We start from the raw sequence: 130529 nt of genomic DNA on the forward strand, positions 1-130529 counted from the left end.
TCATTGTAATGAGGATGTGTCTTGGGGTGTTTTTCTTTGGGTCTCTTTTAGCTGGTACTCTTCGGGCATGCAGGATTTGATTGCATGTAGTCTTTAACTCTGGGAGTATCTCTTTGATGATGTCTTTGACAGTTGATTCTTCCTGGAGATCTCCTACCTGGGTCTCTGGGACTCCAATGATTCTTTTATTGTTTCTGTTGAGTTTATCAAAGACTTCTATTTTCATCTGTTCACTTTCCTTGAGTACTTTTTCCATTGCCTGTTCGTTTGTCTTAAGGTTCTTTTCCAATTTCTTCTGTTGTGTTGAGTTTTTCTGCATCACATCTTCCAGTACTCTGATTCTCTCCTCAGCTGCTGATACCCTGCTGGCGAGGCCATCCATTGAGGTTTTCAGTTGATCTACTGTGTTTTTCAGATCTGTTATTTCAGTTTGGAGCTTTCTGATTTCTGTCTTTGTGTTCTGTTCAGATCAAGCTATGGTTTCTTTGAGTTCTTCAAGCATCTTCTATATTGCTATTTTAAGTTCTTTATCTGAGAGGTTAATCAGGTGGTTGGAATTTATTAGGTCATCCGAGCTTTCATCTTCATTCTCTGTGCATGGTGTTTGCCTGCGAGGTTTCCCCATTGTCACGTATGTAGTGTGGTTTTTCCTGCATGTTGTGGTGGGGTTCATTGGTTAGAAAGAGTGTGCGGCCGCTTTGCTTCGCTTTGCGGCTGCGCTCTTCTGCCTCTAGTTGACAGTTTTTGGGGGTGCGCTCCCTAGGCCTCTGAGGAGACCTTCAGGGATTCAGAAACACAGGCAGACAGGCCCAGGAGAAGTTTCCCTTGAAGTCCTCAGAGTGAGAGAAACACTTCTTTATTGTGTCATAAATGGTGGAAAAATATATTGTTCAAACAGATATATTTTGGGTCGACTCCTTCCCTTCCTCCAGACTACTTTCGGTGACACCTGGCCAACTGGGCCAGATGGTTCAGTGTTAAGCTTGGTGACATGGTATTGTTCCAGCTCAGTGGCGCTCAGAGTTCCCTAGGACTACATGTAGGGGCTACTCAAGGGTCTCCAGGGCTATACTCTGTGATAGTAGTAGGAAGGGAATATGATTTCAGGCCTTATGTCTGCCAATATATGTCCCTGACCCCCAAGTTTTTTCCCTGTCCTGAAAACACAGGTTCTGTGTTGCACCCCCTGAGCTGATGACCCTGAGAAAACACAAAGAAGGAAAGACAACACACTATGCTTGGGGGTGATGTGACAGGCATCCCAGAAAGAGGAAATGGAAGAGGTGAGCAGAGTGATATTTCCTTTCTATGGTGCCCTCAGTGAAGAAGTAGGTCTGGGATTTCGGCACCTGATCTGAGTAATATAGTACCCAGAGCACTTCCAAACTACAGAGGAACTTCGGGTTTAGGGGTTCCAACTTTAAGACCTTAAGGAAGGTGGCTAATCTGACCCACTTGTGGGTTCAGCCCAGAATGGGGACCCTCTTCTGAAGAAATATAGAGAAATGGGAAGAAAGTACATGTTGAATTTAAAGGAGTTCTTTCATCTGAGAGTCTCTTTAGAGGTATCTCAGAGTTAACTTTCAAATTTCAGCATCATATGCTCCCCCAACCGTAGCTGGGGTGACCTTGCTATACCCTGGCATTGCAGGGTCTGAGTAGTTCTGTATCCTTGGATACCTACATTGAACTGTCTTCCCTGGCTGGTTAAGCATTGCTGGGAGTATTCCCTGGTCTACTTGAGCACCTCTTGGATGCCTCCAAGCCCACTTTGTGGAAGAGGAGGTTGGTAACACACATGCCAGCCATGCCTAAGGCCCAGGGTTGATCCCTGACACTGGGGGAAAAAAGTACCCACTCTCTCAGGTTTTAGCTGTACAACAGAAGTCCATTAATTCAGGATCTGTTTAGGGGCAGGTACTCTATAGATGAGCAAGGCTCCTGACTGATGGTGCTCTGTAGTCTGGTGGGAAGTTGATTTGCTCCATGTTCTAGAATTCCCTTATTATCTTGGGATGTTCAGAACAGGGCTCAGGGAGATCCAAGGGGGCTATAAGAGTGGGGGAGGGAATTGGGAGGTTCCTAGTGGAGGTATAAGTGTCTAGACCTGGGTCTTTGAGGGCAAAAAAAAAGCTGATGGCCAGTAAAAGGCTTACAGAGAAAGGCTGAAGAGAGAAGCAGGTGTTTTGAAAATGTTTGGAAAATGAAATGGCATCCTTCATCAGAAGGATGTCCAAGGGCTTAAAAGTGTCATGGGGGGGGGGGGGGCAAGAGAGATAGTATAGTGGGTAGTGCATTTGACCTGGATGTCACTTAAGCAGGTTCAACCCTTGCATGTCATATATACCCCTGAGCCCACCAGGTATGATCCCTGAGTGAAGAGCCAGGAATAAGCCCTGAAACTGCTGGGTGTGACATACCACCCCCCTGTATTAAAAATAAAATGTCATTGTGTTCAGAGGATGTCAAATTACTACTTTATTTTATTTTGGGGCTTGGGAGTTTCATACATAAGCCCACTGTGCTGACCCCCGAGACCCAGGCATGTTGAGGTCTTTACACTTGGTTTCTAGGAGTACTTTATGTTGTGCCTTGGCTGCTGGAGTCAGGGCTCCAGTCAAAGCCACTGTCCTGACACCTCCCACAGAGCACACAGAATCAGAGTTCTCAGGCTTCTTCTGTAGCCAGCCTGAACCTGGGGGCAGCTCTGTGTCCTTCACTGGATTCTTTTGCTGGAGCACAGTGATGTCTCTGCTTTGACTGTCCTTGTGCCTGTGGAGAGCTACTGGTAACCATTCTGGTAACCATGACCTCTGCAGGAAGAATGGAAAAGCTCTGTGAGGCTTCTCAGCCAATCTCTGGGCAGCAGGGCCTAGAAAGCAAGTTAAGTTGGGAAAATTCAATGCATGAAGCTGATGGAAGAGACTTCTGGGGGTGGAGGTATTCAACTGCTGTGACTTGTCCTGAAAGGCTGGAGGACAGATGACAAAAGTGGAAGGAAGGACAGAGTTACCTGGGCTGGGCCACCCTTCCTGCAGCTCTGACTGACTTCCCTGACAGAATATTCCTATTCCAGAAAATAGATCAGCTCTTTGCTAGGAAAGACATTCTATGAATTCCAGGAAAACTGGGTGCTTCCTTTATCCCCACAATCTGTTCTGTACACCAGGCAAGTGTTTGGCGCAGTGTACTTAGACAACCTGCTCAATCAGAAACAGATTTGTTGAGGTATTTCAAGAGAGCATGAGTCAATTTTTTTTTTTTTTTTTTGGTTTTTGGGTCACCCCTGGCAGTGCTCAGGGGTTACTTCTGGCTCTATGCTCAGAAATCGCTCCTGGCAGGCTCAGAGGACAATATGGGATGCCGGGATTCAAACCACCGACCTTCTGCTTACAAGGCAAACACCTTACCTCCATGCTATCTCTCCAGCCCCATGGATGAGTCCATTTTAATACAAAATTACTAATGGAATAAATCTTAATTCCCATGGGTTCATGTTGATATAAATCAAACGAGGATACATAAACAAAAAGAATGCCCAAATCTCTTCTTGTTTTTTTGTTTGTTTGGGGGCCACACCTGGTAATGCTCCCAATGGTTAAATCTTAGGCTCATTACCACATATACTCCAGCCATTTGAGCACTCTCCTTAATCTCTAGTCTATTTGTTTGTTTGTCTTTCCTCACCCATTGGTGCTCAGGGCTTTCTCCTGGCTCTGTGCTCGGGGTTCATTCCTAGTGGGCTCATGGGAATACATAGGCTGTCAGCCATGTGCAAGGCAAGCACTTCATTTGCTGTACCATCTCTCGGACCCCTCAGCCCAAACTCTTTCTTACAGCTAAGTCATAATGAATAAAAGTAGAAATAATGATTGAAGTATAAAACTACATTTGCCAAACACTACAATATTAATAATCAGAAATCATCTGCAATGAATGCTAAAATTGGAGTGCAAAAGGAGGCCAAGAAACAGGACATTCCAAAATCTCAAAGTTTCCTCACAAGTTGCTTTCTAGTAACAGAAGTCAATAGTAACTGCAAAAACCTGGCAGACATCTCCATATCAAGTACTCAATATTAGCAATGTTAGTTCTTAGCTGTGAAAAGAGGGACCTGTAGGATGAGATTCTGAGAAAGATACAGCATGTCTGCAGTTGCCCTGCTCCAGATACATAACCTCAAAAAAAATTTTTTTTGTTTGTTTTTTGGTCACACCCAGCAGCGCTCAGGGGTTACTCCTGGCTCTATGCTCAGAAATAGCTCCTGGCAGGCTCGGGGAACCATATGGGATGCTGAAATTTGAACCAACATCCTTCTGCATGCAAGGCAAATGCCCTACCTTCAAGCTATCTCTCCGGCCCCCATAACCTCAATTTAATCAAGAAGAAACATCAGAAGTTAAGGACACTTGACATTCTCTTTATTTATTTTTAATTTCCAAAGTATTTTCATTTTTCTTACACATTTAAAGCATTAACTTATTCTGTGTTTTTGTCCCTTATTTTATTTATTTATTTTTATAGCAATATTTTAATTTAAGCACCATTATTACAAACATGTTTGTAGTTGGATTTCAGTTATAGAAAAGAATACCCCCATCACCAGTGCAACCTTCCCACCACCAATGCCCCCCATCTCCCTCCTCCCCCACTTTTGGGGGGCTGGTTTGGGCCATATCTGGCAGTGCTCAGCCCTTACTCCTGGCCCTGTGCTCAGGGGTCACTCCTGGTGGGGCTTGACCATATGGAGTGCCTGGGATTGATTTTAGATGAGCTGCTTGTAAAGAAAACACCTTAATCCCTGTACTTGCTCTCTGGCCCCTACCTTCAACTTCGATCCCTTCTTTTTTTTTTTTTTGGTTTTTGGGCCACACCCGTTGATGCTCAGGGGTTACTCCTGGCTATGTGCTCAGAAGTTGCTCCTGGCTTGGGGGACCATATGGGACACCGGGGGATCGAACCGCGGTCCGTCCAAGGCTAGCGCAGGCAAGGCAGGCACCTTACCTTCAGCGCCACCGCCCGGCCCCATGGATCCCTTCTTGACCAGAGAGGTAAGCACGCATTCTTTCTATCCTGCTAAGCACAGGCATCCAGGATATCAAAACACAGACTGGCAGGCTATTTAAAATGCCTATTACTTTATCAGATCTGACCCTGCCACATTCTATTATAACCTTATTCTCAGGGCAAAAAAAGAACATTTATTCTCCTAAGTTTTCCCAGCCTATTATGTTATGCTATTTTTTTTAATTTATGCCTCGTATCTTCCTGAATTTGAGTCATTGTGGGCCAGAAAAACCATGCTGCTATGCAGCTAAGGTGGGGTCCTGAGGCTCCGATCCAGGTTTCCAGAAGGATGTGAGTGGCTGGCCAGAGAGGGGGCAGAGCTTATAAGAGGAGTCAGACTGCCTGCGGTTGCACTTCCCTAAGGAAGTAGGACCTGGGACACAGCTCCTCTCCTCAGGGGCTCCACTCCACAGGCTGGCGTGAGTTGCTTAGGGTGGAATGTGGGGGAGCAGGGTCCTGCCCAGAGGCATAGGGGAGACACTGGGTCCTGTGGCCTTGGGAGTGAGGACACGTGTGGGGTGCGAGAGGTGCTAAGAGGGGCCAGTGGACCTCTGTTAGGATAACTGCATTTAAAGCCAGGAGGGAGGGTGTCTGTGGCTGACTAAACTTTGTCTTACTGCCAGTGAAAATTGGCTGTGTGGGGATCTGAAAATCCATGAAAACTGGTGTTCTACTTGACTGGGGGATCACAAATACATTGTCAGATGGACCATGGGAAGAGGTGTTTTTTTGTTTGTTTGTTTGTTTTTGGGCCACACCCGGCGGTGCTCAGGGGTTACTCCTGGCTATCTGCTCAGAAATAGCTCCTGGCAGACATGGGGGACCATATGGGACAACAGGATTCGAACCAACCACTTTAGGTTCTGGGTCAGCTGCTTGCAAGGCAAACGCCGCTGTGCTATCTCTCCGGCCCCAGGGATTGATGATCTCTGCTCTGGCTTTCATAAGCATATATCCTTACTCTCTGTATGGCCATGTCCTGTCCTAGCTTGTTATACTCCTTCACCCCAAATTCTAGTTCATTCCCTGTCTTACCTTTTCTAGACTGAGCAGGACATTAGTTTAGGGTCTTGAGGAGTCATAGGCAGGGTCAACATTTAATTATTATCAAAGATGCACTAGACAGGCATGTTATAAATGAGAAAATAATGGCTTTGAGCAGTTACGTAATGAACCTTACCTTGGAGAACTTAAATTATGCCAAGGGTTGCTCCTCCATAGGAAGAGAGATATTCCTTATCTTGTTATTCTGCTGCCTAATGCTGAAATATAAATGCAAGGATCTCTTATGGTGATAGTACAGGCAAAGGGGAGAAAGGCAAAACAAAATACAGTGACAAGACAACTCCCGAAGCCTAAGAAAGCAAAAAAAAAAAAAAAAAATTCTGGAAATGCTAGATGTGCCAATGTCTTTTTTTCCCCTGTCAATTCTAAAGCACTTGGTTTTTATGAATTGAGCTGGGTTTGGGGAGGAAGGGAAGCTCTTGACTGTGAGTCCAATCCATAAACAACTCCACTTCCTGACAAGAGCCAGGAAACAGGGGATACTGTGGAGTCTCATGGGGAGGGGAAGGCAGCCTGTATCCCAGGAACAGGAGAAACTAGGAAGAGGCTACTGGGAGACATTTGCCCTCCTGGGGGCAGGACAGCCCTTCCTTTCCAGCCTGGCTGTCCATTCATTAACCCAGAGAAAGCCAGCACCAGACACAAGGGCAGGGTACTGGGCATGAGAACAGACAAGGTCCACCAAATATTCAGAAGTGATTTCTAGAGGGAGGAGGTAGGATTATGGAAGAGTTTCCTAGTCTCTACTGTTTCTTTTACATTGAGTCTGTATGGTTTTTGGCATCAGGAAACATGCATGCTAAAAAATGACATGGAGGTGGGAAGGGAAAGAAATGTCAGGGCCACAGTGACTAGCTCCAGGATCAGCTCTGCCTGGTTGGGTTGTGGCCAGGAGCTTTCTATGAAAGGTCTTAGAAGGACTGGAAAAGGGAGGCAGGAGGTCTTACAAGGACTGGAATTAAAAAGAGCACCACACACGTTGGAGCAAGTGGTAGGGCATTTGCTTTGCACACACTAACCTAGGACGCAGCAGACCACAGTTTGATCCCCTGGTGTCCTATACGGTCCCCCAAGCCAGGAGCGATTTCTGAGCGCATAGCCAGGAGTAACCCCTGAACATCATGGGGTGTGGCCTCCCTCAAAAAAGAACAAAACAAAACAAAGCAAAACAAAACAAACAAACAAAAAAAAGAGCACCGCACAAGTGACTGTTGTCGGTCTCCTCCATTAGACAGCACCATGACTCTATTTGTTGATGGACCTTACAGGAGGCAGCTGCACTGAGTGCAAGTAAGGGTCATGGCAATGGAACCCCCTTGTATATGTTTCAAGGTTTGGCCTCTAGAGTCAGTTGAAGGGACTTATTCAGAACATACACTTGCTGTGCATTCATGAGCATATTACTGCCTTATTTGAGCCTTCACTTCTCTCTCTCTTTTATTTTTTTTGGGGGGACACACTCCATGATGTTCCCAGCTCTGTGCTGAGACATCTCTCCTGGTGGTGTTCTAGTGACCATATGAGATTCTGGGGATCAAACCCTGTTCATCTTCATGTAAGGCAAACATCTTACCAACTGTACTACTCCTCCAATCCCAATGGCTTTTCTCAATTGGAAATAGCCATAGTGCTTATTTCATAAGGTTGTTGTGAGGAGTGAAGATATTAACATGAATGCAACTGGGTGAAGGAGGATCCCAACTGGCTTGTTATTTTCCTTGTGTGGCAATGAGATTTAGGGAGCTTGAGCCTGATATCTGTCTAAAGTTTTATTGCTGAGCTCGGGGAGGACAGTCTGTACCATCACCCAACTCTCTGTCTCAGTAATGTTAGATAAGGTGGAGACACTCTGCTCCGGTTTGCTAGTTAAGCATAGGAATTTACTTCTCGGGAGACTGGCTGGGGTTAGGAGCTGGGCTGCAAATTGTGAGTCTGGGTGTGGTGTCCTTGCAATCTTGTCCTAAAATGTATTTTTTGCTACCACCCATTGTGGAGAAAATAAATCCTATCAGAGGCAACAATTTTGGTTTGGAAGAAGTCAGAAAAGAAATGTGTTTTGTGGGAGTTAGAGTGATAGTAGAGTGTGTTAAGCACTTGCCTTACTCGCTGTCCACATGGTTTTAATTCCTGGCACCCCATATGATCCTTGAAGCACTGCCCAAAGTGATTCCTCAGCACAGTACCAGGAGTAAGTCCCGAGCACAGTCAGGTGTGGTCCAAACTCTGTCATCCCTCCATTCTCCCCAAGTGAAATAGTCTTTTTTCTTTGGACTAGGGGAGAGATAGAGGTAGAGACAGACAGAGGCAGAGAGACAGAGAGAGGGGTTTCAAACCTGGTCTTTAACTATTCATTTGCCAGTGATTAGTTTTCTTTATAATTGTATTTTAAATGGTAAGGTTTCACGCATAACACAAATCAGCACCACTCCCTCTCCCAGAGTGTCCACATCCCTCCTTCCATTGCTCCAGTGTCTCACCCAGCCTAATGACCATCTCAAGCTTACTACTGAAGACCAATTATTGGTTTTTGTTGCTTTGGAGTATTGTACTCCTCTTTTGCTTCTTTTTAGCCCACAAATAAGAGATCATTCTGAGTCTGTCCCTTCTTTTTGATTAACTATACATAGCATGACAACCCTCTAGATTCATCAATGTAGCAGAAGAGGCATGATTTTATCTTTCCTTGTAGCTGACTAGTATTCCATTGTGTAAATGTCAGAATTCATCATCTGTTCTTGGACACTAGGTTGTTTACCGATTTTGCAAATGTGAATAGTGCTGCAATGAACATAGGAGTGCAATGTCTTTTCTTCTTTCTCTTTTTTTGGGGGGGGGAAGGCACTCCCAGTGGGACTTAGAAATTACTTCTGGAAAGCTTGGGGGACCATATATGATGCTGGGGAACAAACCTGGTTTGGACAGGTGTAAGGCAAATTTCCTACCCACTGTGTTATCACTACAGCCCCAGGATGGCAAATGTCTTTTCTGAATATCTTATGGCCCTTGGGGTAAATACAAAGAAGTTAAATTGATCGGTCATATGAAAGTTCAATCTCTATTTTTTTATATGTCCAAATTATTTTTAAAAAAGGCTGAACCAGTTGATATTTCCACCAACAGTTAACGAAGGGTCTTCCCCCACCCAAATCCACACTAATATTGGTTGTTTTAGTTCTTTGTGATATATGCCAATCTTATTGGTGTGAGATGATTTTGATTTACATTTTCCTAATGATGAGTGATGCAGAAAATTTTTTCATGATTTGTTTTTGTTTGTTTGTTGTTGTTGTTGTTGTTTTTAGGTCACACCCGGCAGTGCTCGGGGGTTAATCCTGGCTCTGCAGTCAGAAATAGCTCCTGGCAGGCTCGGGGGACCATATGGGATGCCGGAATTCCAACCACTGTTCTTCTGCATGCAAGGCAAATGCCCTACCTCCATACTATCTCTCCAGCCCTTTTCATGTATATATTTGACCATATGTATGTCTTCTTTGAGGAAGCTTCTCTTCATCTTTCCAACCCAATGTATTGATGGGGTTGATTTTTTTCCCTCTTGTAATGTTCTGCCAGTGTTTTATATATCTTGGATATCAACCTTTTATCAGAAGACTGGTGGGCAAATATTCTCTCCCAGTCTGTGGAATATCTTTTTATTCTGGCTCTTATTTTTTTTTTTACAGTGCAGATGTTTCTTAGTGCTATGTAGTACCATTTGTTTATCTATGCTTTTGTTAGCTGGGCCAATGAGATTAAATAATTGACAGTATCTCTTGTTTTGTTGTTATGGGGTGTTTTACCATTGTTTTACACTATATAATTATGAATTTAGTTCTGATATCAAGGTCTTTAATCCATTTTATCTGACTTTTGTACATGGTATTAGAAAGGAATTTGTATTCTGTTTTTGTTTTTTTGTTTTTTTTGCCTGTAACTAAACAGTTATTCCAGCACCAGTTGTTGAAGAGGCTGTACTTGCTCCACTTTATGATCTTTGTTCCTTTATCAAAGATTAACTATTCATATGCCTGGAAATATGTCCCTGGACTCTCAATTCTATTTCGTTGTTAATTATAGAGCCTGTCTTATTTCATAACTACACTGTTTTGATTACTATGGTTTTATAATTTCATTTTAAATCGGGGAAAGAGAAGCCTCTTATCTTCTTTTTCCCTAGAATTTATTTGCCTGTTGGAGTAATAAGGGAGTTTATTTACTCCATATGAATTTAAAGCAGAACAAGGGAGTCATGGGCTATAGGATGGGATTTCTGACTTGTTTGGAGATGGCAGGCCTAAAGGTCTAGGTTCAAGGGCATCATGATTGGAAGAGGGATGTGAAACCTTGCTCTGCCTTAGAGCAGGTGTTAATGAATGAACTTTCTCTATATGCTGTTTCAGTAGCCCTTGACTATATTCCTTTTGTTTCCCTTCTGTTTCTTTTTGATTCCTTTTCCAGATATTGATTCGTGCACCAATCATCCCTTCAGCTTGGTTCCTATCACTGCTCCATCTCTGGGTGTGTCTGTCATCCCTGTCTTGTGACAAACTGAATCTAGATTCGAATCCAAGCTCTGCTACTTACTCACTATGTGATCCTGAACAAGTTTCTTAACTTTTCTGTGACTTATCTGTAAACAGGGACAATAATACTACCTCCTTCATAGCATTATTGCAAAGATAAAATGAATCCATGTAAGGAAAATTCTGAGAACAGCCTGCTCCAATGTATGTCCTAAGGAAGTGGTGGGTGTCGTGATTGCTAATGAAATTGCCACTCGGGTTATATAAACAGCCGAGTTTAATTTCTAATGTTTTCCCAAACCCAGGAGGAAAAAATAGATCAATGACAACAGTGTTATGTAACCAGATTTTCCAAAGGCAAGATTTCTGCCACCTGTGATCCAGGCCAGGGCATTTTCCAGAGCTGCTTCTGTGGTAAGAGTGAGTCACTTTGCAAGTCCTGCTTCTATTTTTCTAAGTATGAAATGCCAGGCTTATGGGCTAAGGAGGCCCTTCCCAAAAGGAGCCAGGGTGGAGTCCCTAACAGGACCAAATGTCCACTGTTCCCACTTGAGTAAGTTCAAGTATCATTGTCAGTGGATACTGCCTCTATGAACCCATGTCAGCTGATGTGGACTTGTGTTCCCTCCCCTTTAGAAGGCTTTTAACTGCTTTGGGAGGCTTGTGGTGGAGATGTGGACTTCAGGCTCAAGTAGGAACAGTGGGCATTTGGTTCTGTCATGTTCTGTGGTTAGAGGTTGACACTGATGGACAGAGAGAGGCTGTGACTCAGCTATGTCTAGGGCACCAGTGAGAGCCATAAAAAAAAAAAAAACACGGGGGCCGGAGAGATAGCATGGAGGTAAGGCGTTTGCCTTTCATGCAGGAGGTCATCGGTTCGAATCCCGGTGCCCCATATGGTCCCCTGTGCCTGCCAGGAGCAATTTCTGAGCCTGGAGCCAGGAATAACCCCTGAGCACTGCCGGGTGTGACCCAAAAACCACAAAAAAAAAAAAGCACCACAAACAAACAAACAAACAAAACAGAAAATTAGGAGAGGAAAAGGGAAGGATAATGGTGTTTGGGTTGATCAACTGCACATCACCAGCTGAATGTCTCCCAGATGGGTACCCTGTGTTGGTGAGCCCTGGAGACCCTTATCTAGCAAAAGTGGCAAATGAGGGGCCAAAGAAATAACATGGAGGTAGGGTGTTTGCCTTGCATGCAGGACGACGGTGGTTCGAATCCCGGCATCCCATATGGTTGCCCGAGCCTGCAGGAGCGATTTCTGAGCATAGAGCTAGGAGTAACCCCTGAGTACTGCCGGGTGTGACCCAAAAACAAACAAACAAACAAAAAGTGGTAAATGAACCTCCAACAGTAATTATGTTATCAGGAGGTAGATACTTAGAATAAGAATTGAGTGTTATGGGGGCTTCAGTCAAGGGGGCTTCTAGGAGAAGATTGATAGATTTTTTTTTTCCCAAGGGGAGCCACATATGGCAGTACTCAGGGGTTATCCCTGACTCTGTGCTCTGGGATCATTCCTAGCAGTGCTCAAAGGAATCTTCAGTAATGCTGGGGATCAAACTAGGGTTAGATTTGCAGGCAAGGCAAGTGCTTTCCTTACCTTGTAAGGAAAGGGTAGCTCTCTGACTCAGGGAGGAAGAGATTTAGGTTGTGTTTTAAAAGCTACAATTTTCAGATTGTAAGGACGCCAGCAACATTATAGTCCATTGAAAATGACCTCAACTGCTATTCTGAGTTCATATTTTGAAAGCTGGTGTGGCCTCCAGGGGTCATGTTTGATCTTGTTTATTTGTTCACTGATTAGCTGCATTACGAGAAACAGGCTCAGCCCAGAGGAACTATCAGCATGTAGAGGGGTCCTAACATTGCCAATTTGCCCTCAAAGAGTCTTTTTTGTTTTGTTTTATTTTGGGGTCACATCCAGCAGCGCTCAGGAGTTACTTCTGGTTCTACGCTCAGAAATCGCTCCTGGCAGGCTCGGGGGACCCTAAGGGATGGCGGGATTCGAACCACCATCCTGGATCAAAGAATCTTTTATTTTCTTTTCTTTTTCTTTCTCTCTTTCTCTCTTTCTCTCTTTCTCTCTTTCTTTCTTTCTTTCTTTCTTTCTTTCTTTCTTTCTTTCTTTCTTTCTTTCTTTCTTTCTTTCTTTCTTTCTTTCTTTCTTTCTTTCTTTCTTTCTTTCTTTCTTTCTTTCTTTCTTTCTTATGGGATGGCGGGATTCGAACCACCATCCTGGATCAAAGAATCTTTTCTTTTCTTTTTCTTTCTTTCTTTCTTTCTTTCTTTCTTTCTTTCTTTCTTTCTTTCTTTCTTTCTTTCTTTCTTTCTTTCTTTCTTTCTTTCTTTCTTTCTTTCTTTCTTTCTTTCTTTCTTTCTTTCTTTCTTTCTTTCTTTCTTTTTCTTTCCTTCCTTCCTTCCTTCTTTTCTCTCTCTCTCTCTCTCTCTCTCTCTCTCTCTCTCTCTCTCTCTCTCTCTCTCTCTCTCTCTCTCTCTCTCTCTCTCTCTTTTTGTGGTCACACCCAGCAGTGCTCAGGGGTTATTCCTGGCTTCATGCTCAGAAATTGCTCCTGGCAGGCACGGGGGACCATATGGGATGCTGGGATTCGAACTGATGACCTTCTGCATGAAAGGCAAATGCCTTACCTCCATGCTATCTCTCCGGCCCCAGAATCTTAACTGGAAAGGAGGAAAGCTGTGGGACTGATGTAGAAAGGGGAAGGAGGAAGGTGGTGAGAGATTGACAGAGATTGGTGAGGTAGGCAGGGTTCAGTGAAGTTTGCAAGGTTCTGATCAGGGAAATCCTGGAAAGGTTTAACCACCATCCCTCAGAGATGAGGAAGGGAAGGAAAGGAAAGGGATACTCCGAATTATAGCATTTTCCTTGGTGGGAATATTCCCACCATGACCAATTTCAAGCTACCAACTTGACATCATAAATATAGAATTGGTTAATTTTATGATGATTTGTTGAGAGCCTCAGAGGAACAGAACTGATTCTGGTAATCCTGTAGGATGACTCCTATTAACCATTAGGAACCTGTAGGAACTCTGTCACTCATTGTTGGGGCCATAAATCCCCACCCTCAGAGGTATAGCCTACAAAATGAACTTTCACAACCAAGGGTATGACTTCATAGTAGCTGTGGATGTGTGAGGCATTGGATTTCATCCATGACATCACAAAAACAAGCAAACAAAACAAATTCAAGTGCATTTCATAAGGGATCAGGCCACTGGATCTACCTTGTTAGAGTCATCTAATCCTGGACCATTCATCTGCTGGACTGAAGAATGAGCCACTGGGCTTCACTTGTCTCAGTTTCCTTACCAAGGGAATGAGAATCCTAGTAGCTCTGCTTTCCAGTATTATGGAAAAGAATGCATGGCAACATTTATCTGTGAGCTCAGAAAACATGTCTGCCTTCCTGTTTAGATGCATTTATCAATATTCTCTCTGTCTCTCTCTAAAGGCTATAACTTACTGGAACTGTATCACATCACCATAAGTCATGTGGATTAAAATAGCATGGATTTATTATCATACAGCCATGGTGGTCAAAAGTTTAAAATGGGTCGACAAGGCTGAATTTGTTCCAGAAGTTCAAGGGAGTACCTATTTTCTTGCTTTTTCTAGTTTGCATTTACTGTTTTATAGCTGCACTCACTATCACACCTGTCTTCTTTCATAATTTCTTTGGTGTCTTCTTCATATCTTTATACACTCCTACCCCCCACTTTTAAGGAACCTGGTGGCTACATTGGACCTTTTTGTTTGTTTGTTTTTGGGTCACATCCGGCAGCTCTCAGGGGTTACTCCTGGCTCTATGCTCAGAAATCACTCCTGGCAGGCTCGGGGGACCATATGGGATGCTGGGATTCGAACCATCATCCTTCTGCATGCAAGGCAAACACCCTATCTTGATGCTATCTCTCCGGCCCCACATTGGACCTTTTAATAAGATAAATAGCTGGATAATTCAGGAAACTGCCTATCTCAGGATCCTTATTTAATCATGCCTGTGAAGTCTCTTTAGGTATTCATAGGTTTTAGGGACTAAGATATGAATATCTTGAAAGGCTGTGTCTTTCAAATAGCCTTAGATAAGATCAAAGGCCAGACTGGGGCTGGAGCAATAGCACAGGGGGTACAGTGTTTGCCTTGCGTACAGTCAACCTGAGTTTGATCCCTGGAATCCCATATGGTAACCCAAGCCTGCCAGGAGTAATTTCTGAGTGCAAAGCCAGGAGTAACCTCTGAATGCTGCCGAGTGTGACACAAAACAAACAAACAAACAAACAAACAAACAGAAAATCAATCCCCAAAAAAATCAAAGACCAAACTGACAAGAGGGCAATTTCTGAGTGCAAAGCCAGGAGTAACCTCTGAATGCTGCCAAATGTGACACAAAACAAACAAACAAACAGGGGCCGGGTAGGTGGCGCTGGAGGTAAGGTGTCTGCCTTGCAAGTGCTAGCCAAGGAAGGACCTCGGTTCGATCCCCCGGCGTCCCATATGGTCCACCCAAGCCAGGGGCGATTTCTGAGCACATAGCCAGGAGTAACCCCTGAGCGTCAAACGGGTGTGGCCCAAAAACCAAAAAAAACAAACAAACAAACAAACAAACAAACAGAAATCAAAGACCAAACTGTCAAGAGGGCAATATTATGGGCAACCAAGACTTCTTGAGCCTAAATCACACTTTTCTTAGGTGACCTCTTTCAGTAACTGGCATATAGATCCCTTATGGAATGCACATACGGACATATGGCCAAGGCATAGTTTCTGTATAAAGACCTACGATCCAATGTAGCTCAGCCCACTTTCTTCCAAGGTCTTTTGGGAAAGTTACTTTGCTTTTGGTTGAAGGGGGCTATTGGTTTCTTCTTGATTTGCCATCATGACAGTAACCATAAAGGTGCTAGGCTGATAGTTATGCATACTTGACCTGTGGGTTTCTTTTGCTAGTCTCATTGGTGAATGTTTTGGGAGGCCTGGAAGGTCAGGGGTGGAGAGGACCTGGAAAATTTTCCAGTGAAAGCTAAAGAGGCCAAAAATATAAGAGGCAAGAAAACAGAATATGCTAGAGGAAGCCCTGTAAAGGTAACCTGGTCTAGCCCACCTCATGCCTACTGATCTTCAACTGTAGTTCAAGCAATCAATAGAATTTGAATCCAGCAACCAATAGAATTTGGTTTTTGTACAAATAAAAGACAAGGGCTTTGAGAAACTAGATGAGGATAAAGATCAATGTCCACAGTTCAGAGCAGCTTATACGTAGTTACCAACAATTCCTGACTAATGTGGCCTGATCAGGACTAAGTACAGGACATTCCCTGCACTTATTCCCCACAGCTGACACTTCCATGCCCTACAGTATGGGGACACAGTGGCACTGGCCAGGGAAGTCCAAGGGACATGAGATCCCAGATACACAGAGGAGGAATGAGGGGCTAGAATACAAAGACATAGGTTCAGATTCCTGAAGAAGTTGAAATAGAGTCCCATACTAATAAAAGTCACTAAAACTGAGCTCCTGGGGTGGGGACAGAGTGTCTGTAATTTTGCTCCATCATCTGGTCCAGAAGCCATTGGACAGGAACCAAGGGTGGGACAGAGATTATGACTCCTGGGTACCCTGGGGAGATGGCCTGCCTCAGCTGCAGTGCCAGGAACACAAGAGTCAGCTAAAGGCCTGAACTCACATTACTTTCAAAATTCTACCTAGACCAAAACCAAGCAAAAATGTTTGACTAAAGCATCTGTCTATTGTTTTGTAAAATCTAAACTCCTAATGCATAAAACCTTCTGATCAAAACAACACAGAATCCACAGAAGAAATACAAATTGGTAGGAAATCAAGTAAAAACATATAACAACATTTATTTGAAGGAAAGAGTAAAAAATAAAATGTGGCAGTGAATGGAGGAGCAGAATTGAATTTCTGTGTGGCCCGTTGTCATCCCTAGACTCCTTCCCTGGCAGCTGTGAAGGATGGTTTGTTTGGGCCACCTGTTCTTTTCTTTTCCACACTCATGACAATCTAAAGCATAAGCCCAAAAGTTCACTCCTTCTGGATAGTGTAAGGTTGGTTCTAATCCATGGTTCTTGACAGACTCTTGTCTGTTTTTTCAGTTACAAGTAGTGGTGTTCGGGTTACTCCCAACTTGGTGCTTAGGGTCTTCACTCATAGCAGTGCTCAGGAACCATGTAGTGCCTAAAGCCTGTGCTTCAGACTGGTGAGCCGTCTCCCAAGTTCTACGATGACAAATTCTTATCAGAAGCTTATAACTTTTGTGTGTCTGTGTGTGTGTGTGTGTGTGTTTTGAGGGGTCACGCCCGGCAGTGCTCAGGGGTTGCTCCTGGCTCCACACTCAGAAATTGCTCCTGGCAGGCACGGGGGACCCTATGGGATGCCGGGATTCGAACCGATGACATTTTTGCATGAAAGGCAAACGCCTTACCTCCATGCTATCTCTTCGGCCCCAAAAGCTTATCATTTTAATGATACAATTAAAACTTGGAAATCACTGTCGCAGAGGGAATTTCAATGTCCCAGAGGTGACCATAGACCACCCTTTCCCATGTCTTTGACTTCTACTCATGTGGCTTCATCTTGAATTCTGTATCTGTCATTCCTTTTTTTTTCTCTTTCATATCATTTTATTCCTTCAGAGTATGATTTTTTTTTTTTGCTTCATGTGTCCTATTTCAGTAAATTTTGGAGTGGTAACAGGGATCCAACCAAGGGCCTCACATCTCCACAGAATGAACTCTACCCTTAATTTGCATCCTGGTCCATTTATCTTTTTAATTTTGTACTCAGGGACCATGTGTTTCTGGGGATAGAATTTGGACTACCACATGCAAATTTTCACCTCTTTAAACCAATTCCCAAGTCTCCATTTGTCTTTTTTTTTTTTTCTGGTTTTTGGGCCACACACGGTGATGTGCAGGGGTTCCTCCTGTCCATGCATTCAGAAGTCAGTCCCTCCTGGCTTGGAGGACCTTATGGTACTCCAAGGGATTGAACCGAGGTCAGTGGGTCAGCCGCGTGCAAGGCAGACGCTCTACTGCTGCGCCACCACTCCAGCCCCTCCATTTGTCTTATTTTTATTAGAGTGTCATGTGTAAGTTTTTGTGGGACTTGGAGATAAATGGGTATAGTCAATAGGTATAAATGGAGCTAGAGGAGAATCACAGGGTGGTAATAGGTGAGTAAGGGGAAAAATCCTAGACATCATCTGCATGTTAGCCAGCTGAGTCTCTAGTGACGACATTGGTTTAGACATAGCGAGGGGAGAAGAAACTGATGAAAAGTGAATGGAATCAGTTCTGGAAAAGCAATAATTTAAACTAAAAATAAAATAAATACCTGTTGTGTTCTGGGAGAACTTTGTAGAATGTAACTACATGACTACATTGAATGCTCACATGAAATTCAAGAGTTAAACACCATTATTATGATCATTTTAAAGATGGGGAAACAGATATAGAAGGACACAATAGATCCTAGGTTCATTAAAAAGTTATAACAGCTTTCTGTTACAAGCACACTTAGATTTAATAAAAAAATATTTAAAAATGTTAAATATCTATAAATGAGGATATTAAAATGAGAATAAATACTTATAAATAAAATAGTCAACTATACAAAGTAAAGGAAACAAATTCTTAGGTAAAGGAAGAAAATAAAATTTCAAACCTGAGTGGACATACTGTGCATTTATAGATCATACATAATCCACTGAAGACAAGCTGTCATTTAAAAATGTGTCATAAGGCATATGAAGAGGAGTAAGCACAAGCAACATATGGGGAAAATGTGAAGATCCAAGAAATGTGTGACTTGGAACCATGTATAATAAAGACAAATCTGCAGGGCATTACCAGTCTTTTAGGATGGAAGTTGGACCACACCTAGCTGTGCTCAGGTCTATCCTGGCTCTGTGCTCAGGAATCACTCCTGGCAGACTTTAGGGGACCATAAGCAATACTGGGGATCAAACCTGAGTGGTGATGTTTAGGGAAAGCACCCCACTACTGTACTATTCCTCTGACCATAACTATTAACCTTTTTATATGATAAGAGAAAATAAAGAAAATAAACTATTATTAAAACAAGTCTACCCTTGTTAGACTCTAGTGCTTGAGGTCAGCTGTTCAGAGTTCTGCTGGATATGCCAGTTCAGGAGCAGAAGTGGGTTTGGGGAGAGGAAGGGAATGCCTGGTTTTATTTTGCTTCTCTTACCCTGCTCTTTGCTCTGCAGAGCTCCAGAGTTCCGGCATGGCCCTTACCACCTCTCCTTTGCTGTTCACCACTGAGGTCCCCAGTTCTGAGAACAGCAGCTCTTTCTATGACTACGAGTACTACCTGGACGATGTGGCCTTCATGCTGTGCAGAAAGGATGAGGTGCTGTCCTTCAGCAAAGTCTTCCTGCCAATATTCTACAGTTTGATCTTTGTGCTGGGCCTGACTGGGAACCTCCTTCTCCTCATAGTCTTGCTCCGGTACGTGCCTCGCAGACGGATGACTGAGGTGTATCTTCTAAATCTGGCCATCTCCAACCTCCTGTTCGTGGTGACACTACCATTCTGGGGCATCTCCATCGCCTGGCATTGGGTCTTTGGGAACTTCCTGTGTAAGGCTGTGAGCGTCCTCTATACCATTAACTTCTACAGCGGCATCTTCTTCATCAGCTGCATGAGCCTGGACAAATACCTGGAGATTGTTCATGCTCAGCCCCACCACAAACTAAGGACCAGGGCCAAGAGCCTCCTTCTTGCTGCAATAGTGTGGACTGTGGCTATCATGGTCTCTATCCCGGATATGGTCTTTGTGCGCACACATGAAAACCCTGTGGGTGTGTGGAACTGCTATGCTGATTTTGGAGGGCACGGGACCACCTGGAAACTCTTCCTTCGCTTTCAGCAGAACTTCTTGGGGTTTCTCTTTCCACTCCTTGCCATGGCTTTCTTCTACTCCAGAATTGGCTGTGTGCTGGTCAAGTTGAGGCCTCCTGGCCAGGGCCGGGCTCTAAGGATAGCTGTGGCACTGGTAGTGGCCTTTTTTGTGCTCTGGTTCCCGTATAATCTCACTTTGTTTTTGCACTCATTGCTGGATCTGCAGGTCTTCGGGGATTGCATGGTCAGCCAGAACTTAGACTATGCACTGCAGGTGACCGAGAGCATTGCCTTTCTGCACTGTTGCTTCACCCCTGTCCTCTATGCTTTCTCCAGTTCCCGCTTTCGTCAGTACCTCAAGGTTTTCCTGGCCACTATACTCAAATGGCACCAGACCCCCTGTCCTGCCCAGGCCTCACCATCCAACTGTTCTGAGACGAGCAACATCACTGCCCAAGAAGAAATGACCAGCATGAATGACTTAGGGGAGAGACAGGTAGAGGGTTGTCTTCACAAAGGGGGTGTGGAGAAAGATGAAACCAGCGTAGCAGTCTGTTGAGGACAATGGGGCCCAGATATCTCCTAGGGGATCTATGACTAGGTAGGTGGCTAAACCCAGTAGTCTGCTCTCAGTTGTTGACATCAGTAGCATTCATTCTCTCTTGCCATCTTCCTTTCCTTTGCATTGCCTTGAAGGACCTCATATGCTCTTGTTAGAACTGCTCCCATAGCTTTCCAGATGACTTCCGTATTTCCTATTATCTAATCTGCACCTGGTCACGTGGGCACAGTGGTCCAGATGCATTTAGCCATCACTCCCAGGTCCCTTACTGTAGCAGGAGGTTCTTTTTCCATTGCATTGTTACTCTCCCCATAGCTGAGCTGGGAAAATATAGTTCCTGGCTCATCCTTGCTGCCTTGGTGGTGGCTCCAGTATATGGTAGTTGAGAGGGCATTAGATATGCCCATTTGTGAGCTACCCATGAATTTTCTGAAGGCAGGGTTGTAGATAAACCATGTTATGTGCTGTTTGGCAGCTTTTTAGGATCCAGGGCTTGAAAAATAGTCCCAAAATTTGGTCTAACTTAGAATCTGGAGCTTTTGCAAGTCAAATTCCATATCCCTTGCACCCTTAACTACCTTTACTTCCCTTTCATTCTTTGGGTATCTGATGCCTCGACTCTTTCCTGCACACTTTCACCTCCTAGCTTTTTGCTGCTAGTTCCCTGGCTGGTACCCTTTTCTAGGAACACTCCTACCTTTGTCTTGTGGAAGAACCCTATTTATTCTGGGGAATCACTCTTTGGTTTTCTGCCCCATGCTTTGTGTGGAGGTTGGGTAGAAGACACCTGGGTCATTATCAGCATATGTTTCCCAAGGACAGCAATACACTTTGGCATGGGCATGTATCAAGCTTAGCTGGAGAACCATTTTGAACAGTCATGAAATCAAAGCAAGAGACTATGAGGCCTGAGCTGTTCCTACAATAACTCAACTTCAGATGGTGCCATGATGGCACAATGAATGCCTAGGGTCTGGGGGCAGCGTTTTGAGCCCAGAATCCAAGAAGAGTAAAGCTCCTTTCAACCCTGAGCTTGACAGCTATGTAAATTAATAAACTACTTTCCAATTTAAGGTTTTGTGACTCAAAATCTAAAGAATCCGGATTGCTGACTTTGCTTGGTTGGGGTTGTTCATTCTTGTGGAGCTCAGTCATCCTTCCTGATCATTGACATAGCTGCTGCAAATCCTTCCTTCAGGGATCCCTGGGGCAGAGTCCACAGTAATACCTCTGTCCTGAACTTTTGAACTACATATTGCCCTCCCCCACATCACAGAACTATCTGACAAAATCTGCCCTGGTCTTGCCACATTTGTCAGTTGTGTCAACCTCAGCACAAAGCCTGGTAGGTAGCAGTGTGTGTAGGGAAACTTCGGTGGGTGGGATGGAAGTTGAGAGAGCACATGCTGGATGCATAGAAGCCCAGGAAATCTGAAACTTGCCATAGGAAGAGCTGCATCCCTATTTTTCAGTGAGTGCAAGCAATGTGTAGGCGCTCACTTAGGTGTTTTCTAAAACAGTGTTGAAGATCAGAGTCTCACCCAAATAAGACATGTGTTCCACCACTGAGCCACATCTCCAACTCATGTATTTTATGTTTTTAATGAGAGGCTGGGTAGATAGAGAATACTGAGCAGTTGGTGAGTATTCTTCCCAGTCTTAAAAATAGGCATCATCGGGACTGGAGAGATAGCACAGGGATAGGATGTTAGCCTTGCAAATGTAGCAGATCCAGGACAGATGGTGGTTCGAACCCTGGCATCCCATATGGTCCCCCCATGCCTGCAGGAGTGATTTCTGAGAACAGAGCCAGGAGTAACCCCTGAGAGTCACTGGATGTGACCCAAAAACCAAAATAAAATAAAATAAAAACACATCATTGGCAGGTCAGTCTCCAGGGTCATTCGAAATCCTTGGTGCCTCTTCTTTTTGTGCCATCACCCCCTGCCAAGGGCCACTCTCAGGAGTTCCCTCAGACCTTTGGGAAATGAAGTTCTGTGTTGAAGGGGCCCATTTGAGGGGGCAGGGGAGAGCTTGTGTTTTAGAGTTCCTGAAATCATACCTGATAAGGGTCTTCAGTCCTGCCTCATGCAATACAGATTAGACTGTCTCAACAGGGTCCAATTCAGCTTGGCAAGTGACACATTGTTGTCAGTTCTGACAGTGTGTGAGTGTGGGCATGTGTTGTACTGCTGCATGATTTGTGTGTAGGCTCAAGAGCTATGTAGGTGGGTCTGACCTGATAGTGTCACTAGGGCTATATGGGTCTGGGCATGCACTTTGGGCTTTTCTATGTAGTTTTCTCAAGGTGGGTGTGAGTGTGTTCCCTGCAACAAATAGATATATAAGAAATGCCCTGGAACTTTGCGAGAAGGAGAGAAGAGCTAGCTAGAAGTGACTCATTCATCCTTCTCAGTGTCCTATGAGTCCTATAGTGCCTACTCTGCTTTCAGCACAGGTTATAAGAAGACACACTGGCACTGGCTAGAAAACCAACCTGTGTTGCCTCTCACACTTGTCATCTAAACAGAACCCTCTGCACCCATCTTCACTTCACTTTCCAGCCTAGTGCTTGTCTCTGTGATACTCCCTGTTTGCACTGTCCCACACACTCTGGAGTCCCAGGAAAATCTCTAAGCTTCTCTTGCTTTTAGACTGGGAGGTTGAAGAGTGGTTCCTTGAGCTGGATGGAGAGGAAGGCAGGATGGTTCTGTCCAGGAATAGTTAAGTTCCATGTGAACCTTCTCAGCAGTTACTGCCCATGGGGAAATCTTGCTTTTTCCCAGGTGTCCATAGTCTGCCCCTGGTGTATCCCCTTTGACCTAGTAAAAAGTTTGGTAAAAAGTTAGTGCTGGAAAGTGGCTTTTCTGTTGTCTTGAGAAGAAAAGGTATTGAGGGTGAAATTAAAAATGGTGTAGAAAGAAGAAACTGAGAGATAGCATGAAGGTAGGATGTTGCCTTGCATACAGAAGAACCGTGGTTCGAATCTCAGCATCCCATATGGTCCCTTGTGCCTACCAGGAGCGATTTCTGAGCGTAGAGCCAGGAGTAACCCCTGAGCACTGCTGGGTGTGACCCAAAAACAAAACAAAACAAAAAACAAAAACAAAAAAAGAAACAGAAGGGCCAAGAGATAGCATGGAGATAAAGCATTTGCCTTTCATGCAGAAGGTCATTGGTTCGGGTGTGACCCAAAAACAAAAACAAATAAACAAAAAAAAGTAACTGAGAGAAAGAATGGGTGGGGTAGGCAGTGAGTAGTCTGGAAGTTTCAGCTAGGGAAGGGAATGTGATTCTTAGAGACGAGTCTTTAGCAGTACCCCATCTCAAGGGCATAGGCCTCCAGGTGCCAGGAGCCCATCCTCTGTGGCAGCACCTCTCCTATATGGGTGCTCAGCCTGCTGGAGGCCTTTGATGTGGTGCTTAACCCTGGCTGTGGATAAGAGCTCTGGCTTCTATCTTCCTGCAGATCCACCAAGGCCTCCTTTAGTCTCAGACAAACTGAAGAGACATGGAACTCCTGGGAGACCTGCTTGTGGCCACTAATCCTGGAACCTCTTAACAATGAGTTGGATTCTCAGGCTCTTCTTAGGCCTCTAGATCAGCCTCCTGGTTCATCTTGCTTTGAATGCCAGGAAAAAGAGGGGGCACCATGAGGTCCAGGGAAGGCCTGAGAGGTAGGTGAAGGCCCCAGATATGCGGCCTTTCCAGGATGTCACAGGATGCAGTGATATGGGGTCATTGTAAACTCTGGGATCCCTTTCCCCCTTTTTTTTTTTTTGTCCTAAACTCCTTACCTGACTCCTCATGGGTTCCAGTCCCTAGTGGAACAGGTAAGTTCTTCCAGCTTCTTCTGACCACACTCCAGGCAGACATCTATTTGGGAAGCATCTAGACCCAGAGAAAGGCAGGCCCTGACCTGGTGTCTTATAGCAAAGGGAGCAGACTCCTCCTTCTGACCCCAGACCCCTACCCAGACAAATGTCTGATTATTCTGCTATTCTCTGAATGGAACAAGAAGCTTCAAGAGAAACAAAGGGGCCAGTCAAATTTGTTGGATAGGAAAAATAGGGAAACCTCAATAGATGTTCCTTGCAGGGGTGGTGGGGGCTACTGCCTGACCCTCTGCCTGCTATCCCAAGCACTCCCCATCTTGATCTAGCTTTAGCCAGAGCCCTGCCACAAGGCAGTCTTGATAGTAGCACCCTTTTACCCTATCCAGCCTGTCAGCGTGTCTGGAACCCAATTGTCACTTTCTCACATAATAGAATGCTGAGCGGGGCAAGGAGTAGATGGGGTAAGAGAGGATTTTAGGATACAAAACCAATTAGATAAAGTGAGAGTCAGGTTCCTATAATTTAATCCAGACTTACCAAACAGAATTCCAGAGGTGAAGAAATAAGAAGCCAAGTACTAGGAAACCAAGACATCTAAGAGACACATGACAGATGATGACAGATGGTCTGTGAGATCTACCATGCTAGAGTGCTTTGAGTGGTCACTTTTCAACAGAGGATGGGAGGGTAAGATCCTAGAAGGCGCTCATAAGTAGCCAACATGGGATAAACAGACAAGCAAGCAACAGTACTCAACAGTTTCATTAGAGGAAGCTGGCAAAATCAAATTGCACTGGGTTGAACATTTGGAAATTGGCAAACATTGGTAAAACTGAAATGTGGGATATTTTGAAGGTGATGAATCTGAAAGGCAGCCAGGCACTTTTGGAAAATGATTCTCTGGCCATCAGGAGATGGGGTGCCCCAGAACTAGAGGGGAGATGGTTGATGGAGACCTGGGGCTTCAGAGGGGTCAGGGGGCATAGAGACCTGAGGGAGTCCTGTGGTCAGGTGGCTGGCTGCACAGCCACTGTGGCTGAGTTCACTGAGTGGGCCGCCGACGGTAGCGAAACTGCACATCATGAGTGGGATGGGTGGTCCCAAAGCCCCAGCGTTGGGGGTCTATAGGAGGCACAGGTGCATCTGGGTGTACCAGCTCCAAGTCAAAGTGCACAACCATCATCAGGATGAAGAGCTTCATCTCACTGAGGGCAAAGAATCTCCCAGGGCAGATGGAAATTCCAGCGCCCCATGGCAAGGTGTAGTGGTGGATCTTCTTGCCCCCCTTGTAGAAGTCCGTTTTGCGGCTGCCATTGGGATTGAGGAAACGATCATACTTGAAAGTATATGGCTCAGGGTGGATCTCGGGGTCCATGTGCACCGAGAGGTAAGGGAAAAGGATCACTATGTCTCCCTGGCGGAGCGGGTACTCCTGTCCATTGGCTGTCTTGAGAGTATAGTCCTCTTGAACCATTCTGTAGAGGGTGGGGGCCGACCCCAGCCGCAGGGACTCTTCCATCACACTGTCCAAGACCGGGGTACGACCCAGAATGTTGATCATCATGTCAAAGGATTGCTTACCCTCCAGACTGGCCTCTCGCAGTGCCTGGGTGGCCTCTTCCCTCACGGCCTGCATGGCTTCCGGGTGCTTCAGGAGGAACAAGATTATCCAGAATGAGGTAGGCCCAGTGTTCCCCTGGGAGGCCCAGAGCATCATGAAGTTGAATTTGTCCTGCATGTCTGCTGTGACATCTTTCTCTCTGAGATACAGAAGCATGTCCGAGATCCAGACGCTCAAACCATCCTTTTCCAGATTATTCTGCACAGAGAGTGTCTTGTAGAAGAAACGCTTGATTCGTCCTATTTCTCGCCACTCCCTGGGTCCCAACAGAGAAAAGACAAATCTGGGGAACATGCGATCAAACTTGCGAAACTGGATAAATAACTCTTCTGTCTGAAGCTTGTCTTCTTCCTTATTTTTGGTGTGGCCGAACAGGCTCAGGTAGCCAGCCTTGAACATGACCTTGTAGCAGAAGTCAAAGAGGGAATCCTCCTGCCAACCAGGGTCAGTATTCTCCTTCAGAGGTTCCAGGATAATAAAGGAGAGTTTGTCCAGCATGACTTTGTTGAGCTCCTCCAAGCCTTCCCCCTTGAGGTGCTTGAGGCTGGCCGAATATATCATTTGGTGATCTCCCTCCTTTGGCAGGAATCCAAATACCTGTAGCACTAATTTTTCTGCAAATATGCCAAAATCTAATTTTTTCCGAGCTTCTTTGAGAATAGGGCTATAGGATAAGGGGTCCATGACAAAGGTGAAGTACTTGCCCCCTAATTGCACTGTAAATACATCCCCATATTTGTCCCGCATGCGCTTCAGGAATTCAAACATATTCTTCCGATATTCTATGGCATGACCCAGCCAGGGCAAAGGGCCGTTGTCTAGTGGAGGCTCATGGGGTCTGCGTTGTCGGACCAGCTGCAAAAGGCACAGGTACCCAACCCCAGCCACCAGAAGGGATCCCAGCACCAAAGTCCAGAGTATCATGGCTGTGTTCTTCCAGTCTCAGCTCTGGCCACAGTTCTCTTCGTCAGTGGAGTTTTGAAGAAATTCAGGATGAAAAAGCCAATCCAATGGACCTTGTCCTTTGTAAATTGTAGAAATAAACTGGAAGAGACAGTACCTTCGAGCAAAATATTCCCCTGACCTTTGCATCTGGGTGGTACTTGTTTATGTGGGAGGAGGGGGAGGGACCAGGAAGAGTTGCAGGAGGCAGGATTAGGAGGATTTGCAGAGGGAAGCTTCAGTTTAATGTCAAGTTCTCCACAGCAAATTAAAAATATATATTTTTTAGGAAAAAGTAGTCTTTATATTCTTTTTTTTGGGGGGGGGGTCACACCTAGTGACACTCAGGGGTTACTCCTGGCTATGTGCTCAGAAATCGCTCCTGGCTTGGGGGAACCATATGGGACCCTGGGGGATTGAACCTCAGTCTGTTCTAGGTTAGCCCGTGCAAGGCAAATGCCCCATTGCTTGCACTACTGCTCCGACCCCCTGCTGGATTTTTTTTTTTTTTGGTTTTTGGTTTTTGGGTCACACCCGGCAGTGCTCAGGGGTTACTCCTGGCTCCATGCTCAGAAATTGCTCCTGGCAGGCACGGGATTCAAACCGATGACCTTCTGCATGAAAGGCAAAAGCCTTACCTCCATGCTATCTCTTCGGCTCCCCCTGCTGAATTTTTGATTAGTAATTTTTCCATGAGTTATTCTGATTTTTTTTTCTCCAGGTCTTATTATTAAGATATTGATTAATTTTTAAATCTCTTGAGTTACTTTCACAAGATAGCATTTGGGAGCAAATGCCATAAGAATGAACAAAGATGGGTCTGGCAGATAGTATAGCAGGTAGTGTGATCGACTTGTGCGCAACCAACCCAGTTTTGATCCTTGGCATCCTGTATGGTCCTCTGAGCCAAGACTATTCCCTGAGTCCAGAGCCAAAAGTAAGTCCTGAGCACTACTGGGTGTAGATCCCCTCAAAAAAGAAAAAAAAAAGAGAGAGAGAGAGAGAGAAGTGAGAATGAATAAATGAGGAATGATGCCTATTACCTATGTTCTAGATATCTCTTTGGGAGATCTAATTATTGTCCTTTGATTTGTCATTTAATTTGGAATTTGGTAGAATTACCTCTGGCTGATTAGATGGTTTAGCATCTACAGCACTTAGATGACACAGTTTGCCTCATGTTTCTTGAGTCCTTTGATTGGTAACTGATGGCATGCATTATTTTTGCAGTTAGCCATTTTTTTATTTTTCTTTTTACATGATGCCAGATGGTACTGCAATCTGCTAGCTGGCATCCTGTGTTTTGGATCATATAAAAATATCTCTAAGACTTCTAGCTCTATGAGGCTTATTCTGTAATTTTTTTTCGGTGTTTAGTTTTTTGGTCAAACCCGGCAGTGCTCAGGGGCTACTTTTGGCTCTACACTCAGTAATCGCTCCTGGCAGGCTCAGAGAACCATATGTGATGCAGGAATTTGAACCACAGTCCTTCTGCATGCAAGGCAAATGCCCTACCTTCATGCTATCTCTCCGGCCCCAGGCTTATTCTTGAAGCCAGCCATGTTTGAAGAAAATAAAGTTAATGGGCAGAGTAATCAGTCATTCTGTAGGAAGATTACTGCTCAGCCTTCTGGATCCCCACTAGCTTAAATTCTGCCCTTACCTCTTCAATCTCAGTGAGGTACTTTTGTCTTTTTAAGTTTCTTTTATTATATCACCACAATTTATCAAGTTGTTCATAATACAGTCATTTTAGGCATGAAATGTTCAAACACCAGTCCCACCACTACTGTGATCTTCCCTTTACCATTGTTCTAATTTCTCACCCACTACCATAGCCTGCCTCCATGCAGGCACAAACAAATTCATATTGTTTGTTATAACACAAAGTCAAATAGAGTCATCAAAACTTAGAACAAAGGTCAATAATTGTTATATCTGTCCATACTGTTACTAATGTCAGGGTTGAAGGATTTACCGGACTGTGCTAGCTGAGCCTTTCGTGTTACTGTTTAGACTCATTAAAGTTGGTAGATAACTATGTAACTTTCCAATAAAATTTTCTATGATACTACTGGGCTGACACTACTATAAAACTATAAGGTGTCAGGATTTGTGGGTCTGAAATAAATTTGGTGACTTGGCAGTTTGATAAGGTTAAGTGGAGAGACTGGGACATTTCTGTCAGATGGAGTAGGATAAAAGTAAATCCACCCCCCACCCCATCCCTTTCTGAGAATTCCACAGGGGTATCACTGAGGACTAGATTGTCTGGAAGAGTTGGTAGCCATTTTATTTTGCAGCTTGGTAGAGGAGCCAGGCTGTTTTTCTGTTATGAAGATAGTGGGTATGGTTCAGGCCGGGTATATATATATATATATATATCCTTTTGATTTTTGGGTCACACCCGGCAGCGCTCAGGGGTTACTCCTGGCTCTATGCTCAAAAATTACTCCTGGCAGGGTCGGGGACCTTATGAGATGCCGGGATTCAAGCCACTCCTTCTGCATGCAAGACAAACACCCTACCTCCATGCTATCTCTCCAGCCCTTCAGGCCAGGTATTTTTTTTTTTTTTTTGGTTTTTGGGCCACACCCTGTGACGCTCAGGGGTTACTCCTGGCTATGCGCTCAGAAGTTGCTCCTGGCTTCTTGGGGGACCATATGGGACGCCGGGGGATCGAACCGCGGTCCATCCTGGGCTAGCGCAGGCAAGGCAGGCACCTTACCTCCAGCGCCACCGCCCGGCCCCCAGGCCAGGTATTTTTTTAATCCTTAATCCCACACCCCTTTTGACAGCCCATTCATATCTCTGCTGACGAATGGAATCATTTGTTCCTTAATTGCTAGCCTTTTCAGCAAAAATGCACCATGTGGGGCTGGATCAATATCACAACAGGCAAGTCTTTGTACTCAATGATCTGGGTTCCCAGCATCATCCCATGTGGGCCCCTGAGCCTGCCAGGAGTAATTCCAAAGTGCAGTGCCTGGAGTAACCCCTGAGTGCTGCTGGTCGTATTCTAAAAAACAAAAAAGAAGAAAAGAAAAGAAAATGCACCAAACACTTACCCCTTCCTCATTCTTTTTTTTTTTTTTTTTTTTGAGGGGGGTGCTCATCAGCTGTGCTCAGGGGTTACTCCTGGCTCTGCACTCAAAAATCGCTCCTAGCAGTCACAGGACCATATGGGATGCTGGGGATTGAACCAGGATCAGTTCCAGGGAGGTAGGCCACATGCAAGGCAAACACACTACTGCTGAATCAACACAAGCACCTTTTCTTAGTTTCACCCTCCTTTCTTTTCACTCACCTCCCATGAGTTAAACATCACTGTTTCTTTTCTTCATCTATTGTTAGCCCATCTCCCATTCTTCCTGTGTAATCTTACCTGCTAGTAAGACTTGCCCATTTCTGGGAGGGGTCTTTGGGAGGTATCAATAGGATTACCTGAGGGGAGGAAAGAGATTTTGAAGGATGGATGGAGAGAGAATGAGCAAGAGAGAGCTGGTAGGGTGGAGATGGATGAAACACGTTAAGATGACAGGGCCAATAATGAAGATGGCTTGAAAGGTTATGATAGGCCACACATGTGGTGACTAGGGCCTTGAATAAAGCTGATGTCTCCTGAAGCCTGGCTGCTGTGGATTTTCTCCCCACCGCTATCCTGAACCTACAGACCTGCTGGCTGTAGGGAGTTGCAGACGCTTGGCCCCAGCTGGAGGAGAAAGGCCCCTCCATCACCATCCATCATCATTCAGCCCCATTCAAGGGCTGTTATTCTACAATCTATGAAATGGAAATAAAAGTATTGCCTAAAAGGTACTGCTCTAAAGTGACAATTTGGGGCAAACATAGAATAACTTAGATTAGTGTTTACTATCTGCTTTCTTCTTTCTTTCTTTTTCTTCTTTCTTTCTTTCTTTCTTTCTTTCTTTCTTTCTTTCTTTCTTTCTTTCTTTCTTTCTTTCTTTCTTTCTTTCTTTCTTTCTTTCTTTCTTTCTTTCTTTCTTTCTTTCTTTCTTTCTTTCTTTCTTTCTTTCCTTCTTTCCTTCCTTCCTTTTGGTTTTTGCATCAAACCAATGGTGCTCAGGGTTACTCCTGACTCTGCACTCAGAAATCACTCCTGGCAGGCTCAGGGAACCATATAGGATGCTGAGGATCGAACATAGGTCTGTCCCTGGTCAGTCGCATGGAAAGCAAAAGCCATACTGCTGTGCTACCACTCCGGCCCTATTATCAGCTTTCTTAGACCAGAGTTTTTCTGTTGTCTCAGCCATAGAATGTTGACCCCTTGGTCCCAAAGAGCCTGGTGATACCTCATCATCTTCTTTATATTGTCTTCACCATTGGTCTTCATGATGTTTGCTGAGAGGGTAGGGTCTTATTGGAGTCATGTCTGCTGAGTGGTGTGATCACAAAGTACACACAACCTCCAGCTAAGGGAGAATAGAAGCATAGGCATCCACAGTAGTATGATGACCTAATCTGAAGAACAGAGTCACCAACACTAAGGATTTAAGTCCATGGCAGGGAAAGTTGGTAAGAAGTGCTGGTTGCACCATGGGTATTCTGTGAGGGAATACAGCCACGGAAGCCCACAGCAGCTCCTAGGCTGAGAATTCTTCATCCAGAGGCTCACACTTCAGTCTCTGAAGTTTTAGCCTGGGCCTGGAGTTGATTGTCAGGAGAATTCTCCAGAAGAATGCAGATCAGGAAGATTTTTGGCATTATAAAATGTTTGAAGGCATAGGGACTTAAAATCAATTTCTCTATTTCACAGTGAAGACCTGGGCTTAGAGTGTAGAGGCATCTTTGCCAGCTCTCAGATGTGAGGCCTGAGGTGAGCTGTATACAGTGAGATGTCAGACTAAGTCCCTTGCAGCAGTAGCAGAAAGCCAGCCCACCTCCTGTAAGGCTTTTTTCAAGCAGATTCACTGTTGTGGCAATAGGTAAGGTTCAGGTCCACCCAACCAGTTCTGAAACTCCTAAAAAGGCCTTTTAAGGATGGAGAGGTAGCTCAATGGACTGAGAATATGTTGTGCATGCAAGAGGTCTGATTCTGGTAACTGACAACACACGGTCCCTCAAGTAACACCAGGATCAATCCTTGAGCAGAGTTGGGAGTTGTCTATGAACACCACTATTTATGGCCCAGATACAAACCCCTCTCAAAGCCCCCCACCATTAATAATAAATTACTCTTTAACTTCTTCTTTTTTTTGGTTTTTGGGTCACACACGGCTGTGCTCAGGGGTTACTCCTGGCTGTCTGCTCAGAAATACCTCCTTGGGACAGGCACAGGGGACCATATGGACACCGGGATTCGAACCAACCACCTTTGTTCCTGGATTGGCTGCTTGCAAGGCAAACCCCACTGTGCTATCTCTCCGGGCCCTACTCTTTAACTTCTAAATCAATGCACAAACAAGACTGTTTTTGAAGACTGTTCTTTTGAACCACAGTTTTTCCAACTGCCCTTTCAAGTGAGTTCCCTTTGTCTTCTGCAACAGCCCCCAGGAGGGAGCTGAAAATGTCCATAAACTGCCTCCAGGAACTCCTTTCTGAGTATTCAGAATAAACATCACTCAGCATTCTGAACTCACCCAACTTTAGAACCCAGTCAGAAACTGGATGCATTCACTCCAACCACACATGCCTCATTGGATAGTTTTTCATTGATGGCAGCACCACCTTCCATTCATTCTTACTTTCCATCCTTCCTATCCACACAAAAATGTATTGTCTCCTCATGTAGAACAGGCCCATTTCTCCATTATATTCCTGAGATTTTACTGGAAGAGATTTTGCTATAGACCAGAACAAGAGATATGATACCTAATCCTTGGAGTTTATGGCCAAAGGAAGGACTGGGGAGATGTAAGATCACTGTCTGGAAAAGGTATGCAGCTACAATTTTGTTGTGCATTGGAGGGAGAAGATCAGAGAGAGAAGCATGGTGGGACTCCGGAAGGTTAATATTAGAAGCTAAAAGGTAACCTCCATCAATTAGAAACTCCTTCCTTCCTCCCTCCCTCCCTCACTACCTTCCTCCCTCCCTCCCCTCCTTCCTTCCCTCCCTCTTTCCTTCTCTCCCTCCTTCCTTACCTCCCTCCTTCCTTCCTCCTTCCCTTCTTTCCCTCCTTCCTTTCTTTTTTCCTTCCTTTCTTCCCTCCCTCCCTCATTTTCCTTCCTTCCCTCCTTTCTTTCTTCCTTCATTCCCTACCTCTCTTCTTTCCTTCTTTCTTCCTTCCTTCCCTTTCTCCTGCCCTTCTTTCTTCTTTGCTTTCTTCCCTCCTTCCTTCACTTTCCCTCTTTTCTTCTTGTCTTGCTTCCTTCCCTCCTTCCTTCCCATCTTCCCTCTTCCCTTCTTTCATTTCTTCCCTTTCTCCCTCCTTCCTTTCTTCCCTCCTTCCTTCCCTCCCTCCTTCCATTTTCCTTCCTCCCTCCTCCCTTCTTTCCCTCCCCTTCCCTCCTTCCTCCCCTTCTTTCATTTCTTCCCTCCCTCACTCTTTCCTTTCTTCACTACCTCCTTCCTTTTTCCCTCCTTCCTTTTCTTCTTTTCTCCTTCCTTCCTTTTTCCCTCCTTCCTTTCTTCTTTTCTCTCTCCTTTCTTTCTTCCTTCCTTTCTTTCTTTTCCCCCTCTCCCTCCTTTCCGCCTTCCTTTCCTCCCTCCATCCTTCCCTTCTTCCTTCCTCCCTCCCTCCTTTCTTCCTTCCCTCCATACCTACTCCCTCTCTCCCTCCCTCCTTCTATCTTTCTTTCCTTCCTCCCTCCCTCCTTCATTTCTTCCTTCCTCCCTCCCTTCCTCCTTCCTTCTCCCTTCCTCCTTCCTTCTCCCTTCCTCCTCCCTTCTTCCCTTCCTCCCTCCCTCCCTCTCTCCGTTCCTTCCCTCCCTCCCTCCCTCCCTCCCTCCCTCCCTCCCTTTCTCCCTCCCTCCCTTCCTTCCTTCCTTCCTTCCTTCCTTCCTTCCTTCCTTCCTTCCTTCCTTCCTTCCTTCCTTCCTTCCTTCCTTCCTTCCTTCCTTCCTTCCTTCATGTTTCACCAAAAAGAAAGAAACCATACAAAGCTCATGCTTTCAAGATAAAAGGACACAAAGACTGTCTATAAGGAAGAAAGTAGGTGGATGTTTCAGAGCATGCAGGAAAAAAGTGAGGAAGCCATTCAGAAATGGAATTGGTGCTGGTGCAGGCAAATCTTGCATGGATAGCTGATGGCTAAGGGAGAGAAGAAACCCGCAGCCTGGGAGGCAGAAATGCCGTGGAAAGCATCAGGAGCCTCATTTAGGAGAGCCAGAATGTCTGTAAGGCCTGGGTTTTGCTTCAATACCGTATCTACAGAGGAAGTTCATCTTTGAGTATCAGTTTTCAATTCTATAAAAATAGGCTTAATACTGTCCTCTTTCCTAGGTATGCAACAAACACAAAGCAGAGCTGGGCAGCTGTTTAGCAAGCACCCAACGACGAATGGCTCGTCTTGTTGCAAGGGCTGTTGATGGCTGAGAGAGGATACAAAGTGGAGAAAGGACGACACCTAGAGCACAGATAGTTTGCAGCACAACCAAGCCTAGTATAAGTCTGGAACATCGTACCCCTGAAACTCAATCTTGAGAGTTTTTTTGTTTTGTTTTGTTTTGGTTTTGGTTTTTGGGCCACACCCGGCGTTGCTCAGGGGTCACTCCTGGCTGTCTGCTCAGAAATAGCTCCTGGCAGGCACGGGGGACCATATGGGACACTGGGGTTTGAACCAACCACCTTTGGTCCTGGATCGGCTGCTTGCAAGGCAAACGCCGCTGTGCTATCTCTCCGGGCCCAATCTTGAGTTTTTAATGGTGTATCTCACAGTGATGCAATTACAATTTTTATTAATAATAAAAATGTCTTTGATGTGAGTTCCTTTAGACATTCAGAATTCAGAAAAGTAAAAGAGACTTAAACTTAAAATTCCCTCTAGTAATTTTTTTGGTTTGGGGACAAAAACCAGGGTGCTCAGGGGCTACTCCTGGCTCTGTGCTTAAGGATAGATAGCTCCCAGCTCTGCTCTGGGGAGTAGGTAGTGCCAGGGATCAAATCTGGGACTTTTTCTGGCACAGCACATGCTTCAACCCAATAATTCCGTTTCTGCTCTCCACCACAACTCCCTACCCGCCCCCCACTACTTCACAATGCATGTTTGCTTCATATTGCAGGTGAGGGTTCTGAGATTGTTCTTTTTTTTTTCATACATCTTATTCTTTCTTTTCTCTGATTATAGGTCTTAAGGAACAGAGGTTTTTACCTGGGGAAATTTCTGGAGTCACAGAGATTACTTGGGAGGTTCCCAACTTGCTTGTTGTGAAGGTATTACAAATTTTGGGTCACACCCAGCAATGCTCAGGGGTTACTCCTGGCTTTACACTCAAAAATCGCTCCTGGCAGGCTTGGGGGACCATAAGGGATGCCGGGATTTGAACCACCATCCTTATGAATGCAAGGCAAATGCCCCACATCCATGCTATCTTTTTGGCCCCAACAAATATTTATTGAGGAACATCAAATTTTTCATCCCTGGGCATGTCTCTGGACTTTTTTTCTAAATTAGGGGAAAGATGGTATCATTTTTTTCTGTCTCTTTATCCTGTAGTAGGTTTTCACTCTGAATATCTTGTTATTCTTGATCTCTTATCTGCTTTATTTTGTAAATAGACTCTGGCTCTGCTGTACTCCATAAGTGCGGGTGAGAGGAAACCAAACCAGCCAAATCAATAGTATCAATCAGAGCCATAGTATAGTAGAATAGGCAGTTAGCTTCCAAGCAGCCAACCAGGTTCCATCCAGGCACAGCATATCATCCTCTACTACAACAGGGTCCCCTCCACATCTAGGTCAGGCCCCATTCCAACCAGGTTGGGAGTCCAGACTCCACCAGGTCAGGGTCCTTTGGCCCGTGGCAGCTGTTTCCATCACCATCTGGTTCTGTATTTAAGGTTTCATATCCAGTGACATCCTCCAATGTCTGGGTTTAAATATTCTGATGGACACTCATGACTGAAAATTATGCAGAATCTTTTTGTTTTGTTTTGTTCTTGAGTCACGCCTGGCAGTGCACAAAGGTATTCCTGGCTCTGTATGTAGGAATTACTCCTGGCAATGCTTGGGACCAACAAACAAACTTGTGTCAGCTGCGTGTAAGGTAAGTGTCTTACTCTTTGTACTATCACTCCGGCCCCTTGCAGGGTCTTGAATTTCTTCAAGGACCCCTCAAGTCCCACATCTGGAGTAGATAGAAAATGTCCAGTGAGAAGTTGTGCTGCTCTACATTATCAGGAGCACTGAGATCTCCTGCAGGTCCCACAGGGAATAGTTGGTTCAGACAGCAGCCTGTTTCTCCTCTGTCTCCAAAGAGCTGAACACAACCCGTCTTTTCCCTATGTTCACATACCTAATAACTCCAACTCATGCCCCCCCCAACCAAACAAAACAAATAATTTCTTGGGACTCAACAAGAATTTAATACTTAAATTAAATATTAATTTAAATTAAACTAATTTAATTAATTAAAATCCAGGAATAGGGTAGTATGGGTCTGTTTTTGTTTTGCCGACACGGGCCCCTGGGTATAGTAGTGAGACACTAGTGGTTTCTCTGTTATGGTACCCCACAGGTGGAATTTGGGTCTGGCAAGGCTTCCAGCGAGTGGTTGGAGGAGATGAATGCCTTATAGAGAGTAAACTACTTGGCTTCCAAGGGAAGAGGGAGATTTGTCCCTGATAGTTTTCACTGTCAGCTCCTTTTTATGTGCTGCTGCTGCCATAGATATAGGGCAGACAATTCCATAGAGACTTTCCAAGATAGGTCACAGTGGGTGCCTGTTGCCTTCTGCCTGGGATCTAATGCTTTTTGACCCTTCAGCAGAAGTTTAAGACAAGGTGTGTGGGCTAGGACAGTTGACTTATGTGACGCTTGGTGGTGAAATGCTCTAGCTCAGGACCCTAAGCTCTGGCTGCTGCTGCTGCTTGCTAGTGTCACAGACCTTCTTATAGTGGGGATAGACAGACTGGGAGTGGAGTATGCATTAGCACTACACTGGAGGTCACAAACTTGTGTGTCCTTAACCAGGTGATGAATGGAAGGGGCCAGGCAGATGATTTGTCTTCTACCTGTTCTGTTACCTCATTTCTCTCTCCCTCCTCTGTATAGATTATCCTATTGGTGCTGCTTTATGCTGGTCCCTGGTTCACCTGAGGCAAGGCTTGAAGACAGTTGTAGGACCAGAGGGATGTACAAGGAGAGGACAGGAATCTGGGATGTAAGTGGGACCCTCAGATAGAGGAAAGGTTAGGGGTGTGCATGAGATGAAAGCAAATGTTTCAGAAGAGTGTTTGTTCTCTGGATTGTATGGAAAGTTAAGAGGAAAGAGAAAAGGAAAAAGAAGGGGACCATCAGTGCCAACTAAACTGGGGATAAGCTTATAGTTTTCATATTAGAGTGTGGTGGGAGGAAGTGACAGAGGGCAGAAGGGGAAACCAGGTTCCTAAAGATTGTGAAGGGATAGGGGCCGGAGAGATAGTACAGTGGCATTTGCCTTGCAAGCAGCAGACCCAGAACCTCAGGTGGTTGGTTCGAATCCCGGTGTCCCATATGGTCCCTCGTGCCTGCCAGGAGCTATTTCTGAACAGATAGCCAGGAGTGACCCCTGAGCACTGCCAGGTGTGGCCCAAAAACAAAAACAAAAACAAAAAAGGTTGTGAAGGGATAAAATGGAAGAATGGACAGGGCAGAGGAATGAGGCTGGGGAAGTCAAATAGGAAATGGCTCTTCTAGAGAGGCTTCAGAGGTTATTGGACCAGAGGATATGAAAAATAGGCCCCTGAAAACAAGGAAGGCTCACAGACAGAAGCATAACTTGGAGATAATAGGCACCACTGAGGAAACTTGTTATTTTTCCTGCAGACACTGCAGGATGGACTAATACACAGAAAGTGATCAAACAGAGGATCACTTTTGTATTTCTCCAAAGGCTACATAAGACAGGAGAAGGAGGGATGTAGAGGGAAACAGAATAGGGACTGGGGGCATGCTAGTCTGTGAGTTGGGAGCCCTGAGCCTGCCTCTGCCCATTATCTCAGATCCCTGACTTCTCAGTTGCCTGATCCTCCCTTCACATCCTATTCACATCCATTCCTGTGGCTCCCCTCCCCACATCAAAGCTGTCAGCAACCCTATTAGACTCAGTGAGGAAAGCGGTTGAGACAGCCACCTTTGTGGGTCATTGAGTCTCATCATTTTTTCCCACTCAGCTCCCAGGTACTTTATTTCTTGTACCTCGGCATCATCTTTGCTAGAGTACATCCTTGCTAGTGCAATTCTTGGGCCAATGGCCTTGAAAGGGGAGTGGCCAGATGGGAGTCCAGGGCATAGATATTCAGCTCCACAGATCAGTATCCTCCATGGGCCAGAGAATTTGTACAGTAGAGATGGTGTTTGCCTTATAGTGGCTGACCCAGGTTTTATCCTTGGCACCCTATGTGGTTCCCAATCACTGCTAGGAGTGATCTCTGAATTCAGCTTGTAGCAGCCCAAATGACCCCCTTGATCCAAAATAAGAAGCATCCGTGACACCCTCTATGCATTTTGCAGCATTTTTACCAGAGGGCTAAAGAAGATGCCAGAATCAAGGCCAGCTCTTCCCAGGTATGGGTCTTGGGGAGTCCCCATGCCAGAGGCCTTCTCCCTAGCCTGGGGAGTGCTGAGGTGCTTGGCAGGCCCCCATCCGTCCTTCTCTTTTTCCCTGGACTCCAGGCCTTCCCTGGGCACCAGTCCAGGTTGGCTCTATAGGGGTCATCAGGCTTTCCCCCTATCTCTCCCTACAGTAATGGGAACGTGCTTTGGGAGGAGGGCGGGCCATTCTAGCACTGGTTTATATTGGGATAGTCACTGGAAATTTTTTCTCCTTGGTCTCCTATTGATAGTATTGTATGCATATAGTTTATATATGCATAATATCCATCTTGTATTGTGACCTTGATACTGCCCTACAAAGCTCATTTCTAATCTTTTACTGCCTCAGTCCCAACCCTTATTTCCCCCCATCTTCCCATGTAGGTGCAGCTCATGACATGAAGTTCACCACATGAGTGATGAGTGCAGTTAGAGAAATAACTACACTGAAAACTATCATAACAATGTGAATAAATGAGGGAAATAGAAAGCCTTCTTGAGTACAGGTGTGGGTGGGGTGAGGAGGAGGGAGATCTGGGAAATTGGTGGTGGGAATCCTGCACTGGTGAAGGGGGGCGTTCTTTACATGACTGTTATACAACTACAATCATATTTGTAATCACGGTGTTTAAATAAAGATAATTTAAAAAATTAAAATATTGATAATGTCATAAATAATATGAATGTTGCATTTTAGCGATTTCTTATTAAAATAAGTAAAGCATTACTGAAACACACACAAAAAAAGAAGATGCCAGAATCCGTCCATCTAACAATGATTTTGTTGCTGTGGTTGTTGTTGTTATTGTTAGCTTTAATATTTCATCCAGGTTGTCAGGTTCTCTTGGGGTCTGTACCCCTCACATCGTTACCATAGACTTAAGGACCTGGAGTTTTAGGCAATGGAATATGTAGTAAGTTCATCAAGTACCTGCAAAAGATCCAATGGTTGTAACTTGCATACATAGGAACCAGGCTTCCAGGCTACAAAGTCCAGCCCTGCTTCTCTCTCCAACATGAGATTTTTCAGGCCTTTGGGTACCAAGGGTTGCAGGTACCTTGGGCTACAGGTAAACGAGGGCACACCACACTGCCTATGCATCTAAGCCGCAAGACCTTTTTTAAGCCACTGCAGTGACTATAACACTGGTTATTTTTCAAGGAGAAAAAAAAATGTCATTGTTCATGACAATCAGGGCTCAAAGAATCCTGGTTCTGTGTTTCCACTCAACCCGCTCTTGGCAGGTGCCCAGACAAGGTTCTGAGAAGCCAATCAAGAAGACTGGCAGCGGGCGACCTGGGTTCCAGGCTAGTACCTGGACACCAGCTCCGCGGGGGCCGCCCGGACCCCGGACAGGGCTTTTATTGTGAAAGGGGCCCCCCCAACCCCTCTACCGGGCATTCGGGAGGCTGGGCTGAGGCTCGCAGCCGGCCGGGACGAGTTCAGTCGCTGCAGAAGTCCCAGCAGGCTGCAGCCCCCGGGACCCCGCCAAGCACAGGGAGCGCACGCGTGGGTCTGGCGTTCGAGGGCCTCCAGGGAGCGTCTGCCCGGGACCCCCTTTCTGCAGAACCATCGACCGCGCACCGGGCAGTCCACGGGGGACATGGTAGGGACGGGCCCAGGGCCGCTCGCGGGTCTGCGGGTTCTGGGTGAGTCCCGACAGGTGGCCCGGGGCTCCCCAAGTGGGAATGGTCCCCACACCCCATGAAGCCAGTGGCCAGGGTAGGGGGTAAGGAGAGGCGCGCGGTCCGGGCACTCTCATTTCTGCACTCTGGACCGAGCTGGGATGTGGGACAGTGGGTTGTGCTGCTTTGCCTGGGAGGATGGGAGTGGGGTGGGGTGGGGGTTGTGTTGCAGATCCCCTATTCCTTGACTGTGAGAACCTCACCAGTCCAGCCGGCTGGAAGAGGAGAGGATTCGAGCTCTGATGAGTGAGTGAGAAGCCTTATAGACAGTTTCTTTAACCCTCTGATAAATGCATATGAGTTCTGTATTTTCTTCCATCGCTTAGTCGTGCTTGTGAAGAAAAAAAAAAAAGCACTTTATTTAATTTGGAGAGGATAGGTGTCTGGGGAGCCACTCTTGTGTAAAATGCTCCGGGACTACTCCCAGCGGTGCTTTGAGGACCTAGAAATCAAACTCAGGGCTCCTGCAACTATCGCATGCACTCCACCAGTTCTTTCAGTTATCTCCCCAGTTCAGTCATTATATTAAACAACAACAACAACAGTGTCTTACATTTATTGCCATAGAATTAAAGCAGCCCTAGAAATGTTCTAATGTGGACACACTGTGGCCCCACCTTTCTAGGACCATCTCTAGGGCCTTAAGGCAAGTGTGGGAAGACTAGGTGAGTTGGTTTTGTCTTTATCATCCTTTCCCTGATAAAACTGAGACAGCAAGGAGCAGCAAAGATGGACCTTGGAGGGCATGATCCGGGCAGCTTAGCTAAAGCCATGTGTCATCTCAGGAAAGGGGGTCCCCCTAGGGGATAACCATTAATTACTTCTGCTTTCAGATGGAAGCTTCCTGCCACAAGGAATCGTCCCCATCCATGTTGGGAGTTCACTGTCCACACCCTACTGAAGTATGTTTAAGCCACTTGAATGAGTTAAGCCTTGCACATTGTCCACCTGGTTTGATCCCTGGCACCACAGATGATCACTTAAGCCCTGCCGGGAATGATCCCTGAGCTCTGAGCCTTCCCCCCAAATAGATTCCCTTTAGAAATGTGAACTTCTCGGGCCTGGAGAGATAGCACAGCGGCGTTTGCCTTGCAAGCAGCCGATCCAGGACCAAAGGTGGTTGGTTCGAATCCCGATGTCCCATATGGTCCCCCGTGCCTGCCAGGAGCTATTTCTGAGCAGACAGCCAGGAGTAACCCCTGAGCACCGCCAGGTGTGGCCCAAAAACAAAAACAAAAACAAAAACAAAAAAATGAAATGTGAACTTCTCCAACTTATTTGGATGTGATGCCCAATAATCCCTTAGAGTAACATGTTGCTGATCCAGGGTGGATCTTGTGGGAAACCTTGGCTTAAAGATATGAACTGAGAAATGTGGAATTCTTCAAAGTCTTTTTGCAAAAATTAAACACTGAGCTGTAGGACCTTGAGGAGCATTTTGGATCATTCTGAAGGATCTGTACGTCTCCATCAGGGCTGGGTGTGACTATATCTCAAGCTAAGATAAGGACTCTTGTGATTTTTTCTTTACAATTAGGGTGGAAAAATGGGAGTTTGTGTCAAAGACTCTAACTAAAAAAAAAATAGTAGAAGAAATTAGAATCATTTCAGCCAGTTTTAGGAAAGTCTTCTTCCTGATTCTTTTTTTTTGTTTGTTTTTGTTTTTGTTTTTTGAACCACACCCATTTGATGCTCAGGGGTTACTCCTGGCTAAGTGCTCAGAAATTGCTCCTGGCTTGGGGGGACCATATGGGACACCGGGGGATCGAACCACGGTCGCAATCTTTCCTTGGCTAGCGCTTGCAAGGCAGACACCTTACCTCTAGCGCCACCTCGCCGGCCCCATTCTTCCTGATTCTTAAAAGAGCAAAATGAAACAAAACAAAAGCCAACAAAAACACAAGATCAATTTTCTGAACAAATATATTTGTATATGATGGCTGTACTGATATAGATGACTTAGCTTGTATAGGCAACCCTGGTGTATTGGTATTAAACATACAGTTTTGCCAGATGGTGTTTTTCTTCCCTTTTTTTTTTTATCAAAACCCACTGCTATGCCCACCTATGTAAAGTCATCCCTTGAATGAGCATTTGCCTGATTTGGACCATCATCTCCCTGCTCATTTGAGTTTGGGGCTATTTGTAGTGTCAGGTAGCCAGCTTCTGATTATCCATGGAAATGGGGATCTGAGAACCCTGATTAGGGGTAATTAGATACTTTCAAAAGAACAAATTCTTTGTACTTTTTCATCAAAGGCTTTACTGTAGCCACCTTAAGGCTCAGAGTGAGTGTGTGGGTGGGATATATTCTAGTTTCTTTATTTGTGCTGGGGGCACAAATAATTGTAGGGGAAAAGGGCCCTAAGAGAACCCATTTGGGGAAGTTCTACTGGAAGATCTAGGAGCTAACATCCCTGGAGAAGATATCTCCAAATATAGAAACTGAGGCCAGAGAACTGATCCTGGACTGAACACAGGGATTTGTCCTTGTAATTTATTTGTTTTATAATGTGCTATCTAAACTAGGAACCCATTAAAAGTCAAAGCATTGGGCTGGAACAATAGCACAGTGGTTAGGGCTTGCCTTGCATGTGGCCAACCTAGTTTGATCCCGGGCATCCCATATGGTCCCCTGAGCCAACCAGGAATGATTCCTGAACACAGACCCAGGAGTAACACCTGAGCACCTCCAGGTGTGACCCAAAAACAAAAGAAAAAGTCAAAGTGTTTATTTAGGAGTAAATAATTTCAATTTGGGGGTCTGGTGAGGCAGTACAGCAGGTAGGGCTTGCATGTGGTCAACCAAGGTTTGATCCCCAGCATCCCACATTCCCCCAAAGCACCACCAGATGTAATTCCTGAGTTCAGAGACAGGTTTTAGTTCTGTTCACCACTCAAAGAATTGCACCTTGGGAAACAGATTTAGATAGAGACCTAAAAATGTGCCTCAAGAAGGAACAAAAGTGAAGGAATTTTATTTTGGGTATTTTTTTGTGAGGGGAGTTGCACACCTGTTGACGCTCAGGGTTTACTCCTGGCTACGTACTCAGAAATTGCTCCTGGCTTGGGAGACCATATGGGATGCTGGGGAATTAAACCGTGGTCCGTCCTGGGTCAGCCACGTGCAAGGCAAACGTCCTACCATTGCACTACCTCTCCAACCCAAAAGTGAAGAAATTTTATGGGAATACAAAAGGAAGATGAGGTTGGAGGCAAAGGGTTAATTAGTTAAGAATTAATTTAACTTGGGGCCAGAGAGATAGCATGGAGGTAGGGTGTTTGCCTTGCATGCAGAAGGACAGTGGTTCGAATCCCAGCATTCCATATGGTCCCCCGAGCCTGTCAGGAATGATCTCTGAGTGTAGAGCCAGGAGTAACCCTGAGGGCTGCTGGGTGTGACACAAAAAACAATAAAAAACAACAACAAAAGAAAAAAATTAATTTAATAAGCTTAACCTATCCATGGCTGTATAAAATTAATTACTCATTCTATTCTCTGGTGTCCAGTCCAAAGGCATCAATAATTGTGATCTGACTTTCCGATCTCTTGCTGGCTTCAACAATTGCTGGGCTTGAGGTATAATTGCCATTTGGTCTGGTTCAGTGGCCTTTGCCCTATCTAAACAAGTCACTGAAGTGGTTTATTTTTTTCTAAGGTAGTACTTCTGGCCTCATGTTAAAATGGTTTCACATTTGTCAGCTTTTCACAAATGCAATGAGGACAGGGATAATTATGATAATAAATGAGTACAATTGTTACATGTGTCACCCTAATCACCTTGCCTGTGGTTCCTGAGACCTTCATTTAAGACACATTGACAAGTTTCCTCCTCCAGGCCCTCAACCACTGATCAGCCCTGCTGGCAGTGGGCAGTGGCTGTGGCTTCTCTGCCTCTCCTAGTTCAGTTTTGCCACCTGTCTTGAGCTTCAGTTTCTTCTAAGTGACTGCGGGAAGGAACTATGTCTCCTGCTGTTTATTTGTGGGAAGATTCTGTGTGGCTTTCAAGGGTGTTTGCTTGCAATGAGTAAACAGTTTCTTACTAAATCAGCTGGAGAATTCAAATCTACTTTGGTTTGGGCAATAGATTTGTGATTCCAAGCTTAGGAGCCAAGCTGGGTAGGGATTTTTCCAGGAACACCTCAGCCAAGTACTGGTTGAAAACAGCAAAAGCAAAAGAGCTAGAAGAAAGAAAGGGAGGGAACAGAAACCCATTTCTGCCAGGGATGATGTGCTGGCATCAAAGGAAGAGGGGAGATATGGGCCAACCCTGTGGAACTCTTTGTATCTCCTGCAGCCTATCCTGGAATACCAGGTGCTCCTCCAGTCTGTGTGAGTGAGTCACTTATGAGCTAGGAGGTCCCAAGCTGTGGGCACTATGTACTGGACTGGGTCACAGCAGTGTTGTCTGATAAAAGACAGATGCTCTTAGCTGGCCTGCTGTGAGGATGTTTCCACATGCTTTTGGACACTTGTCCCTACAAGTATGGCCCAGTGCTCCTGCCTAGACTTCCTCAGAGGTCAAAAGTACTTCTGTTTGCTTCTGGTGACTGTCCTCTAGTTAGAGCCCATATTGACCTTGCAGTATGTTATGTGGTGATTTCTAAAGTGTACCAGTTCCTGGGCATGTATCAAGACCTTCTGGAAAGATTTCAAACATTGTTCTAGTTGTTTATACGTTTGGCAGCATGTTTGGGGTTGCAAAGGCAAACCTAGACCTCTGATATAGAAGAGAAATCATTCAGGCTCTCTACACTGCCTGCCTGGATTCTCTAGGGTTCAGAGGGCCATTGATCTTCTGATCTTTTGAAACCAGACTTGAAATAGGAATTTGGAGAAGCCTGGTCCCTCAAGCATCTTGCTGCTTCTCCCTCTAACCTAATCCTGGGAGAATTTCCTCCTTGACTTTACTCTGTGGCTTGAGAGTAGCGCTGTGGCTTGAACTTTTTTAAGGTTGTCCCTGTCTCCCTTTCTTCTAAGTAGAAGAGGGCTGATCAGTAGGCATAAATAATTGGCTGGCCCTTGGGTCTCCTTGGGGCAATCATTGATCAGAGCTCCCCCCAGCAGATGCAGCCTCATCCCAGGAAGTAACCCTTCAGAGGTTGACTCCAGACCAGCCCTTCTCAGAGCAGCTCTTGGGACTGGGGGCATGGTCAGCTGCAGTGAGGGATGGGATGAAGGACACCAGATTTGCTAAGGTCAGTAGACAGAAGCATGTGCTGGCTAGATACCATGAGCACCTGTACCCCCCACTTCCCACATGCCACCTTTCCAAGTTCCCAGTCTGGCGGGACTAGGTGTCCTAAATTATAGGTGCATAGACACTGCCTGATGATATTTCTTGCCTTTCAGATGTGTGTAGTGTGGACTAGCTCTGACTTCTATAGATGCACAACTTAAGATCAGTTGCTCAGGACTTGTGGCTGGGAAATGGGGGTGAGGGGTTCTATTTAGTTTTGAAACCTGTTATCAGGCTTTAATCCTGGCTCTGCGCTTGAGGATCACTCCTGGTGGGGCACAGGGGACAATGTGTGGTACCAGGGATTGAAACCTGGTTGGCCGAGTGCAAGGCAAGCACCTTAACTCTTGCACCGTCTCTTGGACTCTGCATCCCTTACTTAAGGAATGGGGGGCCTATGTCTTTGTCCTGACCTTGAAGTATGTATGAAGCAGAGGGAGAGCAAAGGTAGAGGGTTTGTCCTCTTACGCACAGTCATCTGGGGGTAAATCTGGGAGATTTGATGTAAAAACAATGAAGTTTGGTGAAAGTGAGGCCCAGATCAGGTTGTCCTGAGCTAGGGAAAGTTCCAGTAAAGAAGAACTCTGAGATCTTAAAAGTCCCTTGGGAGTCTTTCTTCTTCAAGTCTTTCTTGCTAGTATTTCAGCTCTTATTTCCCCAACCAACACACAAGCAAAGTCACTCTCACTCACTCACATACACTTGCAAACCACAGTGTAGCCTGCGATGGTGGACTCACTCTACTCTGAGGAGGGTTCCCGAGGTGAAGGGGGCAGTGCAGAGGCAGGCTCAAGCTCTGTTCAGGCTGGAATGGGGCTATAGGTTCTGCCAGGGAGGCCTGGCCTGGTGGAGGTGGAAACTGGGCTCTGGAAGCAGAACTGGCCAAAGAAGGGGGGGGGCTGTCCTGTGCGGGGCAGGGCATAGCCTCTTCTCTAGGACAGAGTGGTCTGTTGTCTGTCTACACAGAGGCTCAGTGTGCACTTTCTGGGGGACCTGGACCCCAGCTCAGGGACTGGCTTCCTGGACAGCATGAGCACTTCCTGCCAGCTTGCTGTACATTGGACACTGCAGACCTGGGAGCCCCTCGTGGAGCTCTCTCCTGTGCCCTCCAGATCCTGCTGCAAGTACAAAGATGCTATTGTGCTCCTTTCCCCCACCAAAAATCTTCTCTGTGGACTTCAGTTACAACCCCTTTGCTTCCCTCTGGGGAGGGGGGTAGACAAGTTGGCTGGGTAATGCCACCCCATTTCATCTCTCCACCGGGAGTCAGGAAAAGCTCCTCATTCACTTGCTTGCTCATCTTTCTACAATGCCTGGAGTGAATGGCTATAGACTATAAATGGTCCCATTCTTGCTTGGCCTTCAGATTTAAAGAATGAATTCTCAAAAGCAAGTCATGAACATTTTACCTCCCAGTTGCCAATGAAGAAAATACTGCCCACCCTGTGTAGGCAGGTGTTGGGTAAGGTATCTAGGTACATAGTAAGCGCTCAGTTAATGGAGGCTGAAGCCATTGTCTGTAGTGTACAGAGTGGAAATGCAGCAATGGGCTATTTGTTGGATCCTTTAGTGCAGCAGGAGAGTAGAAGCTGGGAAGAGTTTTGGCCCCCAGTTACAGAGAGAAGGAAGTGTGGGAATAAGGGCATGCCTGTCTAACAGCCATGTGTATGAATCCCTATAATGGTGAATGTGTGTCTTGTTTAGATATGCAGTAGGTGGGCAAATCCTTGGCTAGGAAGCTCTGTGAGCCAGGTCTAGGTTAGGGAGCATTGGGGAGAGGCCAACCTTGGTGGGGGGTGGCAAGGCAATGGGAATGTGGGTATTCCTGTGCGTAATGTGGGAGGATAGGTGTTAATGGGAGGGTGGTGAGCTTCTCTGAAGCCTTCCTAGAATCAAGGCTTTTCTTGAGGCACCTCCACATGAGTGACTGGTCCCTCTCTGAGAGTAGCACCTTCAAGGGGAGGCTGAAGAAGGCAGTTTCTGGAAGCCTCTGGAATCTTCCTAGGCCTGGCCCAGAGGGCAAATGAGAGAGGACCAAAGCATTGTTCAGTATTGTGGAAACTGAGACGTACTCCTTTTCCCATCTTGCAGTGGTCAGTGGTGGTTATGGTGTTGCTGGCACTGGCCACCTGCTGGTTAGAGAATGAGACCTCGGAAGGCTAAGGATTCCCCCTCTCCACCACAACCCCAGCCCGGGCAGTGAGAGAGGTGGTGTCTCATAGGATTGTCACTGTTCAATCATCTCCCACATCTTTATTTGTTCTGTTTTAGTGATTTTGAGGGTTAGCCAGATTTTCTGAAACATATAGGACATTCATAGAGAAATAATTAGGTGGTATGTCACATGACTTTAAATGTATACAAACATTTAAAATATGTACATAACTCTCTTTTTCTGTGGTACTTGAGTTTGAACCCAGGACCACACACATTCTTTTTTTTTTTTTTTCAAAGCTGAACAAAATTTGAAGCTGTCTACCAACAGCCCCAAACTGGTCAGTGTCGTCTCCCACAAGAGACAGACCCATCCCAATGGCATGAATCAGATTATATAAGGAGGGGATATATGGTGGTCCTAGCTTTTTGATGATCTTTAGAATGATTGACTGTTGTCTAGGGTACCTTCCTGCTACTTTCTGTGTCCTTTCCCATAGGTTACCTGGCATAACCAGATAGGTTGGGGTGGTGTTAATGGAAATAGGCTTGAGAAAGTCTAACAGGTGGTCTTTAAAAAACAGTGTTCGGGCCCGAGAGATAGCATGGAGGTAAGGCATTTGCCTTGCATGCAGAAGGACGGCATCCCATATGTTCCCCCAAGCCTGCCAGGAGCGATTTCTGAGTGTAGAGCCAGGAGTAACCCCTGAGCGCTGCTGGGTGTGACCCAAAAATAAAAAAAATAAAAATAAAAATAAAAAAATAAAAAACAGTGTCCCTCCATCCTTCCTTGATCAGAACCTAAGAGCAGCCTGACATGTGGCCTTTACAAAATGGCATTCCTGGGGGCCGGAGAGATAGCATGGAGGTAAGGCGTTTGCCTTTCATGCAGGAGGTCATCGGTTCGAATCCCGGCGCCCCATATGGTCCCCTGTGCCTGCCAGGAGCAATTTCTGAGCCTGGAGCCAGGAATAACCCCTGAGCACTGCCAGGTGTGACCCAAAAACCAAAAAAAAAAAAAAATGGCATTCCTCCTTGTTCAGAACCCAGGACCCCATATTCCCTCTTCTTTTTTATTTTTTTATTTTTTATTTTTTGGTTTTTGGCCCACATCTGGTGACACTCAGTGGTTACTTCTGGCTATATGCTCAGAAATTGTTCCTGGCTTGGGGGACCATATGGGCCACCAGGGGATCGAAATGTGGTTCATCCTAGGCTAGCACGGGCAAGGCCTTACTGCTTGTGCCACCGCTCCAGCCCTCTCTCCTCTTCTTATGGACCTGAGTCAAATCTTTGACTCTCTTTTAGGTTCCTCATCTTTGTCTCTACTTATGAGCACATACTGGGACCTTAGCAGATGCATCATAACTGCACCTATGCATGCCTGAATAAAGTGGATGAGGAAATCAATTATGCAAGAACCTACTAAGAGAATCACAAAAAAAAAAAAAACAATGGCATATCCAGGGCGGTTATCAGAGAGATTTTCCAGGGTGATTGAGTGAACCACTGTTCATACCGGGAGGCAGAATCTTTCCATCGCTTTTCCGCTCCTGCAAACTAGCCTTCACCTGCTGCAGTGTCTAACGAATGACCCCTGACTTGCTCCCCCAAAGCCATGCACAGCCCTCCTTCCTTCAGTTGCTCTGGAAAGAAACTCCCTCTGTGCTGCCACTTGGCTTCCCTGACACATTCCTATACCCTGCAGAGAAAGACCTATGTCCCACATTTTGGGGGACTCCAATCTGGATAAGCATGAGCCAAATTCATAGGTTGGAAATCCCACTTTTTTTATTTAAGCACCATGATTACAAACATGATTAATGTTGGGTTTTAGTCACAAACAGCACACATCCCCTTCACCAGTGCAAAATTCCCACCCCTAATTCCCCCCCTCCTTCCCATCCCCTGCCTATATTTGAGACAGGCACTCTAAAACAGTTATTTTTTTAAGTTCATTAAGCTGTTTTTTTCTTTCTTAAAGGTTATGTATTAAAAAATATACAGTAGTAAAGGTGTGAAAGTGGCAATCACCATTGTTTGCATAGGCCCGGCAAAATGTGGGGAAAACAGGAAAAAAAATCCTTGGCCTGATTACAAGAGTGCCTCACCCCAGAAATTTATTGGCATAAGACGGACTCTGGGCTCCAGGCATACCAGTCTGTCCATCCCCTGAGTCATTCTCCAGGTTCCTAGTGAAGCTTTTTCCACACTTTAGCTGTTGTTGGTGTCAGGTTCCTGTATTTAAAGATTCTGGATTCTGTGCATTTCCTTCATCGAAGTCAGGCTGATATGGAGCATCCTCTAGTTTCACCTCACCATTAGATGTGGAGAGACCTGCCCTGCAAGCAAGTGTTGAGAGCACTCTTTGGAGTAAATCAATGTCAGAGCAGTGGTAGGGTCTTCCCTGCATCCTGGTAATGTTATAGTCAATTATGGTTGTTTCCATAGATGGTATTCATTGTTCAGGGGTATATGGGCAATGCCCATTCTTCAGAGGCCTGAGCCAAGTCATTATGCCAATGTTCAAGGTATAAGGCCTAACTGCATTACAAAATTTGTGTTCCTATCTCTATTAGATAAGAAAGGGGTGGGGAAAAAAGAACATGTTTGAATATGTAGTATTTTCCCATTTTAATGTGCCTATGCAAAAGAGAAACAATGCCACAAGGTATTGTTGGTGCATCTGGGGGCTGAGGGAGCAAGTCCAACATTCCCCGTAAATTGGTTCTAACATGAATTCTATACAGAGATACTCTTCTACCAGCATTGCTTATTGAACAGATCTCAAAGGAAAAAGCAAACAAACAAACACAAAACCAGTGGGCAAAATTGTTATTATATAAGAGGATATTCAAAAAAAGTTATAGAAGTTAAGGGAATACATCAAAGAGATACAAAAAAGGTACACATGTCTCTTTTATGTTTTAGAAATAGCCACGGGGGGAGGGTGTTGTTTTCGCGACATCACTTTGGTCTTTGATTTGGCCATCTGGAGTCTATAAACAGCTCCCAGCACTCCTGTATCAGGAAATGTCTTTGAGTGGGTGTCTCGAAACTGATTATGGTAGCTAGCACAGGTGCCCAGTGAAGGGTGTTGGAGGATAGAAGTTCGTAGATACTAAAATTGATAGGAAGAGAATATTGGTTTCTTCTCAGGCTGAGAGTCTATTTTTTTTTTGGGGAGCTGACTGGCAGTTAGCTTGAGAGAGGATATTAATCTGCTTCATAAGAAGCAAAGACCTGAGGGTAAAAATGGTTACATGTGGGGTAATAGACAGTGTGGGTGAGAATAAAGAAGTAGAAATGAGCCTGTAGGTGGAGAGCCAATGGGGAAAGGGAATAATACAACATAGACATTCTTTATATTGTAAACATAGATAAACACCTATGATATCCTATTTAACTATCTATACTGTATAACACAAAGTGGATTAAACTATATGATATCCTATAAATCTACATAAACCGTGCCCCCGTACGGTTTGAGAATGAGAGTTAGTGGGAAGGGAAGTTCGCCAGTCTTCTCCCCCAATACATGCTTCTGGTACTGGGTAGGGGATGGGGGAGGCCTGGAGTCTCCCTCAAAATGCTCACCATGACCCACCTGGCTGGCACCCCAAGCAGCAGGCAGCCCAGGGTACCCCTGGGGTCCGGGAGGAAGGAGAGAGAAGGCTGGGGGGGGCAACCAGAAGCCACATCTTCCCCTAAGCTTGGCCAAAAAGCCTACAGCATGGAGCCACACTGTGCCTGTGTTACCTGCTGAAGCTTCCAGAGAGGCCTTTGGATCCTTAATTATGCTGGAAGTTGGAAGTTCAACAGTTCCCACCCTCACCCTGGTACAGGGTGGGGGAGGCCTGGGGCCACCCTCAAAATGCTCGCTGGGACCCATCTGGCTGGCACCCAAAGCAGCAGGTGGCCCAGGTACCCACTTTTTTTTTTAACACTTATGCCTCAGTAGTGGGAGGTCTTGTGGAACATAATCAGAAACCCTAAACAAATCACGTAAGTCAAAGTTTAGGGGAGGGATCCCCGGGTGACAGTTTGAGTCACAATCCCCCCACCCCCACATCCACAGTCTGAGCAAGAGGGTATTCATTCTTGCTGGGTGCCCACAGTCACCTTGCAGTCAGCAGAAGGACCAGGACTATCTACATTCTGTCCTGGTCCTGGGAGCTGAGTCAGCTGGATCTGCAGGGGGTTCTTCTTATTCAGACTGTAAATCCACCGTGAAGAGAAAGGAGGTTCGCACTTCTTCAATTCTGCAACTTAAACAGCTGTTGGGATGGAGAGAACAACATAGAGCCCTAAAATCCAGTTGCTTTTCCTGCACTGGATCAAAAAGAGATGAAGAAATGCCTCCCACACCTATTGCTAATTCTTTTAGCCTTAACATTACCAGGGGAAGCCATAATCTTTGCTCCTTCTTTTCTTATATAATCCATCCTCTTTAAACGTTAGTGTCTGGTAAATTCTTTCTACTTGCCCCAACCTCTGGTGTATATAGGCATAACGTCACTTCCAACTAATGACAATGGCCTTAACAAGTTGAGTTCCCATGGTCCTTTTTGCCCATATTTCCTGGCAGCTTTCCTGTTAACCTTCCTGTTTCACATTTCTCCCAGATTTCATCACCTTAGAAGTCATTAAAAGGGAGTGTGGGAGAAGGTACATCTTCTGTAGCTTCTTCAGGCTGGCAAAGGACTGTAAGTCCTACCTATAAGAAGGGGTGAAATCTCATGCTACCTTAGTTCTTAATGATGCAATTAACTGGTTTGGTTTTGCAGTTTCAATGCCTGAAAAAGATCAGATCAATTAGATGGGAGAATATTACTTAAACTGATTGGGCCCTGGAGCAGTAAATAGGAACACACATATTCTAAGCAAGTGTACTCATCCTGAGCCCTATCCCCAGCCTTTAAAATGTAATCATTGAAAAATTATAAGTATATATAATGATAAGCCTTTGGTCAAGAAGATAAAATCATTGAACATTTTTGTGAAAAAGTATTTTGAGGGACTTGAAGACATGGTTCAGTATAATGCTCAACACCCTGAATTCAATCCCTGCTCTGCTCCATATTGCCGATTGTCATTTCTAGCATTGTCATGTGCTATCATGGTGCAAAAACAAGTGTCCCTTGAAGTCACCATCGAGAGAACCACTCCCATCCCACAGCAAGTATGACATTGACTCTGTCACTGTTATGACCTTAACATGAAATACATTTTGAACCTCAAATAGAAGAAGTTGTCAAAAGAAACACTGCATCCTTGTGCTGCTTTTGGGGGGGGCAGAAATCTCTGTGCAGAGTTTGTGGATGGTAGATGCTGAGGGATGAACAGGCATGTCTGCAGATGGCCAAGGTGGCAGGACAAAAGGCCAGGCTGGGCAGGCAGAAGACAGTCAGAAGGTCATAAAGCAGGTGCAAGGCCCAGATCCTCCCTTTCAGCTTTCTTCACCAGGTACATGGGGTATTAGGAGGCCCCCATGGTCCACTGTGCCTGATACAGAGGGCATCCTTGGAAGAGGTACCCTTTTGGTGCTGGGTAGGGCTTTCATAGTTTCTGGAGGCTAGACATCAGACCTAATTTCTTCTGATTCCCCTCTTCACAAACCAGCATGACCCAGACTCCTTCAGCCTCTGCTTTATCTCTCCCAAAGTTTCCACCAGGAATTTCTGAGACAATGGAAATGTCTTTGTTCACCACAGAAGTCACTGTCTATAGGCCTGTTGAGTGATTTCAAATTGATTAGTATAATCATGAATGGCAATTCTAAATTTTAATCAGTGTAAAAATGTATAGTACTAAGTGGTCAATGAAATTCTGGACCAAGAAATAGTAACTAAAATACTGATAGAGCCCAGACTGCTTACATATGGGGTGAAGTGGGTTGCATATAATAATTAAAATTAGTCTGATCCTCCCTTTTGGTCTTTGGGTCACACTGGGCTGTGCTCAGAGCTTATTCCTTTTTCTGTCATCAGGGGTCATCCTGGTGTGGCTTGAGGGACCATACGGAATGCTGGGGATGGAACCTGGATTGTCAACATACAAGGGAGCACCTACCTGCTGTACTATCTCTCTAGCCCTTGGTCTGTGTTTTCTTTTTTCAAGTGTCACAGGGCAGCAATCAAAGACAACAAAGTCAGTGAGGTTCCAAAGGCAATTATCCTCACCTTAGTAATGAGAGAAAATAGGAGTGGTAGGACTGTGGTGAACTTGGGGCCAGTTACTGAGAGAAGGCACCATGCTATTTCCTGCTGGGGGAAGTAGGAATCCACTGTGTGTCTGGAACTTCCCTTTTCCAGGAAAGCTAGAAGCTTAGATTTTTATGAAAATATCTTGGTTCTTGAACACTGGCTTAAATATATTTAAACATTCCAGGCCAAATGAAACACATCTGCAGGCCAGATTTGGCTTAGAATCCCCATGCATAAACTCTCCTCTAAGTCTTAATTCTATACAAGTCTAAAGGACCTGCTATTAGTGTGATGGGGTAAAACAAGGTCTTCCTTGAGAGTCCATAACCTGCTCAACCTCCACTGTTCATGCTGGTTTAGTGAGGAAATGGGGAGAGTATGTCTGTACCATACAGAATAGTTCCTTCTTGGTGCGGGGGAGGGGGTGATAGCGCAGTGGTAGGGCATTTGCCTTGCATATGGCCAATCCAGGACTGACTCCTGGCATCCCATATTCCCTGTGCTTGCCAGGAGCGATTTCTGAGTGAAGTCAGGAGTAACCCTGAGCCCCGCTGGTGTGACCCCAAAACAAAACAAAACAAAAAAATAGTTCTTACTTTTCTCTAGTTCTGGGTTAGCCTCAGATCCAGAGAGCAAAAATCTTTGGAATGCTAGAATGACTGAGAGAAACATGTTTGTCTTTCCAGCAACACTCCATTCTCCCTTCTTATTCCAGCCCCACTCTCCAGTGCAGGGACAAAATGTATAGCTGTAAAGACAAGGCAGACAGAAACCCCAAATGACAAGGTCTTCCAGATTGGTTAAATCTGTGGTATTCCCGCACTGGTACACTTGGGAGCTGGAACAAAATGGGCCATTATTCACTTTTGGATAAGGAGAGGGTTCCTGAGGCCAGTGGGGCTGCAAATGCCCAACATATATAATCAACAAGGAGACTGGAACAGAACCCCAAGAAGATGGGGGTGTGGGAAGAAGGGTGTGGTGGGGAATAATGGACAGAAATGTAACTCTTTCTGCTCTGGGTAAAATCTAAGTTATTATGGGACTAATCTCAGGAACATGGCTAGAAATCTATGATCATAGAAATTAACAATCCAAATTCTGATTTCACTGGATTCCAGACAGTGCTGAATGTTCTTCCTACAATTGCTCTTGTAAATTCTGTCAGGGCTTTGTGGGGGTGATTTTATTTTATGTGTGACAGTCTTGTTTGTTTCTCCCACCCAAATGGCATCTTGCCAGGGAGTAACTTTGGTCTATTTTGTTCATGCTGGATTTTCTCTTGCCTGCTTCAATGCTGGTTTCTATCTGCTCCACAAGTACCTTGAAGGAGGTTCTATTTTTATTGTCATATGACAGGTGAGGGAATTGAGACCCAAGCTCAGGCAGTGAGGACACAGTGGAGCTGGGATTGACATGCAGTCAGCCTGTCTCCGGAAACCATAAATTGAGTCAATAGGATTCAGAGATGAGGTTGTTGGGAATTGCAGAACGATCAAGGTGAGATTTGCTCTGGGATCAGGGACAAAGGGGAGCCCTCTAGGATCATTTGGAAGTGAGGTGCCAGTACCTGACTTATACTATGTTTTCTGTGGGCTGTGGAGCCAGAGGACTTGTGATCCTCCTGGAGACATGATGATGATGATGATGATGATGATGATGATGATGATGATGATGATGTGTATGTATGTATGTATGTATGTATGTATGTATGTATGAGAGAGAGAGAGGGAGAAAGAGAGGGGGGAGATAAGAAGAGAGTGCTTATGGGAGCTCCAGAGAAATCGTTTAGCTTGTTTTTTCTATTTTTCTTGGCACCTGGCCCCTGTCATTATCTCCTATCATAGTCTCCGCTGTGATTGTCATATTGCCCTCTCTATGGTAGTCTGACCTTCCTCTGCCTTTTGTAGAGGCCATGGGATTACATTAGGGCTCACCATCAGGGATAATCTTTTTTTTTTTTTTTTTTTTTTTTTTGGTTTTTGGGCCACACCGGCGGTGCTAAGGGGTTACTCCTGGCTGTCTGCTCAGAAATAGCTCCTGGCAGGCACGGGGGACCATATGGGACACCGGGATTCGAACCAACCACCTTTGGTCCTGAATCGGCTGCTTGCAAGGCAAACGCCGCTGTGCTATCACTCCGGGCCCATCAGGGATAATCTTATTTTAGCATCCTCACCTCCACCCTCACCTATTTCCCTTCTCATTCGTCCACCCTCCCAATAGTTAGATGATCATTTACATATTTATAACAATATAAAGATGATTTGCAGCTGTGAGTTTTCCCTCACTGTGTAACAAATTGTCACCCAGTGGTGATGAGGTTGTCAGGATATGCCTGTAAGTGACACAGAACCAACCCGAAGTATTTAGGACTGTGAATACTTGGCTTTTTTTTTTTTTTTTTTTTTTTTTTGGTTTTTGGGCCACACCCGGCGGTGCTCAGGGGTTACTCCTGGCTGTGTGCTCAGAAATAGCTCCTGGCAGGCACGGGGGACCATATGGGACACCGGGATTCGAACCAACCACCTTTGGTCCTGGATCGGCTGCTTGCAAGGCAAACGCCGCTGTGCTATCTCTCCGGGCCCGAATACTTGGCTTTTAATGGCTACAACAACAGGTCTTCTCTATGACCATGAATCCTATTAAAATGCAAGTGCGTGAATGTGTATGTGTGTGGTGTTGATTAACTTACTAATTATAGAGTCCCGGATGGTTGTGAATGATGGTGAGGTCTTTTTTTTTTTCCAGAGCCAGGCGCCTGCAACCTCTTCCCACCGGCTGGGTCTGCAGGTTCAGGGTAATGGTGAGGAAATGATCCAACAGCGGTCAGATTTCAGGAGACATGAAGCCTTATTAATAATGGGCCTTAACCACCATGTGTGGCCTCTAAGATAAACCTTTTAAACAGGCTACTTCAGCCGTCCAGCATCTCAGACCTGTTTCCTATCCCTCCATGCTGCCAGCTCCTTCAGCTGCTTTTTGCTGAATCCCTTTACACCCCTCAGGCAACCCCTTTGTGACCTTCCATAGACCCCTCCCAGAAGTGGGCTGGTCTGACCAACAGATAATATTAGCATTTTGCCTTGGGAGGGGGTGACATGTAGGGCTGTGGAGGAGGGAACCAGTGGCAAATTGAATTTATTCCATTTGTAGTCATATTCTTTTTTGTTGGTGGTTTGTTTTGGGGCCACATCCGGCTGTGCTCAAGGGTTTCTCCTGGCTGTACAATCAGAAATCACTTCAAGCAGGTTCAGGGGACCATATGGGATAATGGGGACTAAATCCATATTGGCCATGTACAAGGCAAACTTACCTACTTGCTGTATTATTGATCTACCCCCACTCCCCATAATCATATTCTCAATCTAACTTTAGTCTTTTATTTCCAGTTGTGCCAGATGCCTCCTAGTATCTAAGTTCTCCAGCTTCCTCTCTCCAGAGAACAAACCCTTTCTTCTGATGGTTTGCAGGAGTGGTGGTCCACAGGCTTAGCTGGTGGAACAGTTCTCAGTGCCAGTTTCTTTGTTAGACTATATGCCATCCTCCAGTGTGTGACTCTCCCCAACACTGATTTAGGAGCTGTGCACACAGTAGGAGCTTCTGCTGTGTGACAATGCTGGGTATCTTACTTCTGTCTTTTCCTTTAGGATTCAGTTTTCATGGGTCTGCAGAGACTGTTCATTCACCTGCATACCAGCTTCCAGAATTTTGCATAAAACTGTCTCTTCCTCTGGTCTTTGACTTGCTATGGATTTGTCTCTTAGAACTTGAAGTCCCTGTGTGTTACTGTAGTGAGACATCAGGAAGGAAGAATGTGTGTGCAGGTGTACAGTTTACACCGTTAACTGGACAGTTGCAATCTAATCAACTTCCCATAAGGCCTCTCCTGGGGACTCAGCATGACAGGCAGTGCTCTCCTTGGAGCCTTGGCTTTTGAAAACAAAACTCTCTTTCATTGCCAGGCCCTCCTTCCTCTGGGTCCTGGAGCAGGAAGCTGGTATTTGTTTGATGGGAACAGGAAGGACACTTTCAGGGGACTTTAACCTCCCTGCTTTTGAAACACCGTTAGCACTTTATGTTCTAAGTGAAATACAGCAATGTGGACAGAGAGAGAGAGTTAACATTTCAATTATTCTTACTGTTCTTACAAATCATTTTCATTTTGGCTGAAGTCCTTGTAGAAACAATTTTCTAGTGTGAATAATTCATTTGAATCTCGGATTTCTGCCACCTCCTAATGTCACGTTTTTCTTTTTAGTGTTTTGGTTGTTTTGTTTTTGCTCATTTCTTTCTTTTATTATTGTGACAACAGGGGCTTGTATATACTTGGCTGTGGCGCTCACTGAGGGTCTTGCATACATTTTTTTTCATTGCAGTGCTTGCACACACTTGGTTGTGATGCTCCAAGAGTCCACGTGTGTGTGTGTGTGTGTGTGTGTGTGTGTGTGTGTGTGTGTGTGTGTGTGTGTGCATGCACACACACACATTTGGGGATCCCAAACAGCAGGTTTGGCAGAACACTTGAACTTGTGAGGGGATGCAGGAATTGAACTCAAACTCACTGTTGACAGGCACTCAACTACTGAGTGATGGATTGTTGGACCCCTTCTATTGCTTGTAAGACTTTTATTTTCTGGGACTCTTCTCCACTTCTACTCTTTATTTGCAGATGATTCCCATCCTTAGCACTAGCTGCTACTATTTGCTCAGATGGGAAGTTCCTATCACCTTGCAAGCACACTGTATCCCTGAAGAAAAACTGAGCAATTAGGGAGCAGAACTTGGGGGTGCTTGAATGCATATTTTTTGTGGTGAAAGAGTTTCAAAATACAAGCTCAAGGGCACTTCAGACTACCCCTGCCATAAATCTCTCAAGGTCAAGTATCTATAAATGGTCTTTGCCAATCTATTATACCTTCCTCCCTAAGATGCCATGGAGGAGATGTGGTCTGGGACTGATGAAAGAGAGAGGGAGAAGAGGCATTCATTTTCGAGGGCTTTGGTCTGGCATTTAGACCCTCTGTTTAGACCACTCTTTCTGACACTGAGCTGGTTCCTTGGATTTAATACCCATGGACTCATGCAAGTCAGGATGGGAAGACATCTTGACTTGGGGAGGTTTTGAAAGAGGCAGCTAAAACCCAAGTTTCTGTTCCATTTTCAGTCCATCCCTAATTTCATTTCTGTCTTCCAAGCTTGAGAGACTTCCTTCATTTTTAATAATGGGGTGAAAAGTTCATCAGTTTTGGGGAAAACTTAGAACTTTACTGCCACTGATTTACTGTGTGGTCTGTTCTAACTCTTCATTTCTATGATTAGAAAACCTTCAGGGCCGGGAAGGTGGCGCTAGAGCTAAGGTGTCTGCCTTACAAGCGCTAGCCAAGGAACGGACCGCGGTTCGATCCCCCGGCGTCCCATATGGTCCCCCCAAGCCAGGGGCGATTTCTGAGCACATAGCCAGGAGTAACCCCTGAGCGTCAAACGGGTGTGGCCCAAAAACCAAAAAAAAAAAAAAAGAAAAGAAAACCTTCGATAGTGAATTCAGTGTGGGGCTCAGAGAGGGTCAAGTCAGGTACAAGGGTGTGCTCTGTGTGCAGTCTTACTAATAGGTCAGGTTTAGCTGATTCTCTGGCTCCAGTCTTTTTTTATTTTGGCTCCAATCTTTAGAAGACTTGAGTATAAAGGGACTTGGGCACCATCTAATTCTCCAAACTTATCTGGTTTTGAGATCAAGACCTAACTTGAGAATAACAGATGATAAGAAAACTATTTTTGGTGGGGGGGGTCACACCCGGCAGCACTCAGGGGTTCCTCCTGGCTCTATGCTCAGGAATTGCCCCTGGCAGACTCAGGGGACCATATGGGATGCTGGGATTCGAACCACTGACTTTCTGCCTGGAAGGCAAACACCTTATTACCTCCATGCTATCTCTCCAGCCCCAAGAAAACTATTTTTGGTGTCACCTCTCAAATATGCCCAGACATCAGATGGTGGCATTTTTTGATCCATATTCTTCTGTTCAGTAAACTAGAAAACAAAACACAATCAAGTTTTAAGGGAGGTATGAGGAGGAAGTCATATCAGGCAGTGCTTAGATTCTACTCATGACCCAGTGTTCCTGGTGAACCTCTGGGGACAACATGGTGCCAAAGATTGAACTTCAAGTTTCAGAGTGAAAACCATTTCCTTCAGCCCTTGAGATCTATCTCTGGCCTTCAAAGTTTTTTGTTTGTTTGTTTGTTTTGTTTTGTGTTGTTTTTCTTCTTTTTTTTTTTTTTTTTTCCTTTTTGAGTCACACCTGGCAATGCTCAGGAGTTACACCTGGTTCTTTACTCAGAAGTCACTCCTGGCAGGCTTGGAGGACCATATGGGATACCGGGATTCAAACCAGGGTCCATCCTGTGTTGGTCACAAGCAAGGCAAATGCCTTACCACTGTGCTATCACTCCGGCTTCAAGTTATTTTATTTTTCTGAAAGAAAAATAGATGTAGTCAGGAACTTTCTTTAATTTGTCCCAGTGCAAAAAAGTTCGTCACCAACTCTTCAAGTTTTATTTTATGGATGAACTGAATGAAAGACTTTCTCTGGCAGCAGGAACACCCTTGAATATGCAGGGTGCTGTTTCAAAATGGGGGGCAAAGATTTTGAGTGGCAGCCTCCATGGATCTGAAGTCAGGCAGCCAAGATTTATGCCTTGCTGCAGTTCTTGCTTATTCTGGGTCACCCCGGAGATTTGGTACACCCTGATGCTGTCTACCCTCATTTATAAAGTGAGACACTGGTACTGAAACCTATCTACCTCCTAAAACTGGTGTGTGGATGAAATGAATTCATAGGAGTCAGCTTCTTCCAACTGTCCCACACACAGCAACACTAATAAATATGTTTTTGTTCTTTTGGCATTCCCTCCCTCTGAACTGAAAATTGGCTGAAATGATAGGGGCAAAAGTCCTTTCTAGTCTGAGAGCTGCTGACGTGGAAGGAAAATCAGAGCTCTCCAATACTGCTGAGCAAGAGGGCCAGGCTGGTGGTGTTGGGAAGACAGGCATCCTGGGAATTTGCCTGGAGCAAACAGCTCCAGTGGCCAGCAGATTTAATGGGGAGAGAGGCTTTTGATGCACTGGCAAGGTTTTCACAGTTTCTTGTTGCCTGTGCCCCAGAAATTTTGTGCCAGCCTGGCTACCCTCTCCGATGCCTGGCTCTGGATTCAGCCAAGGGAAGCAGAATGTGGCCAGGTTGAGCCTGCTGAGTTACTTTCAGGGCTGACATGTGGTTTTAATTCAGTCACTGAAAATATGCATGAACACGCTCTCTCACTCCAGCCATGGATTGGTTATGACAGTTATTTAACTGAACTTTTAAAAATGAAATGAATTCTGAAATCTCTATTTGTAACAGTCTTTTTTCCCCTTTGGGTGGTGTCAAGGATTGAACCCAGGCCTCAGACATGGAAGGCAAGTGCTTGACTGCTGAACCATGTTCCTAGTATAGGGGGTACCAGGAACAGCCAACCCAAGTTCTATTCCTGGCATCTCATATGTTCCCCTGAGCACTGCCAGGAGTAATTCCTGAGTGCAAAACTAGGAGCAACCCCTGAGCACTACTGGGTTTTCATGTCTTCTTGAAGATTAGTCATAAAGCTTAGTGGGCAGAATCTTGGTTTGTTGTTTCCTCTTTCTACCACTCTCATCAGAATCTTTTTCTTTTTAGCCCCTCCTCAGATTCTCCTCCTTTTTCTTCTTGTTCTCCTCTTACTCCTCCTCAGGGATCACTCCTGAACACAGAGGAAGAGTATAGACAGTACTGGAGATTAAACTGGATCGACTGTGTGCTAGGCAAGCACCTTAACCCGTATACTATCTAGCCTGAAATTCTTTTCTATTCCATCTTGGGTTAGCTTTGAACAGTTTCTGCACTTTCTTGTTCCTCAAGGGGTCTCCTCTTCACTTACACTTGGCTGTATGCTGATTTTCTCTTGTTGCTTTTACCTAGAGTTGTTTCCAAATACCACTGCACCCCACCTTTTTTCAAACCTAGACATTAAAACCTGGGTGTATGGGTACTTTTCAGACCTCAGAAAAGTAAAGGAGTTTCAGAAAGTGGGGAGAAAAAACTGGCACCAGCTCTTATCTCAATCTACCAAATCAAGCAGCAGGGTCCTTGACATGTGCTGTCTCACTTAACCCCATTTAAGACCTGGAGAGAGGAATGATCTCTGTCTTCTCTATTTTATAACTGAGTAAAAGGGCAGAGATACTGTGTAACTTGCTCATTGTAACAAAGCTAAGACGCAAAGGGTGAACCCAGCTGTAGTTTACAAATACAAATTATGACTCCAACTTGGAAAGAGTCCACAGGTTTTCTTTATCTAAGACCTTTTTTTCTTTTAGTTCTTATTAAAACGATTTGTCTTTTTGCTGGATGTGTCATCCTTGAACATTCTGGATCTTTCCATTTCCTCATCTGTAAAAAATCAAATCATTGCTATTTCCCAGTGTTGTTGAGGAATTAAAAGAAATAATAACTCATCTACAATCAAGGTGATATCAATATCACGTAACAATATTAATAGATCTTTTAACTTAACATTAAGTTAACTTCACATTTTGGTTTTATTTATAGAATCCTCATAATTACTTTTGTACTATCTCTCTAGACAGATGTAGCAGCTGGGGTATTGAGGGGATTGAAGATGAACTTGTTTCAGGGACTCTCAAGATAGCCCAACTCTGCTCTTCAGCAATTATGAAAGATCTCAAGCTCCTTTCTTCTGGTGGCCCCTGCAAGTGCCTGAGAAACAAAGTTGACACTCAGATTACTTTGAGCTCATGCCACTGGGGCCCCTGTTTCCCATTAGGTGGTACAAGGTGGGGCATGAAAATCAGCACTTTTGACTAGTCCCATCAGGTGATGATGATGGATGCTGATGGACTGCCCAGGTAGAGTCCTGTGTCAAAGCTCATACTGCCGTGTGTGTGTGTGTGTGTGTGTGTGTGTGTGTGTGTGTGTGTGTGTGTGTGTGTGTGTGTGTGTGTGTGTGTGTGTAGAATGAGAGAGAGTATGCACATATTCAGGGCTATCCTGGATAAGGCCTTCAGTTCAATCAAGGAAGTCTGAGCAGAATCACTTGTGTCTGGGACCATGTATATGCCTGGCGAAGGGAAGTGCATTTGGGGGGAGAAAACTAAAGGTGACAAAGTGGCCCCTAAGACTCTATTGAATATGAAAAGGGCCAGCATTTGATGGTGGGTCAGTTTGAAAAGAGACACTATGGTACTGGGGGACTAACTTCAGCATGGTAGGGACAGAGCCCACTTATAGGCATCAGCAATGGTTTCTCAGAAGATTCGGCAGATGGAAGGCAGGAGCAGAACTGGTGACACTGTTCATTGCTCCTTTGACAGCAGATGTTACTCCAGCTGGACTCTGCTCCTACCCTCTTCTTACTCCCCAGACATCTTTCATTTCTTGTCCCTATTGTCCTATGGGCTGATCTGAACTTTTCCCCAGGACTCAGGCTTGATTTTTCTGCTCTGTCCTGCAGGCATCTTGGTTCTGGAGAAAACTGCGTGGCAAGAGACGGCTGGTGATGGCATGGTGCCTCTTGATGACTCTATCAGCAGTGGCTGTCACCCGCATTCCCCCACAGCCACCAGTCCCTGATCCTGTGGAGCCCCACTCTTGGAAGGCTCTGAACTTGAGCCGGAGGCAGTGGATAAGACACATGGGGCTCCGGCGAAGATGGAGTTCCAGTGTGGTCCATGCAGAGCAACAAGGCACCAGGAGTGCAGTGGATAGAAACAGGTCATTGCTGCACAAGGACAGCAGGCATCCAGGAAGGACCCAGAGGGATATGCCTTTGGCCTCTGTGGGAGGTCTGAGTCATAGCAACCAGCCTCTTGTGCTTCCAAGGGAGGATAAAGTCAGGGTCCCAGAAGTGAAGGAGCTGGGTGACCCCTGGCAGAGGCATCCTGTCCAGGAAGCCCAGAGAGAGACGGATGTCCTGAACGACTCCCTCCTAGAACACCACAGGATTGCCTTACAGGTTCAGACACCTCCTGCTGAACCAACCTTCTGGCTCCCACCTGAGAAAGGCATGGATGTGTCAGGGGTGGAAGCCAGTGCCTGGGCTGGTGGGCGACTGGCACAGCCTCTCAACATCACTGCCAGGGCTTATCAGTGGCCTGGCTCAGTAGGGGAGCTGCGTAGATCCATCTGGTGCACTGCTGAGCCCCTGGGGTGGAATCCTAGCTCCAGGACCCTTGCTCAGGTTCCTCCCTGGTTCACAGACCATGATATGCAGAGCATGCAGCTTCTGGCCCATGGGGAGGTGGTAGGCAAAGCCAGGGTCCCGGGCCATGGGCAGGTACTGCAGGTGGGCTTTGATGCCAAAAGGGCGCTGAAGGACTTGTCTCCTGGACTTGGCAAGCTCTGCTCCTGGGGCCACTGTGGTCTGATCAAGAGGCCTAGAGACCTAACTGAGATCCTGTCTTTCCACGTGGATCGGGTGCTCGGGCTACGTCGGAGCCTCCCTGCTGTGGCCCGGCGCTTCCTCAGCCCCCTGCTTCCCTATCGCTACACAGACGGGGACATCAGGCCTGTCATCTGGTGGGCACCTGATGTGCAGCACCTGAGTGACCCAGACAATGACCAGAACTCTGTGTCCTTGGGCTGGCTGCAGTACCAGGCCATGCTGGCACGTGGCTGCAGCTGGCCAGGCTGGGGCCCGTGCCCAGGCATCCAGCATGCTGAGTGGGCATGCCTGGCACTCTTTGATTTCTTGCTGCAGGTAGGTAGGTGGGCAGGAAGGGGGAGGTGGGTAGGCCTTGGAAATGCCCATGCTGTCTTTTCATCTCTCAGATCCTTTGTGCTGCTTTTTTGCCTCTGTGTTTAATCACCAATGGTAGCCTGAAACAGTTCATTAGAGCCAAAGGCTGAGATGACCAGAAATGTGGTGTCTTGTTCATGAAACTTAGGCATTATTTAACAATAAAGTGATTTATAGGGACTAGAAGATAGTTCAAAGAGTTGGAGCCTAAGCCTGACAGGTCCTAGGGGTTGGGTCCCTGGCATCACATGACCTTCCAACACTGCTGGGTGTAGTCCTGGTGGTCCCTAGCACTTCTGGGGAGACTCCCCCCAAAAAACGTCAAGGTAAGAATGAAAAAAACTCTAAAAGTTAAGTTATATAAACTAATATAATAATAATAATAATAATAGTACAATAGCATAATAAATTAGAAGCAAGGGGGATAAGCACTCAGAACCCATGGCATCAAATAACAAAATACAATTATTTTGTTGCTTCCTACTAACATTTATGCTCTAGATAAATTTCAGATACCTAGTAAATACTATGTCCAGGTGAGGTATAGCTGATTTCTTGCCAGTTCTGCATCTCGTCACTTCCAGGGTAGGTGGAAAGTAGCAACTTCAAGTCAACACTCCCTACGTTTCTGGGGGTTAAACTGTTATAGTTCATCACCACTTGCAATGTAAAGTTTTTGATAAACAGGATTCAGGATAGTTGCACAACTTTTAAAGAAAGAGAGGGGGGGGGAAAGGATGAGACTGGACGGGTTCCTAGAGCTCCAGCTCCAGGACCATCTGAGGTCATTCAGTGCTAGGCTTAATCCTGAAGTTCCTGGGGACCTTGGAGAAGGGATGAGGTGTTCAGGGCATAAGGTTAACTAGGGGGTTGCAACTACCAGCCATGTACTACTAACCTGATTATGACCAGTGTGGCTATTCTGGTACCTGCTAACTGCATGTCAACCATGGAGACATATGGGGCCAGGAAAACATAAAAAAAAAAAAAAGCAAGTAAGGCCCACAGTAGGTAGTTATGCACAAAAGTGCACTCTGAACTAGCCTTCCTTTCTATAGAGACCCTATGAAGAAAGAGGCTGAGCCCTCAGATGTATCAACAAGGATAAGTGATGAGACACAGGACAATTTTCAGGAGCACAATAGGACCAAGTGAACAGTTTGATCCACTTGCAATACTCCAGACAATTCTTAGACAACATGCAACATTTGAGAGTCTCCCCATAAAAAAAATATACACTTACTTTGAAAGATCAGATGATTTAGTAACCTTGGGTCTTCGTTTCTATGAGGAGGTAACCAGCTAATCTGAATGGCCTGATTTAGAAGTTGGCCTACTATTTATCTGGCCACAGAGGCCACATCCTTATTGGCTGATACCCACCAACTCACTACCCCATCCCTAAATCCTTGGCAGTTACCATTTGTCCCAGGTAATTCTTGACCCCTAGTCTCTGGCTAAGTGGTTGCTTTATGGAAGGAAGAACTGGAGCCTGGTAGTTGGTTTGGCATCAGGCATATCTATGTTTGAGTTCCCGTCCCCTAGGCCACTACTTGGAGCAGGTAGCTCCATCTCTGAGTTTCACAATTCTCATCTTGAATTTGAGATTAGGGCTCTTAATGCCTTTACTTGGACCCCACTACTCTAGCAGGTGATAGTCTTTAATCAGTTCCTTCGTCTGTTGGCTTGCTCAGGGTGTGGGAGCCTGCTCTCCCTGTGGTTGGGGTTCAGAAAACTAAAGTGCAGAGAATAAGATTGACAATCCAGGTCAGATGGAAATGGTTCCAAGATTATAGGGCATTTAGTACAAACTGGCTGGTGGATACCTCGAGGATCAATGGAGATCAGAGTGCAACAGCCATGCCATAACCTCAGTGCCCTGCTAGGGTAGCTGTGCGTTGCTCACTGGGTTTCCCACCAGGATTAAGTGTCAGTGACTCACAGGGGTTATTGGGTTACAAGTAATGTTCTCTGCTTCTCACTTCCTTGCTCTAGGCCTGTTCAGAATTCATTAACAAAAAGACTAGTTGGCTTGAATCCTTGTCTTAAGTTCTGTTTCTGGTGTGGGGAGGGGGACTGCCTATGTCAGATGATAACATTCACTTCAGTTAGTTTCTGCAGGTGAGATGGTGGCATAGTTAATACCCGGAGTATGTATCTGGGCGGTGTGCATGCCCCCTTATTAATAAGCAGGCACTATCCTCAAACCTACAGAAACAAACTCATCTAGACCCCAGGGCCACTTATGAGTAAAAAACTGTATATAACCAGGTTTCATTTTTATATTTTCTTGTCTACTTATTTTTGGGTTTGGGGGCTACACTCAGCAGTGCTCAGGGGCTATTCTTGGCTCTGTGCTCAGGAGTCATGACTAGAAGTGCTCAGGGATCAAGCATACATAGTCTGCTTGACACAAGGCAAGTAAGTGTCTTCACTTCTGTACTATTGCTCAATCTCTCTGTTTGAAAGTTGAGGAATTGATACCCAGAGATGTTAAGCCACTTGTCCACTTACTCCTAGCCTACAAACAGTCTTGGCTGGTGGAGCCAACACTCAGCCTGGATGGTCTCACTCCGAGCTTCTGCTCTTCCTCCATCATTATTCAGTTGTCCATGAATCAGGGCAGGTGGAAGAAACCTTGCAATACTATTCTTGGGATACCTCCTAGAAAGACTCAGCTAGTCCAGCAGTTGAGGAAGCAAAGACTCTGCTGCACACAGAGCCCTTCTGTGTGTCTCCTGGGGTTGTGGAGTGAGGTGCTCCTCAGCCACCAAGCCCTGCGGTGGAGTGGAAGTCTCAGCAGCCAAAGCACACACAGGTGGGGTGTGTGGTTGTACATGGCTCAGCTGGCCTCATGCCTCTCTTCCCATACTTGGCCTAACACCAGCAAGTCAAACCACCCTGTGTGGCTGCTTCCTCTTTCCTAGAAACCACTGGCAAGTTTAAGAGAGGGAGGAGTTCAGGATAGAGCATGTATCTGGGAGCCAGCAGAGAGCAGAGTCTGATTGGATGTGATCCAGTGAGGGGCCCTGGCAAGCAGTGGTGTTCCCCATGCTAACTAGTTATGCTCGGGAGAGCTTGAAGGTGCTTTCTGGCTGTAGTAAAGCTGGATGTTCACTAGCAGTCTGACATGGACTAGCAGGGCCACTCCTGTTTGTCCTAGGAGGACTGTCTATTTGTGAAGGGTATATGTGGGTCACACCCAGCAGTGCCCAGGGGTTTACTCTTAAGCCCCATTACTACTGAGCTCACATATGGCACCACCAGTGCTCCTGATGTAAGATTGTGAGAGGTCTTCAAGATGGCAATGCCAGTGGCTCTTACCCTTGTTTATACCCTCTGTTTCTTGTCTCCCATTTCAGTGTTGTATGTAGGGTTATGGGTCTGGGTTGTTGAATGTTTGGCCTAGAAGCCCCTTGCTTCCCAGGATCCAGTTCTATACCCTAGAGATCCCTTTTTTGCCTGTAACCTCACAGCTTCTTTCTTGGCAGGGTGTATAGAAGGGTTTCTCTCTGACCCTCAACTTTCTGGGAAGCTTCTTTTGTTATCACTAAGAAAGCTTTGCTCATTGTGGTTTCTGGGTAGATAATCTAAATTTTGGTGTCAATTTTTTGTGATTAATGCAGGAAGTAAATATAGGGTCTCTTTCTTAGGTATCTTTGTTTCCAAAACAAGGTTTCAGAATGTGGGTGTCTCAACACTGGAACCCAATGTATTGACTGGTACAAGCTCCATGGACAGCTCCCTTGGCAGTATGTTTCTTGTTAGTTTTGTTTTATGCAATTCAAATGCTTGTTTTTTTGTTTTTTTTGGGGGGGGGTTGTTTTGTTTTTAGTTTTTGGGCCACACCCAGTGACTCTCAGGGGTTACTCCTGGTTCTGCACTCAGAAATTGCTCCTGGCTTGAGGGACCATATAGGATGCTGGGAACTGTACCCAGGTCTGTTCTGGGTCAGCCGTTTGCAAGGCAAAAATGCCCTACTGCTGCCCTACCACTCCAGCCCCAAATGCTTGCTTTTCTATTTCCATATTAGAATGTTCCACTGACTGGAGCAGTGGCGCAGTGGTAAGGCATCTGCCTTGCATGCGGCTGACCCAGGATGGACTGCAGTTCTATCACCTGGCATCCCAAGCTAGGAGTGATTTCTGAGTGCATAGCCAGGAGTAACCCTGGAACATCACCGGGTGTGGCTCAAAATTCACCATTAGTTTTAGTCTCACTCCTTAGACTAGCACACAGCACACCCTCTGCTTTACAGCTTCCACATAACCCTAGCTGTTATGCAGCCACTAAAATAATGATGTCTAACAGACCTACCCCAAACATAACAGTCCAAAACACCAGCCCTTCAGTTCTTACCTTGGGGTAAGAACTAGATCAGCTGGGCTCGACTGAGCTTGGTTCCAACCTGTGGGTTGGGCTCAACTCTGCTCTTCATTTCTTGCCCTCAAACCCAGGCTGAATGAGCAGCACTGCTTTGGAAAACAGTGCTTCTCATGGGGAGAATGAAAGGAGTCGGAGAGTAACCAAGCATGTTTTATTTGTACAGAATGTACTGAAAATTACTTTTAAGGTCTGTCAATTGCACTTCTGCTCATATTCCATTAGTCAAAGCTAGTTAAAGCCAAGCCCATTGTCAAGGGAGGGAAGTAGCTCTGCCCAAAATGGAATGGGGAAGACGAGCAAATATTTGTTGAGCAATACTCAAAATCAGTCAACCTGAAGCATGCAGTATAAACTTGAACACAATATGCCTGTGTGAGCCACACCACAAGTACACCATACTCAGACCATATATTCCCTCCCCCACCACATTCTATATGGTACCCAGAATCTGCTGAGGACAAGAAAGTGGGGAGTACTAAATTCTGATCAAACCTTTGGGGGAATTTGTAAAACATGTTTTCATGCTGTCCCATCAAGGGACAAAGAATTAGGCTATTGACATACTAAGGCCCAAATGTCCTTGAGTGAGGCTACTTTCTGAGGTACTGATTCTTATCTTGCTTTTTGTGTGTGTGGAGGGGGGTGTTTGGATTATGTCCAGCAGTACTCAGGGCAATTTCTGGCTCTGTTCTCAGGAATGATCCCTAGCAGTGCTCAGGGGACCATATGTAGAGCTGGAGATTTGAATCAGGTGGGTGCAAGGCAAGTGCCTTAACTCCTATACTCTCTGGCCCCTTCCTAGGACTTTAAATTCCTAGTTGTATAACTTCATAGAAACAGTGGTTATGCTCTTAAAGCCATAAACAGGTCAAGACAGAGAAGCACAGACATGTCAAAAATCCTCAGGATGCCCAATAATAAGAGGAAATGCCCAGTAGACAAGGGCAGGAAGACATCAACAGCTACTCCTCAGAAAGAATAAATTAGACTCAAGCTGGGCAGGCCAGAAGACCCAGTGTGACACTCTGGTTCTTTAAAAACCATATAGTGCTCTGTTGTAGCGATGTTCAATGGGTAGGGTTCTTGCATTATATCTAGCCCTCCTGAGTTCTACCCTGAGCACTGCTAGGGGAAATCATTGAGCATAGAGCCAGGAGTAAACCCTGAGCACTGCTGGGTATGGTTCAAAAACCAACAAATAAATAAAATAGCCTACAGTGCAAATGGAATGACCCTCCCTTCCACCTCCTAGCTAGAATGATACAAGATGGAAGAGTGGCAGAAAGTTCTATCTGGATAAAAATGAATAGGACAGGGAGTGTGTTTGGGCTGAAAGCTGGAGATGTGCTGAAGATTCTCTATTCTGCTTAATGCCAGGGACCACCTGTATCCAGAGTTACATTAACTCTGCTGATAGGTCTGAAGCCTTTCCTCTGCAGGAGCAGTGAAGGGGTACTGTCAAGCCATGGAAGGGAGTAGTTATAGCCAGTCATAGTTGACTCAATGAAAGCTGTGCCTGGACCCCAGAGTGCTACAGGCTCTGCATTCAGGGATCACTCCTGGGAGACTCGGGGATCATATGTGATGCCAGGGGTCAAATCTTTCCAACAGTCTGGGTCCGGAGAGATAGCACAGCAGCATTTGCCTTGCAAGCAGCCGATCCAGGACCAAAGGTGGTTGGTTCGAATCCCGGTGTCCCATATGGTCCCCCGTGCCTGCCAGGAGCTATTTCTGAGCAGACAGCCAGGAGTAGCCCCTGAGCACCACTGGGTGTGGCCCAAACACCAAAAAAAAAAAAACTTTCCGACAGTCTGAAAATTTGCTTTTACCTTGTTGTTGATTTGCATATTACTCAATTTCTAAGCTCATTTCTGTTCCAACAAAGGGTCTGTGCTTATATGACTAGTCACACTATTTTATTATTGTGCTTTAGATTTCATGGTAATAATGAATAGGGGTTAGTTTTTCTCATTGTTTTATTTTTTAAGTAAAAATACTGTTTTGTTTAAAACACATTATAAAATAAATTTTTTTCTCTAAGGATATTTGCAGTGAGTTCATACATTTTCTGAAGAAACATCTTAAACTATGTTCCTAATCATGGGATAACAGTTTCCTCTGGAAAATAATGTAAACCATAATATATGTGCATGTGAAAAGAAATGCCTAGAAGTAGAGGCATTAAGTTGACAATAGTTCTAACTCCTAAAAAATGACAGTGATGGAAAGAGAAAGAATTTGGGAAAAGACTACCCTATAATGTTTGCATTTTACAACACGAATGTATTCTTATATAAATAAAATATTTAAAGAATAATAAATTTTAGTGGTGCTGAGGATCAAACCTGGACCTCACACATACAAATATACCATTCCAGCCCCAGTCCAAGATTAATACATTTTTTCCAAGAGTAATACATTTTAAAGGATAAGCATATTTGAGACACAAATACAGAAATTTAAGGGTGTATATTAATATTACTTCAGACATTTATTTCAGAAGAATTTATTGACTCTTTACTCTCATGATCTAAAACAAATAAATCCAGATATTTTTTGACAGAGAACAACATTAAGCATTATTATAAAACAAATGAAAATTGTTAGAAAGAAGCAAATATTTACCGAATCTCTTCTGTATTCCAGAAGCTGTTTGGTGTAATAGAAACTTACATAATCATCACAACAATCTTGAATGATTATTGTTATCACTGTTTATTTTCTAAGCTGGAAATTACTTAGGAAGCTAATCTTAGGAAATACTTAACCTGATATTATACAGCCCAGATGCAGCAAAGCCAGTATTAAAGCCAAAATCTTAGTTTAGAATTAAAGGCCTTTCTACTGGAAAATTTATCACCATGAAAATAAGCATATTTTGCTTAGTGCCCACTTGTAGAATAAGATTAATATTTTCCTTTCAGAAAGAGACAGGGATCCCCTTCACATAGTATAACTTAGATGGAAACAATAGAATACCAGCTACAGCTGGATTGACTCCTAATCCGTTACATGCCACAAAAGTGGAGCTGGTATTATTCGAGAAGAATGTTTCATGCACACACAGGGCATGACATGGTCCATATAGTGTAGTAAACATTAGCATCACTGTTATATAGATGTTAAACTCCAAAACTGTATCTAAAACAAACTTTAGGTCTTTTCAATTTAGATCTGTTCATTTTTACCAAATGTTGTATAGCTAGCTCATAAGGTAAAAACTACCATTTTTGTAAGAACAAATTTTGATTAAAAACCAAAGGAAGAAGTATAATAAAGTATGTATCATTTATAAATACTAAAAAAAAAAAGAAAAGAAAATAAGCATATTTTCTCGCCATAAATTATGAGTCTGGAGATGTGGCCTAAGTTGGTAAGAGCATGTGGCTTACATCTGCAAGGTCCTGTCTAGATTTGATCCTCAGCATGGCATAGCCACTGAACTCTACCTGAAGCATGTCAGAAGTGGCTCTCAAAACATAGTGTTAAATAATGAAACAAGGGGCCAGAGTGGTGGCGCAAGTGGTAGGGCATTTGCCTTGCATGCACCAATCTAGGATGAACTGCAGTTTGATCCCCTGGTGTCCCATATGATCCCCCAAGCCAGGAGCAATTTCTGAGTGCATAGCCAGGAGTAACCCCTGAGCATCACCGGGTATGGCCCAAAAATAAACAAACAAAAAGAAACAAAAACAAATTGAAAAAATATTTTGTATTTTGGAGCCACACCCAGTTGTGCTCGGGGCTTACTTCTGGCTCTGTATTCAGGGATCACTTCTGGTAGAAGTCAGAGATTGAATGTGAGTCAGTGGCATGCAAGGCAATTACCTTACTCATTGTACTATCTTTCCGGCCTTGATTTGAAATATGTAGTCCACTGCTTTTCTGTCTGCCACAATTGCTACAAACAGTTAAGATAATCCTTATCTAAGTATCAGCCAATTTGTCCCCTCAAGGTCATATTCCCAACTCACTATTGCCTCATCCAGGTCATACAGCTCATGAACTGAATGAACACCTTGTACCATCAAGCCACCACTTCTGCTTTGTCTCTGACACCAGTTCCTTAGGGTCTATGACCTTCTTGGATCATCCTTATTGCTCACATTCTTATCCCACTGAAAGTTCTTAATAACTATGTGTAGATTTTCTTTGCACTCCTGAAACCTCATATATGTCCATAACAATGTTCTTTCCAAGGTGAGGTTATGTTGTTGGCTCCTGTTGAAGCTTTTTCTACAAATTTACTCCAGAGTAACAGTCTAAGGCAGGGGTCTCAAACTCAATTTACCTGGGAGCCACAGGAGGCAAAGTCGGGGTGAGGCAGGGCCGCATAAGGGATTTCGCTTACCGAATATTCGCAATAAAAAATCTCATTAGTAAGAAAAAGAATCGCAAAAAATCGCATTAAACATTTGCATACCCCGAATGGAACTGCTTGGGGTATGTGAATGTTTAATGCGATTTTTTTCTTACTATTGCGATTTTTATTGTGATTATTCGGTAAGCAAATAATCGTGAATACTGCGATATTTGAAGGCTGGCCACGGGCCACAAAATGTTGTACGGAGGCCTCGAGTTTGAGACCCCTGGTCTAAGGCTTGATGATCTAACATTTTAGAGCAGTGTTTCTCAGCCTTTCCTCACCACAGCCCCTTTCCAACCTTGTTTGCTTCCTGTCCCCTTGGAGACCCCCCAGGCTCCTGCCATGCCCCCTCCATTTACATGGATTTCACACATGGTCCTTTCGAAAGATGGTCCCTGGCTGTTGGTAGAGGCCTTTGGATTGGTCCTCATACTGCCTTATAATTAAATGATTCTTGATTGGTTCCTTTGGTTTACATGTTAAAAAGATGTTTATCTCTCCTTGGGGCCAGAGAGATAGCATGGAGGAACCCCTGAGCTCTGCTGGGTGTGAACCAAAAACAAAACAAAAAAGATGTTTCCCTATTGCCTCCTCATCTGGCTTTTCCTCCCTCTACTTGTGGGGTGGGCTTTGTTTTTCCCATTAATGGCCGCTTTAGAAGCCTGGAGGAGGAGCTGCCTTCTTGGCTTGTGGGTAGTGAAGTGACTGGCTTGAGGGTGAACATCTTGTGGTATGAGTTTCTGAACCGATATTCCTTCCCAACTGTGTGTGGATTATTTCCTACATCGGAATTGCTGCTGGACCTGCATCTCTTGTCCTACCCGGACTTGGGGCATGGGGATCCCTTTCCCTCTCTATGGATTGTGGACCATACAACCCACAATTTCACAGCTGGCACTTGGAACAGAGACCTCTTCATCTGTGGGTGAGATGTTCCTTTGAGGGAATCCTGTCTGCCCAATTTGGATGGATGATGTTGGTGATTAAGTGGATAATTCCACCCTTTTGTAGAAATATTGGTTCTGTGTGGTTTAGAACTTTGGCTATAAATTGGCTGTGGACCAAAATGCCAGGGAAATTATTTGATTATATTACTGCCTTTTCCTTCCCAGATATAACCATAAACATTACTGGCGTTAACAATTGCGTAAAGGTTGTCCTAATAGGCATGTGGATAGGCTGGGCATTAAAGGATAAAAAGGATAAGAGTTCTGAAACATCTCTCATTTTGGAAGACAATGGTATTTTTCCTGTAAGAACAGGAGCCCAAGCCAAAGGTTTAGAAATTGGCAATTCACCTGTATCTAACACTAGCCCACAACCACCATACTAAGTCCACAGGCTAGTCCTAATTCTATTAGTAATAGAGAGGTAAATGCCTCATAATCTGAGGCTGAGTCAGAAGATGAATTACCACCCCATGGAAACCTTTCTCGAAGGAAAACTGGTATTGATAACCCAGACTCAGTTACCTCTCATAAGGAGAATGAACCAATTGAGAGACATCCAACTAGAAGGCAATATGAGGACTAATCGAAAGGCCTGTGAAATGGTGAGTTGTGTGTTCCACAATCCCCAGTGAGGGAGAGGGGATCCTCATGCCCCAAGTCTGGGTAGGACAAAGGACGCAGATCTAGCAGCAATTCCAATGCAGGAAATAATCCACACAGTTGGGAAGGAATATCAGACCAGAAACTCATACCACAAGCTGTTCACCCTCAAGCCAGTCGCTCCACCATGTGGAACCACAAGCCAAGATGGCAGCTTCTCCTCCAGGCCTCCAAAGCAGCTTTTATTAGGAAAAACAAAGCCCACCCCAAAGGAGAGGTTGAAAGCAGATACATTTAATTAGAAGGCAATATGAGGACCAATCCAAAGGCCTCTATCAACACCTGGCCATCTGTTTCTCCTCTTCTTCCTCCTCCTCCTTTCTTCTACTTCTTTTTCTTTTATTCTCATTTTATATGTTAGATAACATTGTTATAATAGTGTTAATGTATATGGTATTGATATACAAAGTTATAGCACCCACCCACCACCAAAGTGCTCAGTGCCTTCCGCTTATGTCCTTATTCTGATTGTTATTCTTAATTTACTTAAATAATCTTCTGTAATCAAGTTTGTTTTATTGATGGGAATGATATCTGCTAAAGCAACTTGTCTGGTGATTTTACTGATAAGACCCTGAGATTTCCTTCTACTAAGTATTTCCAGCCATTTTGAATTTAAGGACTTTGACCCCATAACAGGTATGATACTATCAGGATCAATTTTTTGTTTGTTTGTTTTGGGGCCATACCCAGTAGTGCTCAGGGGTTACTCCAGGCACTGCACTCAGAAATCACTCCTGGCAGGCTTGGGGGACTATATGGGATGCCAAGAATCAACCCAGACCTGTCCTGGGTTGGCTGTGTGCAAGGCAAATGCTCTATCATTGTGTTATCTCTCTGGCCCTCATTAAGATAAATTTTATTTATTTATTTTTGGTTTTTGAGCCACACCCAGTGATGCTCAGGCTATGCACTCAGAAATTGCTCTTGGCAGGCTCAGGGGACCATGTGGATGCTGGGAATCGAACCCAGGTCTGTCCTGGTTCAGCCGTGTGCAAGGCGAACACCCTACCACTGTGCTAACTCTCGGGCCCACCTGCTACTTTTCTTTATACTCTGTCAGTCAAAATATAGGTCAGAGGTGTCTTCCTGACACCTAAGTACACAGCACTTAAATTTTATTTATTTATTTTGGTCCACACCCTGCTGTATTCAGGTATTACTCCTGGCTCTGTGCTCAGGGATCACTCCTAGTGGAGTTTAGGGGACAGGATGATGGGAATTGAATTCTGGCCAGTATGCAAGGCAAGCACCCCTTCCAATCTACTATCTCTCTGGCTGTTTCATTGTGTTCATTGTTACTAGGATCTTAACACCAGAACCAGACTTTTCTCTCTCCTGTCTTTGCTTTGCTACAACAGGGAGCAATTCAGGCCAACCTTACTCCTTTTCCTTCTCCTTTCCCACAGGTGCAACAACCTGGAAAGTTCTGGCCAACAACACACCTCTTGCAGGAGAGACACTGAGTAGCATATGTGCGTGCTGAGCATCTCATTGTTCGTTTTTAGAACAGTATATCCCCTAATACTTACGCAAGTGTTTACACCTTGTGAAGTTTTACTCTCTTCTCCAAAGCTTTTGGAATTTTATTGTTATCAAATTCATTGTGGAGAACATTTGGGTCTCTCCCAATAATACTTCCAGCTCTATGCTCAGGAATCACTCCTTGCTTGGGAATTTGAACTGGGATCAACCGCATACAAGCAAGCGTCTGTATACCCCCCTCTTGCTCAAGCATTTACATCTTTAAACAGAGTCATCCCAGGAGAGATTATACCCCTTTGTTTATTCATGTTTTTTAGTTTCCTGGCTGAGTTATTCCCAAGTACTTCATCTTGTGTCCATTAAAAATGGGATCTTTCCTTCTGCTATATGTTCTGGAGCACTTGATCTGTGTAAAGCTATTACTTCTGTATTAGATGGGTGATGGGTGACCCTATTGACTTTGTATTTCTTCTAACAGTTGCTGATTTATCTTCTGGGTGTTCCCAAGATTCTGTCTACTGTGCTCTGAGCCTGCTCCTGACCTGCCTCCCTGTTTCACTCACTAGTGACTCCAGAGCAACAGTAAATACTAAGGAATGTTGGACAGGACCCATTTCTTGAATACTTGTGTGATAATTTTAAGTCTTGAAAGTAAACATCTTGCCAGTGTTTTCTGTATATTGAAGATATGCAGAAAAATTAGTCATAATTCCTGCTTTATAATTCCTGGGTTTTAGCCAGGAATGGATGTAAGTTTTTATAAAAAATGTTCTGTATGGAGATATTTCCCCCTTCAACATGATCATGTGGGAACTTTGAAGCAGCTGAAGGGTGACACCCTGCCTTTGTTGGCAGCTACCGAGCTGTGGTGGCTTCACTTTCAGAGACCTTGTTTTTGTGCGATGTTTACCCGTGGAGTGCTCTGCAGATGTCTGTTTAGGAATGCTTTCCTCCTGATGCCAGCGACCTTGAAGAATCTCTTACTCTTTTTATTAAGGGCGCCCCCTCCTGGCAATTTCCAGCTGACTAGCAGTGGTTCAGCTTGTGAGCCCAAGAACGTTGGTGCTGCTTTGGCCCTGTGGTGCCAGGGACCATAAAGGTCACCCTAGCAGTGCTTGGGGTTTCCAGACACACTACCATTGCTCAGGAACCTCCAGGGCTGCTTAGGGGACCATATGTGGTGCCAGGGATTGAACAGAGCCAGATGCACCCAAGGCAAATGCTTTACCCCTTGTACTAACTATATGACTTCACCTGAGGAAACTTTGGGGGCTCCTCTCATCTTACCAGGAGGCACCTCTTTCTGGTTCTTGTAGAGTGACAGGCCTGATATAAAATCTGAGTTATTGGAAGCATGGAAATGGACACCAGGGGGCCGGAGAGATACGGGGGACAGGAGAGATAGCATGGAGGAAAGGCATTTGCCTTACATACGGAAGGACAGTGGAAGGACAGTGGTTCAAATCCCGGCATCCTGTATGGTCCCCCAAGCCTGCCAGGAGCAATTTCTGAGCATAAAGCCAGGAGGAACCCCTGAGCGCTGCCGGGTGTGACAAAAAAAAAATGGATACCAATTGTTGCTCCAGATGATGTCAAGGCAGACAATGGCCTCTGAATTTCTAGTTTCTCCTCTTTTCCTTCTTAGCCTTAGTTAGCAAGGCATAGTCCATACTGGCTCACCACAATGAATAAGGACAGGGAGGACCCACCTTTTCTGTTCTTCAGGACAGCAGGGCAGGAGAAGAGGGATCTGGGAATTTCAACATGGGTTCTAATCTCAGGTGGGCCTTGGGTGATGGGCAAGAAGTTTGACCCCAGGAAAGATGGAGACAGCAATATTTCCTTTGCAACACTGCAATGAGGAGTGAATAAGGTAGCAGTGGTGGCAGTCATCTGAGTGTTGTGGCTTCTGACACCCACCGATTCTCCAACACTGACCCTGTGCCACTCCATTCTGACACTGGCTTCCTTGGGGTTAGTATTAGTGCCTGGAACTTTCCCCCTACCCCCTCAGAGTTCAGCTAGAAAGATCTTTTTAAGTTTCCTGAGGCCCCGCCACTATTCTTGTTAATGCATTTCCTTGTTAATACCCTTGTGAATACTCTTGCTAATACCTTCCCTCCTCCACCCACTACACTTCTGTCGTAGGGCAATCCTTGTAAGAAGGAAGCAGTTAGTGGGAGGTGACACAGAAATGAGTGGTCTGAGCCTGATGGTCTGCTCTGGACCCAACTTGGATTTTGCCTGGTGCAGTATAGACAAGTTACTCATTCAGGAACTATTTGGAGGTTCATTAAGGGCCTTTTGTCACTGAGGAAGGGAGAGATTCCCAAAGCAGATTTTGCTGCCCAAAGGAAAGGTGGGCTCCTTTACAGGTCTCCCCAGCACACAGGGGAGTCTAGGGCCTGGGAACTTAGGAGAAGATGAAGCCTCTGGCATTAGGTGAAAATCATGGTGGCCTGAAGGGTGCAGGTAAAGCGGCCCCAGGCAGTGTCCTAGGCCTGGTGGGAGTGGGTCTGTCACCTCCCTCAAAGGACAGTATCCCCACAGGTTCATGACCGTCTAGATCGCTACTGCTGTGGCTTTGAACCTGAGCCTGGGGACCCCTGTGTGGAGGAGAGGCTACATGAGAAGTGCCGAAACCCAGGCGAGCTGCAGCTGGTCCACATCCTGGTAAGTCTGCTGGGCCCCTTTTGTCTCCTTGGTGAGACACCAGTTTATAGAACTCTGGTTCTCAGTGTCATGCTTTTCATGAGCCACACCAGATACCAGAGACATGGAGGGGAGCTTTGAGAAGGGCTGTAGTGGAGTCAGTACCAAGGTCAGGGACTGTACTGCCTCGAGCAACTCGAGGGAAACCCTAGAAGCTAAGTGTGAGAAAGAAGAAATTAGGATCCAAAATAAACAGAGAGTTTCATGGGCCTACATGAATAGGTAGGCACAGCTAATGATCTTCAGCTCTGGGCCCTGCAGTATGCAAACCAGTGCTGATCAAAGAAACTCTTGTGGCCTCTTAGTAAAAGCAGAGCCAGTGACTGTCAGAGGGACCATGTAACAAATCAACTTCATTCCTGCACAAGGAGGAAAGGCCACATGGAAAGAAGACTCTGCCCTCTCCCAGCTAGGCCCAGTGTTCTTTCCTCTGTCAGGCAACTTGCTTTCTGAGTGTTATAGTCAGCATGGTATTGTGGAGTGCCACACCAAATCAGAAGCTGGGGATGCTCCCCTGGACCATTAGTGTGGGTTACTCCTCTATTTCCCACCCCAGATCCCTCTCTTCCTTTTCCTGATAGGAGGCAAACACCTGGGACATTTCTCCAGACAGGTATCCAGGAGGCAGGTCCTGTAGGGCCACAGTTTTGGAGATTCATGGGGCTCCCAGAAACAGATGATTCCTTCCTGATGTGTGGAAGCAGATAATGCAGGAGCAGGGTCAGAGGGAGTGAAGACAGGTGGTCTGGAAGCAAACATCCACGATTCAAGTCTCAGTGGCTTACATGGAAAGAATGATAGTGAAACAGCTGTGGACTGAATTCAGTTCTGAAAAGGCTGTGGGGACCTTCCTGCGGATAAAGGGTGCAGTGAACTCTGGTTGGTGCCCAGGAATATGGACAGAGTTGTCATGGAGCAGATGAAGGCGCATTAGTGAGATACTCCTCACCACTGACCTACCAACCCTGTCCCCCCAGGACCCCAAGTTGGCCCCTGGGTCCAGCCAAGTGGGAGATGACGCTGGGCTTCTTGGTGCTGCAGATCCCAGCTCTGAACTGGCCAGTGACTGCTTGGCTATGTGATCTCATGCAGCTGAATCAATGTCTTCGTGTTCCAGTAAAATGGGTTAATACCAGCGAGGTTTCAACTTCCTGTAGTGTGGGAAAGGCTCATTGCAATGGTGCCTGTGAAGCCACAGAGAGTCTGCTCACTGCTCAATACTTGGGGACCACATGGGCAGCAGCTGGGTGGACGTTGGGACCAGTGGCTCCGGTTTCCACAGGTCCTGAACCCTGACTCCCTGATCTGGGCACTGGCTCAGCTGTACCCTGACCCACTCGTCTCTGTCTGGTTCCTTCCCCAGGTGCGGAGCAGTGACCCTTCTCATCTGGTCTACATTGATAATGCTGGCAACCTTGAGCACCCTGAGGACAAGCTAAATTTCCGGCTTCTGAAAGGCATAAATAGGTAAGGAGCAAGGGTTTGGGTGGGTTTGAGTACTGGGACTGGGGAGGGGTGTCTTTCTGTAGACTGTGGAATCTCAGATCTTTTAGGATCTCAGACTTTTAGCTCCCCAAAAGTCCATCTATCAGAAGTTTGGGAAAGTTGAGAGGGGATACTGCCAGCCAGCTCTAAACTCATGGCTGTCTGCCCCTCACCTCCTTTATCCAAGGACCCTTTGGCCCCACACAACATCAGCTGCCCCTTTGAATTGCAGCCAGGCGGTCGTTTGCTTGCTCCAGCACTGGGATCTAGTTGGGGTATCCTGCCTTTTACTCTGAGAAATCAAGCAGCTTAACCTTCCCAGGGCTCCTCTCTTTCATTTGCCAAGTGGACCTGTGGCTTAATGAGGCTTCTCTGTCAGGGAGACCCAGCCTAGTCCCTGCAAGCATTATCATACAGAGTCTGTCAGGAGGCCCAGCCAGGGACCATGCAGATTGCCTGACTGGGGCCTATGCCTATGCAGCGTGAGCTCCTGCTTGCTTTGCCCTGGAATTCTCCAGAATGGCTTTTCCTTCCCTTTTTGTAACAGTCTCCTGACTCCATTTACCCCACCCACCCCCCTCAGGTTTCCTGAGTCAGCTGTGAAGGTTCTGAAGTCAGGGTGTCTACAAAACCTGCTGCTCCACTCGCTGCAGATAGACCCAGTGTTCTGGGAGAGTCAAGGTGGGGTCGCAGGCCTGAAGCGGGTTCTCCAGACACTGGAGCGACGGGGACGCATCCTGCTGGGACACATCCAGAAACACAACCTCACACTCTTCAAGGAATGAGGATGTCCTTATGCCCACTAAGGCAGGGCCCTCCATTTCTGGGCAGGGCCCTTCATGGCAGACATCGTCGGATGAATCCTCATCCCAAGATCACATGTTCTTGGACAAATGGAAGAAGCTAGAAACCAAGACTCCAGGGATGTCACAGGACAAGTCCCACTTGATGGCAAATGTGTTTGTAGTGTTGGGATTTCAATCACACAGCACTCCTTTTGTTTTCTTAGCTCGTTACCGACTCCTTTGAACCAAGTAAAACATTCAAGAATATTCTGAGTGACTCTGCTGTAGATACTGCAAAACTGTGTACATACAGAGCTGGACAATTGTGTATGTGTGTGTGCATGTATATGCATGCATGAATAACATGAGCCTACTAAAGGATCTTCACAGAACTATTCTTGTGGCCCAGAGGGCTCTTGGTAGCAAGAAGATCTAATAAATGGAACATTAGTGAGCTTGTCCTTAAAAGTTTTAAGTGTTCGATCCTTATTTTTAAATTTTTATGGATGATAAAAGGTAACATGTTTGCAAAAACCAAATTTGTAAATAATAGAAACATAGAAGTGAAAGCTCCAGAAATTCTCTTGAGGTTTGTATTTATATTTTTTATTTATAAACGACTGTGTAAATAAAAAGATAATAAAAGTTTGGTCATTGGGGCCAGAAAGATAGCATGGAGGTAGGGTGTTTACCTTGCATGCAGAAGGACGGTGGTTCGAATCCTGGCATCTCATATGGTCCCCCGAGTCTGCCAGGAGCGATTTCTGAGTGTAGAGCCAGGAGTAATCTCTGAGCACTGCCGGGTGTGAGCCCCCCCCCAAATAAAAGTATGGTCATCTGTTTACCTGCTCTCCAATTTAAAATACCTGGTGTCAGTGTGAGACTGAGCAACTCAGGATGTGCAATTGGCTTTAGAGCCCCTTTCTTTTGATACCAAAAATGTGCACTATATTGTTTAGTTACAGTCTTGCTTAAATAGTGACCGCAGTCTTTGTTCTTCTGTCGATCAGCTCTGCCTTACACCTCTCCAGTTATGTGGGCTGCATGTTATGTGCCAGCTACCTCCAGACATTGATCCAAGTTTTAATTATGACTGCATAGATTTCAAGACAGGAATACACCTTAAAAAATTATTTAGTTGGGCCTGGAGAGATAGCACAGCGGCATTTGCCTTGCAAGCAGCCGATCCAGGACCAAAGGTTGTTGGTTCGAATCCCGGTGTCCCATATGGTCCCCTGTGCCTGCCAGGAGCTATTTCTGAGCAGATAGCCAGGAGTAATCCCTGAGCAAAGCCGGGTGTGGCCCAAAAGCCAAAAAAAAAAAAAAATGTTTAGCTACCCTAGGAACACAAGAATACAGTACAAAAACCCCTTCCTCACATCTATATTTATTGCAGCACTATTCACAATAGCCAGGCTCTGGAAACAACCAAGATACCCTTCAACAGACGAATGGCTAAAGAAAAAGAAACTGTGGTACATATACACAATATTATGCAGCCGTCAGGAAAGATGAAGTCATAAAATTTTCTTATATATGGGTGTACATGGAGTCTATCATGCTGAGTGAAATAAGTCAGAGGGAGAGAGACGCAGAATAGTCTCACTCATCTATGGGTTTTAAGAAAATAAAAGTCATTTTTGCAACAATCCTTAGAGACAATGAGAGGAGGGCTGGAACTTCCAGCTCACTTCATGAAGTTCACCACAAAGAGTGGTGAGTGCAGTTATAGAAATAACTACCCTGAGGGGCCGGCATGGTGGTGCTAGAGGTAAGGTGCCTCTGCCTTGCCAGCGCTAGCCTAGGACACTGCGGTTTGATCCCCCGGCGTCCCATATGGTCCCGCAAGCCAGGAGCGACTTCTGAGCGCATAGCCAGGAGTAACCTCTGAGCGTCACCGGGTGTGGCCCAAAAACCAAAAAAAAAAAAAAAAAAAAAAAGAAATGACTACACTGAGAACTACCATAATCATGTGAATGAATGAGGGAACTGGAAAGCCTGTATAGAGTACAGGTGGGGGTGGGGTGGCATGGAGGGAGATTTGGGACAGTGGTGGTGAGAATGTTGCACTGGTAAAGGGGGTGTTCTTTACATGACTGAAATCTAATCACAATCATATTTGTAATCAAGATGTTTAAATAAAGAAAAAAAGATATTAAAAAATTGTTTAGCTGTTCCTATTCTGATGCATGAGGCAGCAAATTTCCAATTATTCACTGATTATAAACAAAATAATACCATGAACATCTCTGCAAGTATTTCTGCTCGCTAGATTCCCATAAATAGATTTCTGGGTCAAAGGTATGGCATTTCTTTACTTTGAGTGGCAAAACCTGCCCAAATTGATGGTATTAATTACCATTCCTAGTAAGAGTGGAAGTACCAATTGCTTACAAATTAATTGCTTAACTTTCCTATTTAGGGTGGGGTAACAAATATAAAAGTTTACTGTTCTCAAACTTTTTGCTTTTATTGGTTTGTTTTTGTTTTGTTTTGTTTTGCTTTTATTTTATTTGGTACTGAGGGAAGGTTGGGTCATACTATGATGGAATGCAGAAGACCAAGAGACCCAAAGCTGCCAGAGTTACAGGGCTGCAGGCTGCAGATCCTCAGGGATTGCAGAGCCGGGTGCTGCAAGGCTCACAGGAACCCATGAGGCCCACCCAGGGAAGCCAATTTGTAGTGACTACCTGTCGGGACTGAGATAGGGAAGAGAAGAAACAGCACGCCTTGTATTCCTCCTGATATTTGAGGCCTGCTACTGCTGCCCAGGGGTTCCAGGGAGAGGGAGAGAGAGATGGAAATTCACTAGCCAGAGGTGGCCAGGGGCGGTCTGGGTTCAAAGATAGAAAAGCAACTAGTTGCTAAGCAGGCAGCATTTCTTCGATGCTTTATCTCTGGCTCCCCACGAACCAGCAGGCATTGCTCTGGTCACTCACTATTCTGGGCCTCCCCTCAACAGTCTGTTTTTCTTTTCTTTTTTTTTTTGTTTTTGGGCCACACCCGGCATTGCTCAGGGGTTACTCCTGGCTGTCTGCTCAGAAATAGCTCCTGGCAGGCACGGGGGACCATATGGGACACCGGGATTCAAACCAACCACCTTTGGTCCTGGATCAGCTGCTTGCAAGGCAAACGCCGCTGTGCTATCTCTCCGGGCCTCAGTTTTTCTTTTCATACATGACAAGAAGATGTGTCAAGGGACATGTCCAAACCCAACTCTGATATTTCTTCCAACTGCCAACTGACTCCAATTGTCTCTTCCAACTGCCATAATGGTACTGACTACTCCTCACGCATGGCAATTGCCTTGTACCATTTCTCCAGCCCTAGAAAAAGCATGTTATCTTTTTAGATTATTGTTCTTTGCTTACTAATTTGTTATCAATTTTTGAATCTAATTACTGTAATCAATTTCTCTCTGTTAGACACATTGTAAATATTTTCTTTCAGGCTTGTCATTTGTCTCTTGACTTTGTTTAGTCTTTTGCCAAAAGGCAAACTTTGATTTCTGTGCCTTATCTGTTTTTCTTTTACTTTAAATTTTTCGAGTTCACACCTTAGAAACGCTGTCACTATTTCAAGATTATTGAAATAATCTCTTCTTTTTTTCCTAGCACTTTAAGAGTATTTACTTTAAATATAAAGCTATACACAGCAGTAGGGCATTTGTCTTGCACACAGCCAACCCAGAACGGATGGGGGTTCAAATCCTGGCATCCCAAATGGTCCCCCGAGACTGCCAGGAGCAATTTCTGAGCACAGAGCCAGGAGGTACCCTGAGCGCTGCTGGTTGTGACCCAAAAACAAAAAATAAAAATAAAGCTATAAAAATCTATATTGAGAGAAGGGTGAAGTAGGGACCAAACCTAAAGTACTTCCCATCAATAGAAATTGTTCCAACTTTGTTATTCAATGATTCACTCATTCTCTATAATTTGAAATATATTGTCTCACTTTCAATTAAACATTCTTTACTGATAAAAGTATACATTCTCATCGTTTTTCTCCTTTAATTTTCTTTACTATATTTTGTGCCTTTTTCTTCAATAGAATAGTATTAATCTATAAAACATGCCACCCAGTTCTCAGTGACCTCAACATTCCATTAGTATTTCAATGGGGATTGTATTAAATTTATAGATTAGTCAGAATCTGACTTGTTTACAACTGTGCACTTTTCTTAAAGGACATGGTTTATCAACACACTCATTCTTTGATAACATTCTGTAACCATTTAAAGTTTTCTTCAACAAAAAGTTTATTTATTTGGTTCTGGCGCCATATCCAGGGGTTCTCCAGATTTACTCCTGGCTCTGTGCTCAGGGATCATTAGTGGTGGGGCTCAAGGTGCCAGAGATGAAAAATGGGTCAATAGCATGTGCTTAGGGGGGTGTTCTTTACATGACTATAATCATACAACTACAATCATATTTGTAATCACGGTGTTTAAATAAAGATAATTAAAAAAACAATGAGAGAAATAGAATGGCTGTCTCGAATACAGGCAGGGATTGGAAAGGGGGGGCATTGGTGGGAATGTAGCACTGGTGAACGGGGATGTTCTGCTGTTTATGACTGAAACCCAACTACAATCATGCTTGTAATTATGATGCTTAAATAAATATTTTATATTAATAAAAAAGAGCCTTGCTTTACCTGCTGTACTATCTCTCTGATCATCATATCTTAGAGTTTTTAATTAGAAAATTATAAATTTAAGAAAAAAAGAAAATTATTGATTCAAAGAATATTTTCACACTTTATTTCACAGGTGTGTGCATGTGAAATATACATTATTTCTAATTATTTTTGCTGTCTTATTGCTTGAATAGCATCTTTAGAAGAAAGCTGAGAAACAACTATGACAGCAGGTATCCATACCTCATTCTTGACTTTAGGGGGATGCCTCAAGAGTTTCGAATGGAGGGGCCAGAGCCGTGGCACAAGAAGTAAGGCATCTGTTTTTTCACTATGCTAGCCTAGGATGGACCACTGTTTAGTCCCCTGGCGCCCCTTATGGTCCCCCAAGCCAGGAGCGATTTCTGAGCACGTAGCCAAGAGTAACTCCTGAGCGTCACCGAGTTTGGTCAAAAACCAAAAAAAAAGTTTCAAATGTAATATTGCTAAGTTAAAGAAAGACAGTTTCTGCCAGCCTCCAGCTATTCTACCCCCTTTGGAAGATATAAAATGGTTTGGACCCTGGAAGAAAAAAAGAAAGCAGTTTTTGACAGATATCTTTCATTTAGCTTAGAAAATTTCTTTTATTCTTAGGTTTCAATTAATTGTATTTATTTTTGGTTTTTTGGGTACCCAGCGGTGCTCAGGGGTTATTCCTGACTGTGCTCAGAAATCAGCCCTGGCTTGGGGGACCATATATGATGCCGGGGATCAAACCTGCGTCTGTTCTGAGTCAGTCATGTGCAAGGCAAATGCCCTACCACTGTGCTTTCACTCAAGTGCCCTCAATTAATTTTTTATAATTTAAGATTAGTGACTAAATGTAATTAATTGCCTTTATCAATGTCTACTGAATACATAATAATGTTTCTCTTTTATTTTCTAATACTGAATTATTTTGATATCCCTGCAATAAACCTATTACTTAGAATAGGCCCTTTATTTAGAATCTTTGCAAATATTTGCATATATATTCACATATGGTCTAAGACAGAGATTTTCAAATGTGTTTGGCCTACTGTCCGCCCTTTACAGAAACAACACAAAATATTTTATTTAGTAAGTCCCTGGAAATCTACATTCCTAAACTGAACAAAGTGAAAGGGCTCTTCAATTGCATCAAATGCTATTCCTATCACCCTCAATTTACTCTATCAACCCTAGGGACAGTGTCACTCACTTTGGGAAATAGTAGTATGGTTTTCTTTTTGTATATACACTCTGTGGTCATCTTATTGTGAAAATTAAGTAGGTCTTATTAAATAGATTCAGAATGTTTTCATTTTCTTATTTATTTATTTGGGTTTTTTAGTTTATTATTATTTTTTATTATTTTTAGTTCATTTACTTTAGTTTATTTATTGATTGGTTGGTTTGGGAGCCACACCTGGTAATGCTCAGGGGTTACTCCTGGCTCTATGCTCAGAAATCACTCCTGGCAAGCTCGGGGGACCATATGGAATGTTAGGAATCAAACCAGGTCCATCCTGGGTCAGCTACATGCAAGGCAAATGCATGCTATCTCTCTGGCCTCGTGTTTGTTTGTTTGTTTGTTTATTTGGGGATCTCCAAGCAGAGCTCAGGGGAACCAGGGGACACTTCCACTAATTCCCAGTCATCCAGGTCAGAAGGGTATATGGTAGGGCCTGAAGATCCAAAGGTACTTCAACCCATAGGAGGCTTCCAGCATCACAACCTACAATGCTGCTATGGGCAGCACCATGCGTGATGGCTGTTTAATGGAAGAAAGCATCCAATCTTACCACCACAACACAATGTCTCTGAGCTGACTCACAGAGAAGGTACAAAGCCATTTGTCCCATGTCAACCAGTTTGTAGGTGGGAAAGCCAAAATTAGATTCCAGGCAGGAACAGAGCCAGATAGCTAGCAAGCCTTGAGCCGGAACATTTTGCAGTGACTCAAAGGCACTGTTACCAACCTTCCTGGCTACTGTGACAGCCCACTTACTCTCAGCTTTTGAATCTGAGCTAAACACAAGACAGGGCAAATTTCCTGGTACAATAGCAAAGCGCAAGTCTCTGCCCAGTACCATCCCAAACACTTAGCTCCCTGCTGCTGCTTGCTGTTCACTCTATGAACCATGTCTTTTTTTCACACTAGAAACTTCAGCTGCTATTTAGCTTTTTCAAGAACATCAGCTTCAGTGGCTGTTGCTGGTGCCACATCCTCCCCAATCATAATTTCAGGAATGGGTTACCATGCCAAGTGTAGAATGATGGCAGGGAGGACTGGTAAATGAAGACAGTCCTAGGAGGACCAAGGCTATGCTATGTTAGCCATTGCCCCCCCCCCCCCGCTATCTCACCCAAGCACAGCCCCTCCGCTCTGTACCTCAAAAAGTCTATCTACTCCATGGGAAATGAGAGGCCCATGCTAGTAACAGAGCTTCAAAACCCTCTAGCTGCGATTCTAAAAATCCCCACAGCTCTGAAAACCAACAGCTTATTGATGATGTTCAGTGTCATGGGTATCTGACTCAGCAGCTGCAATAACTGCCTGGTACAACTGAGGCCCCCATGGGCACTATGGCTAAGTGTGCAATGTGGACACATAGCTCCCTTTCCACTGCAGGGAAATGTCAGGGAAAAGTCCAGTGTTTGGGCTTCCAGGATTCAGAGGTGATTTTAGACCCATATTGACTAATTGGTGCCAGGACAGACCTACTGCCAAAGGCTTCACAGAGATTCTTGTGAAGACCTCATAGCTTAGATGTCGGACCATACGAACCCTAGCTGGGGAGACAGGAAGGGATGAGGCCACAAAGAGGAAAGATGGAAGCCCTCCCAGGAATCATTTGGTTTTAGGGGTGCTGGGGATAAAAGGGGTCTGATAAACCAGAATGATTCATAATTGTAAAAAGTGGAATAGGAGGGGTGACCTGGGAAGCAGGGTACCATTGGTGCCAAAACTCCCCCTGTGAGATTTAATTCCTGATTGCAGATTTCTGGGGAACTTTTGCTTTCTGAGGGGCAGAGCTGGGAGAGAGAGAGGTAAATGCAGTCTTGTTCCCTCACAGGAGCTCTCAGTTCCCAGTTCCTTTCAGCAGAGGATGGAATGGATATGGAAGGCCCTGCATGTCCCCTTGAGAGGCAGAGAAGCCTGCATTAACATTACCCCAGGGTGGGAGATGAAGTATAGGGAATGAGAGAAATGAAGTCAGAGAAAGCAGATGTCCATGCGGACATCTATGAAAACAGTGTGTTTATCTTCATAATGCCACTTCTTATGATAGAGATGCAAACCCTGAAGATACTGTGCAGGGTCCAAGGGGACTAATAATCCCCAACTGGAACAAAGTGGGAGTCCAATATCAAAGTCAAGTTCGTGAATGCTTCTGGCGCACCATTTGCCTCTCATAGCTCCAGCCTGCAGTGGAACATGCACATTATTGGTGGGTGCCCAGACATCTGGGATGCTATTTCTTAGGTGGATCCTGGAGGACCTCCTTCTCTGTCCCTCCAACTTGGAAGCTCTGTCCCCACACAGACACTCCTAGTCCTGGTGGTCATGGGAACACATGTCTAACATTGGGCAGCCCCATCTCTACTGTCCTCCTTCCAGGAGCTTTCTACACAGTGAGACACAGAAACCACCTCTCTGCTCCAAACACCTTTAAAGAAGAATGGAAGGGAGGTGCCAGCTTGGTGGCTCATTTTGATTCATAGCATTGTGATAATAATAAGGTTTTTCAGGCTTGGATTTTGACCTTACTTTTAGCTTCCTAGGTGATAGGAGTAGTTGTCCCAGAGGTGGCAACTGGAGTATTGACCCAATGGCCACATCATCACCATAGGGATGGTGGAGAGGCTACTCCACTGATGACATCCTGGGTCCCCAAATCAGCTCAGCTGGTAGTTCCTGGACTCAGGGCCCTAGGACAGTCTCTCAGGTATGTGAATTCTCATGTATCCTCCTGAGAACCCAGCTTGTACCTCAGGTCCTCCCAAGGATTTGGAGGGAAAAAAAAGAAGTATAAATTCACAGCAGTTGTAAAGACTGCAGAGGGAGATCCTGTGCTCCCCCATAAGGCTTCCCCTGGGAGTAGCATTTTCCCAAAACACAGTCTACCACCAATGAGTTTGACCTGGGTACAGTGGCCTTGTGCAGGTTCTCGTTACAGCACAGAGTCCTAATTCTCCACAGCACTCAAGGGACAGAACTGTTCCAAAGTCACAAGGACCTGCCTGCTGCTGTCTTGTCCTGACACTCTCCTGTCTCCAATTCCTGGCAGCCCCAAATTTCTTCTATACTCTACCTCTATAATTGTTGTCATTTTGAACCTATTGTTTACATAGAATGGCAAAGTGCAGAAAAGTTTGAGATAGCCTTTCACACTCAGCAACATGATCCACCCAATGGCCCTTGTAACAATATTGCTCTAGTAAGTGCTATATATGTAATACATGTACTGTATTATGTAGCAATGATCTGTTCCTTTTGTTTTGGAGCCACACCTGGTGGTACTTGGGGCTTCCTCCTGGTTCTGTGCTCAGGGATCACTCATGGAAAGCTTGGGGAACAATATGAGATTCAGGAGATCATACCCATGAGCTGTAGACAAGATCATACCCATAGACTGTAAACCCTATCAACGGTACTATTGCTCTGACTCCATTGGGGGAGTTGGACCACACCCAGTGATGCTTAGCAGTTATACCCAGCGCTGAACTCAGGAATCACTCCTGGCAGGGCTCAGGAGACCATATGGAGTGCCACGGATCAAACACAGGTTGGCTGTGTGCAAAGCAAGTACTCTACCTGCTGTACTTCGAGGAAGAGATGAGTCACAATTTGTGATCTACTCACTACAGATCATCTGGGTCCTATCTAGTTTGGGGCTAATAAAGCTATCCTAGAACATTCCTGCATAAGTTATTGTATAAGCATCATTTCCCTGAGTGAGGTAGGTGGACAGGAATGCAATTTCAGACAAATCTGGCAGGTTTATCTGAAACTGCAGCCTGTTCCCAGAAAAGCATCTTAGTTACCTACCAGCAGAATACATGACAGTGTTTTCCTGCATTTTTGATGACACTTGGCAGTAAGACTTTCTAGCTGTGGAGGTGTCTCCACTTCTTCCTGGAAAACAGAAGTGTCGGGTTATCAACTTCATGGTTTCATAAGAAATTCTCCCTCTCATTTCCCACTAGTGTGCATCTAAGTACATGTTTGCTGATTATTTTAAATTCAACTTTATTTAGAGGTCCTCCTTTTCCTGGGCCCCAAATCTCAAAACCCTAGGGAAAGACTGGCCTCTTAGGACCTGTAAAGTCTGATGACTTGATATTAAAAATGGTTGTGGGGTTGAAGAGGTAGTACAATGGTTAGGGTACTTGCCTTGCCTTAACCATGGTTGAGTTAGGTTCAATTCCTGGCATCCCATAGTTCTTTGAGCCCACCAGGAGTGATTCCAGGGTACAGAGCCTCTGGATGTGACCCCAAAACCAACCAAACAAACAAAGAAGAACCAGTTCTTTCCAACACACCCTGGCCTGAAACTGCCCACTTTGGGAAGTGTCTCAGCAGAAAAGCTCTCAGATAGCAAAAGTCCCAGGAAGCTACAGACTCAATCCAGGAGCCTGGGAGAATTCTTTTCAATTCCCAACCCCTTATGCGCAACTTCACAATGTGTTCCTTGAGAAAGAAAACCGCTTTAGTTAAAGAACCAAAAGGAGTGCCTTCACCCCTCATACACAGCTTCTGGTTGTGCTGCTTTTCATGGCAGTGTGGATGATTAAAAATGTTCATGAGAACTCATTTGGCTTTTAAAATTTTGTCTGTTAGAAAGATCTAAAAGGACAAATCAAAGAGGCCAAAGAAAGCCTCCCTTTCTTGCAACTGCCTTAGACCACACATTGCCTGCTGGGTGCTTGTGGCCTGAGCTGCATGTAGCTGTCCTGTCACTGAGAAAACCAGAGAACACTACAGCTGGTTCAGCTGCAGGGAGACCATTGGGTCTGTGTGTGCATGTATGTACATAAGGGTTTGTATGTGTGCATCGTAGCTCTATAGTTGGTTCAATTCCTATAGGGAGATCCTGCTGTGTCTATGTGTGTGAGTATATGTGTGTGTATATGTAGTCCTACAGTTGGCTCAGCCTTCTGCAGGGAGACCCAGCTCTGTGTGTGTGTGTGTGTGTGTGTGTGTGTGTGTGTGTACGCATGTGTGCTGACCCTAAGGTCTGGTCAGGCTGGTGTCTCCAGGCTGCAGTGAGGACTATACTGGCCTGGGGCCAGTAAAGCAGATGGAGGCTAGCAGTAGCAGGGCATCCTATACCCTGGGCTCCCTCCTGTGGCTGACACTGCCCTCCTGTGGGGGAAAGTGGTCCTGGCCAAAGAGGTGCTCCCCTCAGGGTGGGCCAATCTGCTCCCCTGGGCCACACACTAATCAATGGAGATTTCTGTGTGAAGTGAATCACTTCTCCAGGCACTTCCCCAGAGGTATGTAGAGCCCAGGTGTCACTCTCAACAGTGGTGGGACTGTGGTTTGACTTCTCTCAAACCTGGTTACATGATCCAGCTCAGACCTGGCAGCGCTAGAAGCCACCAAGATCACCCTAGTGGTGCTGGTGGGAGACTAGGACTATGCCTGGTGGTCTGCAGGGGCCATGTGGCAGAAGAATGCATCAGGGGTCATGCATTTACATCATTTCTTTGAGCTTCTCCAACCCAAACTGAACCTTAATGTTTGAGATATCATGGCAGTTTGAGGTGGTGGCAGATGGTATGATTAAGGACAAAGGTTTTGGGTGAAAGGAATGTTGTGGAGGTTCAAGGCAACCATGAATATGTGCCAAGGAGATTCTTTAAGGTATCCCTTCCCCCAAGGCCTTTAATAAGCTTCCTTTTGAGATGTTAAGCCCACCTGGATGGTCAGATCTGCCCTCACCTGGGATGTGCAGGGCTATTTTGGATAAAGAATAAAAGGTGCAGCCTGTGGGGAAGGGAGGAGGCAGCAAAACAGAAGGCAGAGAGCTAAAAGAGAAACTATAAAATAAGCTGCTCGCATAGGAAGTTTAGCAGAGAAATGCACATGGCAGATAGGTCCATAGAATAAAGCGAGCTGACTCCAATGAAACTTTGACTGCTTGTGAATTCATTTCTACACCATTACCCTGCAATCTTCATACCTGTCATCAGAGGGGCTAGAGGTGCTATGCTGAGGGAGGCCTCACCCAAAAGGTGGACTTTATACTTTATATATACTTCATATATACATATATATATATCTGAATATATCTGAATATATATATCTGAATATATATGAAGTATATATAAAGTATATATATATATATTTGGTTCAAAACCAAATATGTTATATTTGATTTAAAACCAAATATTTTATATATAGTATATATATTTATATACATTTAAAACCAATATATATATATTGGTTTTTGGGATACATCCATGATGCTCAGGAGTTACTCTGGCTATTGCTCAGAAATCAGTTCTTGGTTTGGCGGACCATATGGGATGCTGGGGATTAAACTGAGGTCCATCCTAGGCAGCCACATGCAAGGCAAACACCCTGCCTTTGTGCTATTCTCTGGCCCTATACTTCATACTTTATTTAACCAACAGATACCACTGAATAGGGCTGGAGTGAAAATACAGGGTGAACGGTACTTACTTCTCTTGCATGAAGTCAATCCCAATATGATCCTTGGCCTCACATGAGTCCCTGAGCACCAGCAGGAATTACCCCCAAGCACAGAATAATGAGTAGCCCCTCAGTGCCACAAAGAATAGCACAGTACTCCCTCCACCCCCCTAAATAACAGGGCACCAAACTAGCATGAGGACACTTTCAGCTAGTGACTAGGCTGATCTAAAATGCTTTTAAACAGAGAATGCCCATCAACCTGCTGCTCCACACTCAAAGCTAAGCTCGGCCAAGTTGAAAGCCCTGCCCCAGTCCTCTCTCCTTCATAGAATGTGGCCTCGTTCTACGATTTTCCTACAAAGAAAAGACTAAATTGCTTTCAGCTCAAGGACAGAGTTGATATTGGGTTGGCTTTCTAGCTGTTTCCATGGAAGCCTGATTCAAAAGGTGAATGCAGGGTGTGGTTTAACAAAACTGCTGTGAGAAGGACCTGATAAACCATACCTTAGTAGTGATGAAATGGAGTATCTGGGAAGATAGCCAACTTCCCTAAGCAATGATTCATACAACAGGCATAGCCTCAGGAGTGTCCCTGGGCTCTGTGAATGTGAGGTATCGACCATGGCTTCTATAGAGATTGAAAGTTGGGCCGGAGAGATAGCATGGAGGTGGGGCGTTTGCCTTTCATGCAGAAGGTCATCGGTTCAAATCCCGGTGTCCCATATGGTCCCCCGTGCCTGCCAGGAGCAATTTCTGAGCATGAAGCCAGGAGTAACCCCTGAGCACTGCCGGGTGTGATCCAAAAAAAACACAAAAAAAAAAAAAAAAAAAAAAAGAAAGTCAAAGTGGCCACCACAAAGATGGAGGTGGGTATCATTTCCTCCCAGACAGAGCTGTCACTTGAAGAGGGGGTAAGAAAATGGTTCCTAGACTGGTGTGCAAGCCCATCCTGTTAAGAGTCCTGGGCACTGGGGCCAGAGAGATAGCATGGAGGTAGGGACAGTGATTTGAATTCTGGCATCCCATATGCCTGCCAGGAGCGATTTCTGAGTGTAGAGCCAGGAATAACCCCTGAGTGCTGCTGGGTGTGACCCCCCCAAAAAAAAAAAAAGAGTCTTGGGCCCTGATGTCCATTTGAGTCACAGAACTAGTTTGTAGGGGAAACGCTTCTTATGCCACCTTCCTAACTTACTCACCATGAGGGCCAGAGCAATGTTCAGCAGGTAGTGTGCTTGCCTGAACTTGCTGACCTGAATTCAGTCTTCAGCATCCCATTTGGTTCCCTGCACCACCAGGAGTAATTCCTGAATGCAGAGCCTGGAGTAAGCCCTGAGCACTTTTGGTGTGCCATCCCCACCCCAACAAACAAAACAATTTATTCTCCAGAAGGCAGCCACCCATCAGTGTAATGACTCTGATGTCCAGCCATGGTGAGGTGCCTTCCTCCCTCTGAAGTCCTTGAGGCTTTCCCAGCACCACAACATCTTGGTAAATAATCACAAGTAACAGACATCTGCGTAATAATGACAACCTCCCCCTCTTCAAACACACACACACCACCACCACCACTACCACTGTCCAATAAAACTCAAAAAAAGATGTTCACAATCATTTAATGGATGTTCCAAACACACCCTTCATGGGGCAACAGGATGAATTCCATGATGGACACTGAGGACCCACTGGTCCAAACCATCCCTCGACCCCTTGCCATTTCCAGACACTTGGGTTATGCCCAGAGAGACTTGGGGAGGAACAACAAGATCACAATGCTAAAGCAATTCCTTGGGATTCTTACTTTCTCTTCCTTCTTTCCCTCCTTTTCCTAAGGGCCTTCTTCAGGGATCTGGACACTCAGGAGTGGATAAGGACAGAGACTGAAGTGGGTAATTCCACTGCACTAGACACAGAAGGGTGCTGCTAACCTCACACCCTAGATGCTGTCTTAGCAGGCACAGGCCTGTTCAATAAATAAAAGGGAGATTTCCAGCAGCCAACGCGCAGGGTAGGGCAAGTGGCCCTGCCCTCTACAACATGCCCACTACGTGTTGCACACCAGTACATCTGCAAAGGGTCCTTGGAGGTTCTTGTTGAAGATGCAGCGGACCCACACCAGATAGGTGGTGAAGGGCTTGATGTTCTCGGTGAAGGTGTGGTTCTGCAGGGTCAGGATGTAAGGCACATAGGTGTTCTCACCCTGCTCCTGCAGCCACACCTCATACTTGACCTCCCGTACCTTCAGGTACTTGAGATTCCACGGGATCTGCCAGGAGACGCTGAGGCGGGCCTCAGAGGCCCCCTGCACTGAGGCCTGGCATCGTGCCTCTCGCACCTTGCCCGGGTAGAGGCCGACTGTCCACTTCTGCTTCCGTTGCCCTGGACGGCCCTTTACCACTTGCCGAATGCTCTGCACAAGGGATGGGATGTCCACCTTGGTGTCCTGGTAGATTCGGAACAGCCATTCTGGGTTGCGGCAGCAGAGGTGCCTGGGGACTTCCTGGCTTTGCAGGATGCGTGCCTGCTCCGCCCGGTCGAGGTGGGTGATGCCCCCCTGGTCCCAGGGCCGCTCGGGGTGTGTGACCGTGTTCTCCGGTATCATGTTTCGCCATGCCACATACTGGAGGTCCATGCCGGGCAGTGTGGCCAGGGTCTTGTAGGGGGTGTAGTGGTCAGGATTGACAGCGTAGGGGAAGAGCTCCACGACAGTGGCTCCCCGGGGCAAGAAGAGGGCAGTGACCAGCTGGGCCCCATGCATGCTGACAAGCATGGACGCGTAGCTGACCAGTCGGACCACGTCCGCAAAGCTGTGATCCTCCAGGGTCACCCTTACCGTCTTCATCTGGAACTCCTGGGCCAGGGCAAGCAGCAGTTCTGCCTCGTTCAGGATGAGTCTATTTTGCGTGCGACTGAAGACCAGGATGTACTCCTCCCCGAGGGGGGAGCCTGTGTGGCTCACATTCAGCTTCCTGGTCATGTAGAATGCAAACTGCCGGATCTCGGTGCCAGAGACAAGGATGTTGGCTTTGGGGCCCTGGGGCTGCACAAAGCCGTACTGGTACCAGGTGGTGATCTTGGAGAGGCCCACGAACGCTTGTGCAAAGCACAGTAGCCGGCCCAGGGACTTGAGCTGGGTCCGCAGGAGCGGCTGTTTGGGGCTGAGCAGCCTGTAGAGGTCAAAGTGCGCCCCTTCGCCCCAGCCCTCCATGAAGAAGAGCCGTGCCTCCTGCGCCAGGCCCGGGAACTGGCGCAGCGTGTAGAAGAGAGGCAGCAGGTCATCATGGAAGACGTGCATCAGGTTGTCGGGGTTGAAGCGGTTGAGGATGAAGGCCACGTCAGGAACAAATACTGGCTTGGGCATGAAACGCAAGGCCGCAGTTGGCAGCTCCACGAAGTTGAAGTACTGGGTGTTGTGGTCCTCGACGGTGGACAGGTCGAGCAGGGCCGGCTGGAAGCGCCGGGAGCCCAGGTTGGGCAGCATGACGGAGATGTTGCCATGGAAGAAGATGAACTCCTCCGCCTCGTTGGAGTAGCAGAGCCACTTGAAGCGGCAGACCCGGTCCGTGTGCGTTCGGCCGCTGCACACCATGTGCGTCCCGCTCTCCGTCAGCATCTGCAGGGCCTTGGGGTAGTTGACCCTTAGCACGGGGGCCTGCTCGGAGGCTTGGCGACCCACGGCCAGCTCCTCCTCCAGGGTGGCCGCATGCTCACAGAGCCGCACGTGCTTCCAAAGGACTGCAGCCAGCACTGACACCAGCAGGGCATTGAGCACAGCTGAGAGGTGCATCCTCGCACACGCTGCGGCCAGGAGGCCCTAGGGAGAAGGTGGCTGCAGGGAAGTGTTGCAGGTCTGGTGCACTTCACCCATCCCTGTAGGCACCCAGTGGCCTAGCAAGCGTCTGCAGGAGAGAAGAAAGAAAAGGCATAGAGAAATAACTGCACCAACAACTATCATGACAATGGTAGTGAGTGAGAGAAATAGAATGCCGGTCTCGAAGATAGGCAGGGGTGGGGGAGGAAAGAGATGGGGCATTGTGGTGAAAATGTTGCACTGGTGAAGGCGTGTTCTTTTCTATAACTGAAATCTAACTATAAACATGCTTGTAGTGTGGTGCTTAAATAAAGATATATGTGTGTATATATTATATGTGTGTATATTATATATATATATATATATATATGTATGTATATATAAAGGCATTGACGACAGGCTATTTGACATAATAACAAGCAACTGCTGCAGGCCCGAATCTGGGCTGGGCTTTGCTGCCCACCATAACCCTGGATCCTGACACTATATGGCATATTTCATGGGGATGAAAGATGAAACTCTCAAAGTATTGGGAGTTGGCCCACAACCTACTTTGGCTGATGAGGTGTTTGCTGACAGACATGCTTCAGATCCATGGTCCTTGGGGGCTGCCAAGTGGAATGGTGGGAGACATTGGTGGGAGACATGAGACCCAGGTCACAACCTAATTTGAGCTCTCCAGTGAACCAATTTCCCTTATATTTTTTAGTGTCTGCCTAAACCCTCAGAACATTCATTTAGAATTAAGACCCGTAGACAAGTCTTGAGATGAAATGAGACTGAATGAGGTTGGGTCCTATGTCCAACTAGAGAGTCCCTGTAGAGGATAGAAAAGAGACGAGAAGCAGTGAAGGCTACATGCAGAGTTAGACAAATGGGAACAGCAGCTTCTGAAATTACCAGGTGCCCTGGGACCTTCCCTGGGCTCTCAGAGACAGCATGGCCCTACTGGACCTGCCTCTTGGACTTCCAACCTCTAGAATTATGCAAGAAAACATTATGGTCATTTCACACCATAAAACAGTGGTGATCTGCTGCAGAAGCCCTTGGGACACAAACACAGAAACCATAAAAATTAACTTAAGAAGAGGCATTATTTGGTGAGGTAGACAGCTAAAAAGGTTGGAGGAGCCCAGGGTTTGATACCTAGCAATGCATGGCAATGCATGGTCCCTTACGTTCTGCTGGAAATTAACCCCCTTTCCAGCAATAAAACAATAAATGAGCAAATAAAAAATAAAAGATTGCTTTTTAGGAAGTTCCATAAGCACAAAAGTTAAGTACTCATTTGGAAAATTCCCCTCATTTTACTGAGAGTGATTTTGACACATCTCCCTCCCAAAATCAAAGCCAATGGCAGCTGTAGTTAGGGTCCAAGGAAGACAGTGGAACCTCACACACTCCATGCAACTCCCCTTTTCCATACAGCAGCCTCATTCCAGGTCCTGCTCTGCTTTGCCAGTGATTTGCTGCTCAGAAACATCTCAAAAAAAAAAATTTTTTTTAAATTAACTAATTAAAAAAAAGAAACATCTCATCTCAAAATTTCCTCCCCTGGCCACTGAGCTGTAGCCTCCATTCACTGGCCTCAGGGAACTTGCTCTACCAGTTAGTTTGATTATTGGGGTGTTCTTCTGGACATACCCTTCTATGCATCACAACTCAGTCCAGTGCTGTCTCCACACAGCCTAAGCCAGCCTGGCTCTGTCCTCTTGAAGCTTCTATAGACATTTCCAGAAGAGGAAGGTATGGCCTGGAAAGTGAGAGGATCAAGCTGAACTGTAAAATTTACTGTGTAGGCCTTATAAACTTAGGGTTCCCAGCAGCAGCAAATGGGATATAAGTGCTCACCCTGTGGTGGTCAGAAAGGGGATTGGTCAAAGACAGAGCAGGTGGTTTACCAATAAAGGCATTAATACTTTACCTCTCATGTCAGGGTAACCCTGGTGTGGCTAATGCAGGGGTGGCGAACAGGATTTTTACCCTCATTCAAAATGGCAAAACGCAATATGTGTTTAATATATTACTGTTAAAATCATATGCTTTTGTGTGAGTGTTTGTCTGTTTTGGCAGGTCACTGCATGGTGTGGCTCTCTGACTCCCAGAGTTTAAAATTTTGGCTCTTTATGTTGAACTTGTTCACCACCCCTGGGCTAATGGATGGATGGCCTTGGGCATCTCACCCTCTATAGGAGTGTCCTGGAGGGAGTTTCAGATCTCCAGAACTTTTCTCGATGCTGAGAGCAGGACCTAGGCTGTGGCCAGCCAGCACACATCTAGACACTCCTAAATGATCTCCAATTTCCTAGGTCAGTCTGCCTCTGTCGTCTCCCTAGGGTTAGCAGAGTACTTGTAACAGTACCAATTTTTACTGAATTTCTCCTGCCATTTAACCTCAATCCCTTTTAACTCTGTTTCCCTAAAAGAGGGTTCTGGGGTCCCCTAGCTGACCTTTAAGATTTCTTGTCTGCATGAGGAGTAGGGATCCTACTACAAAGAGGAAAACTTCCTCACTGTATTTATGCAAATCAACATAATGCCATGAAACATCAAAAATACTAAAGGGGGGGCCGGGCGGTGGCGCTGGAGGTAAGGTGCCTGCCTTGCCTGCGCTAGCCTAGGACGGACCGCGGTTCGATCCCCCGGTGTCCCATATGGTCCCCCAAGCCAGGAGCGACTTCTGAGCGCATAGCCAGGAGTAACCCCTGAGCGTCACAGGGTGTGGCCCAAAAACCAAAAAAAAAAAAAAAAAAATACTAAAGGTGCCAAGAGAAGAGAAAAATCAATGTTTCTAAATTTACAGAACACACAGAACAACCATTATGCATAGTATTTTAAATCCCATTTGGAAAACCTTGATTTCCTGTAATTTCTTAAGGTTCAATTTTTCTAAGAGAACTGCAACATAAGTCTAGAGCTTCTAAGCTTCTTTTCCATAGAATTCTCTATACAAAACATTAGCTCTTTTGTAATTTAGAGATATACTAATAACAATACAGTTTGACCATAATTTTTTCTAACACAACCCTAAACCTACACATTACTTTGTTCTACTTTTTTTTAACTTTCCTCCATCCCAATTTGACTCACACAGAATTTTCTCTTTAAATAATGAGGTGCCCCAAATGGACATTTCTCCAGTATTGCTGTGTTTATGCAAGGGAACAAGCCAAGATTATTCAGCTATCTGGCAAGGTTCAAGGTGAAGGTGGGGATAAAAACTATTTTTCTGTAGCTGATTGAATTAAATGCATTCTAGCATGCTCAACTTAAAGCCCACTCCTCTTGGGTACTTACTGGTTACCATAGACTGGTCAAAAGGAACTAAAAGCTGTAAATGCAATCACTAGTCTGGCTAGAGCGTTACCAGGGACAACTTTCACTAAATAGAAGTAAGGAGAAGTAACTCAGAGCTGTCTTTATTGGAGTTACTGAACCCAGCGGGAGAACCCAGTGGGAGACCTGGACATACCAGGTAGTCTATCAAGGAAGGATACAAGGGAGCAGTAGGAAGGTACCCCTAGACAATAGCCCATCATTTTAAACATCACCAAAAAGCTAGAACCTCCCTATATAATTCTCTTTTTTGGGTTTGATATTTGGCCATACCTGGCAGCACTCGAGGTTTACTCCTGGCTCTGCACTCAGAAATCACTCTTGGCAGGCTCAGGGGACCATATGGGATATCAGGAATAGAGCCTGGGCTCATCCCAGGTCAGCATCGTGTAAGGCAAACATCCATCACTGTGCTATCACTATGGCCCCTATAATCATCTTCATGACCTTGCACGGGGGTTCATCTCCTTCTATAGATGACCCTATGTGGGCTTTGAACTTCCGGCCTTCCGGCTTGGGAAGGATCTCCTTCCTTCCTGGGAGCCGGGAGTCTCTGCCAGCATGGGTTTCGGCAGACCTTCGCTGTGCCAAAGGCCTTTTTAACCAGGCCCAGGGTCGAGGTGCGGGACTTGGGTCACCCCAGTACCCCTCTACCTCCTTCCTCCGGAGCTCCAGGGCTTCCCCTGGGCCACATGCCTGGACAAGCCAGCAAGGTGGGTCCCTTGGAGGAGCTTATGGGGTACACTAGGCTTTCCCCACTCCCAAGCCGGCTCCAGAGGGAGGCTTAAGGTGCAGGCTTTGAACTTCCGCCCGGGAAGGATCTCCTGCCTTCCTGGGAGCCAGGAGTCTCTGCCAGCATGGGTTTTGGCAGACCTCCATTGTGCCAAAGGACTTTTTTATACTTGGAGGAGCTTAACTGGGGGTGGCTGATAGTTGCTCGGCTGTACTAAGGCAGTCACTGGTAATTTCCTATCAGTCTACACGTTCCAAACCGCGTGGGGGCTAGTGCCCCCGTGCGCACAATATATATTAATAGTACTCCATATCCTTAAGATATGTTTTATGTATAGAAAATGTCCATTTTGTATTCTGCTCTTTATCACACCCCTACAAAACTCATTTTTACTCTTTAACTCTCTCACCCCGAACCATCATTACCCCACATTTACCCTATTTTTGTCCCCCCCCCCACATTTACCCTTTTTAACTTCAGTAGTGCACTATCCAAAATCAAAGACCAACGTGGTGCACTGGATTTAACACCTACCCAACTATTTCAAAAGCATAAAACAGACAAGTATGCCCTTTGAATATTTTATATCTATTTTCTTTGACAGCTATATCTCTTACTAAATATTCTCTTATATAGTGACGATTTCCCCTACTTTTTATCTTTTCTTCTCTTTGTGAACTGATCAGTAAGAAATTTGGTGAAAGATTCCCTCAGTTTATAGCTTCTGTATGAACCAAGTCACGGGGACTGTTGGACCTGTTCTTGCAGCCCCCATATGTACCAATAATGCCACATGGCATTATTCCTTGTTTGCATAAGCACATTAAAATGGTGAAATTCTATACATACAAATAAGTTCTTATCTAATAGAGATGGGAACACACAAAACTTGTAGTACAATTGGACCTTACACCCTGAACATTGACATAATGACCTGGCACAGGCCTCAAAAGAATGGGCATTCTCCATTCACCCCTGAACTAGGGAAGCCACCTACGAAACATCCAACATTGTCTATAACATCACCTGGAAGCAATCCTCTACCAGGGAAGACCCTACCGCTGCTCTGACATCGACCTACTCAAAAGAGACTTCCCTTAACACTGAGAAGACTTAACAACAATAATGCCCTGCTTACTGGACAGGGCTCTCTGCATTGCCCTTTAATTGTGAGGTGAAACTAGAGGATGCTCAACACCAGCCTGACTTCAATGTAGGATATGCAGATTCCAGGATCTTTTGCCAACAACAGAGACTGTTTGAAAAATAAAACTGTATTGGCACTACAGACAAGGACTTGGATTAAACAAACTATTTTGCTGGAGCCTAGAGCTGGTCTTATACCAGGAAACTTCAGGGGTAGGGTCTCCTTGTATTTAGACCAAGGCTTTTCCTTTCCACGTCACCCATATTTTGGTGGGCCTATGCAAACAGTAATTGCCACTCTAACACCGTTTTTACTTTACTCCTTTGACTCTAAACCTTTTTTTTTTTTTTTTTTTTTTTTGGTTTTTTGGGCCACACCCGGCAGTGCTCAGGGGTTACTCCTGGCTGTCTGCTCAAAAATAGCTCCTGGCAGGCACGGGGGACCATATGGGGCACCGGGATTCGAACCAACCACCTTTGGTCCTGGATCGGCTGCTTGCAAGGCAAACGCTGCTGTGCTATCTCTCCGGGCCCGACTCTAAACCTTAAAAAAAAAACACTACTTAAACTTTTGAGGTTAACATAAATTAATATGTATATGCATGGAAATGTAAAAAATACTATGCCTTCAATGTTTAAGGAGTTACACAAATATCATGACTTTAAATTGCTTTGTGTACCACTAAGAAATGTTATAATACATCTGGAGACTTGAGGGGCAAAGTAATTGTACATGGGTTCTGTTTTATTTCTTCTTAATGTTCCTTGATTGTATGTTAAAAATTAAGGTGTCAGCAACGGGATTTCTGAGAACTCTGTTTATTGGTGATTGTCCTTCCACAGTAACTTTACCTTGTCCTCTTCCTTTGCATCATTGTTCTCATAATTAAAAATAAATAATAAAAAGAAAAAGAAATGAGAGCTAAAAAAAAGGTAAAGTGATATATGCATGATACCTCTTCATTAACAATATTGCAAACCAAAGTGTCTAAAAGGAAGAAAGAGAGAAGAAAATTGTCTGCCAGAGGGACAGGCACAGTGGAGGGCAGTGGGGAAGGCAGGAGGGAAATTTGGGGACATTGGTAATGGAAAAGGGATGAAGGAATGGGTGTTGGACATTGTATGACCGAAATTCAGTTGTGAACATTTTTGTAACTGACTATATCATGGTTATTCAATTAAAAATGTGTTAAAGAAATAAAAATATATAATTGGAAAAAAAAAAAAAGAAAGATGACCCTAACCAGTCAGTTTGGAGCCTATTGGCAGACAGATTAAAGTTTTGTTTAGCTTTAAAAAATAACAGTAGTTTATAACCTAAGGAGTAAAATTAATATCCATGAGTTCAAATTAATATGAGTAATTGAATAGACAAATAAGGAAGAATGTCCTTAAATTCCAATTCCAATTTATAAATGTAAAGGCAATAAAAAAGATAGGAAATCACCATTTGGCAAACATCACAGAAATAATTGTTCCAGGCAAGAACACTGATGGATGGTAAAATTAGAAAATAAAACTAAGATGAGAATCAAGATATCTGCATAGTCCCTGGGAGAGAGAGATTAATTACAAAGACAAAATAAAGAAATGTCACTGTATAGAAGCTGGCAGACATCCCTGGGTCAAGTAATTAACACACTCAATATGCACCCTATATATAAGGCACTTGGAAGAATTGGTATGGACAGAAGACAGGACAGGCTAGCCTACAATGACATTATGAGGTATTCTGGGCTCAAGGATTATCATTCAATGGGAAAACTAGTAATGCAGGAATATGGTGAGTAAAACACAAGAACCAGGATCAGACGATCTGATCCTCTAACTTGAACACTTATAAACCAGGCAGATTACAAAATGATTGGAGGAAATGGATGTATATCAACAGCCAACCCTTTCCTTGCTGATGGAGCAATATTGAGATACTTTACCTGGGCTCTTAGAGAGTCCCCTGATGGACCATGGGGTCCCTTCAGTGGCAACAGGCCTGGCACAAACTCCCTTCCCATACCCAACCCCATCACATCTCCAGGCCTGTTTCTGTTTAATGTTGGGCAGGAAAGGGCCCTTTGGAAGTACACCTCGAGAAACCATCTCACCATAAAAGGTCTGGAAAGATAAAAAAACCATACATGCAAATGTTTGCAGAGATGAGATGGACTTCTGAGAGAAGCCATCCTGACGGACAATGGCCAGACCCAGTCTGGAGATGGCCCACAGGTGGATGACACCCCATAAGATTGAGAGACACATGCTCCCTCCTCCCCAAAAGCTGGCTGTCCTCCTTTACAGCTCCCCAGCTATGTGTCTCCCCAAAGCTGAATCAATTATGGAAAAAACCCTGTGTGATAACTTTACAAATAGCTCAGCCATTGAATTCTTTTTTTAACATTATAATTACATTGTAACTTTTATTTTTTTCTTTATTTAAGCACCATGATTACATACATGATTGTAGTTGGATTTCAGTTCATAAAAAGAACACTCCCTTCACCAGTGCAACATTCCCACCACCAATGTCCCCCATCTCCCTCCTTCCTAGCCCCTGCCTGTATTCGAGATAGGCATTCTACTTTTCTCACTCATTAATATTGTCATGGTAGCTGTTAGTGTTGTTATTTCTCTAACTGCACTCACCACTCTTTGTGGTGAACTTCATATCGAGAGCTGGTCCTTCCAGCCCTCAACTCTATTGTCTCTGGACATTATTACAATCATGTCCTTAATTTTTCTTAAAACCCAGATAAGTGAGACTATCTGTGTCTTATCTCCCTCTGACTTATTTCACTCGGTATAATAGATTCAATGTACATCCATGTATAGGAAAATTTCATGACTTCATCTCTCCTGACAGCTGCATAATATTCCATTGTGTAAATGTAACAGTTTCTTTAGCCATTCATCTATCGAAGGGAATCTTGATTGGTTCCAGAGTCTGGCTATTGGAAATAGCATCTCAAAGCATTGAATTCTGAAGCTGCCCACACCTCCAGCCCCATTCTATGTGTGAGCCCTCTTTCTTTCTTTTCTTTCTTTCTTTCTTTCTTTCTTTCTTTCTTTCTTTCTTTCTTTCTTTCTTTCTTTCTTTCTTTCTTTCTTTCTTTCTTTCTTTCTTCCTTCCTTCCTTCCTTCCTTCCTTCCTTCCTTCCTTCTTTCTTTCTCTCTCTCTCTCTCTTTCCTTCCTTCCTTCCTTCCTTCCTTCCTTCCTTCCTTCCTTCCTTCCTTCCTCCCTTCCTCCCTCCCTCCCTCCCTCCCTCGCTTCCTTCCTTCCTTCCTTCCTTCCTTCCTTCCTTCCTTCCTTCCTTCCTTCCTTCCTTTCTTTCTTTCTTTCTTTCTTTCACACTAGGATTGCCCGTGTCCTTTAGAGCATGATATCTCCTAACTTTCAGTGTGCATGTACACACACACGGATGCATGCACATTCTGTCTTCTCTCCAGAGATCACATGCTCTGGAGGATTAGGACCCTCGCTCAATAAAATGATTTCACTTCCTTTACTGTCTTCTCAAGAAATACTCAGGGGCCTGGACACAGCTAAAGGTCTTTTCTTGGACTTCTTCCACTGCTAGAGCCTTGCTATGCTGCAATCTGAGAATTTTTGAGACCCACAGCCTCCAGAATATGTGATGAGAGGGCCCAGATCAGCTTCAACAGTGGGTCTCAGTAGTAGCTTGGCAATCATCAGAGTGGGGTGGGCAGGCTGGAATGTCCATCCTACACAGGACCTCATGAGATGGGACCTAATCTGATCTTCCTAGGCATGCAACCCACTCAAACATCAGGATTGGATATAAATAACTTACTTTCACTTGAACCCAGTCTTAGAAGAAAATCCAATTGGAGATATAAATTTGGACAAAGAGGTCACAGACCAGGTCAGTTTTCATTTTGTTTTTTTGTTTGTTTTTGTGTTTTGGGCCACACTCATTTGATACTTGGGGTTACTCTTGGCTCTGCACTCATAAATCGTCCCTGGCTTTGGGGCACCATATGGGACGCTGGAGGATCAAACCGCAGTTAGTCCTAGGCTAGCACCTACAAGACACTTTACCTCTAGCGCCACCTCTCCGGCCCCACCAGGTCAGTTTTCATTGTGACTCAGACATGGAAGGACTGCCAGTCTTGGTGATAGCAGGTAGAATTGTGGGAGAGACCTCATGCCACTACTGGCTCTGGTCTGGGAGACCAAGACAGACACCCTGCACCAAGGCTGCCCTCAACAGGTTGTGGCTGACTGAATGCCTGGGATACTCACTGCCTGGTCCTGCACTTGAGTGACTAGTGCTCACAACATTCCATGCATTGACTGTGTCCTAGGACAACAGCAAAGATAGGTGGTAATTCCCACATCAGGAATGTGGAATGAACCTCCCTTCACTGCTCCTGACTACTAAACACGCCATCCTTGGTACTTCATGCTGAAGTAGTTGCTTCCTTTGGACCTTAAGAGCAGAGTTGGCATTGCCACTCCCTTCCCTGCTGTCCCTCATCCTCTCTCTCCCGGTAAAGCCACATTAAAAGTCACTGTGTGCAGACTGGCAAGACTACATACTCCCCCAGTCCTAGCAGAGGGCCGCTGCCCCACCACCACCCTCCCCACATAGCAACAAAGATTATGTGTCCCATTCTCCACTAAAGAGACCTAGACACTGGCCACAGGGCCATGGGTCAGGCTATGACCCTAGGCATTTTCAGCAGGGCTGCCTATCACTATGAGGCTTCTCGGATAAGAAACAAGGAGGGGGCCCGGAGAGATAGCACAGCGGTGTTTGCCTTGCAAGCAGCCGATCCAGGACCAAAGGTGGTTGGTTCGAATCCCGGAGTCCCATATGGTCCCCCGTGCCTGCCAGGGGCTATTTATGAGCAGACGGCCAGGAGTAACCCCTGAGCACTGCTGGGTGTGGCCCAAAAACAAAAACAAAAACAAAACAAGAAACAAGGAGGACTCAGAGGTGGGGACCTCGTAAGGTAATACAGTTAGTCTCCAAGTCCTGACTGCCTATAGAACTAGAAGAGCAAGATCCAATTTTGAAAGTCTGGACAATTCACTTCTGGGGATGAGGACAAAGCCAGCCAACATGTTTTATTCAAACTGGCCTTTCCTTGTTTTTGGCCCCAGAAGCACTGATTCGAAGGTCAGTCTGACTCAGCAGCCAGCTCAGAAGTGCCTCTCTGGAACCATGAGCAAACACTCCTTCATGTTCAATGTGAAAGGTTATCAACACTAAGTCTTCTCTGACCATTAATTAGGAAAGGCAGAGGTGGCAAAAGAGCACATTCACCCTGCTGTTCAAATATACCAGTCAGAAATTGAGCTCCCATACAATCCAGCTATACCACTTCTAGGGATATACCCTAGGAACACAAAAATACAATTAAAAAAATCCCTTCCTCGGGCCCGGAGAGATAGCACAGCGGTGTTTGCCTTGCAAGCAGCCGATCCAGGACCAAAGGTGGTTGGTTCGAATCCCGGTGTCTCATATGGTCCCCCGTGCCTGCCAGGAGCTGTTTCTGAGCAGACAGCCAGGAGTAACCCCTGAGCACTGCCGGGTGTGACCCAAAAAAAAAAAACCAAAAAAAAAAAAAATTCCTTCCTCATACCTATATTCATTGCAGCGCTATTTACAATAGCCAGACTCTGGAAACAACCTAAATGCCCCTCAACAGATGAATAGCTAAAGAAACTGTGGTATATATACACAATGAATATTATGCAGCCGTCAGGAGAGATGAAGTCATGAAATTTTCCTATACATGATGTACATGGAATCTATTATGCTGAGTAAAATAAGTCAGAGGGAGAGAGATAGACACAGAATAGTCTCATTCATCTATGGGTTTTAAGAAAAATAAAAGACATTTTGCAATAATTCTCAGAGACAAAAGAGAGGCTTCCAGCCCACAACATGAAGCTCACCACAAAAAGTGGTGAGTGCAGTTAGAAAAATAACCACACTGAGAACTATCATAACAATGTAAATGAATGAGGGAAATAGAAAGCCTGTCTAGAGCACAGGTGGGGGTGAGGTAGAGAGGAGGGAGACTTGGGACATTGGTGATGGGAATGTTACACTGGTGAAGGGGTGTGTTCTTTATGTGACTAACACCCGACTACAATTATATTTGTAATCAAGGTGTTTAAATAAAGTTATATACAAAATAAAACAAATACGCCAGTGTCCCCATCCAAAACTTTTTTTTTTTTTTTTTTTTTTTTTTTGCTTTTTGGGCTACACCCGGTGACACTAAGGGGTTACTCCTGGCTTTGCACTCAGAAATCGCTCCTGACTTGGGGGACCATATGGGACACCGGGGATCGAACCAGGTCCAACTTGGGTCAGCTGCGTGCCAAACGCCCTACCACTTGTGCCACCTCTCTGTCCCCCATCCAAAACTTTAACCACATGGCCTAAAGTTATTTAGAACACTTCCCTTGCTTGCTTTTGTTTGTTTGTTTGTTTTGGTTTTGGATTTTTGGGCCACACCTAGCAGCCCTCAAGGGTTACTCCTGGCTCTGTGTTCAGAAATCGCTCCTGGCAGGTTCAAGGGACCATATGGGATGCCGGGCATCAAACCCAGGGGAGTCCTGGGTTGGTCACATGCAAGGCAAATGCCCTACCACTATCACTCTGGTCTCCCTACTTGATTCTGATTTTAAAAAAGAAGAAAATAAAAACAAAAACCCCTAGTCTTGAATCAGGGAGAAGAAGCTGATCTTTCCTCCTTCATGGAAGCATCATAAGGCTTCTTTCCTGTTTTCATCTTATTTCGTTTTCCTGTTTTTATTTTGTGTCAGGGAAAAAACCTAGGGCTTCATAAAAACCAAAGCCCACGTTCATCACTGAGCTCTATTCCAGACCCTCTAATGTTGCATTGATTTCTCCAAAACCATAGCCATGGGCCTAGGACTCATGTGCATCTCAGGAGTTGGCCCCTCCTCTCAGGTCAGCCTTGCAGAACATAGCAGCATGGATGCCAAGGTCACCCCACTTATTCTCTGTTTCAGGCAGCAGACTGAGGACCCGATTTGGTATGAAGTACAAAGAACTGCATGGCTCAGACAGGGCAGAGCAAAAGTGCAAGAATACTTTTTTTTGTTTGTTTGTTTTTTTGGGGCACACCCGTTTGATGCTCAGGGGTTACTCCTGGCTAAGTGTTCAGAAATTGCCCCTGGCTTGGGGGGACCATATGGGACGCTGGGGGACAAAACCATGGTCCTTGGCTAGCGCTTGCAAGGCAGACACCTTACCTCTAGCGCCACCTCACTGGCTCCAAAGAATACTTTTCAAAAGACAAGAAAAAAGACAAAAGCAAATTCCTGAAAAATGGAGGACATTTCAAACCTCACTCCCCATTTCACTCAGCTCCACAGACATGAGGAGGACCCCATTTGTCCTGAGAAGCACTACAAGGAGGTATCACTACTACCACAGCATCCACAGATGCTGCAAGAGATGGGAAGCCGAGGGGTGTAGGGAGGAGGGCAATGGAGTGAGGTGCCTGCCATGGAGGGGTGGGGTGATGGTCTAGAGCTATTCATCTGGCTGTGGGAACAGGTTCCAAGACTGGGGGTTCCTGGCCAGCTCCAGACACAAGCTCAGACTAGGATCTGATAAGGTATAAAAACGTCAAGATTTCTTACTTTTGCATGAAGGGGGGGGCGGTGTATGGGTCACACTTGGCAGTGCTCAGGAATCACTTCCAGTGGGACTCAGAGGACTATATACATGACAGCGGGGATTGAACAAGGGTTAGCCATATGCAAAACAAGCTGTACTATCTCTTCGGATTTCTAGGCTGAGGGCAGGGGTATAAACTCACACACCATGACCAAATGGCCAGGCCCATCTGGCTGATATTTGTCTGGGGAAGGGAAGAGGGATCTGTTTGTATCCGGCGGCTCAGGCTGCCATCACAAAATACCACTAGAGAATTTAAACCACAGAACTTTATGTCCTCCCTATGGAGGCCAGGGCCATGCTTCCCAGCACACCATGAGTGGGTGGAGACTCTGATCTCTGTTCCTTTCCTGCTAAAGACACTAACCTGTAAAAAAAAAAAAAAAAAGAAAAAAAAGGGGGCCGGGCGGTGGCGCTGGAGGTAAGGTGCCTGCCTTACCTGCGCTAGCCTAGGAGATGGACCGCGGTTCGATCCCCCGGCGTCCCATATGGTCCCCCAAGCCAGGAGCGACTTCTGAGCGCATAGCAAGGAGTAACCCCTGAGCGTCACCGGGTGTGGCCCAAAAACCAAAAAAAAAAAAAAAAAGACACTAACCTGTTCTACTAGACCAGGCTTCTCTTATCTGAGACTTCCTTTTACTGTAATGATCCCCTTATAGGCTCTATCTCCCTAAAATCAGTCATGGAGGGAAAGAGAGCTTCAGTACATCATTTGCAAGCAGAGACTCAGGGTTCAGTCCATAATGTCTCACTCCCCTAGCCTGGAGAAGCTAGTAATCCATTAGAGATGGGAAAGGTTCTAATTGGTAACTCATAGCAACTGTTTTAATAGAGTGAAGATGATGTGTGTACCCAAGGGCTAATGAGGCAGCCTCCCCACTGGCTGTGAACAGTTCACATGCAGTTCTGTCTAGAAATATAGAAAGCCCTGCCAGACTCCACCTGCCTCCCCTCTCAACCCCCAACTGCAGGCCCCTACTCTCCTTTGGGCATGGGGCTGTGGGGGACAGGGGTTGTACCACTGGTACCACCAGACTTTTTAGGAGTCTCCAAGACAAAAAAGGCTATGAAGGCACCTCCCCAAATTTTTTTTTTTTTTGGTTTTTGGGCCACACCCTGTGACGCTCAGGGGTTACTCCTGGCTATGCGCTCAGAAGTTGCTCCTGGCTTCTTGGGGGACCATATGGGACGCCAGGGGATCGAACCGCGGTCCGTCCTAGGCTAGCGCAGGCAAGGCAGGCACCTTACCTCCAGCACCACCGCCCGGCCCCTCCCCAAATTTTTTTTCATTTATTGACAGGATAACAACTATACTCTTCAGGACTGTTATTATCCCATTGAAAACCAAGGACACATTCTCCTGTATGTTACTGAAAATGTGCTTTTATCCTAAAAGCAGGCTGAAAATGCTTTTATAAATGTGCTTTTTTATCTGAAATGCCTGCACCTGGAGGGTCAGAGGACATTTCGCTTTAGGAAACATGGGATACTTGCAGAGAAGCACAAAGAAGTATGCCAGGCATACTGATGCATGCCAGGCAGACATGCTGGGTGAAGACAGGCATCCCCAGGAAGCATCTGTAGGTGAGTTTGAAGGGGTCTTTGTGGTAGCAAGATACAAAGTAAGAAGCTGATATTGTAGGTGATGACATGGGGGTGGGGGGCATAGTGTAACTGGGGGCAAAAGAATCCATTTTGAATACAAATAAGCCCAATGGCTCATTTGAAGACATTTAAGACAGAAAACCCATCCAAGGGGCCCAGTCTGGAAAACCTTTAAGATGCAAAATTGCAGGGATAAAGAGTATATAAAGTAGTAGGCTGATAAAGTACTTCTCACATGTTTCCAACCTGGGTTCTGCCCCAGTACCTCATAAGGGTCTGAGTCCCTCTAGAACTCACATCAGTCAGTCCTGAATTTCCACCAGGCACTGTCCCAGGCGAGGGAAGTGGGAAGAGAAAGAAGGGGAAGATGCCTGTATCCAGGCTTCCCTCTACATCTCTCCTCCCCACTTCATATGAATCAACTACAACACCTGCATGTGTCTGCTGGTCCCCTCCAGCAAACACAACTACAAATCTCTGCCTACAGCCAGTGTCACCAGGCCCCAAGAGCCCACCATACCCTGGGCTCTGCCACACTCTGCCAACACTCTGGTCTATTCTGTGGTTCGGAATCCAGTTCAAAAAGAATCAGAGCCTTCAGTGATTGACTCACTCTATCTCCTCCAACCTGGATGGCTTCAGGATCTTTTCCTGACCTTCATGACCCTGAACTTTAGAACAATCCAGACAGTTATTTTCTGGAATGTTCCACAGTTTGAGCATATCTGCTGTTTCCTCCTGCTCAGACTTCAGTTCAGGAACCAGAACCAGCACTCGCTAAACTATTTCTTCTAAAACCTTGAGTCCTGCTGGGATGCTTAGATGGGGGCCCTCGGTCTCAGAAAGGGCCTTAAACTGCTATCCTGTGGCAAACTGATGCTGAGGGAGCAGGCTGCTTTCCTGGAAGGAGAAGCAGGGTCTAGGGCTGTGAGCAAGGCAAGATAGGGCATGAGGTGTTATGCACAAACCAGGCTTCAGGCACAGAATTGGGGACACATAGTACCCTGAGCATGGCTGCCACTCTGTTCAGAGCACTCATAGTGAGCTCCTCCCAGCTTTTCCTGCAGGCTCTAGAAATGCAGAATCTTGGGTCCTATTCCAGACTCATCATCCCTGAATGGGAGGTGGCATCCAGGGAGCCAAGTTTTACTACAGCTCCCACAAGATGCCATATGTGTACTCCTTGTGAAGAACTCAATTTCCTGCTTCTAAATACCCAATGAGGGTATTTCCATCAAGGCCAGGATAAACAACCTATTCAACACAGGGACATCCTCCCATCCCTCATGTCTTGATTTGATCCAGACGATGCCTAAATCTAAATTCTATGCAAAACTGTGTTGGCTGGAATCCACATTTAGAAACAGCCTGCAATAATACTCTTATAGTCCCTCCTGAGAAAAGTTTCCTCAACCTGCTCCTTTTCATACAAAATGCTTTGCTTGTGATCTTGAAGAGGCAAAAACTTAGATTAACAAACAGAACCCAGAATGATCTCCCAGGACAGCTAAAAAGATAAAAAGGAGAAGCCAGAATCTATAGGAGATGCAGAAGAGGTTGCATCTACAGGTAGCTCAAAAACAGAAGTCTGGACCCACAGTAAGATGGTAGCTGCCCTGAAAATAAGTCTGGACAATTTCTCAGGTTCCTTCCAAACAGCACCATAGGGACTGTTTGGGACACATTAACTTGTCATGCCAGCCCAGGGAATTTATGTCAAAATTTCCCGCAATGCCCTCACCACACAGACACACACACTTAGGTCTCACAAAATCCTCCAAACACTGGTACTATTATTTTACTTTCATTTTTTGTAATATATCATATTTATATTTCATAATATATAATATTTATATATAATAAAAATATATAACAATTTTATTTCTTTGTATTTTAAAGAGGCTTAGTGGAGGTAAGTATTTTGCTCTAGGACTTTGTTTTATGGCCTTGCCTGGAGGTGCTCAGGGATTATTCCTGGCTCTGTGCTTAGGGGCCACTCCTTGGGATGCTCAAGGGACCACCTAAGGTGCCAGAGACTAACATGGAGTCAGAAACAAACAAGGTAAACACCTGACCCTCTGCACTATCTCTCTGGCTCCAAAGGGGAGCAAGGACCTTTGAGGCTTAGAGTCTTATAGGGGGGGGAGAGAGAGACAGAGAGAGAGAGAGAGAAAGAGAGAGAGAGAGAGAGAGAGACAGAGACAGAGACAGAGAGACAGAGACAGAGACAGAGAGACAGAGACAGAGACAGAGAGACAGAGAGAGAGGAGAGAGACAGAGACAGAGAGAGAGAAAGAGAGAACATCAGAGCAATATGGCATTTTTCTAACTCAAGGACAGAGCTGAAGTGGACAGCTCTGGAAATACAGGCCCATAGGCCCTCCACTGTAACTTAGCAACCCAAGAGCTCTTGTGTAATCACTCCCTACTGGGGGAGGCAGAGTGATCCCCGTGGTGGCAGATGGCTCAGGGAGATGGGGCCATGTTCTTACCCAGAGGATATTCTGAAAAGCCTACTGGGGTGATAATTACCCTTAAACAACTAATGTGAAATTCCAAGTCCTCTGCTTTTTAAAGCAAAAAAAAAAAAAAAAAACCATAGTTCCTTCGAAATGATTTGCTTCATTTTATGAAAGACATTTTATGGGGTTCACCCACAAGGGCAGTCACATGAAAAAAAGGAAAGTACTAACTCCTTCTCATGCTCAGGCTGGGGGGCCTTCCCACCTTAAGGCAGAGCCAGGCCCAAAGAAGCAGTCCACAGCTCTGGTTTATTCCCAGATGCTAGACAAGGCACTTTCAGAACATGACCAAACTCCTCAGTTCTCCTCAGATCCTCCTCTTCCTGGACCAAGGGGCCAAGGGGTTTTATGGCCAGCATTGCTGGGGGCCACAGGGCTTGCTTCTAAACCTTCAGAGATGGTCCCTTCAGCTCCCCAGTTACAGAGATTCCACCCAGACTATGCCAACTCTCATGTGGGAGGAGTGCTCCTTCTTGAAACACAAAGCATAATCCCCCCAGCACTCCAAATGAAAATGAGAACCATACAGGGTAAAGGGCTAATAAGAGGCACTGGTTCTGAAACTGAGACACCATTGAGTTTCAGTTCTGTCCCCCAGCAGCAGAGTTATATGGTTTTTCTTTTCTGGCATTTAAAAAGCAGTACATAGGGGCTGAGAGATAGCATGGAGGTAGAGCATTTGCCTTGCATGCAGAAGGACGGTGGTTTGAATCCTGGCATCCCATATGGTCCCCTGAGCCTGCCAGGAGCGATTTCTGAGCGTAGAGCCAGGAGTGACCTCTGAATGGTGCCGGGTGTGACCCAAAAACAAACAAAAAAAAGCAGTACATAATGACTGTCCACAATTTAATGAGTTTGAAGGTAAAGGTACACCCATGAAATCATCATAATCTAAGCCACAAACCTTTCCATTATTCCAAACATTTCCTTTTACTCTCTTGTTTTGTGCTGGGGAAAAAAAAATACTTAACCTAAAATCTAGCTTCTTAGCAACCTTTCCTGTCTATCAAACAGCACTGTTAACCATAGGCTGTATAGCAAATCCCTGGGACCTCATCAACCTATAATATGAAACTTGTACTGTTGGACTAATGATCTCCTTTCCTCTTTCCCTGTTCCTGCTTCTGAGGCTGAGTTGTTTTATTTTTTAGAGGCCATATGCAGTGGTGCTGAGGATGGGGAGTAGGGCACATGCAGAGGTCATTTCCTTGATGCTTGGTTCAGTGCTGGGGGCTCAATGGTTCAGTGTTCAGGACTGACAAGGACCACTCTAGTTGGGGGTGCTTAGTGGCCACTAGAGCCACACCCAGTGTTGATCAAAAGACTATGCAGCATTGAGTATCCAACTCAGGGCCATCCAAATGCTGGTGTATAAAGCCAAATCCCTATCCTCAATTTGAATATTTGCTTCACCTTATAACTGGTAATGTGTGAGATTTGTCTCTCTATACCTGTAAACCTTGGCACAGTGCCTGGCAATTAATTTTGTAATATTATTAATCAGGATGCTATAACAACTCTGACAAGTCAGGCACAATGTTCAGTGCTTTCCATGAATTGTCTTGTTTATTATCCCCTATAAACCTAAAGTAGGTGTTAACAATCCCATTCCACATCTGAAGAAGTCTATGTAGAGTGAACCAACCTTATGTCACATGGCTATTAAGAAGTGAGGCAGGGCCCGGAGAGATAGCACAGCGGGTGTTTGCCTTGCAAACAGCCGATCCAGACCTAAGGTGGTTAGTTCGAATCCCGGTGTCCCATATGGTCCCCTGTGCCTGCCAGGAGCTATTTCTGAGCAGACAGCCAGGAGTAACCCCTGAGCACCGCCAGGTGTGGCCCAAAAACCAAAAAAAAAAAAAAAAAAGAAGTGAGGCAGGGGAAAAAAAACACAAGCTTGACTCCAACATATAGGTTGACATTTGTGAGGTTTGCCTTTCACACGTATTATTTTATCCAATAAATTAAACCCCCCTCTCAGGGAATAGGAGGGCCCTGTGGGAGATACTGACAACCAGAGTGACGAGAACCCTTGGGAATGGTTTGGTAATTAAATTTTCTGGTTAGTTCCATATTCTCTAGATACTTTTACCTATTGCTAAATATCCTATGTTTTGGTTTTGTCTTGGGGCTATCCCTGGTGATTTTCAGGGGTTACTCTTCATTCTATATCCAAAAAGTACTCTGATAGGGTTAGGGTGCCAGAGATCAAACCTGGGCTGCCTGTGTGCAAAGCAAGCACCCTAACCACTGTACTACCTCTCAGGCACCATGTTATTGCTAAATATTCTAAAGAAGAATTAATAACAAGAACATCTATCCACTTGAGTCAAGGATCTCTGCTCTCACTTAAGCTCATCTTTCCTGGTGTGTGCTAGGTGCTACAGCAGCTACCCTGATACCTATCTCAGGGACAGAAGAGGCTACGAGTCGTTCCTGGCTCTTTCAGCCATAGCTACTTACATTCCTCCTCTGAAATGTAAAAAGATGAGCTGGAAGACTGCCTAGATCACTTAGATCAAGATCTAGGAGCTCCGGAAAAGGCAGCTTGTTCCAGCTTTGAGCTGGCCCTGGGTTCCACTCTCTCCTCCACTTACCACTATCAACCAGGGGCTAACACCAGCTGTGTTTTTACTGTGTGCCAGACACTGAGCTGGGACACTAGGTAAAAGACTCACAGTGATAGGTTTCATAGATGTTCATATCAACGGGACTGGGAGGAGGGTCCTATTGGGGAGGGGGGCACACCCACTAGTGCTCAGGATTTACTCCTGGCTCTGCGCTCAGAAATGTACTCATGGCAGAATCGGGGGACCATATGGGATTCAGGGATCAAACTAGCGTTGGCCACATGCAAAGCAAAGGGCCTACACCTACCAGCTGAGCTATCTATCTCTCCAGCCCACAGGAGATGTCCCTTTATGCTCATTTTGCAGAGAACCTGTCAGATGCTGAAGGATGCATACCTTGCTTAAGGGCACAGGTAAATTTTGGGCCAAGATTTGGGTGCTCAGCACATGGAGTCAGCACTGAGTTAGTGAATGAAGCCTCCTCTGGTGTCAGGAGTTGGGAGCGACTTAACAAGATTAAGCCCCTAGTCTTTCCACTCCTGTCTCACTTCCCCCCAAGAGTTGCATAAAGTAAGCTGGCACTGGTTTCTCTCTACAGAAGGCAGGTCTCAGGCCCAGGAAGCTGAACTGGGAAGGGGGTGTTTAGGGGGACTGGAGAAGAGGGGTCAGGGATCCACCGGGCCCTTCTAAGAGTCTAGTCACAGCACCCCACTGAGAGTGGGTCCTGTGGCGCAGGGATGGGCTGCAGTCATGCCCACGACTGCCCTGGAGGGTGTGCACAAGGCCCGAGCCCCTTTCGGAAAACCTCTCCTGGCTTCCAGCCCCCCAACGCCTTCTGCGCATCGCCAGCCTCAAAGCTAAGGCGCAATGGCAACGCTTGGCGAGTGCCACAACCACGCATGCATGCGAAGGGCTTCAGCGGGCAAATGTGGGGGTACCACCCGCTCCAGGAACGACCCCTTCCTCCTCGCCACCTCCTCTGCCAGCATCCTGCTACACACCTCCTCTCCTCGGTTCGGCACGCTCCCCGAAGATCCCCCCGACTCTCGGCGTTTCGTGGCGTCGTCTCCTGGGGACGAGCCTTACAATGCAAACTCGGGGGGTTGCACCCCGAAAGGGCAGGGAGCGCGCGCGTCTCACCTGCAGCTTCAGGGCTGAAGCCACCACCCCGCCGCCGCGTCCGGCTGGGCCGACACCGCCTCGCACCGGCGCCGTGACCCAGAGGCCCCAGTGGGAGCCTCGGCTCCGGCGCCCCCACACCCCGATCGCCTTCCCCGGGCTCCTCCGGGCGCCAGCATGCGCCTTCCCCGCTGGCCGGCCTGTCAACCCAGCGCGACGTCTTGGCTGTGCGCATGCGCGTGCGCGGCTTCGGGTCCCGCGGCCCCTGCGGGCCAGCGTACCACCCGTGGCGCTCGGAATCCTGGGAGCGGAGGTTCGGCTCCAAAGACACCGGCCCGCAGACCTGGGGTTCCTGGGAGTCGTAGTTCTCTCTGCCCAAGGCCGATGTTGAAATGAATAGGAGCCCTGATCATTTAAGTGCGAGTTCAATCATAGGCAGATGACACTTATAAAACATAGTATAAATTGTTTGTTACAAATATGGAAAGCGTCCCCACGTTCTTAAAAATATTTTCGGGGGTAGGAGGAACTTAAAATACAAACAGTACCATTCTGCTGCACAATTCCAGCTCTCCTATTCATTGCACTGTCAGTTGTTCCATGGCAACACTCCCAAATTCTGGTTACTTCTCTTAAAAACTTTTTTTTTTCTTTTTTGGCTTTTGGGTCACATTCCACTTTTGGGGCTCAGGGTTATTCCTGGGAATAGCTCCCTACTATAGAGATTTTCTAACTCCCTGTTTCTCCACTGGCTTTGAATCTGAGTATAACTTTAAGGATCATAATAAACTCGGGCATTTCTTTTTTTTTCTTTTTTTTTTTTTTCTTTTGGTTTTTGGGCCACACCCTGTGACGCTCAGGGGTTACTCCTGGCTATGCGCTCAGAAGTTGCTCCTGGCTTCTTGGGGGACCATATGGGACACCGGGGGATCGAACCGAGGTCCGTCCTAGGCTAGCGCAGGCAAGGCAGGCACCTTACCTCCAGCGCCACCGCCCGGCCCCTAAACTCGGGCATTTCTAACTGAGCAGTTATAAATAGGTTCCTTAAGTTTCTTCATTAATTTAATATATACTTATCTTATATTTTCTGAAATAGCTGAAATATGTAGGGATACCCTATATCAGGACAGCAGAAGTTTGGAAAATAATAAGGAAGGTTGAAAACTGCAGGAATGTACACTACTTAGCCCCAGGGAGGGTGAGGAAGCAGAAGGAGTAGAGACTTAAGAATTTAAAGCCCTTGACAGAGAAGGCAGAGGAGACGGTAGAATCACACCAAATGAGAATTCGTATAACTTCTCCAATCACAAATTAAAAGGCAAGGTATTTAATAAGTCTATGAGTCAATCTTGGTGTAAACTGAACACAAGGGACCAGAGAGAGGTTCTGGGTGTGTGCCTTGCATGCTGCTGACTAGTTTGATTGATGGCACCGTATACGGTTCCTGAGCATCACCAGGAATAACACCTGAGTACAGAGGCAGGAGAAAGCCCTAAATACAAGTGGGTGTGGTGTGACTCATGATACACACAGAAATATACTAAATAAAACCACAATATCCTAACCCTAACCCTAGTCTAACCCTAACCCTTTAGCCCTCTAATCTTCACCCTAACCCTAATCCTGTTCCTCAGGACCTTCAGAATTAAGGGGATGGACACTCATTTTAATATTTTAGGAAATCTCACACCCGATTCCAACTATGTCAGTATTGTTAATATTTGTGGGCCAAGTTGCAAGTCAGTTATCTTCTTGTATGACTGATACATCTTATTTTCGGAATTACTCAGTCCCTCATCCATGCCACCAAGATGGTTCCTTGGAAAAGCAGAGGGGCACTCCAAGGCTTTTGAATGCTTTTCTGGAGTCATATCCTATAATCTCTTTTTTTTTTTTGGGGGGGGGGGGTTTGGGCCACACCCGGCGTTGCTCAGGGGTTACTCCTGGCTGTCTGCTCAGAAATAGCTCCTGGCAGGCATGGGGGACCATATGGGGAGCCATATGGGACATCGGGATTCGAACCAACCACCTTTGGTCCTAGATCGGCTGCTTGCAAGGCAAACACCGCTGTGCTATCTCTCCAGGCCCATCCTATAATCTCTTAACATACAAAGAGGCCATAAAGGTTACTGGGCCTTGTTTCTCTGAGTTATCACCCACTTCTAAAACTACTCAGTTCTTCTTTTTTTGTTTTGTTTTGGGGCCACACCCGTTTGATGCTCAGGGGTTATTCCTGGCTATGCACTCAGAAATCGCCCCTGGCTTGGGGGCACCATATGGGACACTGGGGGATTGAACCGTGGTCCATACTAACTAGCACTTACCTCTCCAGCCCCTACTCCCTTCTTTGTATGTGTAAGATGGTACCCAGTGATAAACCTCAAACCAAGGTGTTCCCCCAACTTCCTCCTTCCTAAAACCTCTTCCTTTGATATATAAAAGTCCACTGGTTAGTACTTTTGTATCTTTCTCTCTACCTGTCTGTCCTCCTATTAGGAATTGGTTTGATTAAAGAAAATGGAGTTTTGGCTTGTTTGGCTGAGACAGAGAGCATGAGGCAGAGGCCATGAACTCCATCATCCTTTCCTGACTGGCTTGGTTGATTATTTCTTCACAGCTACCCTGCTTCTTTAGACTTGTCTGCCTAAGTGGTTACAAACATGGGAGTGTGGGGTGATTTCACAACTGTGGATTTTTATTTTACAACCTGCTCTTGAACAGCGACCTAAGAACCCAAGAAGCCCCCAACTATGGTGAGAGACTTGACTCTCTGGTAGATAATCGCCATGATGGCCCCCTCAAGCTGGACTGAATATACTTTTCCTTTCACTGGAACATCAGTGCATATGGCCCCTGTTCTAAATGGCTTCATGTTACTCTTGTCCATTTACCTGTATTTTTTCCCTGGACTGTACATGCCAGTCTCCCTAGATATTCTCCCTCACATATGCCCAAGAGGGGAGGGGTGTCTTCCCAGTGGTAATAAGTTCTTGATCTAAAAACCTTCTCATGGCTGATAATTTATTATTTACATTACTGGCACTAAACTAGAGAGAACCTCATTTCCCACCAAGAATGATGAGCTGGATACCATCTCTACAGACTCAGGGTCTGAAAACAGCTCAACCAGAGATACCTCCATGTCCCAAATCCTGAGTCAGGTGGACAAGCCAGTGCTGGCAATTCAAGTCCTGGTCATTGTCAAATGGTTCAATGTCCAGAATGATTACGAATTTATCAACAGAAATGACACCAAAAATGTCTTTGTTCACTGGACAGATATAAAGAGAAATAACCTCAGGAATCTTCTGTGTAGCATTGGAGATGGGGAGACTGTGGAGTTTGCGGTCATGAAAGGAAAGAGAGGTCCAACATCTGCTAGGTTATCTGGATCTGGTGGAGTGAAAGGTAGCAGATATGCTCCCAACTTACAAGGTCCTGTCAATTCAGCCTCACTCAGCTGCCCCACCATCTATGGTGGCAGAGGCCTCCTAAAGTGGGACAGAAGCAGGTAGTGAAAGGAAGAGAACTAAAGACTCTAAGCAGCATCCCAGGGGCCAAGGCCTACAGCCTTTCTTCTACCAAAGGTAAGTTTTGTGTGAGGACCTCGGCCCCCCAACATGCAGCAGCTTATTGAAGTCAATGAGGAAGAAGCCAAAGAGAATGTTTCACTGGAAGGGGACCAACAGCAGGAAGATGAGAAGCTCAAGAACCAAAGGTCTTTCCATCCCAGATGACCTAAGCAGCTTAACAAACAGTAGGAGAAGATGGAGAAGCTGGAGGATCCAAGCCCAGCAGAAGAGAAAAAGCTGCTTTTAGAACCTCCTGCAACTTTCTTCTAGGTTTATCTATCAATCTTACTTGCATCGGTCATTGTATTGCCAGTTAAACTGTGTGTTCTACTTATATCAGATTTTATAGCTACTGTTTCATTCTATGCCCACACTGCAAACAGAAAATTTTGTATCTAACTTTAGTGGTTTAATATTAGTTTGCACAATTCCAGGTAAATGCATGTTGTTAGAGTTTTAAAAGTTCTCAGCTTTCCTAGTGAATGTTTCTAAATTGCTATGATGTTTGATTGTGTATACTCTGTAGCTATTCATTTTTAAATAATGCTTGCAAAATATTCTGATGTCTTTATCCACAGAAGTAGATGGAAAGGGAATTTGGATACTATAGACTCTTTTTTTTTTTTTTTTTTTTTTTGGGTCATACCTGGCAGCGCTCAAGTGTTACTCCTGGCTCTATGCTCTGAAATTGCTCCTGGCAGGCTCGGGGGACCATATAGGATGCTGGGATTCAAACCACTGACCTTCTGCATGTAAGGTAAACACACTACCTCCATGCTATCTCTCCGGCCCCAAGTGTTCCGTTTTCTAAGAGCATTGTAATATAATTTTGGAGCATCTAAGATCTTTTTCCCCAGACCTCGCAAAAAGTATCAGAATATCTCTTACAGATATAATCTAAAGATATCTTTATAACAATCAAGTTATTTTCTTTCCTAGAACACAACCCTCAAACCTTCTACACATTTCTTTACATCCATTCTGTCATGTAACTTTCTTTCATTCCAATTTACAACCAACTAGTTCCACTTTAACAAAATTTCCTTCCTTTTCCAACAAGCATATCTCCATCCATTTATCTTTCATGCTTAAAATGCACATCTGCACATCTCGCTGCCACAATTTAGATGTTTTGCTTTCTTAGTGAGCTTGATCTTGATCTCTCAAGAAATTTGTAAGCAAGTTGCTGGACATTCTTTTTTGTTTTTGTTTTTGTTTTTGGGCCACACCCGGCGATGCTCAGGGGTTACTCCTGGCTGTCTGCTCAGAAATAGCTCCTGCCAGGCACGGGGGACCATATGGGACACCGGGATTCGAACCAACCACCTTTGGTCCTGGATCGGCTGCTTGCAAGGCAAACACCGCTGTGCTATCTCTCCAGGCCCGACATTCTTAAAATACTTTTAAGACCTCCTTGGATAAAAACATTAAGCCAGTTCTATAGATTTCCGATGGCTTTTGGATAGTCACAATCAAATATCATTAAAACACTAAGATGGGGGTGAGCGGTGGCACAAAGCAGTAAGGTGTCTGCATTGCCAGTGCTAGCCTAGGATGGACCATGGTTCGATACCCCGGCGTCCCATATGGTCCCCAAGCCAGGAGCCATTTTTGAGCTCATAGCCAGGAGTAACCCTTGAGTGTCACTGGGTGTGGCAAAAAAAAAACAACAAAAAAACACTAAGATAGCCATGAACCACTGAGAATTTCACACTTGTAGATAAAGCTTTCCTAAGACCAATATTTGGGGGGGGGGGGGTCACACCTGGCAGCACTCAGGGCTTACTCCTGGCTCTGTGCTCAGAAATCGCCTAAGACCAATATTATATATATTGATTTTGGGGTCACACCCCGGCAGCGCTCAGGGGTGACTCCTGGCTCTATGCTCAGAAATCGCCCCTGGCAGGCTCAGGGGACCATATGGGATGCCGGGATTCGAACTGATGACCTTCTGCATGAAAGGCAAACGCCTTACCTCCATGCTATGTCTCCGGCCCCAAAGACCAATATTAAGTGTGGTACCTAGTGACAAGATTGCCACAACATAAAGTTACCTTAATTTGAGCATGCATTCCCATGAACTGGGCAGAATAATTAACAATATAATCTGAAAGAAAAATAAAAACTTATCAAAATACGGGGACAGAGAGATAGCATGGAGGTAAGGCCAAAATAACTTGTACCTTTTGCACATGATTCTCCATTTTTAAAACCATTAAAGTTAAAGGGACTGTTCCCTGCAGCTTGAAAGTTAAAGTGCCCCAATTTTTTTTCTTTTGGGAGGCATTACAATTGGAAATATCTGCTGATTCTGCAAGGCTTAGGGATGGCCCCTTCTTCAGTTTTCCAAGACAGGGTTAGTAGAGGCATCAAATAATGAGTGCCAATCTCTTGCCCAATTATTTCCTCTGAAACACCATGGACAAAGTTCAGGTGGTTCTCTCAAACGGGAAATGCCAAGAGGGGCCCTATATTCTCTGCAGAAATGGCCTGATTTACCACAATTGAGCATTTACTGTGAGTTTATCTCTGTACTGCATAAGCCTCAGTAGCTTTCCCTTGCAGCTGATGTTTAATAGAACCAACATTCCAACATGCCACCAAGTACCAGATAATGTCCTCCTTTTCTTTGGTGGGGCACAGGATAGCTTGCCAATCCTTGTTAATATTCTCAAAAGCCAATTGTTTCAACATGTGTTTACCCTTAATCTGTTTTTGAATTGCATCCATCAGTTTCCAAAAAATTCTATATATGACTTGGAGGTCCCCTAAAAAGTTCTTTTTATAACTTCCTTTAAATTCCTTCGAGCAAAAAAAGGGCTGATTCAAAGTAACTTGTTTTTATATCCTGACATACTCTCTTGCCTATTAGCATCTCATAAGTCAATTGGAGCCCTACCAATAATGATCATTCTAATCATAATACATGGTAAGCCTGATCTGGTTGGATGCCCAAATCTGTGCCATAGACTAAATTTCAACATTTCCCTAAATTTAACATGTTTTTTTGAAATATAAAAACAGAAAAATCTAACACTCAAATCCTCCACAAACCTAACCCTAACCTTATCCTATTGCTGTATTGCTATATACTAAGGTTATTCACCTTTGGGTAGTATACCCCAAACTACCAGGTTCTGAACATCAAGTTACACACTCTCAGTGGACTGTAAGCATCACTTACTCCCCACCCATTCCCAAAAAAGTCAGTATGCATCCAAATGAACTGGCTCAAGAACAAGTCTTAGGTCATTGAACCTAATGATTAAGTTGTTCTCAGTTCTAAAATCAATGTAAAGGAATCACCATGGTCTATAAGCCAACACATGGAATGTACAAATTTTTTCTTGGTTTGTATCAGGAGTGCTACAGCAACTTCATTAGAGCTTAGGTGATAGTCCTCACTTGGTTGAACCTTATCATGCCCCTCCAAAAACACTTTAAATAAAGTGTGATGGTGGTAATAAAAATATGCACCGGGCGTGGTGGCGCGTGCCTGTGGTCCCAGCTACTCGGGAGGCTGAGGCCGGAGAATTACTTGAGTCCAGGAGTTCTGGGCTGCAGTGCACTATGCCAATCGGGTGTACGCACTAAGTTCAGCATCAATATGGTGACAATTCCCCCACCCGGGAGCGGGAGACCATCAGGTTGCCTAAGGAGGGGCGAACCGGCCCAGGTCGAAAACAGAGCAGGTCAAAGCTCCAGTGCTGATCAGTAGTGGAATCGTGCCTGTGAATAGCCACTGCACTCCAGCCTGGGCAACATAGCAAGACCTTGTCTCTAAATATATATATATATGCTTGAGAAATGGAGAGTAAGTTGAGATCACTTCAACAAGGCCTCCACAGACAAAAAATAGATGGTAGGATGAAACATAGTGGGCACAGAGCTGTATGTGGCTATTTATGGGACCAACATGGGAATCTTCCATCCTATTGAATCTGCAATCAAGTGTTGTTGTTTTTTTTTTAATCTAAAATAGGATATATACAGCAACTCTCTGATAGGCATCACTCCCAGGGAAATCTGAAATTGAGAACTCTCACAGAAATCTGCATACATTCTGACACGGGCATGGCACAAAGGTGACAAGATCACATAAAACTTGATGATCCTTTTCCTGATAAAGTCTTAACATGAAAATGTATCACACCTATATTTTATTTGATGCTAAAATTGGATGATGGCATCAAACAACTCGTAGGAACCTAGAATATGTCACGTTCAGAACCCAACCCAAAACACACTATAGGTGAGCCATTTCTAGAGTAATATCCTAAGGAGGCAGGAAGCAGGACAGCAAAACAAAATGGCAAGGTTTGCAGGATGGGGGAAAATGTTAAATTACATATTTCAATATTTATTGAATAGATTAAATTATTAAATGACAAACCAAAAAATTAAAGGACAAAGAAAATTGATTTTGGTTTGGCTGGCTAGGCAGTGAAGACACATTCCACTGGAACTCTGAGCTCAGGACTCTGGATCATGGAGTTAGTATTTTGGATGAATGTTGAACACCCTGCAAATAGAGCATGCACTGAAGGTCACAGAGCTGTCTATATGGACCATTATGCACTGGTTTACAATCAAAGAACTAGAGAAATACAGTGGAAATACTAAAGCAAGGGGGTAGGGTGCAGGCTTTACACACACAAAGATGCAGAGCTAACTCTAATCCTAACCCTGACCAGCACCCACTATGTAGCCAGGGACATAGCAAGCCAAGTATACCTAAGAAATATCATGAGCCCATCTGCAACATGGGATGGGACCAGAAATCTGAGAATCATGTCTTAGGATGTGTTTCTGAACCATACTCAGAAATGAACCCTGAGGTGCTCAGAGGACATAGAGGATGAAACTGGATGATTTGGCTAACTCAGAGACAAACAGCTCATTCACCTATTGCAAGTCTTTGAAGTATGGTTCCCTTCAAATACTATATTCTCTTTTGAATTGGCTCCTTTGAGGCATTGAAGCTATGTTGTACCAGGAATGAAATAAGTTCTTTGAGTGAATTGGGTCACTACCTCAAAAGGTCTTGGAGTACATCCATGACCAAGGTCCAGTGCTCTGGAGGTCCCCTGTGAGAACATTCCAGAACTAGAACAAAGAAAGGCTTAAGGTCAGCTTCCCTTGAATGATGTGGGGCCTGGCACATGTGGATTCTATGCACCCCAAATGAGCTTCATTTGATGCAGATATTTCTTAGGTGCTGCCATCTTATAAACTTTTCATCAGCTTGCAACAGGAAAATATCTGTATCTTTGTTTCTGTTCTAAAACCTTCATGATGAATTCCATTCCTACCTTGTGTTCAACCCCTTCCCCTTTTTTTAAAGCCTACAGCATCCAGTATTTCCAGGCGGTCTCCCATCCAAATACTAACTAGGCCCGACCCTGCTTAACTTCCGAGATCAGATGAGATTGGACGCGTTTAGGGTGGTATGGTGGTAGACTCAACTCCCCTTTTAATTAACCTCCACACACCTCACATTGGCCAGGCCAGTAGAATACAAAAGGCAGAAGCAGCCCCAAGATCACTACGGACCATGAGTCAGTAATCTAGTTAATAATCTATCTCAGGCTGCTGATCAGCAGTCATTAGTTCATCTCAATTTTTCAGCTCTGTGTACCAGGTACCCTGTGATGCTGACAGAAAAAAAGGATAATGGTCAACAGAACAGCCACAAGCGAGTGATTCGCCTCTAAAGCTGAAAGGATCGACTCACTTCTTCTGGCACTCATCCATGACTCCAAGAAGAACCTGGACTGGCAGAGTACAAAGAAAGTCAGGTGAGGCACCTGAAGACACTTACGTAGCACCCAGTGCACTCTCGCCACTGCACTTGACCATGAACACTGCTAGATATCACTTTGCTGATGCAGAATCCTAAATTCTATGCACCAAACATGGTGGAATGGGAAATGTTGTTTTAAGTGATGATAAAAAGTGTGTGTGTGAATGCAGATTACTAACCTATGCACAGCACCTCAGCTGCAGGAGGCCTGTGAACTCACAGTGACTCTCTAATGCAGGAAGGAATAGGACACACATGGAAATCTGTATTTATGTGATGAGGAGCAAACAAATAGAGATACAATAAAACAAATGGGGTACCCTGGGACTTTCACAAGCCATTTAAGCCTGGATACTAGCGGCTGTCAAAAAGAACTAGAAAATAGGTAAGACCTTTCAAAAATCGTGTGTAAGATAAAATAAATAGAGCAGGTGAAGCAATAGTACAGCAAGAGTGCACTTGCCTTGCACGTAACAAGCATAAGTTCAACCCCCCAGCACTCCATATAGTTCCTCTACCAGAAGTTATCAAAAGGACAAATAGATGTTTATTGCACCACTAATAGAAATTTCTATGAGGACAGGCAGGAGGCACACTACGATGTCATATTCTTTTTTTTTTTTTTTTTTTTTTGGTTTTTGGTTTTTGGGTCACTCCTTGCAGCGTTCAGGGGTTATTCCTGGCTCTATGCTCAGAAATCACTCCTGGCAGGCTGGGGGACCCTATGGGATGCTGGAATTCGAACCACTGTCCTTCTGCATGCAAGGCAAATGCCCTGCCTCCACGCTATCTCTCTGGCCCTGATGTCATATTCTTTTCTTTTTTTTCTTTTTCTTTTTTTTTTTTTTTTTTTTTGGTTTTTGGGCCACACCCAGCGGTGCTCAGGGGTTACTCCTAGCTGTCTGCTCAGAAGTAGCTCCTGGCAGGCACGGGGGACCATATGGGACACTGGGATTCGAACCAACCACCTTTGGTCCTGGATCGGCTGCTTGCAAGGCAAACACCACTGTGCTATCTCTCTGGGCCCTGATGTCATATTCTTAATGTGGATAACTGCTTCAAATACTCCCAAGAAATTTTAACCAAAAAGCCCACTGAGAAGTCACATCCCTGCACGGATAATTGGTGAAATTCTGTAGAGATATTTTTGAGATTTGTGTTATGGTACTGATGTTATATTTCCTTCACATTTATTTGCTCTATAATTAATTCTCCTTTCTGCTGTGTTTATTTACAGGCCAAAACTAGCCTTGATTAAATGTCTCTTTGCCTGGAAAATTCCAGCTCTGAAAAATTGTCAGCTCTATATTTACATAGAGAAAGCTTAGCCAAGGATGTAGCACTGATCCATCAAAACTCCTTACCAGGTATAAAGTTTTCATTTCTTTAGCCTGGCTCTTTTACCTACTTCTATTTACACAAAAAGAGTCTCCCAGCAGAAATGTAAAACTGACTACCCCAAAAGAACTTTACTTCTGAAACTAGCTGGGTAGGAACTGCTTTTGAGATGTTAAAACTAACATTCTCCCTTTTAACTCAGGACTCTTACTCAATATAGTCCTTTCTACCAGACCTGTATAATCCCTTAGCCAGGTAAATTGTTATGTATATCAAACAGGGCTACTGTTAATGTTTCTGTGTACCAGAAAGTATCTGTTTTTTTAATCAATCCAAACAATCTTCTCATACCTGTGATTGGCAATTTACCTCATATATACTTGCCACACAGATTAAAGTTTAGAACACTGTTTCTCCCATACATTCATTGTGTGGTCTCATTTCTTCATATTTCACCACCCGTAAATCCACTCTCCTCAAGAGGACTCAAAGAAGTTCTCTAATTTGGGACCTCAAGAGCTAGTCAGCAGCAGGTGTTCCCCAAGCAAAAATAAAGTGAATCAATGGAAGAACAACACAATGATATGAAGACTATCAGGTCTCTCTGATATGACCTCCAGAATACAGAGAGACCTAAGGACACAAAGTGAGCTGCTCCAAAGAAATGAATCCAAAAGAAGTTAATTGAAATGGACCCTGCACCACTAAACAATAGTCATTGCTAGGGGGGATCTCAACAGAGAATCCAGGAAGCTCTAATCTCAATGTCACATTCAGCAATAATCAATATAGTACTCAGGGAAAAGACAACCACTGATCCTCTCATATACTGATGTGACATATCATGCACTACTACACCTTGAGGGAAAATTTCTAACATGCCACAAAAAGTCACACATTACATGGAATTCTATGATTGCCTGTGCAATACATATTAAGGTATGACTCGTTCTTTTGCATCAGTGTTCTGGATTGAATCCAGGGACTCACCCGTGGGAAGTCTAGATCAAACCAGGGACCCACAGGGACATACCACACCTCCTACCCACCACTGCATGCTATGAAAGGATAGGGGTACATTGAATTCTTCTTTAGGCTTTCATTACCAGAAGGAAAATGAGCCATCTCTTGAGTTATTGAGATCAACCAACATTTCTTGATGGCCATTCATTCCTTCATAAAGCACTTAAGAGGAAAAGAAGGCAGTATAGACTTTAGGCAAGACACGTTTCAGCATGCATATGGACAGCATGCATATCTCCCAGGACTGTGCTTGGCACTGCACAGTACATGAGTACTGCAGGGATTCACTGCTCAGTACCAAACAAGGAATGTACCTGCCATGCCAAACTGGTCAACATCATCACCTCCACATATCAAGAGGCAAAAAAAATTTTTTTGTGGTTTTTGGGTCACACCCAGCAGTGCTCAGGGTTTTTTCCTGGCTCCATGCTCAGAAATCGCTCCTGGCAGGCATGGGGGACCATATGGGACGCTGGGATTTGAACCGATGACCTTCTGCATGAAAGGTAAATGCCTTACCTCCATGCTATCTCTCCAGCCCCAAGAGGCAAAATTTTTATGAAAAAAAAAAAAAAGTGAACTCTTCTGAGGGAAAGCAACTATAGATACACATGCTAAGTCAGACCTCATGAGACCACTTTATAAGTAAAGTGACATTCTGTGTCAAAGATGACTTAAAAAGAGACCTGGCCACTTATAGCCCCCCCCCCCCCAGCCAAGGCATTCCTATCATCCAGTGGTATTTAATGGCTTTCACCAGTAGAAAATAGATGTCTGAAGAATGAAAGATTCAAACACAG

General features: G+C 45.2%; 4 protein-coding genes and 1 pseudogene across 4 annotated transcripts; 2 read left to right on the top strand and 3 right to left on the bottom strand.

Moving 5' to 3' along the window:
- The first annotated feature begins 18949 nt into the window (after positions 1–18949).
- ACKR2 (atypical chemokine receptor 2) lies at positions 18950–20414 on the top strand. Its single transcript, XM_049781769.1, has one exon. It carries the CDS (start codon positions 18950–18952, stop codon positions 20123–20125), a length of 1176 nt encoding a protein of 391 aa, XP_049637726.1. The 3' UTR covers positions 20126–20414.
- Positions 20415–24708: 4294 nt separating this feature from the next.
- LOC126020323 (5-beta-cholestane-3-alpha,7-alpha-diol 12-alpha-hydroxylase) lies at positions 24709–26563 on the bottom strand. Its single transcript, XM_049781765.1, has one exon. The coding sequence runs from the start codon at positions 26507–26509 to the stop codon at positions 25007–25009; it is 1503 nt and encodes a 500-aa protein (XP_049637722.1). The 5' UTR covers positions 26510–26563; the 3' UTR covers positions 24709–25006.
- Positions 26564–39702: 13139 nt separating this feature from the next.
- Positions 39703–81248, top strand: GASK1A (golgi associated kinase 1A). The gene is made up of 5 exons (XM_049781755.1): positions 39703–39827; positions 63056–64300; positions 78737–78859; positions 80262–80365; positions 80967–81248. The coding sequence occupies exons 1-5, from the start codon at positions 39825–39827 to the stop codon at positions 81166–81168; spliced, it is 1677 nt and encodes a 558-aa protein (XP_049637712.1). The 5' UTR covers positions 39703–39824; the 3' UTR covers positions 81169–81248.
- Positions 81249–95068: 13820 nt separating this feature from the next.
- POMGNT2 (protein O-linked mannose N-acetylglucosaminyltransferase 2 (beta 1,4-)) lies at positions 95069–118201 on the bottom strand. Its single transcript, XM_049781753.1, has 2 exons — positions 118015–118201; positions 95069–97368 (listed from the first exon to the last, which is right to left on the bottom strand). Exon 2 carries the CDS (start codon positions 97254–97256, stop codon positions 95514–95516), a length of 1743 nt encoding a protein of 580 aa, XP_049637710.1. The 5' UTR covers positions 97257–97368; positions 118015–118201; the 3' UTR covers positions 95069–95513.
- An 8706-nt stretch (positions 118202–126907) lies between these two features.
- On the bottom strand, positions 126908–127026 carry LOC126021313 (uncharacterized; annotated as a pseudogene).
- Between the last annotated feature and the right edge of the window lie 3503 nt (positions 127027–130529).

This window comes from Suncus etruscus, chromosome 10 (assembly GCF_024139225.1).
Source record: "Suncus etruscus isolate mSunEtr1 chromosome 10, mSunEtr1.pri.cur, whole genome shotgun sequence".
NCBI lineage: Eukaryota > Metazoa > Chordata > Mammalia > Eulipotyphla > Soricidae > Suncus > Suncus etruscus.

Excerpts from the sequence above, each read along its gene's own strand:
- LOC126020323 (XM_049781765.1), bottom strand. The coding sequence starts at position 26,509 with ATGATACTCTGGACTTTGGTGCTGGGATCCCTTCTGGTGGCTGGGGTT.
- POMGNT2 (XM_049781753.1), bottom strand. The coding sequence starts at position 97,256 with ATGCACCTCTCAGCTGTGCTCAATGCCCTGCTGGTGTCAGTGCTGGCT.
- GASK1A (XM_049781755.1), top strand. Across the intron at positions 64,301-78,736 it reads TCTTTGATTTCTTGCTGCAG|GTTCATGACCGTCTAGATCG; the intron begins GTAGGTAGGTGG and ends GTATCCCCACAG. Across the intron at positions 80,366-80,966 it reads CTTCTGAAAGGCATAAATAG|GTTTCCTGAGTCAGCTGTGA; the intron begins GTAAGGAGCAAG and ends CACCCCCCTCAG.
- ACKR2 (XM_049781769.1), top strand. The coding sequence starts at position 18,950 with ATGGCCCTTACCACCTCTCCTTTGCTGTTCACCACTGAGGTCCCCAGT.